The 105,896-nt window shown below is 43.9% G+C and overlaps 1 protein-coding gene and 1 gene segment (V, D, J or C); one reads left to right on the top strand and one right to left on the bottom strand.

The window, feature by feature from the left end:
* Positions 1–9,036: 9,036 nt before the first annotated feature.
* On the bottom strand, positions 9,037–85,057 carry LOC137373101 (ral guanine nucleotide dissociation stimulator-like 1). 4 transcript variants are annotated; one of them, XM_068037973.1, is made up of 6 exons: positions 84,754–85,057; positions 82,324–82,480; positions 32,123–37,962; positions 19,245–19,568; positions 17,816–17,894; positions 9,037–16,405 (listed from the first exon to the last, which is right to left on the bottom strand). In XM_068037973.1, the coding sequence occupies exons 3-6, from the start codon at positions 33,071–33,073 to the stop codon at positions 16,224–16,226; spliced, it is 1,536 nt and encodes a 511-aa protein (XP_067894074.1). In that variant the 5' UTR covers positions 33,074–37,962; positions 82,324–82,480; positions 84,754–85,057; the 3' UTR covers positions 9,037–16,223. The 4 variants fall into 4 exon arrangements, with proteins under 4 accessions (XP_067894074.1, XP_067894073.1, XP_067894075.1 ...); XM_068037972.1 differs by lacking the exon at positions 82,324–82,480 and having other exon boundaries at positions 84,754–85,056; XM_068037974.1 differs by lacking the exons at positions 82,324–82,480; positions 84,754–85,057 and adding an exon at positions 42,493–42,824.
* Positions 42,230–93,106, top strand: LOC137373103 (Ig kappa chain V region Mem5-like). The segment is given in 4 exon segments: positions 42,230–42,334; positions 42,521–42,826; positions 84,509–84,547; positions 92,228–93,106. Coding segments are annotated over 4 exon segments (723 nt in total).
* The last annotated feature ends 12,790 nt before the right edge of the window (positions 93,107–105,896 follow it).

The raw sequence follows: 105,896 nt of genomic DNA, 5'->3' as shown, positions 1-105,896 counted from the left end.
CGTCAGTTTAAATAAAGAGGATTATTTTTATTCACATGTTCACCCTGAAAGTCTGACACGAGGTCACTCACCACACACACACTCAAGAAAGAAAGGCATTAAAGAGGATAGTCTACTTTTACAAATTACAAGCAAAGGAACAGTTTGTAATTCACCTGATTTGTCTTGTCTTGGGGAAAAGGCATGCATTGTGGGCCCAGTGAAGAAGGTGTTTTTACTGCTGAAATGTAATTAGGTGAATTCGATAGCCGATGTTGTACATCGAAGTCGTTGCAGGATTCTCTCAGAGATGGATTTTCAGCAAGTCATGAAGATAGTTGCTTGTACTCTCATTATTTGGAGGTTGGTTTTCTGTACTGGTGGATTTGAAAAGAAACAGTCTTGGAGACCTTACAGATATTACAGTTTCCTGTTCTTTTAAGGCACGTTCGTACTGCCTGGTCTGTTTGCTACTTCTTTCCTGAAGATTGTATTATAACGATCTTTACAAGGAGACCAATATAGCTGCCCCACCATGTGACTTCTCACAGCTCCTTTGCCAAATATGGTGGGGGTCTAGTTTTATTAGCTCCATTTTGGTTTATTGTTGTAAGATATTCATCCTGAGAAGGGTTAAGGAAATCAGTTTCTTTGTCCTCGGAGAAAACCATTCAATTCAAGAATGTCTCCTGATGGTTTCAGGATCGACGTTGGTGACACCTCTTCATGAGTTTTTGAATACACAGATCAGGCCAGCAGGGAGGTGGGGAGAGGAGCAGAGAGGAGTGGAGAGGAACAGAGAGGTGGGGAGAGGAGCAGAGAGGAGTGGAGTGTGAAGAAGCGATCTTCTGGAATGCCTTCAGTGCTGAACTTACTCCGTTGGGCATTCTGCAGTACTGAAACACACATTCATGAGTAACAAAAGCTGTAAGTTATCGGCTTTGTTCTGCTCGAGGTATCTGAAGATAACTCCCTTGCATATCAAGCTTTGTGAGGATTGTGGAGGTATGAAATGATGCTGACAGTTCTTGAATTGTAGGAAGTGGTTACTTTTCTGGTATGATAGCTTTATTGACCGCCTTAAGGTCAATGAATAGTCTAATTTTGCCATTTTTTCTTTGTTGAATGACTAGATTTGCTATCCACAGCAATGAATCGATTTAGTCAATTATGCCATCTGTTCCTAGTCGTTTCAGCTCCTGTGACACTTCAGCATGGATTGCAAATGGCAACTGCATCAAATGTTGTGAAACTGGTTGATTGAATGTGTCAATGCAAGGAACATGACAGTAGCCCTTGATCTTCCCAAATCCAGTAAATAAGGAAGGATACTGGTGTGTATAATCTGCATCGTCAATCCTGTTAATGTGTGCTGCAGCAGACCTTTAAGCTTGAATCCAAGCCTATTGAAAAGGTTTACCCCATAAGGTTTCGGCCTTTGGCTACATAGAAAATGAACCTGTCTAGGGTGATATTTTTACAGCGTACTGAAACTGTGATCATTTCCAAAACTGAAATGATAATGTACTCATAAGCTTGAAGTGTGTCTGTTGCAGGAGTGAGAGAGAATTGCAAAAAATACTGATTCTAGAGTTTGTCACTCAAAATAAGATACTTTCACGCCAACATCAATAAGAAATGACAAAGGGATGGCTGCGATCTCGACTGAGCTCTCCTTAAAATGACCTGGTGCTTTACTTTTTGTGATGGTATATACATGTTATACCTCACTCTCAGGAAGAGACTCCCCCCATGTGTCGAACTGATGACGTCTTTTTCTTTGACGACCTGCAAATCTTTGCAAAATGGTTCCACTTTAAACATGAATTACACTTTTTCCCTCGAGTGGGACATGGTCTTGTGACTTGATGAGCATTTCCACAATATGGGCACAGTTTTGAAGGTAACTGACCTTGATGGGACACCTTTGATGAGGTTGTTAAAGTCTCTTTGTCCTTAACCCCTGCACTGAAACTGGTTGGAGAAGCTGTGTCTGCAACCCTGAGTCGAAGGATGCATGTTTGTGTAACCTCTTTGAATCTAACATGGCAGATTTGATTTGGACTGCCAAGGTTGTGGTGTTTTCCAAGCTTAAATCTTCATCCTCCATGAGGAGGCATTCCCTAATTCATGGAATTGAAGCCTTTTCAATTAATTGGTCACAAATTAGTTCATTGCTTAGTGTGCCAAATTTACATGTAGATGCCTATTGCTGCAATGCTGCCCGTAGTGTTTAATGGACTCACCATGTCTCTGCGATCTCTGGTGGAATGTATCTGGCTCTATCATCACACTTTTCTTTGGCCCGCAGTATTTTTCAAGAGCACTTACTGCTGTATCAAACTTAGACGTATCTTCTGTGAACTGCTTGAATATGCGCTGTCTTTCTGCTCACAATGTACAGGATCGCTTTCTTGTGAATCGCTGCTGCATCTTGGCTGTCAATCCCCAAGGCAAGCAAGTAGGTCTTGAATCCCGAAATCCACCACTTGCAGGACATGGGAGGATTTCCTGGCTTTGAGAGAAATGGTTCTGAAGCTGATAAAGTGAAACATTGCTCAACCAGCCTCGTAGTCACTTCTTAATGGTTGAAAATTAGAGGGAGCGAGAGAGAGAGATGGAGCTAGAGTATGGCAGAAAGAATACAATGTTACAAATACTAAGCAAAATCAATTCATTCAGTTACTTACTAATTATTCCTAGTTTTTAAAATATTTTCCTTCCAATCTTATTTGAGGGAAAGTCACTCATTTGGATTTGTTAGCGTGGGAAGATTGTTTCAAACTTTTAAAAAAAACTCTTGTTATGCGCAGGTGAGGAGGGGTCGAATGGCTCTCCTCTTGTCCCTCTCCTTGCTTGATGGCAACAGAGTTTTTCTTTTAAGCAGTAGGTGTGCCTCCCAATTCAATGAGTGTTTAACCCTTTTAGGTGCTATGATCATAAAAGAACCAATCGGACAGGTTTTCTTGAGTTTAAACAAGAAAGAGTCAGTTTATTATACTTCAAATCAAAACCCGATCTAAGTAAAATAATAAACTATGCTCCAACTTTTACACACATACACACACATGCATGCACACACACACACGAATAGGCTGCAGACTGAAGAAAAATAGATTGGTTGGATTAGAGTCCAGACAAATAAAAGAATAAAGGGCTCAATTTTATCAGCCCCTCAATGCCGCAGGTTGCGGCACACGGACTGGCAAAGTTCTGCGGGGTGAGGCCTGCCTTGACGCATGACGTCGAGAAAGGATGCCGCATCTTAATAGCAGTGGGGGGACCTCAGTGCGACCCTCCCTCCGTAAACAGTGTACGCACTGCGTTTGTTTGTGTTTGTGAAGGAGCAATGGCACTCCAGTCACCCTGTCCGTGGGCAGGGTGCCAGAAAGGGTAGGGAGCATTAAGCTTATATGGATGGTGGGGGCAATCAATGCAGCTGGAAGATCTTGATGTGGTCAAGCTGTACCACTCTGAGTGTTGGCCAAGCTGGGCAATGCCATGCCATGCCACATAGTTGATCCATGAAAGCAGCTGATGTACCCGTCAACACCAATCCCTGCCCTGGAAATAGGAATGGCTCATCCTACATTGTGTGATCCTCTGCTCTTGCGTATCCGTTTGCACCAGAGGCAAAATCAACAGGCAGGTGCGATCCATGTAGAGGCCCCCGGTCGTGAGCAGCAACCCCCAAGGGGAGCTCGCCTTTACGATTGCCGTGCATCTACAGGCCCTGCATGACATGCCATCAGATGTCACAGTACTAGTGTCAGAGGAGTTTGTGTGTGTAGAGAAGGTGGTGACATGTCTCTGTGCCCTGATCAAGGATGATCTGCAGCCCATGGGCTTTGGTGGAAATCCCATGTCATTGTTCCTCATCATGGCAGCGGTTCTCAAGCTTGACGCCTTTGCAGCTTTTCAGGGGCCTACCAGAGACCTTTGTGGGGTCACACAGTCAGCAGTGCACCGCTGCATCAGGGAGGTCACCAATGCCCTGCACTGGAGGGCCAGTGAGTATGTCCACTTCAGGACAGACTCTCACAGCTAGGCCCAGAGGGTCACCGGTTTCGCCACCATTGCCAGATAACCAAAGGTTTTAGGGTTTAGAGATTGCACCCATGTGGCCATCAGGCCTCCTGCCAGGCTACCACCTGCAGATGTCATCATTAAAGGAATCGTCTCAATCTGGGTGAAGCTGGTAAGTGATCACCGGAGATGCTTCATGAAAACCTGTGCCTGCTTCACAGACAGCTGCCATGACGCCTGAGACCTGTGCCATTCCCAGCTGCCGCCTCTGTTCACTGAACTGGCTCAAATGGAGGGGTGGCTTCTTGGAGATAAGGGCTATCCCTTGTAGACATGGCTCCTGACACCAGTGAGAGACCCCAAAACTGCTGCAGAGGAGAGATACAATGCCAGTCACTGAGCTAAAAGAGCTGCCATTGAGCAGGAGATTGACATGCTGAAAGAGCTTTTCCAATGCCTGTACGGATAGGGAGATGCCCTGCACAACTACGCACCCAATAGGGGCCAGGTCTGGCATGATGAGGAGAGACATCAACAGCATTCCTCCTTGGACTATGAGGACACTGAGGACCGACAACATCATTAATAAGTGAGAATGTTGACTAAAAACCTCAACCTACCCCTAGTGTAAATTAAAAAGTGTAAAGAACATCTTAAAACTATGTACTATGGGGCCTAATGCCCCTCCAGATCCTTCTTCACTTCCCTCTGACCCCACCCCTTCTGATCTGACCCCTTGCCGTGCAATCACTATACTCTCTGACCTCCCTTTCTCTGATGCTGAACATTCTGTACTCAGCAAGGACTCAGTTTTATCCCCTTACGCCCCCACTTCAATGACATTCGCACTGGGCATGACATTGCGCTCGTCTTCTGTCGCCTCTGCCTCCGGGCTCACTTCTTTGACCAGGAATCCTTACCCCGATCAGTAGACCCATTCATCTGCCTCCAGCATTCTCCCTCTACTGGGACCCCTCCGCGGCCTCTTACCCGCTCTTGATCTTTTCTTTGAAAACTGTCGGTGAGACATTGGTCACCTCAATTTCTCTGCCCCTCTCACTCACTCTAACCTGTCCCCCTCTGAACCTGAGGCACTCCGTTCTCTCAGGTCTAACCCTGACATGGTCATCAAACATGCAGACAAGGGTGGTGCTGCTGTTGTGTGGCATACCGACCTCTGCCTTGCAGAGGCTCAGCGCCAACTCTCAGACACTTCTTTATACCTCCCTCTGGACCATGACCCCACCACCGAACATCAAGCTACTGTCCACAGGACTGTCACTGACCTCATCTCCTCTGGAGATCTTCCCTCTACAGCATCCAACCTCAAAGCACCACAACCCCGGACAGGCTGCTTCTACCTCCTTCCCAAAATCCACAAACAGGACTGTACCGGCAGACCCATTGTGTCAGCCTGCTCCTGCCCCACTGAACTTATTTCTTCCTATCTTGACTATCTTTTCTCCGCTGGTCCAGTCTCTTCCCACCTACATCCGTGACTCTTCTGATGCCCCACCTCATTTTGACAATTTCCAGTTTCCTGGCCCCAACCGGCTCCTCTTCACTATGGACGTCCAATCTCTCTACACCTCCATCCCCCACCAGGACGGTTTGAGGGGTCTCCGCTTCTTCCTGAACACAGGCCCAACCAGTCCCCATCCTCCTCCGCCTGGCTGAACTTGTTCTCACATTGAACAACTTCTCCTTCAACTCCACTCACTTCCTTCAAATAAAAGGTGTTGCTATGGGTACCGCATGGGTCCTAGTTATGCCTGTCTTTTTGTGGGATATGTCGAACATTCCTTGTTCCAGTCCTACTCAGGTCCCCTCCCCCACCTCTTTTTCCGGTATATTGATGACTGTATCGGTGCTGTTTCCTGCCCCCGCCCCAAACTGGAAAACTTTATCAACTTTGCTTCTAATTTCCACCCTTCTCTCACCTTTACATGGTCCATCTCCGACGCTTCCCTTCCCTTCCTTGACTTCTCTATCTCTATTTCTGGGGATAGGCTGTTCACTAATATCCACAGCTACCTTGACTACACTTCTTCACTCCCCGCCTCCTGTCAGGACTCCATTCCATTCTCCCAGTTTCTCTGTCTCCGACGCATATGCTCTGATGATGCTGCCTTCCATGACAGCGCTTCTGATATGTCTTCCTTTTTCTTCAACCGAGGATTCCCCCCCCACTGCGGTTGACAGGGCCCTCAACCGTGTCCGCCCCATTTCCCGCACCTCTACCCTCACACCTTCCCCTCCCTCCCAGAACCGCGACAGGGTTCCCCTTGTTCTCACTTTCCACCCCATCACCCTCCATATCCGAAGGATCATCCTCTGCCATTTCTGCCACCTCCAGCATGATGCCACTACCAAAGGCATCTTCCCCTGTCAGCATTCCAAAGGTATTGTTTCCTCCGTGACACCCTGGTCCACTCCTCCATTACCCCCACCACCTCATCCCCTTCCCACGGCACCTCCCCTGCAATCGCAGGAGGTGCAATACCTGCCAATCTCCTCTCTCCTCACTATCCAAGGCCCCAAACCCTCCTTTCACGTGAAGCAGCGATTTACTTGTACTTCTTTCAATGTAGTATTCGCTGCTCACAGTGTGGTCTTCTCCACATCAGAGAGACCGAAAGCAGACTGGGTGACCGTTTTGCGGAACACCTCCGCTCCGTCCGCAAGCAGGACCCCGAGCTTCTTGTTGCTTGCCATTTCAACACTCCCCCCTGCTCTCATGCTCACATCTCTGTCCTGGGATGCTGCAGTGTTCCAGTGAACATCAACGCAAGCTCGAGGAACAGCATCTCATTTAATGATTAGGCACACAACAGCATGCCGGCCTGAAAATTGAGTTCAATAATTTCGGTGCGTGACAGGCCCCCCATTTTACTTTTATTTTTAGTTATTTTTTCTTTTTCTTTTTTAAATTTTTTTTTGTGTTCATTTTGTTTTATTTCATCTCAGTTCAGTTTGCTTACCCACCGTTTTTTTTCTTGTTGGTACCTGTGGCTGTTCAATTTTCAGTCCGTTAACATCCTATCTGTACCAATGCTTTGTCTTTCAACACACCATTAACATATAGTTTGCCTTTGCTCCACGACCTTCTGGTCAGCTATTCTGTGACATTGTCCTATCTACACCTTCTCCTTTGTTATCTCTTGCCCCACCCCTGCTTTACTTGCTTATAACCTTTCACATTTCTAATATTTGCCAGTTCTGAAGAAGGGTCACTGACCTGAAACGTTAACTCTGCTTCTCTCTCCACAGATGCTGCCTGACGTGCTGGGTTTCTCCAGCACTTTCTGCTTTGCTGCCAGATTGACAGCAGCCCCAGTCTTCAACAGAGAGCTAAGTATTTGTTGGACAACTGTCAGGAAGCAGGTGCAGGGGCGCTTTAAATAGGGCCCCAGCACCTGCTGCACAGCTATCAACAGGTTCCTCACTTTGCCAGATTCCCGTCTCTCCCCACGTAATATGGGGGGCAGGGGACGGCTAATCGCAGTGATGCTAATGAGCCCCTGTGCGAAATATCACGGGGCTTTGGCAGTCGCAGCTGAATGCGGGCACCCCGCAGAGTTCAAAGTCTCTGTCTGCAGCAATGATAAACTTGGGTGTTTTGCAGCCCCAGGCAGGGTTTGAATTTACAGCGCTGCCTGGAGAGAGAGAGACAGACAGACCCACTACTTGCATCTGCACTGGTCAAAAGCAGGTGCTTGTCTCCCGTAGTGAAAAGAAACTGCCAATTTTCACACAGATGGAAAGACTGTCATGTCATGGCTGTCCAATGTTTTCTCTCTTTTGTAATTTAGTTAGATCATGTCTGGATTCCAATCTCTCAAGGCCCCACTGTTTCAGTGTTTACCCTTTGAAGTTAGTCTCCAACAGTGTTAATGTTCCAAGATGGCTTTGAATGTCTTGTTAATGGAGGTAAGGCAGAGCTCATTCAAAATTCGCAAGCCATTGTTCTGGTGGGAAATTAATCAGATATTCGTCTCTGCCTTGATACACTGGTATGTGAGATATTTCAATGCAAATTGTGGTGGCCATTTTAGCTGCTTTCTTTTTCAAGTTTAATTCAGGTTTCCAACCAATGGATTAAAAAAATCATTCGGCGTAGCACATGTTTATAACACTCTCCAGTTTGGTTCAAGCTTATTCAAATCATTCAACTCATAGCAACCTCGGAACACCAACTTTGAAACTGATCAAGCTAGTGGTGATAGAGATAAATAGATACACATAGAAGGGTCACTGACCCGAAACGTTAACTCTCCTCTTTCCACAGATGCTGCCAGACCTGCTGAGTGGTTCCAGCATTTCTTGTTTTTATTACACATAGAATTTGGGAAGGAGAGAAGACTGGGATACAAGGAAAACTGAGGAAATACCATAGGCAACAGCAAAAAAATCCAGACATTTCAGCATGGGATGGAGGCAGACAATATAAAATAGGGAATGTGGAAGTGGCCACACAAGAAGTTGTAAATCAAATTGTTCAGACCACCACTTAGGTGAATATCTTTTTGCCTCTTACACTGAAATGGAGGATGGTGGGGGCAGGGAGGGCGGTGGGGGGTTGGAGGTGTGGGCTGATGTTGGAAGTCATACTGACTAGACCAAATAGTCTGTGGATATGCCCAGTGTCATTTTACAGCTGATGATCAATAATAAAATAATAAAAAAATTCGTACTGGGGAAAACTGGGACAAATCAGGAGGAAAAACAAAGACCTTGCATATGAGGAATGCAAACCAGCGACTAGACTATTGAAGTGTATGTGGTTTTGTTACTCTGTTTTGATCAGCTGTTGTAAAAACATGGTAACACTGCTGTTACCCAGTCACTGGCCTTGGTTTCGAGGATACGGCTATCAATAAAGGTCAGATGGTCTCATTCAAGTAGGTGAGCTCTCAATTCATGAAACATGCAGATGGCAGTAATTATGGGCAGTGAAGTAACATTATTTATATATGAAGTACTCACATCATACCAGAACTTTGCTTCCATTTCAAAATAAAATCACGGAGCATTTATGCACTGAAATTTATTTTAGTAACTTTTTAAAACAAATTACATAATATAAAAGGAATATGGAAAATATTTACAAAAATGTACACTTAGAAAATTTCACAAATAACTCAGATGATTTCCTTTAATATCTGTGTCGACTGTTGTTGGCAAAGCCCAGATTCTGAACCTTTTTATAGTGAGTGGCTTTCTGTAATTGTGTCTGATTAGTAAATCCTTTACAGGGCACCAAGTGATGGATAGGAGGAGGAAAGAAAATACATTGGCCTCCCGAAACCAGGGTAATGAGCTCCATAAAGACCCTCCTCATCACAGCACATAGATTCAGATTGGGAAAGGACACTGGAACAGTGTGTGTGGAAGACACTAGAAATGTTAAAGTGCTTCAACACTTGCTTTCTCTGCTGGTTAATTTACACATAGTGCAAAACTGAATTTGATAGGGTCTCATATACTGTTAAGACATTCTTGGAATTTTTGCTACTTTGAAGGGATTTTGTTTTGGATAAATCTATTGAGTGAACATACAGAATCAATGCTGTCCTACACCTGTGAAGTGATTGCACGAAAATGAAGAGGTCAAGGAATTAGTGTCTTATTCGGATCTTGAACATCAAGGCCCCTGCACTTTCACTCACAAAGGGTATTGCTTATTCTTTTAACAGATCACTGTAGGCTAGCCCACACTAGATAATGGCAGTTTCAAGTAATTGAACACAAATAAGGATAAATGGGGGACAAAAATAAGTGTAAAAGTATTCATATCTCAGGGATCTGGTCCCCCCTCTGCATCCTTTGAAGATTTCTTTCCCAAACAAGGCTAACATTTACAAATATATATATACATTGTCATGCAGGCCCCCACCAGCCAAGAATGAGGCACATTAATTTCACCACATGCACGTTAAACTTCAAATTGTTGCTGGGAAAAGAGGGCCTATTACAAGAAATTCCAGGCCCCTAGCCTGGAAAATACATTTTTGCGAACTAGCAGACAGTGTTGGCACAAAGGAACCAGTCCCTGCTCCCGACACACAGAAGACATGGTCAGACTACTTTAGTCACATAAATAATTATAATATAGCATCTGCAGTATTGTGCTTTTATTTTAGTCACCTGACTAACTGGCTGTTGCAGGTTTTGAACTCGCCACAGTGAATTTGAAGACAGAAAGCTACTGGCTCCTGGATTGAGAACATCTCTCTCCTGTCTGCTCTCATTTCATTCTTCCCAGCTTTGGAATCCATTGAAGACACAAGAACCCCAAGAGAGAGAAATGTCTCCAACAGTGAGCAAAGTTTAAGAAGAATACTGGGCCCCAATGAAAAGCAAGAATTACCTACAAGAAAGAACTACCTACAAAAGGACTCTATAGTGAGCTCGAAGCACAGTAACAAGAAACTGTTCAGAGATTGCCTCAAAGTTCTCCACTTGATTTTTCTTCTGCTCTTTCTGTCTCTATTTGCATGTGCCCATCGCGTATGCATGCGAGCTAAAGGATTATCGTTTTTAATCCAAGACTTTATTTGCCACGATTAAAACCCCAGTTGGGGGGAAATGGCTGTGAAAAGAACAGTGTTTAAAACACAATTACCAGAGGACAGGCTGTTGGTCTCACATCAGAAAGGACAAGCTTTTCAAATGCTAAACCAAAACCCACTCCACCCAACAGAGACATTGCCTTCTGCTCTCAACCAGCCACCCACATCATCACTGGCTCCAAGGTGCCTAAGGAGACAATGAAATCCACTGGTTTTATATATAATCAAGTCAATCGGACAACAGAACCCATCGGAAGCAGTTCACACTTCGTATAGTACTCAACTAGATGATGCAAGACCAACAGTTCCCATTGTCCGTCCTCCCCACTCCCCCACCGAAACCAGCCAGATGAAAATACCACAGATTCAAACAAAGCTTTCTCACCAGGGACATGACAAGATCAGTCAGAAAAAAGGGAACATTCCGATTTTGGTGGAAAAAGCAAGACCGCTGAAACAGTAGAAGTGAAGCAGCCTGAGGAAGGAGAGGATTGAACAGTTGATGTCAAATGGACAGCAGCCACACAGCTCTACAGGACAGAAGATCAGAGCACGCTGCTCCCTCTACAACCAGGACCAAAGGAAGTTGCATGCCCTAAGGAATGGTTACAGCCCCAAGGACTTTGATCGTAGAAGACACGACCCGGCATTCAAAGTCAGCAGGGTGAGCAGCCTGCAGAATACTCAACTCACAGTCATGTGGAGAGTTACCTCTGCATGTCCCGACCAAACTTTAGAAAAGGGGGTTAGTGTAGTGTTGGGAATTAACCGACTGTGAGTTAGGGAACACAGAGGGGCTTAGTTTAAGAAGTCCAAGGGGAAGTAATCGATTTGTTGTTAGTCATATAGGAACATTAGCATGGGTTTTGCCACACTGAGATCCGCAGTACATATTGAACATACTTTCATTATTCGAAATCTGAAACCTGCATCGATTGCATTATTCATCATCCTTCAGTGTGATTCATGAAGGTAAGCCCAGACCTTCGACCGTAAATAAGTGGGTTCGGTTGTGACCAGCAAGGCTAAATGAACCTCACACAATCGGAAACACTCTGCAGAGCGTGGGGCATGATGTGTATCCGTAGGCGTTAACCGAATTACCATTTAAATTTTAATAAATTTGACTTTTCTTCTTTAAACCTAAAAAAGCCTGTTTGTGCTCATTTCTTTGCCTTATATTTGGAAAGTGGTGAACAAGGATTCACCAAAGGGGGAGCTCAAAACACGGCATGTTTAAAAGTAAAGCCTGTTACAGGAAGACCAGGTGAAGGCTGAAGCGGATCCCCAGACACCTTTCTCACCTGGTCATAATAGAAATTTGGGTGCCTGTGTCCGTAACTTTACCCATAGACAAACAAGAGAAATTGGAAATGGGAAACCTAATTGTTCACAATCAAAAAGAGCAAGTTTTCAATACAGGTTTTCTCCTGGTCGTGTGTGATTGAATACTAACATGTCTGCAACTGAAGCTAGCAGCTCTCCAAGCCAGGGTGAAGTAACTTGGGATAACTTAAAAGCACTGTCTATGGAGGTGTTGAGGAACACGGCTGAGCAGTGTGGGATCACAGTACTAGGAAGTCTGAACTCCGAAGGCTAGTGGCCAACTATTGTCTCCTTGAATCTGAAGAAGCAGAAACAGGGTCAGAAGCAGAATTCGACAGGGTATTGTTCGCAAAGGTACAATTGGAACAGCGGAAACTTGGCTTTGAGGAAAGAGAGTGGGAGAAAGAGAGAGCCTTCCAAAGGAATGTGAAGAGAAAGAGAGAGGCTTCCAAAAAAGAATGGGAAAAGAAAGAGAGAGCCTTCCAGAAAGGAATGAGAAGAGAATGAAAGGCAAAAGAGAGAGAAAGACAGGAGAAGGAACAAGAGAGAGAGGAGCGAGAGAGAGAAAGAATATTCCAGAAAGAATCCGAAGAAAGAGAGCTGAAGCGGCTTGAGTTAACTCAGGGGTGACAGAGTAACCTCAGTGCAAGCATGGCCAATATGGAGGAGCATAATTCAGGCTGGGCAAAAAATTGCTAAAACTTACATAACTAATGCCAAAATTCAATGATGAAGATGTGGAGGCCTTTTTTGTGTCTTTTGAGAAACTGGCAAGGCAGCTGAAATGGCCAGCTGAGACCTGGTCTCTTTTACTTCAAAGCAAGCAAACTGGAAAAGCCCATGAGGTTCATTCCTTGTTGCTAGATAAGAGTTCAGCAAATTATGCACTGACCAAAAAGGCTATCCTTGGGGCATATGAACCCTCAGGAAGCAAGCTAATCAAACCTACCTGGAGTTTAAAAGAAGTAAGCAGCTGGCTTTTGACCAGTGGCTGAGGGCTCTTAAAATACCGCAAAGCTATGTGAATCTCAGGGAAGTAGTTCTGTTGGAGGAATTAAAAATCTCTCTCCCACTCTCAATAAAGACCCATATAGTGGAGCAGTGCGTCCAGAGAGGCTGGCAAGAGGCCATTCTGGCTGATGTGTTTGCTTTAATTTATAGGTCGGTTTCCCAGGGGAAAACCTTTCCTAATCACTCCCACAAATCCGAAAAGGACAAAGGGTGGGAAGGTGATCTCCACCCAGGCAATCCTGGGAGAGAAAGGAAAGCAGGAGACACAGGGGGCCCTCCTCCAGACAAAAAGGAAGGTGCAGTGAGCAAGAGTGAGACTCGGAGACCTGTGTGCTTCCATTGTAATAAAGCAGGGTATTTAAAAGCTGACTGCTGGAAACTAAAGGGAAAATCGATAGGATTAATCAGGGCACACCTGCTCAGTGAAGACGGGGACCTGGTGCAAAACACAGAACAAGCTGTGGCTTTAACTGCAGCAAGAATGCAACCCAGGAAGCTTACTACAGCCAGTGCTGGAAAAGCTGATAGGATTCCTGAAGGCTATCAGGGTTTTGTGTTTGAAGGGAAATTAACCCCATACCCCTCGAGTGAGGCCAGCAAGCCCAGAGTAATTCTCAGGGACACAGGACCCACTAGATCCCTTTTACTGGGAAAAGGCCTGACCTTTCCCCCAGGGAGTGCAGTGAATACCAAAATGGTTGTGAATGGTGTTGGAGGGCAGTGTATAACTGTACCTGATTACCGGGTGCACCTGGAGTGCAACGTTGTTTCGAGATCAGTGACCGTAGGGATTGTCCCTAGTTTGTCTGTGGACAAGATTGACCTGTTCCGTGGTAATGATCTGGCGAGGGTGAAGGTGGTAGCCCCAACCCCCCCACCAAGTAGTGAAAGAAAGACCACAGGAGGTCAGAAAGACAGGGCAGTGGCAGGAGATGGTCTCCTGCAGTTTCCCTGAATGTGTAGTGGATCGGGCCATGATCAAACCAGCTCCCCCAGAAATTACTGCATTTGCACTGCAGGCAGATGACCATGAGGTCTGCCTGTCCGAGACATTCTTTGGAAAGTTAGAAGACCCAGGGAATGAATTAAATGGATTATCCCTAGCTGTGGCTCAGCAAGCTGACCCAGTATTGCGAGAGTTAGCATGGGTTGTCTGGTCTGAAAGAGAAGCAGAGGGAGTCCCTAATTGCTACTATTTAAAGAATGAGGTACTGATGAGGAAATGGAGTTCTCCTCACAGACCTGAGAGCAAGGAGAGGGCATTAGTTCACCAATTAGTGGTTCCGCAGAGGTACCGGTTGGAAATATTAAGAAGGGCCTACGAGACCACAGTGGCTGTACATGTCAGTATACGAAAGACCAAAGCCCGCATAAGACAGCAGTTTGACTGGCCAAAACTGCACAAAGATATGGCGGAGTACTGGAGGAGTTGCTACATATGGCAGATTGAGGGGAAACCCCGACCTACGATGAAACATGCATCCCTATGTCCTGTACTGGTGTTAGGCAGACCCTCCATCTGAAGGCTGGTGCACTGTAAGGGACCTCGACCAAGAACAAAAAGGGACAGGCAGGTGCAAGGCTGGCAAAAGTTCAGAAAAAGTAGGGGAAAAAGTGACCAAGAGGGCAGGTTAAAGGAAGCCCGAGAGAAAGTCCTGAAGAAAATCCCTACTGTCTGGTCAGCCAACCCCGAAAAGTGTGAAAAGTTGGACCCCACATCCTCCTACGTAAATGCAGACTCTAGAAGCACCCCACCAGAATTGCTAACATCATTTACAGGAACCTGCAGCGATAAAGAGAGACCTCTAGGGGAGGCACAGAAACCATGAGGGTGATGCCTCACCTAGCCAAAGTGCCACAGGAGAATACGGTCAAGTCTGCACAACTACCTACAGGTATGAGTGTCTCAGAGAACAAAGGGCAGATTAACAAAGAATTTTCCCTTACAGTCAGAGAAAAAGGGAACCAAACATCCCCTGAAGTAATTGGGCATTGGGCAAACTGAAGAAAAGCTTCCCCAAAGAACCACCTGGTTGCTGGGATGCCAAAAAGGGGAAATTAAAGCAGCACCCAGAAAAGACAATTTTATTAAGCTTTAAGATTTATGAATGCATGGAAATGAATGAGCGAAATACATGGTTTTCTTTCTCTCGCACCTTTTAATGAAATATCTTTTTTTCAAATCGCATTTCATTCCCCAGGGTCTGAAGGTGTTGTGCAGGCCCCCACCAGCCAAGAATGAGGCACATAAATTTTGCCACATGGACATTAAACTTCAAATTGTTGCTGGGAAGAAAAGAGGGTCTATTACAAGGAATTGCCAGGCCCCTAGCCGGAAAGACATTTTTGCACACTAGCAGACAATGTTGGAATAAAGGAACCTGTCCCTCCTCCCAGTACACAGAAGACATGATCAGACCAGTTTAGTCATATGACGAACTGGCTGTTGCAGGTTTTGAACTCGCCACAGAGAATCTGAAGACAGAAAGCTGCTGGCTCCTGGATTGGGAACATCTCTATCTTGTCTCCTCTCATCTCATTCTCCCCAGCTTTGGAATCCATTGTAGACAATGGAACCCTAAAAGAGAGAAATGTCTCCTACAGGGAACAAGGTTTAAGAAGAATACTGGGCCCCAACGAAAAGCAAGAATTACCTCCAGCAAGAACTGCCTACAAAAGGACTCTACAGTGAGTTCGAAGCACAGTAACAAGAAACTGTTCAGAGATTGCCTCAGACCTCTTCACTTTATCTTTCTTCTGCTCTTTTCTGTCTCTATTTGCATGTGCATATCGCGTATGCATGCTAGCGAGGGGCGCGGCGTGTATCCGTAGGCGTTAACCGGATTAGAGTTCAAATTTAAGTTTTAATAAATTTCACTTCTCTTTAAACCTAAGAATGCCTGTTTGTGCTCATTTCTTTGTCTTATAATTGGAAAGCGGTGAACAAGGATTCACCAAGAGGGAGCTCAAAACACAGTGTGTTTCAAATTAAATCCTGCTGCAGTAGTCCAGGTGAAGGTTGAAAAGGAGCCCTCGACACCTTTCTCACTTAGTCATAACAATGTATACAAAATAACAGTAAAATATAAAGCTGAACATGAATTCAAAACAATTGGAACATAATGGCAATCATAAACTTTTTTCTAATTTCTTGCAGTTGTCCTTTGTTGAAGATAAGTTTGATTCTGTGCCTGCAGAAGAGATTGAAGAACTGGAAAAATAAGAGAAGGCAGGAAAGGTCTGCTAAAGATCTCAAGGGCTATCCCACTACTGAGTGGTAGATCACACCTGCATAAAACGTTTGTCTCCTCACAGTGTAATCCTGCTTAGTGTATGCATCAAGGTTCCCTCTTTGGGTGCTCTGGGTAGTGTCGAGCACGATTGCGTTTGCAGCCAAGCCAGTTCGTCTGTGTTTGGAATTCTCAGGAGAAGGTCAAGGTTCGCAGGGTACCAAGCACGGAACACATTGGCCTTCTCTGATATCACCAACTCTGAAAAGCAGGAGAAATGTACATTGGTATTTACACATACATTTTTATCGTGTTGATTGGATAAAGCATCCAACTATAATCTAGATGTAGAATTATGAATGGCTGAGAGTAATAGGATTAGAATTTGTTGCAAGGATTCAGAATGTATCACAAACCCACAAGTGAAAAGTTTGAAGGTTTACACCATTATTGCATAGGCCCAATAACTGAAAAGAAAAACATTTTAAAATCCATTCTCAGGATATGAGTATTGCTGGCACAACCAGAATTTATTCCCTGTCCTTAGTTACCCCCCCCCCCCCCCGAGAAGATCAGTACTGGCTGCCTTTTTCTTCACAGTTTGATAGAATTAGGTGGCTTGCTAAGCCTCTTCAGAGGGCAGTTAAGGGTCAACCATGCATGGGCCAGGCCAGGTAAGGATATCAGGTTTCCTTTCTTAAAGAACATGAATGAACAATTGGGTTTTTACTCTGGTCCAACAGTTAAACAGCTATTGAGTTACCACTGCAAAACATTGACAAACGTCATTCTTCCTTCATTGTTGTGTCTGAATCTTGGAATTCCCTACCTAATACAAATGGGGAAACACCATCATCAAAAAAACAGCAGCGGCTCAATGATAGGGCCTGTCCCACCACCTTCTCAGGGCAATGAGGGATGAACAATAAATGACAGCTTTACCAGTGATGCTTGTATCCAGAGAATTTTTTAAAACTCTGACTGGAATATCATTCCACAGGCACTGGGAATCCTCACCTAATGAGGCCTTCTGCTTGGTGGAATCTGGACAGTGGGAGTTGACAGGATTTTTAATCATGAGAGAATCACAGCCATGAAGGCTGATCCTGTCTTCAACTTTTTTCTGGTCTCCACTTTTCACCAGAAAAGGTGGTGGGGAGGGTGTCACTGATTAGCACATTAGGTGCTGAGGACCCCATTGAATCTTCCTGCTTCATCGTCAAGGTGCTCTGCAGCCAACTGAAAAAAGATGGTTCTTGATTTCAGTAAAATAAAATGTTTAATGCATTGTTGAATAATCAATTTGAATTACAATGAAGAAACCAGAATAATGCTGATAAATTCTGAATTATTTTTAGTTAAATCCACAATCAACTCCAGATTTGTACCTATGACACAATATAGCTTTTCGAGGGATTAGCTGACATGAGCCACTAAACTGGAGGAGGCTTTATGTTTTCATTAGGTGCTGACAAATAGCTTGTTACTGAGTAATGTGAAGCTAAATGACTCCAAGTTGGATCCTGCTGAGTGCAGTTGGGTTAGTTCAATTATAAGAATCTGGATTTTCCCAGCTTTTTGTGAAATCAGAAGAAAATATAAATCTGCTGGCAGAGGTTTATGTATCTTTTGGGATAGATTTATCAAATTGAGACAATTTTCACCCCTCACCTCGATCTTGTGAAATGGTCTGTGTGAACTGAGAATTCTCTGGAGGTTCTGTTTCCAGGGTCTGATTGGATGAGGCTCTCTGCAAAATAACAGGTGTCCTATCTTGGTCAGTAACATGAAGAAATAGAAAATTAATTACATTTCATGAATATATTTTATAAAAAGTGCAAAACCTTTCCAAAAGGCAAGGTTCGCAAGTGTTCTGTCTCAGCAACCTCTTCTCAAAGTATGTGAGACAAGGCTTCAATATCATCATCTTCAAATTTGGATACTAACCAGGAATAGCGTAAGAAATCACAGCTTGTCTCTGGACTAGGATCATTTAAATTACCAGCGGCTTCTCCACTACGTAAAGACAATTTTTCCCTCACCAATTCTATCTGTCTGATTTCACTGTCTTTTTGTGCTTGTAATTCCTTCTCAAACTTTTCCCTCTGGAAAGCACTCTCTCTCTCCCTCTCCTCTCATTCCTCCTTTCTCACCTGAAATTCTAACTCAAAGCTGTGGTTGTTCTCCTTACAGCAGAGAAGGTGATGTGAAGATTTGATACAGGCTGTAAAGGCTGATTAGATCAGTAATAAGATGAAAATTCTGACCATTCGTTGCCTTTATACACCCACTCTGCTGTATTAAAAATTCCCATTTCATATCTTGCAATGGACTGATTCCATGTTTTCAATCAAAGAGGCTTGAAATAATTTTTCCCAACATAAAATATACGAGTGGGTCATTAAGTTATATGGCCAGCGTGTTACCCATGTGACCAATAATGTTTAGGTTTGATTAGTCATTTTTGAATCAGTCACATGGTGACAATTCTATTTTGGACTGTACCTTTCTCCACTCCTATTTTTCATTTGCTCTCTTCCCATCTTTGAAACTTCACGTGAGCCAAGGCCAAGGAAGAAAAACTGTTCAAGGACTCTGCTATTATTACTCAATTAACTAACAGGAGGTGCCTGTGGTTAGCTACACACTAATTGTAGAACCCAGCGTTCAATCTGTACCTGCTTGGGACATTGTTGCAATCAGGTACAAGGATGGGGAGAAATCAGAAATTAATAGATTTCAGCTCATTCCCTGAATAAGGGTATGAGTGTGCCACACCTTGGTGTGGCCTGTACATTTAATGAGTAATGTCAGCAAAACTCAAACAGTGCTGCAACATTCCAAAAGAAAGTTGAAATGATGGCCAAAATACTCAAGAGACAGAAAAGATATCAACAATGTGGAAATTAGACATTGCGAATTAGCACTAATAGCAGCCACACCGCCATCTTCAATATGACTAGATGGCAACAAATGGTCTGAGGTAATTTTTTTCTTAAATACAAGAGGAACTTTTTTTAAATGTCTGTGAATATATTGACCGAAGCAACAGCCATTGAGCAGCATGAACATGACTAATAGAAACAATCCATGTACTTACCAAAGTGCTTTGGTGCAGATCGTCATCCTCTTGCCTGATTCCGATGTTATCGTGGCCATTCTTCTGCCTGCACCCAGGAAATGCCACTTTTGAAATGCAGGCAGTCACTGAGGCAGAACACTTGAGAGCCCAATTGCCGGAAGTTGTTCTAACAGAACACTTCTGAATCCAACTGCAGACGGCTGCGAAGATGGAACGCCTGGGAACCTTGGGAGTGTGGGACGATGATGATGATGATGACGACACACTACTCAGCGAGGATGATACTCTCGAGGAGACAGTGTCCACAGGGCGAATGGGTGAATGAGACGATAATTCAGATGACTGCAGAAATTTGTTTTTGATAAAGTGTGTCAATGATTATATCTCAGAAAGTTCCCTCTTCCCAGTTACATCTATTGTGCCATGAAACTCCCTGGCACTTACCACACCCCACCCCGCAAAAAAAATGGAGGCATTGTGGATACAACAGCTTGGTCTTGAGAAGGGGAAGTAATGCATGATTCCATGATAGTTAAACTGTGAAATCTTTCCATTGGTTTTCCTCCCTCGCTCAGCCAAAATCTGCTCCGAAGAATGATGCCGCCATCTCACATCCACTGGTTGATAAGCCAACATTGACAGTTCATCATTTAGCACGTTTGTAAATTACCCAGTTAGATTGTTAGCACATGGCATGCACAAATTCATCACGGCCATTACATTTGAATACTTATGCTACTGTTTTAACTCTAAGTTATCAAATAATCCCTTTGCTTTTCAGTTGAACACTCAGTATTTGAACACTCCTATATCTATGCAGATATTTACTTGCCTGCCTCACCCAGTTACTCATTGTAACTTTGCAGCATCCACCTATATAGGATGAAGTTAAAACATATCCTGTGGTGCTGCTCGGCTTGAACAAGTCAAGAAAGAGCATGAGTGCAAAAAAGTATTGGTGAGCTTGCCTGAATGAGAAAGCCAGCCAGCGCACATGCAGGCAAGAGCTCGAGAGACAGAAAGAGACAGCAAGAACTAGAAATAGAGAGAGTTAGAAGTAAGGAAATTAGGAGTCAAATCACTCAGTTCATTCTAATGCAGCTCTTACCAGGTGAGTGCAGAATATTGGTAATGAAGAAGCAATAAAGGCACTGAAGAGGGGGTGTATAAGGACCAAAAGAGGAGAATCCATAAATAGGGAGGGTATTTTAAAGCAGAAATAGGACCCTAAAGATGCAGAACAGATATAATAATGGTTAACTGAACTGCTAAAAGACTGAATTGCTGAAATTTCCAGGGAACAGGTGAGAGACACTTTCTACTAAAACCAATGATACCAGCTTACTGATAAACTTCCAGGAAACACCACCCTTCTGTAGAGAAGATGCTAAATAGCAACTAAAGGTCAACTATAGAAAAAACAAAGCCTGCATTCAAGAGGGAATCTGGTGTGCATGCAGGGAGGTGTATTACGTTGTTGCGATTTGGGCAGCAGTTTACTAGATTTGATCCCAAAATACCGTTTTTGATGGACTATGCACTTTAAGCTGCTACAGTCACAGCCCAGGTGCTAACTTTATGGTCAACCATGAAGTCATTAATGATCTTAAAAGAATTAAAATTAAAGATTTTGGTTATTAGTGTGACAATATGTTTTAACACGCAAAGCTTCCTTCGAACATATTTAAAGGATATAAAATATTACACAAAACAAGCCAAGCTTGTATTTCACATAAATCAAATCACTGACCAAGTCCATGTTCTCCCCCGAGCTCCCGCTCTGAGGGGATTTCGGCTGGTCACTGCTCTTGCTTGGAGTGCTGTCTGTGACATCTGTCCCGTGAAATAGCCGACATGAGGGAAAGGGATTCATCAGCAAAAACACTGAAAGAATACTAAAGTTGCTACGCTGTACAGAAAGAGTTTACTGCTGATTCAGGTAGCACTTGGTAGTTGGTCACTCAACAATGGCCCGATATAATGAATAGTTTTTGCAATTTATTAGAATCACCTGCTCGATTCCATCCTGGGCCTGTAATGCAACTTATTGAAATAAAAACAGAAAATGCTGAAAATACTCAGGAAGTCTGGCAGCATCTCTGGAGAGAGAAACTGAGTTAGTGTTTCATGTCTGTGATCTTTCATTAGATCCCATTTATATTTTGATCACAAAGAATTACATTTGAAAAAGGTTCTGTCAGAGGTAGTAACAGTAATAATAACTTTATTTATCTCGCTTTTATCAACATCATAAAATTGTCCAAGATGCATCACAGGAGTGTCAGGCCATAAATTTTGTCAGCCGGTCACATGAAGATAAGGTATATTTTTATGTTAACAGCATTTTGGAATCTGGCAATGCTTTTGTATAGAACTGTCTGCATTAAGGCAGTAAAGTTTCAATGTACAGGTATTTGATTTCTGTGCCTGATTGAAGTAAAGACCTGCTCAGGTTAGGGAAAAAGAACCCAACCCAAACCAGACCGAACCACAGTGGACCCGAGCCCGACCCGGCCTGAGTCCCTCCGATTTTGCCCCAAGCCCGACCCGAGCCCGACTCGACTATCCCTTTACTTACCTTCCGACTCGGAACGTCCAGGAAGCTGCAGCATGTGTGTGATGGCATCATAGAGACGTCACTCACTAACTGCACACACTCAGTTTCCCTGCTTGACGTCCCGCACTCCCAGCTCAGGTACGTTTTATTTAATTTTAATACTGACCAGCAGAGCAATAACCATCTGTGTCCGGCCTGACCCGGACCCGGACCCGGACCCGAACCCGGCCCGACCTGAGCCCGAAAGCCGGACCTGGAAGAGGGGCCCAACCCGACCTGAACCCAACACATGTCGTCGGGTCCCGGTCGGGTCACAGGCCTTTACATTGAAGTCCAAATCATTGATATATCCTGCAAAAAGCAAGGGACCTGGTACTGAACCCTGCAGAACCCATTTGGAAACAGTCTTCCAGTCACAAAAACACCCATCAACCATTATCCTTTGTTTCCTGCCTCTGAGCCAATTTTGAATCCATCTTGTCACTTTGCCTTGGTCCCCTGGGCTTTTTCTTTCATGACCAGTCTGTCATCTGGGACTTTATCATAAACCTAGGTATAATCCATATAGACTACATCAAATGCACTACCCTCATCGACCCTCCTTGTTTCCTCTTCAAAAAATTCAATCACGTTAGTCAGACACAACCTTCCCTTAACAAATCCATGCTGAATATCTTTGACTAATCCATGTATGACTAAATGAAGATTTATCCTGTCCCTCAGAGCTTTTTCCAATATTTTTCCCACCACCGGAGGTAGGCTGACTGGCCTATAATTACTCGGTCTATTCCTTTCTCCCGTTTTAAACAATGGGACAATGTGAACTGTCCTCCAGTCCTCTGGCACCACACCTGTAGACAGAGAATATTGGAAAATGATGGTCAGAGCCTCTGCTGTTTCTTCTCTTGCTTCATTTAACAGCCTAGGATGCATTTCATCTGGGCTTGGTGATTTAACCACTTTCAAACATGTTAAATCCCTTAATATCTCATCTCATTATATTAGTTTTATCTAACATTGCACACTCCTCCTCCCTGATTGCAATTTCTGTATCATCCCTCTCTTTAGTGAAAACAAATGCGAATCCTCCTCCTTCATCCACAGGTTACCCTGGTGGACCCAAATAGGCTCTACTCTTTCTTTCATTATAATCCTGCCTTTCTGTATTTATAAAACAACCTTTAGTTTTCTTGATTTTACTTGACTTGCCAATTTTTTTCATGCCCTCTCTTTGCTTTCCTAATTTCCTTTTTAATTTCACCCCTACACTTTTTATACTCCTCTCGATTTTCTGCCTTGGTATCTGTCATTAATCTTCCTGTTTTACTTTATCCTCTCCTTTCAGCCCCTTGACATCCACAAGACTCTGGATTTGTTAGTCCCACACTTTTTCTTTAAGGGAACATATTTCTTTAAGGGCGGCACAGTGGCGCAGTGGTTAGCACCGCAGCCTCACAGCTCCAGGGACCTGGGTTCGATTCTGGGTACTGCCTGTGCGGAGTTTGCAAGTTCTCCCTGTGTCAGCGTGGGTTTCCTCCGGGTGCTCCGGTTTCCTCCCACATGCCAAAGACTTGCAGGTTGATAGGTTAATTGGCCATTATAAATTGCCCCTAGTATAGGTAGGTGGTAGGGAAATATATAGGGACAGGTGGGGATGTGGTAGGAATATGGGATTAGTGTAGGATTAGTATAAATGGGTGGTTGATGGTCGGCACAGACTTGGTGGGCCGAAGGGCCTGTTTCAGTGCTGTATCTCTCTCTAAACTAAACTTGCTCTGAACCCTCACTATCTCTTCCTTGAATGCCTCCCACTGATCCAGCACTGATTTACTTTCAAGTAACTGTTTCCAATCCCATATAGCTAAATCACATTTCAGCTTAGTAAAATTAGCTTTCCCCAGTTGAGAACTTTTATTCCTGGTCTGTCTTTGTCCTTTTCCATAACTATTCTAAATCAAACTGAATTATGATCACTTCCATCAAAGTGCGCCCCGTCCGATCCCCCTTCCACCTGCCCAGCTTCATTCCCTAAAATTTTGTCCAGTCTCACAATCCCTCTTTTTGGACTTGATACATACTGGATAACAATGTTCTCCTCAATGCATTTGAAGAATTCTGTGACCACTGAGTCTTTCACATAAACTCTACCCCAGTTAATATTGGGGCAGTTGAAATCCCCCACTGTTTAATTGTTTTTGCAGTTCTGAAATTTGTCCACATATTTGCTCTTCTCTCTCCTAACAGTTTCAGGGTCTATAGCACACTCCCAGTAGTGTGATTGCCCCTGTTTTGTTCTTCAGTTCAACCCATATGGCAACATTTGTTTATCCTTCTACCATATCTTCTCTCCTCACAGCTATAATTGTTTCTTTAATCAATATTGCAACTCACCCCCTCCTGAGATATCCCCATCTCTGTCTCGTCTGAAATCCCTGTAACTAGGAATGTTGAGCTGCCATTCCTGCCCTTCTTTCAGCCATGTCTCAGTAATCGCTATAATATCATACTGCCATGTGTCAATCTGTGCTGTCAGCTCATCTGCCTTATTTCCTCAACTTGTATTGAAGGATATATTATTTAGCTCTGTCAAACTCCCTTGTTTATTTTCTAACCTTCGTTTTCTCTGCCTTCCAAAGACGCTGACTAATTTACTGCCTTCCATTTCGAACTTTTCTTCTCTCTCTTCTGAATCTACTCTCAGGTTCCCATCCCTGTGCTCAGCTAGTTTAAACTCTCCCCAACAGCACGAGTAAAACTCACTGCGAGGATATTGGTCCCGGCCCTGTTGATTTGCAAACAGTCCGTCTTGTACAGGTCCCACCTCCTCCAGAAGCAGTCCCAAAGCCTCAGGAATCTAAAGCCCTCCCTCCTGCATAATCTCTCCAGCTCTATGTATTCATCAGTTCTATCTTCCTATTTCTGTAATCACTAATACGTGGCACTGGGAGTAATCTGGAGATTAATACTTTTGAGGTTCTGCTTTTCAATCTCCCTCCAAGCTGCCTAAATTCTGCTTCAGAACCTCATCCCTCCTTCTGCCTCTGTCATTGGTGCCAATATGGACCACGACCTCTGGCTGTTCACTCTCCCCCGTCAGAATGTCCTGCAGTCGCTCAGTGATATCCTTGTCCCTGGCACCAGGGAGGCAACATACCATCATGGAGACACCTCTGCAGTCACAGAAGTGCCTGTCTATTCTCCTCACTATCGAATCCCCTCCCACTATTGCTCTTCCACTCTTCTTCCTCCCTCCCTGTACAGCTGAGTCACCCATGGTGCTGTGGACTTGGCTCTGCCTGCACTCCCCAGTGGAACCATCACTCTGACCAGTATTCAGAACTGAATACCAGTTGGAGAGTGAGATGCACTCATGGGATCACTGTCCTGCATGCCTGGTCCTCCTTGTTCTTCTGGCCCTCACCCATTCCCCCTCTGCCAGCACATTTTTAAACTGTAGGGTGACCACCTCCAGAAAGCTCTCAGCCTCGTGGATGCTGCATCGTGACTCCAGTCAGTGCTCAAACTCCGAAACCCAGAGCTCGAGCTGCTGTAACCGGTGACACTTCCTGTACATGTGGTCATCCAGGTCATGAGAAGTGTCCAGGATTTCCCACATGACACAGGATGTGTATTCCACAGGGCTGAGGTTCCCTGCCATGTTTTACTTTCTAGACTATTATCTAGAAACACTTAGAGCTGATCACCAGGTCTCGCTGTCTCCCGCTCCATCACTCTACTGCTCCGTGTTTTGTCAAAGATCAGAATAGAATCTCTTCAGTCATTGCACTGAATTCCCTCAATCCCCAATTCTCCGAGTTAGGTATCTTTTGAAGCAGTACTCCATCAAGCTGGACTTGGTGCTGGGCTGCTGGGTGAGCCTGCAAGCCCCTTTGAGCACTGGCATCCACAGCCATGATGGCAGCAGTCTGAGCCTGTGTGGCAGCAAGCTCAGATTACAATACCACAGTCTGAGCTTCGACTGGAGCACTCAGACATTGGGGTGGCCTCTACTTGTACTGCAATTCACTCATCCATGTCTCTGATACTCTGGAAATGTTAATCTGCTCACTTGTGTTTATATTATTCAAATCATCAGAGGAATTTGTAACAGCAATATAATCATGGAGCTTCAGAGGGCAATGTAACCATTGGAACAGGATGATTTGAAGGGATAGAGAGGAATAAAGAGCCTTTGCTGGCTCCATGTGGTTATTCTGATATCACTTTTATGTATCTTTGATGTCCTCTGATTCAGTGGCAGTATGAATGGAATGTAGATGTAGATAAAGTAGAATTAAGATAAGACTTGTGAGTGAAACACTGCATGTTGTATTCATACTGGATTGTGAAGTGTGATGTTCCTGAGTACACAGACTGGATTGTGAAGTGTGATGTATCTGAGTACACAGACTGGATTGTGAAGTGTTATGTACCTGAGTACACAGACTGGACTGTGAAGTGTGATGTACCTGAGTACACAGACTGGACTGTGAAGTGTGATGTACCTGAGTACACAGTCTGGACTGTGAAGTGTGATGTACCTGAGTACACAGACTGGACTGTGAAGTGTGATGTACCTGAGTACACAGACTGGACTGTGAAGTGTGATGTACCTGAGTACACAGACTCAACTGTGAAGTACCAAAACATGGGAGGAGCGAGTAGCCAAGGTACGACAAAAGTTGGGCATGTGGGGGCAGCGATCTCTCTCCATTGTGGGTAAGAACCTGGTCATCAGGTGCGAGGCGCTCACGTTGTTGCTCTACGTGGCGCAGGTCTGGCCCATATCCCACTCCTGCGCCGTGGCAGTCACCCGAGCCATTTTCCGCTTCGTCTGGGGATCTAAAATGGACCGGGTCCGGAGGGACACGATGTTCAAATCTCTGGACATGGGCGGGAAAAATGTACCCAACGTGGCCCTCATCCTGATGACCACCTTCGTGTGCGGCTGCATCAAGCTATGTGTAGATCCCCAGTACGCAAACTCCAAGTGTCACTACGTGCTGAGGTTCTATCTGTCCCCGGTGTTGCGAAGGATGGGCCTGGTCACATTGCCGCGGAACGCACCATGCAGTTGGGCGGCGCCGTACCACCTATCCTTCGTGGAGCAGTTTCTGCGGAAAAACATCTTTGACCACCGGTCCATCAGGCAGTGGTCTGCACGGAATGTCCTCAAGGCCCTACGGGAAAAGGAAACGGTGGATCCTGTCGGATGGTTCCCCGAGCAGACCGTCAAAGTCATTTGGCGGAATGCCTCATCACCAGAACTTTCAAACAAGCACCAAGACGTAGCTTGGCTGGTGGTGAGAAGGGCCCTCCCCGTCAGATCCTTCATGCACACCCGAAGTCTCGCCCCCTCCGCACAGTGCCCCCGCGTTGGCTGTGGTGGGGAAGAGACGGTCGCCCACCTCCTCCTGGAATGTGCCTTTGCAAAGCAGGTGTGGAAAGAGATGCAGTGGTTTTTGTCAAGGTTCATCCCAAGCAGCTCTGTAACACAGGAGTCTGTGCTCTACGGGCTGTTCCCAGGGACGCACACCGAGACAAACATCAACTGCTGCTGGAGGACTATCAATTCGGTGAAAGACGCCCTTTGGTCTGCCCGAAACTTGCTGGTCTTCCAGCGCAAAGAGTTGTCCACCACCGAATGTTGCAGACTGGCACATTCCAAGGTCCAGGACTACGTGCTGAGGGACGCACTAAAGCTTGGGGCAGCCGCAGCAAAGGCTCAATGGGGAAAGACCACAGTGTAAGGTTCCCCCACCAAGCTGGACTGAGGGGCTGGATCCATGGGAAACCCCTCGAACTGTATCGTTAATATTCTGAATTGTTGTAAATGTAAAACTGTAATTGACATGACAATTGTGAAACGGAGGGGTTGGGAAGAAACTCATGACAGTATTGAATGAAACTGATCTCCCTTGCAATGTTTGTATTTTTTGGTGCAGTTTGGAAACTGTTTGGCAATGTAATTTTTACAGATTTTTATGAATAAAGTATATTTTGGAAATAAAAAAAAAAAGTACCTGAGTACACAGACTGGATTGTGAAGTGTGATGTACCTGAGTACACAGACTGGACTGTGAAGTGTGATGTTCCTGAGTACACAGACTGGATTGTGAAGTATGATGTACCTGAGTACACAGACTCAACTGTGAAGTGTGATGTACCTGAGTACACAGACTGGACTGTGAAGTGTGATGTACCTGAGTACACAGACTGGACTGTGAAGTGTGATGTACCTGAGTACACAGACTGGACTGTGAAGTGTGATGTACCTGAGTACACAGACTGGATTGTGAAGTGTGATGTACCTGAGTACACAGACTGGACTGTGAAGTGTGATGTACCTGAGTACACAGACTGGACTGTGAAGTGTGATGTACCTGAGTACACAGACTGGACTGTGAAGTGTGATGTACCTGAGTACACAGACTGGATTGTGAAGTGTGATGTTCCTGAGAACACAGACTGGATTGTGAAGTGTGATGTACCTGAGTACACAGACTGGATGGTGAAGTGTGATGTACCTGAGTATGCAGACCGGATTGTGAATTGTGATGTTCCTGAGTACATAGATTGGATTGTGAAGTGTGATGTACCTGAGTACACAGACTGGATTGTGAAGTGTGATGTACCTGAGTACACAGACTGGACTGTGAAGTGTGATGTACCTGAGTACACAGACTGGATTGTGAAGTGTGATCTACTTGAGGACACAGACTGGATTGTGAAGTGTGATGTACCTGAGTACACAGACTGGACTGTGACGTGTGATGTACCTGAGTACACAGACTGGATTGTGAAGTGTGATGTACCTGAGTACACAGATTGGATTGTGAAGTGTGATGTTCCTGAGTACACAGACTGGATTGTGAAGTGTGATGTATCTGAGTACACAGACTGGATTGTGAAGTGTGATGTACCTGAGTACACAGACTGGATTGTGAAGTGTGATCCAGTTGAGTACACAGACTGGATTGTGAAGTGTGATGTATCTGAGTACACAGACTGGATTGTGAAGTGTGATGTATCTGAGTACACAGACTGGATTGTGAAGTGTGATGTACCTGAGTACACAGACTGGATTGTGAAGTGTGATCTACTTGAGTACACAGACTGGATTGTGAAGTGTGATGTACCTGAGTACACAGACTGGACTGTGAAGTGTGATGTACCTGAGTACACAGACTGGATTGTGAAGTGTGATGTACCTGAGTACACAGACTCAACTGTGAAGTGTGATGTACCTGAGTACACAGACTGGACTGTGAAGTGTGATGTACCTGAGTACACAGACTGGACTGTGAAGTGTGATGTACCTGAGTACACAGACTGGACTGTGAAGTGTGATGTACCTGAGTACACAGACTGGATTGTGAAGTGTGATGTACCTGAGTACACAGACTGGATTGTGAAGTGTGATGTACCTGAGTACACAGACTGGACTGTGAAGTGTGATGTACCTGAGTACACAAACTGGACTGTGAAGTGTGATGTACCTGAGTACACAGACTGGATTGTGAAGTGTGATGTTCCTGAGAACACAGACTGGATTGTGAAGTGTGATGTACCTGAGTACACAGACTGGATGGTGAAGTGTGATGTACCTGAGTATGCAGACCGGATTGTGAATTGTGATGTTCCTGAGTACATAGATTGGATTGTGAAGTGTGATGTACCTGAGTACACAGACTGGATTGTGAAGTGTGATGTACCTGAGTACACAGACTGGACTGTGAAGTGTGATGTACCTGAGTACACAGACTGGATTGTGAAGTGTGATCTACTTGAGGACACAGACTGGATTGTGAAGTGTGATGTACCTGAGTACACAGACTGGACTGTGACGTGTGATGTACCTGAGTACACAGATTGGATTGTGAAGTGTGATGTTCCTGAGTACACAGACTGGATTGTGAAGTGTGATGTATCTGAGTACACAGACTGGATTGTGAAGTGTGATGTACCTGAGTACACAGACTGGATTGTGAAGTGTGATCTAGTTGAGTACACAGACTGGATTGTGAAGTGTGATGTATCTGAGTACACAGACTGGATTGTGAAGTGTGATGTATCTGAGTACACAGACTGGATTGTGAAGTGTGATGTACCTGAGTACACAGACTGGATTGTGAAGTGTGATCTACTTGAGTACACAGACTGGATTGTGAAGTGTGATGTATCTGAGTACACAGACTGGATTGTGAAGTGTGATGTTCCTGAGTACACAGACTGGATTGTGAAGTGTGATGTATCTGAGTACACAGACTGGATTGTGAAGTGTGATGTATCTGAGTACACAGACTGGATTGTGAAGTGTGATGTACCTGAGTACACAGACTGGATTGTGAAGTGTGATCTACTTGAGTACACAGACTGGATTGTGAAGTGTGATGTATCTGAGTACACAGACTGGATTGTGAAGTGTGATGTTCCTGAGTACACAGACTGGATTGTGAAGTGTGATGTATCTGAGTACACAGACTGGATTGTGAAGTGTGATGTATCTGAGTACACAGACTGGATTGTGAAGTGTGATGTTCCTGAGTACACAGACTGGATTGTGAAGTGTGATGTATCTGAGTGCACAGACTGGACTGTGAAGTGTGATCTACTTGAGTACACAGACTGGACTGTGAAGTGTGATGTACCTGAAAACACAGGCTGGAGAGCAGAGAGAGGGCTCCCAAGTTTCCCGATGTGACACTGGAGACATTAATAGAGGAGGTACAAAGGAGGAGAGAATCAATGTTTGCACAAGGAGCCAGGAGGCCCTCAAAGCAATACTCTCAGAAGAGAATGGGAGCGATGACCAGGGAGGTCAATTCCTGGAGTCTGGACCTGAGGACCTGACAGCAGTGTCGCGAGAAGTTCAGTGACCTCACAGGGTGGTCAAGGTCAGTGAATGTATCTTCACAGGACATCTCCCACCAAGCACAGCACCAACCTCTCCTCCTGCTCATTGTACCACACCCCCATCACTCACCCAGTAACAATCCCGAGCACTCAGGATTCACTCCTGACAGTCAAATACTCCACCTCACCCTCACACACCCACCAATGCATCCTAACCGCAACCCCCACCCCCTGAAGAACCATGGTATCTCTGCTCCTACCCACCTCCACTGTTCATGCCTCTGTCATCCTTGAAGCCCCTCCCTCCCCTGGCATTCTGTTTGGCATCATTTAAACTGCAGCAATATTATTCAGTTCAGATTTCCTTTAAAAGGGACAGCCTGCCTTTAAGAAGAGCAGCCTGGCTGCAAAACATGGTTTGTGAACAACACAACTGGGACCCTCTGAGGAACACAGAGGCTGTCATCAGCATCTGTAAACAATTTCTGCTCATCTTGTTCACATCTTGTTAACTTAATTCTGCTTATTGTTAAAACATGAAATCAACATCTCAACATTGTCCAACTTTAGCACAGCCTGTCTGCATATATTACTCAACAGGATATATCTTTACTGACAAGGAGACCTTTTTAAATATAATAATGACACATTTCTGATAATCATATTCATAAAGTTTTTATTCTCCCTTTCATTAGTTCTATGCTCATTGACACAATGCTGTGGTTTCTACTTTGCCAAATGTAGTAGCCATTTGTAATGTTTTTGGTGCTGTTCAAATTTATTTCATCAAACTTACACTTAAAATATGCAGACATTATTCTGAATGGTATTAAATGTAACAAACTCAGGTCTGACTCCCAGCAGCTCAAATAGAGGGAGGGATGGAGCTCAGACAGAGGGAGGGATGGAGCTCAGACACAGGGAGGGATGAAGCTCAGATAGAGGGAGGGATGGAGCTCAGACAGAGGGAGGGATGGAGCTCAGACACAGGGAGGGATGAAGCTCAGATAGAGGGAGGGATGGAGCTCAGACAGAGGGAGGGATGGAGCTCAGACAGAGGGAGGGATGGAGCTCAGATAGAGGGAGGGATGGAGCTCAGATAGATGGAGGGATGGAGATCAGATAGAGGGAGGGATGGAGCTCGGATGGAGGGAGGGATGGAGCTCAGATAGAGGGAGGGATGGAGCTCAGACAGAGGGAGGGATGGAGCTCGGACACAGGGAGGGATGAAGCTCAGATAGAGTGAGGGATGGAGCTCAGACAGAGGGAGGGATGGAGCTCAGATAGAGGGAGGGATGGAGCTCAGATAGATGGAGGGATGGAGATCAGATAGAGGGAGGGATGGAGCTCGGATGGAGGGAGGGATGGAGCTCAGGGAGGTGTGTATCTGAGAGGAAAGAGGATGTCCCTCCACCAATCCATGCAGCTCCCTGCTCCCCCATCCTGACGACAGTCTCCACTATTACAGTTCGATGGTTTTCACCTTGTACGTTTTACTGATGTGATGGATGAATGGAGCCTTGGCTGGAGACGGCACTGGATGGACGGAGCCCTGGCTGGAGCCTGCACTGGATGAATGGAGCCCTGGCTGGAGACTGCACTGGATGAATGGAGCCCTGGCTGGAGACTGCACTGGATGAATGGAGCCCTGGCTAGAGACTGCACTGGATGAATGGAGCCCTGGCTGGAGACGGCACTGGATGAATGGAGCCCTGGCTGGAGACTGCAGTGGTTGAATGGAGCCCTGGCTGCAGACTGCAGTGGATGAATGGAGCCTTGGCTGGAGACTGCACTGGATGAATGGAACCCTGGCTGGAGACTGCACTGGATGAATGGAGCCTTGGCTGGAGACTGCACTGGATGAATGGAGCCCTGGCCTGGAGACTGCACTGGATGAATGGAGCCCTGACTGGAGACTGCACTGGATGAATGGAGCCCTGGCTGGAGACTGCACTGGATGAATGGAGCCCTGGCTGGAGACTGCATTGGATGAATGGAGGCCTGGCTGGAGACTGCACTGGATGAATGGAGCCCTGGCTGGAGACTGCATTGGATGAATGGACCCCTGACTGGAGACTGCACTGGATGAATGGAGCCCTGGCTGGAGACTGCATTGGATGAATGGAGCCCTGGCTGGAGACTGCACTGGATGAATGGAGCCCTGGCTGGAGACTGCATTGGATGAATGGAGCCCTGGCTGGAGACTGCACTGGATGAATGGAGCCCTGGCTGGAGACTGCACTGGATGAATGGAGCCCTGGCTGGAGAATGCACTGGATGAATGGAGCCTTGGTTGGAGACTGCACTGGATGAACGGAGCCCTGGCTGGAGACTGCACTGGATGAATGGAGCCCTGGCTGGAGACTGCACTGGATGAATGGAGGCCTGGCTGGAGACTGCACTGGATGAATGGAGCCCTGGCTGGAGACTGCATTGGATGAATGGACCCCTGACTGGAGACTGCACTGGATGAATGGAGCCCTGGCTGGAGACTGCATTGGATGAATGGAGCCCTGGCTGGAGACTGCACTGGATGAATGGAGCCCTGGCTGGAGACTGCATTGGATGAATGGAGCCCTGGCTGGAGACTGCACTGGATGAATGGAGCCCTGGCTGGAGACTGCACTGGATGAATGGAGCCCTGGCTGGAGAATGCACTGGATGAATGGAGCCTTGGTTGGAGACTGCACTGGATGAACGGAGCCCTGGCTGGAGACTGCACTGGATGAATGGAGCCCTGGCTGGAGACTGCACTGGATGGATTAAAGGAAAATGTACATTTTAAATACAGCAACTCAGAGACTAGTCAGGGAGGGCGGGACAGTAACCAGTTCATGTTGACCAAGAGCCCGAGTGGTGAGTTTCGGGTTAGAAACTGGACCTTCTGCAGCTTATCCTGGGTAACAGCTCAATCATTAAATAATGACCAGTTAAAATAGAGGAAACCCATTTATTATTAACACACACTGACACAATTATAATCACATCAGAAATAGGAGCAGGGGAGGCCATTCGGCCCTTTGAATCTACTCCACCATTCAATATGATCATGGCTGGTCTTCTCACTCAATTCCACCTTCCCGTACTATCCCCTATTCCTTAATTTCTGTTGTAACCAAAAATGTATGGACCCCTGTCTTCAATATACTCAAGGACTGAGCATCCACAGCTCTCTGGGATACAGAATTCCAAAGATTCCAAAGATTCACAACATCTTGAGTGAAGAAATTTCTCCTCATCTCAGTCCGAAATGGCCGACCCCTTATTCTGAGACTGGGACCCCTAGTTCTAGATTCCCCAGCCAGGCGAAAACATCCTCCCAGTATCTACCCTGTCAATCACATTACAAATTGTATATCTTTCAATCAGATCACCTCTCATTCTTCTACATTTCAGGGAATAATGTCCCAGTCTACTCAATCTCTCCTCATAGGACAATCCCCTCATCCCAGGAATCAGTCTGGTGAATCTTTGCTGCACTCCTTCCAAGGCCAGTATATCCTGCCTTAGGTAAAGAGACCAAAACTGTCCACAGTTCACCAGGTGTGGTCTCAGCAAGGTCCGATCGAACTGCAATAAGACTTCTTCACTCTTACATGTGGGGAGGTGGTGGTGTAGTGGTATTGTCACTGGACGAGCGACCCAGGGTATTACTCTGGGGAGATGGGTTCAAATCCCATCAGTGCAGAAGGTGAAACTTGCATTCAGTTAATAAATCTGGAATTAATGATGGCTATGAAACCATTGCCGATTGTTGTCAAAGCCCATCTGGTTCTCTAATGCCCTTTAGGGAAGGAAATCTGCCATCCATACTTGGTCTGGCCTATATGTGATTCCAGTCCCAATGCGTTTTATACTTAATGCCTTCTGAGATGGCCTAGCAAGCCACTCAGTTGTATCTAGTTGCTACAAAGTCAATAAGGAATGAAACTGGACGGACCACACATCATTGACCTGGGCACCAGAAATGACAACGAAAAATCCAGTCCTGTCAACCCTGCAAAGCCCTCCTTCCTAACACCTAGGGATTGTGCCAAAATTGGGAGAGCTGTCCCACAGACTAGTCAAGCAACAGCCTGACATAGATATACTCACGTAATCATACCTTGCAGACAATGCCCCGGATACTGCCATCACCATCCCCATCCCCGCCTGTGTCCTGTCCCACCGGCAGGACAGAACCAGCAGAGGGGACAGCACAGTGGTATACAGTTGGGAGGGTGTCCTCAACTGTGACTCCAGACCCCATGAAGTCTCATGGCATCAGGTTAAACATGGGCAAAGAAACCTCCTGCTGATTAACACCTACTGCCCCCCTCAGCTGATGAAGCAGTACTCCTCCATGTTGAACAGCACTTGGAGGAAACACTGAAGCTGGCAAGGGCACAGAATATACTCTGGGTGGGAGTCTTCAATGTCCATCACCAAGAGTAGCTCGGTAGCACCACTACTGACTGAGCTGGCCAAGTCCTAAATGACATAGCTGCAAGACTGTCTGCAGTAGGTGGTGAGTGAACCAATAATAGGGTAAAACATACTTGACCTCATCCTCACCAAGCTGCCTGCCACAGATGCTTCTGTCCATGACAGTATTGGTCGGAGTGACCACCGCACAATCAATGTGGAGACGAAGTCCCGTCTTCGTATTGAAGATACCCTCCATCATGTTGTGTAGCACTAGCACCGTGCTAAATGGGATAAATTTTGAACAGATCTAGCAACTCAAAACTGGGCATCCATGAGGCACTATGGGCCATCAGCAGCAGCAGAATTGTACTCAATCACAATCTGTAACCTCATGGCCTGGCATATCCCCCACTCTATCATTACCATCAAGCCGGGGGATCAACCCTGGTTCAATGAAGAGTGCAGGAGGGCATGCCAGGAGAAGCACCAGGCATACCTCAAAATGAGGTGCCAACCCGGTGGAGCTACAACACAGGACTACTTGCCTGCCAAACTGCGTAAGCAGCATGCGATAGACAGAGCTAAGCAATCCCATAACCAACGGATCAGATCTAAGCTCTGCAGTCCTGCCACATCCAGTCGTGAATGGTGGTGGACAATTAAACAACTAACTGGAAGAGGAGGCTCCACAAATATCCCCAACCTCAATGATGGGGGAGCCCAGCACATCAGTGCAAAAGATAAGGCTGAACCATTTGCAACAATCTTCAGCCAAAAGTCCTGAGTAGATGATCCATCTCAGCCTCCTCCTGAAGTCCCCAACATCACAGATGCCAGACTGCAGCCAATGCGATTCACTCCGCGTGATATCAAGATACAACTGAAGGCACTGGATACTGCAAAAGCTATGGGCCCTGATAACATTCCAACAACAATACTGAAGGCCTGTGCTCCAGAACTTGTTGCGCCCATAGCCAAGCTGTTCCAGTTCAGGTACAACACTGGCATCTACCCTGCAATGTGGAAAATTGCCCAGGTATGTCCTATACACAAAAAGCTGGACAAATCCAACCCGGCCAATTACCGCCCCATCAGCCGACTCGCAATCATCGGTAAAGTGATGGAAGGTGTCATCAACAGTGCCATCAAGCGGCACCTGCTTAGCAATAACCGGCTCAGTGACGCTCAGTTTGGGTTCCGCTAGGGCCACTCAGCTCCTGACCTCATTACAGCCTTGGTTCAAACATGGACAAAAGAGCTGAACTCAAGAGGTGAGGTGAGAGTGACCGCCCTTGACATCAAGGCAGCATTTGACAGAGTATGGCATCAAAGAGCCCGAGCAAAACTGAGGTCAATGGGAATCAGGGGGAAACCCTCCACTGGCTGGAGTCATACCTAGCACAAAGGAAGATGGTTGTGGTTGTTGGAGATCAATCATCTGAGCTCCAGGACAACACTGCAGGAGTTCTGTAGGGTAGTGTCCTGGGCCCAACCATCTTCAGCTGCTTCATCAATGAGCTTCCTTCAATTATAAGGTCAGAAGTGGGGATGTTCGCTGATGATTGCACAATGTTCAGCACCATTTGTGACTCCTCAGATACTGAAGCAGTCCGTGTAGAAATGCAGCAAGACCTGGACAATATCCAGGCTTGGGCTAATAAGTGGCAAGTAACATTCGCGCCACACAAGTGCCAGGCACTGACCATCTCCAACAAGTAAGAATCTAAATATTTTCCCTTGACATTCAATGGCATTACAATCGCGGAATGCTCCACAATCAATATCCTGGGGGTTACCATTGACCAGAAACTGAACTGAAGTAGCCATATAAATACCGTGGCTACAAGAGCAGGTCAGAGGCTAGGAATCCTGTGGCGGGTAACTCACCTCCTGACTCCCCAAAGCCTGTCCACCATCTACAAGGCACAAGTCAGGAGTGTGATGGAATACTCTCCACTTGCCTGGATGGGTACAGCTCCAACAACACTCAAGAAGCTCGATACCATCCAGGACAAAGCAGCCTGCTTGATTGGCACCCCATCCACAAACATTCACTCCCTCCACAAGAGACCTACAATGGCAGCAGTGTGTACCATCTACAAGATGCACTGCAGTAAGACACCAAGCCTCCTTAGGCAACACCTTCCAAACCTGTGACATCTACCACCTAGATGGACAAGGGCAGCAGATGCATGGGAACACGACCACCTGCAAGTTCCCCTCCAAGTCACACACCATCCTGACTTGGAACTATATTCCCATTTCTTCACTGTCGTTGGGTCAAAATCCTGGAACTCCCTTCTTAACAGCACTGTGGGTATACCTACCCCAAATGGACTGCAGCGGTTCAAGAAGGCAGCTCACCATCACCTTCTCAAGGGCAATTAGGGATGGACAATAAATGCTGGCCTAGCCAGTGATGCCCACATCCCATGAATGAATAAGAAAAAACATGTACAGGAGCTGACACAGAGTCTATCTCTCTCTCTCTCTCTCCATCTCACTCTCTCTTTCTATCTATCTCTCTCAATCTCTGTCCCATCCTCTACCTCTGATGGTGTTCTATGGGTGTGAGTGTTTAATATAAGGTGGTGTTTGTCAGTATATTTTCTCTACTGTATGGTTTATGAACATGGTGAGAGGGGATAAGGGGTCTGTTCTTTGATGTGCGGCAGTGATGTCTGTCCCAGTGACTCAGACTGTGATGCTGTTGTTTTCTGTGACTGACACTATGATATCGATTGTAATTTCACTCAGTGTGACAGGAGGTTACATGGCTTGATCAGTGGTGAGGGCGGAGCAGACTGAACAAGGAGCTGTAATCATCAGTCACTGCCGAACACCTTCACACACACCGCACAGTCCGGAAACTTCTTCACTAAATATTCTTTCAGCTCCTTAATTACAGCCCTGGACCTGAAAAAGGAAAAAGAGAAAGACATCTTTTAGAGAGGGTCCTGGACACAATGTAGACTGTGCATTACCCACTAATGACACTACCTCCATATTTAACTCATTGTTTAAACTCCAGCACACCTCCTGTTCCAATCCACATGTTTCAGCCAAAAAGCAGTATAATTCTACAGCACAGGAGGAGGCCGTTCAGCCCTCGTCTCTCTGACGGCTGTTTGCTTGAGTAATTCACGACTAACATCTCAGTTTAACATCTGTTTTGGGGAAGTTATTTGAATCTGTTATTAGGGACAGAATGACTGACAAATATAAACTGATCAGAGAGAGTCAGCACGGATTTAAAAAGGGTGAAACATGTTTAACTAACCGAGTTGTATTTTTTGAAGCGGTCACTAATGTGGTCGATAAGGGAATGTCTATGGATGTTATTTATATGGATTTCCAGAAGGCATTTGAGAAGGTTCCACACAAGAGACTGTTCGCAAAATGGAAGCATATGGAATGTGAGGAAATGTTTTGACATGGGTAAGGAATTGGTTAGGAGGTAGGAGACAGAGAGTAGGGATAATGTGTATTTACTCCAATTAGCAAGATGTGAATCGTGGTGTCCCCAGGGATCTGTGCTGGAGCCTCAACTTTTCACTATATTGATCAATGACTTGGATGAAGGAATAGAGACATCTATCCAAGATTGCTGATGACACTAAGTTCAGCAGCTTGGAGGAGGTTCCAGAGATAGGGAGGGATTTGATAACAAGGATGAGAATTTTAAAACTGAGCCATTGCCGAACCAGGAGACAATGTTGTCCAATGAGCATCGAGGTGATGGGGGAACAGGACAGGACTTTCTGCGAGTTCGAACGCAGGCAGCAGAGTTTTAGATGAGATCAAGTTTACAGTGGGTAGAATGTGTGAGACCTGTCAGGAGAGCATTGGAATACTCAAGTCTAGAGGTAATAAATGCATGGATGAGGGTTTCAGCAGTGGATGAGCTGAGGTGTGGTAGAAACTGGTAATGTTAGCAATGTGGAAATAGGTGGTTTTCGTGATGATGTGGTTTATGTGGTCAGTAACACATCTCAGCATCAACTACAATGCCATGGCTGTGAACTGCCTGGTTCAGTCTCAGACAGTCCCTGGGAGAGGGATGGAATCAGTGGCTCGGGAATGGAGTTTGTGATGGGGACCGAAGACAATGGCAGATGGAGTTCAATGTGGACAGTGTGAGGTCATCCAGTTTGGACCTGAGAAAGATAAATCAGAGTAATTTCTAAATGGTGAGAAGCTGAGAACTGTGGAGGAACAGAGAGATTTAAGGGTCCAAGTACAGAAAGTACTAAAATCTAGTGACAGGTACAAAACATATTGAATAAGGCTAATGGAATGTTGGTCTTTCTATCAAGGGGACTGGAATACAAAGGGGTTTTACTCCAGTTGTATAAAGCTCTGGTTTAACTGCATCTGGAGTAACTGTGTTCAGTTCTGGGCCCCGCACCTCAGGAAGGAGAGATTGGCCTTGGAGGGGGTGCAGCACAGATTCACCAGAATGATACCGGGACTGAAAGGGTTAAATTATCAGGACAGATTGTATAGACTAGGCTTGTATTCCCTTGAGTTCAGAGAATTTAGGGGTGATCTCATTGAGGTATTTAAGATGAATAAAGGATTAAAATGATTCAGAGAGATCAAGAGAAACTGTTTCCTCTGGTGGGGGAGTCAAGAGTATTCAGAGAATTCACTAAACAATCAGCTTTGATCTTCCCAATGTGTTTCCCAGTGAGACTGGGTCCTCAGTGCTGACTGCTCTCAGCTGCTGTTATTTTCACTGATTGGACGGTTATTATTAGAGACTCAGACCACAGCAGAAATCCCCAATGTAAAAAATAACTGCAAAGACTGTCAGATCGGAAGATTGAAACTTAACCAACAGAGGAAGTGAAAGAAGGAGCTTGGAGCAGCTGGACGTTTGTTAATGACACGGGAGAAAACTGTGAACCGCACACACTATCTAGAATTTTACAGCACAGAAGGAGGCCATTCAGCCCATCGTGCCTGTGAGCTACCCAATTAGTCCCACTGCCCCTCTCTGGCCCTATAACCCAGCAAATCTTTCCTTTTCAGGTATATCTCCAATTCCCTCTTCTAGACCTGGGCCCACAGTACGAGACTGTCCCTAACCTGGGCTCGAAATTGGCATCTCATTCATTCATTGGAAGACAAAATGCCTGGTGTGGGAAATGGAGCTCAGGACTCCGAACATTCCCTCTCCCCTCCTGAGCGACACTTCATGCTGGGGTGACAGTTCCATGGGCCCCGACAGCACATTCCTACCTCACCCACTTCCCCATTCTGTGTCTATAAGCCTGGACCCTGTCAACAGGATATTTGACTACAGGGACCATCACCACTGTATCCAATTCTGTCCCCACCCGAAATCCACACCCAACTTGAATTTATATAGCGCCTATAATATACAAAACGTCACAAGATGCTTCACAGAGCTGCAGTATGAGGAACGGAGGAGGTGGTGAGGGGTCTTTAGGAAGAGTGATCAAAGGCTTGGGTGAAAGGATAGAGTTTGATGGAGCAGAGAGAGACCTGGAGAGGGAGAGGGATTAATGGCGGGAGTTCAGAGAGCAGGGCCGAGGCATCTGAAGACCCTGCTGTCAATGGTGGGATGAAGGAAGCAGCGATGGGCAGGAAAGCAGTGTCAGAAGATGGAAGAGTGAGAGAGGGAATGTGAGTCTGCAGCAGGAGGCAAAGGTAGGGAGGAGTGAGGCCATGGAGGAAAACAGAGGCCCATGTTTACTGGTCCCTATTGGAGGCCCAGTGGGATGGAGGCCCATGTTTACTGGTCCCTATTGGATGCCCAGTGGGATGGAGGCCCATGTTTACTGGTCCCTATTGGAGGTCCAGTGGGAAGGAGGCCCATGTTTACTGGTCCCTATTGGATGCCCAGTGGGATGGAGGCCCATGTTTACTGGTCCCTATTGGATGCCCAGTGGGAAGGAGGCCCATGTTTACTGGTCCCTATTGGAGGACCAATGGAACATGGACACTATGGTTGATGTGGAGGACAGCTCCTTCATGTTGTAAATGTTTGATTGTCCGCCCCTCATCCCAGTAAAACTCCAATGACCTGGAGCCTGACCATGGAAGGGGATGGAGACGGGAAGGGATTTGAACATGTTATGAGCTGACAGGATGGGGCAGTGGGTCAGACTCTGTCCTGTCCCTCCAGCTCACACTGATGGGGTGAGGATCTCCTCTCTCTGCTGGGCCTTCATGAAATGAGCTTTCTGTCCAAACCAGTCCCATTGAGAATAGACCAACAGCACAGAACTGTCCTAAATTTAACAATAATCTGCCAGTCTTACTGAGAGAGGCCAAAGCATGGTCACTGTGGGGAATGGGGCCTTACTCCAGGAGAAGGCATGTTTCTGGTGTCAAGGGTTAACATCCATTGGTGGGGCAGAGCAGAGGGAGTTTTACCCTTCATTTAACTGTGCTCCACCTGGGAGACTGTGGGAAAGAGAGAGTGAGGTGGAGGCTGTGAGACAGAGAGAGATAGAGAGGGAGACATTTAACTGCTGCACCAGGCCTCAAAGTGTTCCAGTCTCCAGTAATAACTCCTGTTTTAGAGATCAGTTACAGAATTACAGAACAATGGAGGGTGGGAGAGAGATGAGTAGGCAGAGGAACAAAGACAGAGAGATAGAGAGATAGGGAGGGAGAGAGACAGAGACAGGGAGACAGGGAGAGGAGGAGAGAGCAAAATAGGGAGAGTGAGATTGGAAGAACAAGATGGGGAGACAGGCAAAGAGTGAGGGAGAGAGAGATGAGTAGGCAGAAAGACAAAGACACAGACAGAGAGAGATACAGACAGAGAATGAGGGAGAGAGAGCGGACAGAGAGCAGGCAGAGAGACAAAGAGTGAGAGGTAGGGATGGGGAGAAGCAGAAAAAGAGAGAAAGAGATATGGAGAGAGAGACAAGGAGAATGAGGGAAGGGGAGTGAGAAAGATTTCAGGAGGGTGGGGGAGAGAGAGACAGTGAGTGAGAGGGAGAGGGCAAAAGAGGGAAAGGGATTGAGATAGGAGATAAAGAGGCAGAGAGAGAGGGGGTGAGAAATAGAAGGAGGGAGGTAGTGAGGGAAACAGAAAGAGAGAAGAGGAAGTGAGAGTTGCTGACGTGCCTTTCTCTGGGTGATACCATTTACATACTGAGAAACAGGCAGTCAGACTCTCACAGGCTGCAGCTTTATAAAGCAGAGCCCAGTGAAGGGAGAGTTTATCAGTAACCAGGCACAGAGACAGGAGCAGGCACCATGATTTCACCCATCCAGCTGATCTGGCCTCTGGCATTGTGCGTCGCAGGTACAAATCTCTCTCCTTCCACGGTTAATATTTTCCTGCTGTTTGTTTCAGTCCAATTCTACTGACTTGTGATTGGAGAGAAAATGATGAAACAAGAGGAGCGGTCACTGTCTCTAATAATATCTCATTTTACAGGGTCTTTCTGTGACAGTTCTTACTTCACTCTGTTTCTCTATTACCCCTCAGGTATCAGTGGAGACACCATCATCATGACCCAGTCTCCACCGGCACTGTCAGTGACACTGGGACAGACCGCAACGATCACCTGTACGGCCAGCCAGTCCGTAGGCAGTTATGTAGCTTGGTATCAGCAGCGAGACGGTCAGAAACCCACTCTCCTGATCTATTATGCAACAACTCGATACACAGGAATATCCGAACGATTCACCGGCAGTCAACAGAACACCAAATTCACTCTGACAATCAGTAATGTACAGAATGAGGATGTCGCAGATTATTACTGTCAGCAAACTTACAGCTGGCAGACAGCTGGTACACAGTGAGACAGAGCCGTACAAAAACCTCAATACACACAGTCCCACCTCCTGTACTGACACATCCCACAGTTATATATAATATAAAATAATGGACACACAGACCCACCTCCTGTACTGACACATCCCACAGTTATATATAATATAAAATAATGGACACACAGACCCACCTCCTGTACTGACACATCCCACAGTTATATATAATATAAAATAATGGACACACAGTCCCACCTCCTGTACTGACACATCCCACAGTTATATATAATATATAATAATGGATACACAGTCCCACCTCCTGTACTGACACATCCCACAGTTATATATAATATATAATAATAGACACACAGTCCCACCTCCTGTACTGACACATCCCACAGTTATATATAATATATAATAATGGATACACAGTCCCACCTCCTGTACTGACACATCCCACAGTTATATATAATATATAATAATAGACACACAGTCCCACCTCCTGTACTGACACATCCCACAGTTATATATAATATATAATAATGAACACACAGTCCCACCTCCAGCACTGACACGGCCCACAGTTATATATAATATATAATAATGGACACACAGTCCCACCTCCAGCACTGACACGGCCCACAGTTATATATAATATATAATAATGGATACACAGTCCCACCTCCTGTACTGACGCATCCCACAGTTATATATAATATATAATAATGGACGCACAGTCCCACCTCCTATACTGACGCATCCCACAGTTATATATAATATATAATAATGGACACACAGTCCCACCTCATGTACTGACATGGCCCACAGTTATATATAATATATAATAATGAACACACAGTCCCACCTCCTGTACTGACACATCCCACAGTTATATATAATATATAATAATGGACGCACAGTCCCACCTCCTATACTGACGCATCCCACAGTTATATATAATATATAATAATGGACACACAGTCCCACCTCCTGTACTGACATGGCCCACAGTTATATATAATATATAATAATGAACACACAGTCCCACCTCCTGTACTGACGCATCCCACAGTTATATATAATATATAATAATGGAAACACAGTCCCACCTCCTGTACTGACGCATCCCACAGTTATATATAATAAATAATAATGGACACACAGTCCCACCTCCTGTACTGACACGGCCCACAGTTATATATAATATATAATAATGAACACACAGTCCCAACCCCTGCACTGACACGTCCCACAGTTATATATAATATATAATAATGGATACACAGTCCCAAGCCCTGCACTGACATGTCCCACAGTTATATATAATATATCATAATGAACACACAGTCCCACCTCCTGTACTGACACATCCCACAGTTATATATAATATATAATAATGGACACACAGTCCCACCTCCCGCACTGACACATCCCACAGTTATATATAATATATAATAATGGACACACAGTCCCACCTCCTGTACTGACGCATCCCACAGTTATATATAATATATAATAATGGACACACAGTCCCACCTCCTGTACTGACGCATCCCACAGTAATATATAATATATAATAATGGACACACAGTCCCACCTCCTGTACTGACACATCCCACAGTTATATATAATATATAATAATGGACACACAGTCCCACCTCCAGCACTGACACGGCCCACAGTTAGATATAATATATAATAATGGACACACAGTCCCACCTCCTGTACTGACGCATCCCACAGTTATATATAATATATAATAATGGACACACAGTCCCACCTCCTGTACTGACGCATCCCACAGTTATATATAATATATAATAATGGACACACAGTCCCACCTCCTGTACTGACGCATCCCACAGTTATATACAATATATAATAATGGACTCACAGTCCCACCTCCTGTACTGACGCATGCCACAGTTATATACAATATATAATAATGGACACACAGTCCCACCTCCTGTACTGACGCATCCCACAGTTATATACAATATATAATAATGGACACACAGTCCCACCTCCTGTACTGACGCATCCCACAGTTATATACAATATATAATAATGGACACACAGTCCCACCTCCTGTACTGACGCATCCCACAGTTATATACAATATATAATAATGGACACACAGTCCCACCTCCTGTACTGACGCATTCCACAGTTATATACAATATATAATAATGGACACACAGTCCCACCTCCTGTACTGACGCATCCCACAGTTATATATAATATATAATAATGGACACACAGTCCCACCTCCTGCACTGACACGGCCCACAGTTATATACAATATATAATAATGGACACACAGTCCCACCTCCTGTACTGACGCATCCCACAGTTATATACAATATATAATAATGGACACACAGTCCCACCTCCTGTACTGACGCATCCCACAGTTATATACAATATATAATAATGGACACACAGTCCCACCTCCTGTACTGACGCATCCCACAGTTATATATAATATATAATAATGGACACACAGTCCCACCTCCAGCACTGACACGGCCCACAGTTATATATAATATATAATAATGGACACACAGTCCCACCTCCTGTACTGACACATCCCACAGTTATATATAATATATAATAATGGATACACAGTCCCACCTCCTGTACTGACGCATCCCACAGTTATATATAATATATAATAATGGACACACAGTCCCACCTCCTGCACTGACACATCCCACAGTTATATATAATATATAATAATGGACACACAGTCCCACCTCCTGTACTGACACATCCCACAGTTATATATAATATATAATAATGAACACACAGTCCCACCTCCTGTACTGACGCATCCCACAGTTATATATAATATATAATAATGGACACACAGTCCCACCTCCTGTACTGACGCATCCCACAGTTATATATAATATATAATAATGGACACACAGTCCCACCTCCTGTACTGACGCATCCCACAGTTATATACAATATATAATAATGGACACACAGTCCCACCTCGTGCACTGACACGGCCCACAGTTATATACAATATATAATAATGGACACACAGTCCCACCTCCTGTACTGACGCATCCCACAGTTATATACAATATATAATAATGGACACACAGTCCCACCTCCTGTACTGACGCATCCCACAGTTATATACAATATATAATAATGGACACACAGTCCCACCTCCTGTACTGACGCATCCCACAGTTATATATAATATATAATAATGGACACACAGTCCCACCTCCAGCACTGACACGGCCCACAGTTATATATAATATATAATAATGGACACACAGTCCCACCTCCTGTACTGACACATCCCACAGTTATATATAATATATAATAATGGATACACAGTCCCACCTCCTGTACTGACGCATCCCACAGTTATATATAATATATAATAATGGACACACAGTCCCACCTCCTGCACTGACACATCCCACAGTTATATATAATATATAATAATGGACACACAGTCCCACCTCCTGTACTGACACATCCCACAGTTATATATAATATATAATAATGAACACACAGTCCCACCTCCTGTACTGACGCATCCCACAGTTATATATAATATATAATAATGGACACACAGTCCCACCTCCTGTACTGACGCATCCCACAGTTATATATAATATATAATAATGGACACACAGTCCCACCTCCTGTACTGACGCATCCCACAGTTATATACAATATATAATAATGGACACACAGTCCCACCTCCTGTACTGACGCATCCCACAGTTATATACAATATATAATAATGGACACACAGTCCCACCTCCTGTACTGACGCATCCCACATTTATATATAATATATAATAATGGACACACAGTCCCACCTCCAGCACTGACACGGCCCACAGTTATATATAATATATAATAATGGACACACAGTCCCACCTCCTGTACTGACACATCCCACAGTTATATATAATATATAATAATGGATACACAGTCCCACCTCCTGTACTGACGCATCCCACAGTTATATATAATATATAATAATGGACACACAGTCCCACCTCCTGTACTAACACATCCCACAGTTATATATAATATATAATAATGAACACACAGTCCCACCTCCTGTACTGACGCATCCCACAGTTCTATATAATATATAATAATGGACACACAGTCCCACCTCCTGTACTGACGCATCCCACAGTTATATATAATATATAATAATGGACACACAGTCCCACCTCCTGTACTGACATGTCCCACTGTTATATATAATATATAATAATGGACACACAGTCCCACCTCCTGTACTGACACATCCCACAGTTATATATAATATATAATAATGGACACACAGTCCCACCTCCTGTACTGACGCATCCCACAGTTATATATAATATATAATAATGGACACACAGTCCCACCTCCTGTACTGACGCATCCCACAGTTATATACAATATATAATAATGGACACACAGTCCCACCTCCTGTACTGACGCATCCCACAGTTATATATAATATATAATAATGGACACACAGTCCCACCTCCAGCACTGACACGGCCCACAGTTATATATAATATATAATAATGGACACACAGTCCCACCTCCTGTACTGACACATCCCACAGTTATATATAATATATAATAATGGATACACAGTCCCACCTCCTGTACTGACACGGCCCACAGTTATATATAATATATAATAATGGACACACAGTCCCACCTCCAGCACTGACACGGCCCACAGTTATATATAATATATAATAATGGATACACAGTCCCACCTCCTGTACTGACACGGCCCACAGTTATATATAATATATAATAATGAACACACAGTCCCACCTCCTGTACTGACGCATCCCACAGTTATATATAATATATAATAATGGACGCACAGTCCCACCTCCTATACTGACGCATCCCACAGTTATATATAATATATAATAATGGACACACAGTCCCACCTCCTGTACTGACACGGCCCACAGTTATATATAATATATAATAATGAACACACAGTCCCACCTCCTGTCCTGACGCATCCCACAGTTATATATAATATATAATAATGGACACACATTCCCACCTCCTGTACTGACACGGCCCACAGTTATATATAATATATAATAATGAACACACAGTCCCAACCCCTGCACTGACACGTCCCACAGTTATATATAATATATAATAATGGATACACAGTCCCAACCCCTGCACTGACACGTCCCACAGTTATATATAATATATAATAATGAACACACAGTCCCAACCCCTGCACTGACACGTCCCACAGTTATATATAATATATAATAATGGACACACAGTCCCACCTCCTGTACTGACACATCCCACAGTTATATATAATATATAATAATGGATACACAGTCCCAAGCCCTGCACTGACACGTCCCACAGTTATATATAATATATCATAATGAACACACAGTCCCACCTCCTGTACTGACACATCCCACAGTTATATATAATATATAATAATGGAGACACAGTCCCACCTTCTGCACTGACACATCCCACAGTTATATATAATATATAATAATGGAGACACAGTCCCACCTCCTGCACTGACACATCCCACAGTTATATATAATATATAATAATGGATACACAGTCCCACCTCCTGTACTGACACATCCCACAGTTATATATAATATATAATAATGGAGACACAGTCCCACCTCCTGCACTGACACGGCCCACAGTTATATACAATATATAATAATGGACACACAGTCCCACCTCCTGTACTGACGCATCCCACAGTTATATACAATATATAATAATGGACACACAGTCCCACCTCCTGTACTGACGCATCCCACAGTTATATACAATATATAATAATGGACACACAGTCCCACCTCCTGTACTGACGCATCCCACAGTTATATATAATATATAATAATGGACACACAGTCCCACCTCCAGCACTGACACGGCCCACAGTTATATATAATATATAATAATGGACACACAGTCCCACCTCCTGTACTGACACATCCCACAGTTATATATAATATATAATAATGGATACACAGTCCCACCTCCTGTACTGACGCATCCCACAGTTATATATAATATATAATAATGGACACACAGTCCCACCTCCTGCACTGACACATCCCACAGTTATATATAATATATAATAATGGACACACAGTCCCACCTCCTGTACTGACACATCCCACAGTTATATATAATATATAATAATGAACACACAGTCCCACCTCCTGTACTGACGCATCCCACAGTTATATATAATATATAATAATGGACACACAGTCCCACCTCCTGTACTGACGCATCCCACAGTTATATATAATATATAATAATGGACACACAGTCCCACCTCCTGTACTGACGCATCCCACAGTTATATACAATATATAATAATGGACACACAGTCCCACCTCGTGCACTGACACGGCCCACAGTTATATACAATATATAATAATGGACACACAGTCCCACCTCCTGTACTGACGCATCCCACAGTTATATACAATATATAATAATGGACACACAGTCCCACCTCCTGTACTGACGCATCCCACAGTTATATACAATATATAATAATGGACACACAGTCCCACCTCCTGTACTGACGCATCCCACAGTTATATATAATATATAATAATGGACACACAGTCCCACCTCCAGCACTGACACGGCCCACAGTTATATATAATATATAATAATGGACACACAGTCCCACCTCCTGTACTGACACATCCCACAGTTATATATAATATATAATAATGGATACACAGTCCCACCTCCTGTACTGACGCATCCCACAGTTATATATAATATATAATAATGGACACACAGTCCCACCTCCTGCACTGACACATCCCACAGTTATATATAATATATAATAATGGACACACAGTCCCACCTCCTGTACTGACACATCCCACAGTTATATATAATATATAATAATGAACACACAGTCCCACCTCCTGTACTGACGCATCCCACAGTTATATATAATATATAATAATGGACACACAGTCCCACCTCCTGTACTGACGCATCCCACAGTTATATATAATATATAATAATGGACACACAGTCCCACCTCCTGTACTGACGCATCCCACAGTTATATACAATATATAATAATGGACACACAGTCCCACCTCCTGTACTGACGCATCCCACAGTTATATACAATATATAATAATGGACACACAGTCCCACCTCCTGTACTGACGCATCCCACATTTATATATAATATATAATAATGGACACACAGTCCCACCTCCAGCACTGACACGGCCCACAGTTATATATAATATATAATAATGGACACACAGTCCCACCTCCTGTACTGACACATCCCACAGTTATATATAATATATAATAATGGATACACAGTCCCACCTCCTGTACTGACGCATCCCACAGTTATATATAATATATAATAATGGACACACAGTCCCACCTCCTGTACTAACACATCCCACAGTTATATATAATATATAATAATGAACACACAGTCCCACCTCCTGTACTGACGCATCCCACAGTTCTATATAATATATAATAATGGACACACAGTCCCACCTCCTGTACTGACGCATCCCACAGTTATATATAATATATAATAATGGACACACAGTCCCACCTCCTGTACTGACATGTCCCACTGTTATATATAATATATAATAATGGACACACAGTCCCACCTCCTGTACTGACACATCCCACAGTTATATATAATATATAATAATGGACACACAGTCCCACCTCCTGTACTGACGCATCCCACAGTTATATATAATATATAATAATGGACACACAGTCCCACCTCCTGTACTGACGCATCCCACAGTTATATACAATATATAATAATGGACACACAGTCCCACCTCCTGTACTGACGCATCCCACAGTTATATATAATATATAATAATGGACACACAGTCCCACCTCCAGCACTGACACGGCCCACAGTTATATATAATATATAATAATGGACACACAGTCCCACCTCCTGTACTGACACATCCCACAGTTATATATAATATATAATAATGGATACACAGTCCCACCTCCTGTACTGACACGGCCCACAGTTATATATAATATATAATAATGGACACACAGTCCCACCTCCAGCACTGACACGGCCCACAGTTATATATAATATATAATAATGGATACACAGTCCCACCTCCTGTACTGACACGGCCCACAGTTATATATAATATATAATAATGAACACACAGTCCCACCTCCTGTACTGACGCATCCCACAGTTATATATAATATATAATAATGGACGCACAGTCCCACCTCCTATACTGACGCATCCCACAGTTATATATAATATATAATAATGGACACACAGTCCCACCTCCTGTACTGACACGGCCCACAGTTATATATAATATATAATAATGAACACACAGTCCCACCTCCTGTCCTGACGCATCCCACAGTTATATATAATATATAATAATGGACACACATTCCCACCTCCTGTACTGACACGGCCCACAGTTATATATAATATATAATAATGAACACACAGTCCCAACCCCTGCACTGACACGTCCCACAGTTATATATAATATATAATAATGGATACACAGTCCCAACCCCTGCACTGACACGTCCCACAGTTATATATAATATATAATAATGAACACACAGTCCCAACCCCTGCACTGACACGTCCCACAGTTATATATAATATATAATAATGGACACACAGTCCCACCTCCTGTACTGACACATCCCACAGTTATATATAATATATAATAATGGATACACAGTCCCAAGCCCTGCACTGACACGTCCCACAGTTATATATAATATATCATAATGAACACACAGTCCCACCTCCTGTACTGACACATCCCACAGTTATATATAATATATAATAATGGAGACACAGTCCCACCTTCTGCACTGACACATCCCACAGTTATATATAATATATAATAATGGAGACACAGTCCCACCTCCTGCACTGACACATCCCACAGTTATATATAATATATAATAATGGATACACAGTCCCACCTCCTGTACTGACACATCCCACAGTTATATATAATATATAATAATGGATACACAGTCCCAACCCCTGCACTGACACGTCCCACAGTTATATTTAATATATAATAATGGACACACAGTCCCACCTCCTGTACTGACACATCCCACAGTTATATTTAATATATAATAATGGACACACAGTCCCACCTCCTGTACTGACACATCCCACAGTTATATATAATATATAATAATGGATACACAGTCCCACCTCCTGTACTGACACATCCCACAGTTATATATAATATATAATAATGGACACACAGTCCCACCTCCCGCACTGACACATCCCACAGTTATATATAATATATAATAATGGACACACAGTCCCACCTCCCGCACTGACGCATCCCACAGTTATATATAATATATAATAATGGAGACACAGTCCCACCTCCTGCACTGACACATCCCACAGTTATATATAATATATAATAATGGATACACAGTCCCACCTCCTGTACTGACACATCCCACAGTTATATATAATATATAATAATGGATACACAGTCCCAACCCCTGCACTGACACGTCCCACAGTTATATTTAATATATAATAATGGACACACAGTCCCACCTCCTGTACTGACACATCCCACAGTTATATATAATATATAATAATGGATACACAGTCCCAACCCCTGCACTGACACGTCCCACAGTTATATATAATATATAATAATGGACACACAGTCCCACCTCCTGTACTGACACATCCCACAGTTATATATAATATATAATAATGGATACACAGTCCCAAGCCCTGCACTGACACGTCCCACAGTTATATATAATATATCAGAATGAACACACAGTCCCACCTCCTGTACTGACACATCCCACAGTTATATATAATATATAATAATGGACACACAGTCCCACCTCCCGCACTGACACATCCCACAGTTATATATAATATATAATAATGGAGACACAGTCCCACCTCCTGCACTGACACATCCCACAGTTATATATAATATATAATAATGGATACACAGTCCCACCTCCTGTACTGACACGTCCCACAGTTATATATAATATATAATTATGGACACACCGTCCCACCTCCTGTACTGCCACATCACACAGTTATATATGATATATAATAATGGACAGACAGTCCCAGCTCCTGTACTGACACATCCCACAGTTATATATAATATATAATAATGGACAACAGTCCCACCTCCCGCACTGACACATCCCACAGTTGTATATAATATATAATAAGGGACACACATTGCCACCTCCTGCACTGACACATCCCACAGTTATATATAATATATAATAATGGACTCACAGTCCCACCTCCTCTACTGACACAACCCACAGTTATATATTATATATAATAATGGACACATGGTCCCACCTCCCGCACTGACACATCCCACAGTTATATATAATAGATAATAATGGACACATGGTCCCACCTCCCGCACTGACACATCCCACAGTTATATGTAATATATAATATTGGACACACAGTCCCACCTCCCGCACTGACACATCCCACAGTTACATATAATATATAATAATGGACACACAGTCCCACCTCCTCTACTGACACATCCCACAGTTATATACAATATATAATAATGGACACACGGTCCCACCACCTGCACTGACACATCCCACAGTTATATATAATATATAATATTGGACACACAGTCCCACCTCCTGTACTGACACATCCCACTGTTCTCTATAATATATATTAATGGACACACAGTCCCACCTCCTCGACTGACACGTTCCACAGTTATATATAATATATAATAATGGGCACACAGTCCCACCTCCTGTACTGACACATCACACAGTTATATATAATATATAATAATGGACACACAGTCCCACCTCCTGTACTGACATATCCCACAATTATATATAATATATAATAATGGACAAACAGTCCCACCTCCTGTACTGACACATCCCACAGTTATATATAATCTTATCATGGACACACAGTCCCACCTCCTGTACTGACACATCCCACAGTTATATATAATATATAATAATGGACACAGAGTCCCACCTCCTGTACTGACACATCTCACAGTCATATGTCATATACAATAATGGACACACAGTCCCACCTCCGATACTGACATATTCCACATTTATATATAATATATAATAATGGACACACAGTCCCACCTCCTGTACTGACACGTCCCACAGTTATAAATAATATTATAATGGACACACAGTCCCACCGCCTGTACTGACACAACCGACAGTTATATATAATATATAATAATAGACACACAGTCCCACCTCCCGCACTGACACATCCCACAGTTATATATGATATATAATAATTGACTCACAGTCCCACCTACTGTACTGACACATCCCACAGTTATATATAATATATAATAATGGACACACAGTCCCACCTCCTGCACTGACACATCCCACAGTTATATATAATATATCATATTGGACACACAGTCCCACCTCCTGCACTGAGACATCCCACAGTTATATATAATCTATAATAATGAACACACAGTCCCAGCTCCTGTACTGACACATCCCACAGTTATATGTAATATATAATAATGGACACACAGTCCCACCTCCTGTACTGAAACATCCCTCAGTTATATATAATATATAATAATGGACACACAGTCCCACCTCCTATACTGACATATCCCACAGTTATATATAATATATAATAATGGATACACAGTCCCACCTCCTGTACTGACACGTCCCACAGTTATATATAATATATAATTATGGACACACAGTCCCACCTCCTGCACTGACACGTCCCACAGTTATATATAATATATAATTATGGACACACAGTCCCACCTCCTGCACTGACAGATCCCACAGTTATATATAAGATATAATTATGGACACACAGTCCCACCTCCTATACTGAGATATCCCACAGTTATATATAATATATAATAATGGATACACAGTCCCACCTCCTGTACTGACACATCTCACAGTTATATATCATATATAATAATGGACACACAGTCCTACCTTCTGTACTGACACATCTCACAGTTATATATCATATACAATAATAGACACACAGTCCCACCTCCTGTACTGACACATCCCACAGTTATATATAATATATAATAATGGACACACAGTCCCACCTTCTGTACTGACACATCTCACAGTTATATAACATATACAATAATAGACACACAGTCCCACCTCCTGTACTGACACATCCCACAGTTATATATAATATATAATAATGGACACACAGTCCCACCTCCTGTACTGACACATCCCACAGTTATATATAATATATAATAATGGACACACAGTCCCACCTTCTGTACTGACACATCTCACAGTTATATATAATCTACAATAATGGACACACAGTCCCACCTCCTGTACTGACATATCCCACAATTATATATAATATATAATAATAGACACACAGTCCCACCTCCTGTACTGACACATCCCACAGTTATATATAATATATAATAATGGACACACAGTCCCACCTCCTGTACTGACACATCCCACAGTTATATATAATATTCTAATGGACACACAGTCCCACCTCCTGTACTGACACGTCCCACAGTTATATATAATATGTAATAATAAACACACATTCCCACCTCCTGTACTGACACAACCGACAGTTATATATATTATATAATAATGGACACACAGTCCCACCTCCTCGACTGACACGTTCCACAGTTATATTTGATATATAATAATGGACACATGGTTCCACCTCCTGCACTGACACGTTCCACAGCTTTATATATAAAATATAATAATGGACAACAGTCCCACCTCCTGCACTGACACATCCCACAATTATATAGAATATATAATAATGGACTCACAGTCCCACCTCCTCCACTGACACAACCCACAGTTATATATAATATATAATAATGGACACACAGTCCCAGCTCCCGCACTGACACATCCCACAGTTATATATAATATATAATAATGGACACACAGTCCCACCTCCCGCACTGACACATCCCACAGTTATATATAATACATAATATTGGACACACAGTCCCACCTCCTGCACTGACACATCCCACAGTTATACATAATATATAATATTGGACACACAGTCCCACCTCCTCTACTGACACAACCCACAGTTATACATAATATATAATATTGGACACACAGTCCCACCTCCTGCACTGACACATCCCACAATTATATATTATATATAATAATGGACTCACAGTCCCACCTCCTCTACTGACACAACCCACAGTTATACATAATATATAATTATGGACACACAGTCCCACCTCCTGCACTGACACGTCCCACAGTTATATATAATATATAATTATGGACACACAGTCCCACCTCCTGCACTGACATATCGCACAGTTATATATAATATATAATTATGGACACACAGTCCCACCTCCTATACTGAGATATCCCACAGTTATATATAATATATAATAATGGATACACAGTCCCACCTCCTGTACTGACACATCTCACAGTTATATATCATATATAATAATGGACACACAGTCCTACCTTCTGTACTGACACATCTCACAGTTATATATCATATACAATAATAGACACACAGTCCCACCTCCTGTACTGACACATCCCACAGTTATATATAATATATAATAATGGACACACAGTCCCACCTTCTGTACTGACACATCTCACAGTTATATAACATATACAATAATAGACACACAGTCCCACCTCCTGTACTGACACATCCCACAGTTATATGTAATATATAATAATGGACACACAGTCCCACCTCCTGTACTGACACATCCCACAGTTATATATAATATATAATAATGGACACACAGTCCCACCTTCTGTACTGACACATCTCACAGTTATATATAATCTACAATAATGGGCACACAGTCCCACCTCCTGTACTGACATATCCCACAATTATATATAATATATAATAATAGACACACAGTCCCACCTCCTGTACTGACACATCCCACAGTTATATATAATATTACAATGGACACACAGTCCCACCTCCTGTACTGACACGTCCCACAGTTATATATAATATGTAATAATAAACACACATTCCCACCTCCCGTACTGACACAACCGACAGTTATATATATTATATAATAATGGACACACAGTCCCACCTCCTCGACTGACACGTTCCACAGTTATATTTGATATATAATAATGGACACATGGTTCCACCTCCTGCATTGACACGTTCCACAGCTTTATATATAAAATATAATAATGGACAACAGTTCCACCTCCTGCACTGACACATCCCACAATTATATATTATATGTAATAATGGACTCACAGTCCCACCTCCTCTACTGACACAACCCACAGTTATATATAATATATAATAATGGACACACAGTCCCACCTCCCGCACTGACACATCCCACAGTTATATATAATATATAATAATGGACACACAGTCCCACCTCCCGCACTGACACATCCCACAGTTATATATAATATATAATATTGGACACACAGTCCCACCTCCTGCACTGACACATCCCACAGTTATACATAATATATAATATTGGACACACAGTCCCACCTCCTCTACTGACACAACCCACAGTTATACATAATATATAATATTGGACACACAGTCCCACCTCCTGCACTGACACATCCCACAATTATATATTATATATAATAATGGACTCACAGTCCCACCTCCTCTACTGACACAACCCACAGTTATACATAATATATAATATTGGACACACAGTCCCACCTCCTGCACTGACACATCCCACAATTATATATTATATATAATAATGGACTCACAGTCCCACCTCCTCTACTGACACAACCCACAGTTATACATATTATATAATATTGGACACACAGTCCCACCTCCCGCACTGACACATCCCACAGTTATACATAATATATAATATTGGATACACAGTCCCACCTCCCGCACTGACACATCCCACAATTATATATTATATATAATAATGGACTCACAGTCCCACCTCCTCTACTGACACAACCCACAGTTATATATAATATATAATAATGGACACACAGTCCCACCTCCCGCACTGACACATCCCACAATTATATATTATATATAATAATGGACTCACAGTCCCACCTCCTCTACTGACACAACCCACAGTTATATATAATATATAATATTGGACACACAGTCCCACCTCCCGCACTGACACATCCCACAGTTATATATAATATATAATATTGGACACACAGTCCCACCTCCTGCACTGACACATCCCACAATTATATATTATATATAATAATGGACTCACAGTCCCACCTCCCGCACTGACACATCCCACAGTTATATATAATAGATAATAATGGACACACAGTCCCACCTCCTGCTCTGACACATCCCACATTTATATATAATATATAATAATGGACACACAGTCCCACCTCCCGCACTGACACATCCCACAGTTATATATAATATATAATAATCGACACACAGTCCCACCTCCTGCACTGACACATCCCACTGTTATATCTAATAATAATAATGGACACACAGTCCCACCTCCTGCACTGACACATCCCACAGTTGTATATAATATATTATAATCGACACACAGTCCCACCTCCCGCACTGACACATCCCACAGTTATATATAATATATAATAATGGACACACAGTCCCACCTCCTGTCCTGACACTTCCCTCAGTTATATATAATATATAATAATGGACACACAGTCCCACCTCCTGCACTGACACATCCCACAGTTATATATAATATATAATAATGGACACACAGTCCCACCCCCTGTACTGACACATCCCACTGTCATCTAGAATATATAATAATGGGCTCACAGTCCCACGTCCTGTACTGACACATCCCACAGTTATATATAATATATAATAATGGACACACAGTCCCACCTCCTGCACTGACACATCCCACATTTATATATAATATATAATAATGGACACACAGTCCCACCTCCTGTACTGACACATTCAACAGTTATATATAATATATAATAATGGACACACAGTCCCACCTCCTGTACTGACACATCCCACAGTTATATCTAATATATAATAATGGACACAGAGTCCCACCTCCTGGACTGACACGTCCCAGAGTTATATATAAGACATAATATTGGACACACAGTCCCACCTCCTGGACTGACACATCCGACAGTTATATATAATATATAATATTGGACACACAGCCCCACCTCCTGTCCTGACAGATCCCACTGTTACCTAGAATATATAATAATGGGCTCACAGTCCCAAGTCCTGTACTGACACATCCCACAGTTATATATAATATATGTTCATGGACACACAGTCCCACCTCCCGCACTGACACATCCCACAGTTATGTATAAGACATAATATTGGACACACAGTCCCACCTCCTGTACTGACACATCCGACAGTTATCTAGAATATATAATAATGGACACACAGTCCCACCTCCCGCACTGACACATCCGACAGTTATATATAATATATAATAATGGACACACAGTCCCACCTCCTGCACTGACACATCCCACATTTATATATGATATATAATAATGGACACACAGTCCCACCTCCCGCACTGACGCATCCCACAGTTATATATAATATATAATATTGGACGCACAGTCCCACCTCCTCGACTGACACGTTCGACAGTTATATATAATATATAATAATGGACACACAGTCCCACCTCCTGTACTGACACATCCCACAGTTATATATAATATATAATAATGGACACACGGTCCCACCTCCCGCACTGACACATCCCACAATTATATATAATATATAATAATGGACACACAGTCCCACCTCCTCGACTGACACTTTCCACAGTTATATATAATATATAATAATGGACGCATAGTCCCACCTCCCACACTGACACGTTCCACAGTTATATATAATATATAATAATGGACACACAGTCCCACCTCCCGCACTGACACATCCCACAGTTATATATAATATATAATATTGGACACACAGTCCCACCTCCTGCACTGACACATCCCACAATTATATATTATATATAATAATGGACTCACAGTCCCACCTCCTCTACTGACACAACCCACAGTTATACATAATATATAATATTGGACACACAGTCCCACCTCCTGCACTGACACATCCCACAGTTATACATAATATATAATATTGGATACACAGTCCCACCTCCCGCACTGACACATCCCACAATTATATATTATATATAATAATGGACTCACAGTCCCACCTCCTCTACTGACACAACCCACAGTTATATATAATATATAATAATGGACACACAGTCCCACCTCCTCTACTGACACAACCCACAGTTATATATAATATATAATATTGGATACACAGTCCCACCTCCCGCACTGACACATCCCACAGTTATATATAATATATAATAATGGACACACAGTCCCACCTCCTCTACTGACACAACCCACAGTTATATATAATATATAATAATGGACACACAGTCCCACCTCCCGCACTGACACATCCCACAATTATATATTATATATAATAATGGACTCACAGTCCCACCTCCTCTACTGACACAACCCACAGTTATATATAATATATAATATTGGACACACAGTCCTACCTCCCGCACTGACACATCCCACAGTTATATATAATATATAATATTGGACACACAGTCCCACCTCCTGCACTGACACATCCCACAATTATATATTATATATAATAATGGACTCACAGTCCCACCTCCTCTACTGACACAACCCACAGTTATATATAATATATAATAATGGACACACAGTCCCACCTCCCGCACTGACACATCCCACAGTTATATATAATATATAATAATGGACACACAGTCCCACCTCCCGCACTGACACATCCCACAGTTATATATAATAGATAATAATGGACACACAGTCCCACCTCCTGCACTGACACATCCCACATTTATATATTATATATAATAATGGACACAAAATCCCACCTCCCGCTCTGACACATCCCACAGTTATATATAATATATAATAATCGACACACAGTCCCACCTCCTGCACAGACACATCCCACAGTTATATATAATAATAATAATGGACACACAGTCGCACCTCCTGTACTGACACATCCCTCAGTTATATATAATATATAATAATGGACACACAGTCCCACCTCCTGTACTGAAACATCCCACAGTTGTATATAATATATTATAATCGACACACAGTCCCACCTCCCGCACTGACACATCCCACAGTTATATATAATATATAATAATGGACACACAGTCCCACCTCCTGTCCTGACACATCCCTCAGTTATATATAATATATAATAATGGACACACAGTCCCACCTCCTGCACTGACACATCCCATAGTTATATATAATATATAATAATGGACACACAGTCCCACCCCCTGTACTGACACATCCCACTGTTATCTAGAATATATAATAATGGGCTCACAGTCCCACGTCCTGTACTGACACATCCCACAGTTATATATAATATATGTTCATGGACACACAGTCCCACCTCCCGCACTGACACATCCCACAGTTATATATAATATATAATAATGGACACACAGTCCCACCTCCTGCACTGACACATCCCACATTTATATATAATATATAATAATGGACACACAGTCCCACCTCCTGTACTGACACATCCCACAGTTATATTTAATATATAATAATGGACACACAGTCCCACCTCCTGTACTGACACATCCCACAGTTATATCTAATATATAATAATGGACACACAGTCCCACCTCCTGGACTGACACGTCCCACAGTGATATATAAGACATAATATTGGACACACAGCACCACCTCCTGTCCTGACAGATCCCACTGTTATCTAGAATATATAATAATGGGCTCACAGTCCCACGTCCTGTACTGACACATCCCACAGTTATATATAAGACATAATATTGGACACACAGTCCCACCTCCTGTACTGACACATCCGACAGTTATCTAGAATATATAATAATGGACACACAGTCCCACCTCCTGCACTGACACATCCGACAGTTATATATAATATATAATAATGGACACACAGTCCCACCTCCTGTACTGACACATCCCACAGTTATATATAATATATAATAATGGACGCACAGTCCCACCTCCTCGACTGACACGTTCCACAGTTATATATAATATATAATAATGGACACACAGTCCCACCTCCTGTACTGACAAATCCCACAGTTATATATAACATATAATAATGGACACACAGTCCCACCTCCCGCACTGACACATCCGACAGTTATATATAATATATAATAATGGACACACAGTCCCACCTCCTCGACTGACACTTTCCACAGTTATATATAATATATAATAAGGGACGCACAGTCCCACCTCCTCGACTGACACCTTCCACAGTTATATATAATATATAATAATGGAGACATAGTCCCACCTCCTTGATTTACACGTTCCACAGTTATATATAATATATAGTAATGGACACACAGTCCCACCTCCCGCACTGACACATCCCACAGTTATATATAATATTTAATAATGGACGCACAGTACCACCTCCTCGACTGACACATCCCACAGTTATATATAACATCTCATAATGGACACACAGTCCCACCTCCCGCACTGACACATCCCACAGTTATATATAATATATAATAATGGACACACAGTCCCACCTCCTCGACTGACACTTTCCACAGTTATATATAATATATAATAAGGGACGCACAGTCCCACCTCCTCGACTGACACCTTCCACAGTTATATATAATATATAATAATGGAGACATAGTCCCACCTCCTTGATTTACACGTTCCACAGTGTTATATAATATATAGTAATGGACACACAGTCCCACCTCCTCGACTGACACTTTCCACAGTTATATATAATATATAATAAGGGACGCACAGTCCCACCTCCTCGACTGACACCTTCCACAGTTATATATAATATATAATAATGGAGACATAGTCCCACCTCCTTGATTTACACGTTCCACAGTTATATATAATATATAATAATGGACGCACAGTCCCACCTCCTCGACTGACACGTTCCACAGTTATATATAATATATAATATTGGACACACAGTCCCACCTCCTGTCCTGACAGATCCCACTGTTATCTAGAATATATAATAATGGGCTCACAGTCCCAAGTCCTGTACTGACACATCCCACAGTTATATATAATATATGTTCATGGACACACAGTCCCACCTCCCATTATGACACATCCGACAGTTATATATAATATATAATATTGGACACACAGCCCCACCTCCTGTCCTGACAGATCCCACTGTTCTCTGGAATATATAATAATGGGCTCACAGTCCCAAGTCCTGTACTGACACATCCCACAGTTATATATAATATATGTTCATGGACACACAGTCCCACCTCCCGCACTGACACATCCCACAGTTATATATAAGACATAATATTGGACACACAGTCCCACCTCCTGTACTGACACATCCGACAGTTATCTAGAATATATAATAATGGACACACAGTCCCACCTCCCGCACTGACACATCCGACAGTTATATATAATATATAATAATGGACACACAGTCCCACCTCCTGCACTGACACATCCCACAGTTATATATAATATATAATAATGGACACACAGTCCCACCTCCTGTACTGACACATCCCACATTTATATATGATATATAATAATGGACACACAGTCCCACCTCCTGTACTGACACATCCGACAGTTATCTAGAATATATAATAATGGACACACAGTCCCACCTCCCGCACTGACACATCCGACAGTTATATATAATATATAATAATGGACACACAGTCCCACCTCCTGCACTGACACATCCCACAGTTATATATAATATATAATAATGGACACACAGTCCCACCTCCTGTACTGACACATCCCACATTTATATATGATATATAATAATGGACACACAGTCCCACCTCCCGCACTGACACATCCCACAGTTATATATAATATATAATATTGGACGCACAGTCCCACCTCCTCGACTGACACGTTCGACAGTTATATATAATATATAATAATGGACACACAGTCCCACCTCCTGGACTGACACATCCCACAGTTATATATAATATATAATAATGGACACACAGTCCCACCTCCCGCACTGACACATCCCACAGTTATATATAATATATAATAATGGACACACAGTCCCACCTCCTCGACTGACACTTTCCACAGTTATATATAATATATAATAATGGACGCATAGTCCCACCTCCCACACTGACACGTTCCACAGTTATATATAATATATAATAATGGACACACAGTCCCACCTCCCGCACTGACACATCCCACAGTTATATATAATATATAATATTGGACACACAGTCCCACCTCCTGCACTGACACATCCCACAGTTATATATAATATATAATAATGGACACACAGTCCCACCTCCCGCACTGACACATCCCACAGTTATATATAATATATAATAATGGACACACAGTCCCACCTCCTGGACTGACACATCCCACAGTTATATATAATATATAATAATGGACACACAGTCCCACCTCCCGCACTGACACATCCCACAGTTATATATAATATATAATAATGGACACACAGTCCCACCTCCTCGACTGACACTTTCCACAGTTATATATAATATATAATAATGGACGTATAGTCCCACCTCCCACACTGACACGTTCCACAGTTATATATAATATATAATAATGGACACACAGTCCCACCTCCTGCACTGACACATCCCACAATTATATATTATATATAATAATGGACTCACAGTCCCACCTCCTCTACTGACACAACCCACAGTTATACATAATATATAATATTGGACACACAGTCCCACCTCCTGCACTGACACATCCCACAGTTATACATAATATATAATATTGGATACACAGTCCCACCTCCCGCACTGACACATCCCACAATTATATATTATATATAATAATGGACTCACAGTCCCACCTCCTCTACTGACACAACCCACAGTTATACATAATATATAATATTGGACTCACAGTCCCACCTCCTCTACTGACACAACCCACAGTTATATATAATATATAATAATGGACACACAGTCCCACCTCCCGCACTGACACATCCCACAATTATATATTATATATAATAATGGACTCACAGTCCCACCTCCTCTTCTGACACAACCCACAGTTATATATAATATATAATATTGGACACACAGTCCTACCTCCCGCACTGACACATCCCACAGTTATATATAATATATAATATTGGACACACAGTCCCACCTCCTGCACTGACACATCCCACAGTTATATATAATATATAATAATGGATACACAGTCCCACCTCCTGTACTGACACATCTCACAGTTATATATCATATATAATAATGGACACACAGTCCTACCTTCTGTACTGACACATCTCACAGTTATATATCATATACAATAATAGACACACAGTCCCACCTCCTGTACTGACACATCCCACAGTTATATATAATATATAATAATGGACACACAGTCCCACCTTCTGTACTGACACATCTCACAGTTATATAACATATACAATAATAGACACAGAGTCCCACCTCCTGTACTGACACATCCCACAGTTATATATAATATATAATAATGGACACACAGTCCCACCTCCTGTACTGACACATCCCACAGTTATATATAATATATAATAATGGACACACAGTCCCACCTTCTGTACTGACACATCTCACAGTTATATATAATCTACAATAATGGACACACAGTCCCACCTCCTGTACTGACATATCCCACAATTATATATAATATATAATAATAGACACACAGTCCCACCTCCTGTACTGACACATCCCACAGTTATATATAATATATAATAATAGACACACAGTCCCACCTCCTGTACTGACACATCCCACAGTTATATATAATATTATAATGGACACACAGTCCCACCTCCTGTACTGACACGTCCCACAGTTATATATAATATGTAATAATAAACACACATTCCCACCTCCTGTACTGACACAACCGACAGTTATATATATTATATAATAATGGACACACAGTCCCACCTCCTCGACTGACACGTTCCACAGTTATATTTGATATATAATAATGGACACATGGTTCCACCTCCTGCACTGACACGTTCCACAGCTTTATATATAAAATATAATAATGGACAACAGTTCCACCTCCTGTACTGACACATCCCACAGTTATATATAATATATAATAATGGACACACAGTCCCACCTCCTCTACTGACACAACCCACAGTTATATATAATATATAATAATGGACACACAGTCCCACCTCCCGCACTGACACATCCCACAGTTATATATATGATATATAATAATGGACACACAGTCCCACCTCCCGCACTGACACATCCCACAGTTATATATAATATATAATATTGGACACACAGTCCCACCTCCTGCACTGACACATCCCACAGTTATACATAATATATAATATTGGACACACAGTCCCACCTCCTCTACTGACACAACCCACAGTTATACATAATATATAATATTGGACACACAGTCCCACCTCCTGCACTGACACATCCCACAGTTATATATAATATATAATAATGGATACACAGTCCCACCTCCTGCACTGACACATCCCACAGTTATACATAATATATAATATTGGACACACAGTCCCACCTCCTGCACTGACACATCCCACAATTATATATTATATATAATAATGGACTCACAGTCCCACCTCCTCTACTGACACAACCCACAGTTATACATAATATATAATATTGGACACACAGTCCCACCTCCCGCACTGACACATCCCACAGTTATATATTATATATAATAATGGACTCACAGTCCCACCTCCTCTACTGACACAACCCACAGTTATATATAATATATAATATTGGACACACAGTCCCACCTCCCGCACTGACACATCCCACAGTTATATATAATATATAATATTGGACACACAGTCCCACCTCCTGCACTGACACATCCCACAATTATATATTATATATAATAATGGACTCACAGTCCCACCTCCCGCACTGACACATCCCACAGTTATATATAATAGATAATAATGGACACACAGTCCCACCTCCTGCTCTGACACATCCCACATTTATATATAATATATAATAATGGACACACAGTCCCACCTCCCGCACTGACACATCCCACAGTTATATATAATATATAATAATCGACACACAGTCCCACCTCCTGTACTGACACATCCCACAGTTGTATATAATATATTATAATCGACACACAGTCCCACCTCCCGCACTGACACATCCCACAGTTATATATAATATATAATAATGGACACACAGTCCCACCTCCTGTCCTGACACATCCCTCAGTTATATATAATATATAATAATGGACACACAGTCCCACCTCCTGCACTGACACATCCCACAGTTATATATAATATATAATAATGGACACACAGTCCCACCCCCTGTACTGACACATCCCACTGTTATCTAGAATATATAATAATGGGCTCACAGTCCCACGTCCTGTACTGACACATCCCACAGTTATATATAATATATAATAATGGACACACAGTCCCACCTCCTGCACTGACACATCCCACATTTATATATAATATATAATAATGGACACACAGTCCCACCTCCTGTACTGACACATTCAACAGTTATATATAATATATAATAATGGACACACAGTCCCACCTCCTGTACTGACACATCCCACAGTTATATCTAATATATAATAATGGACACACAGTCCCACCTCCTGGACTGACACGTCCCACAGTTATATATAAGACATAATATTGGACACACAGTCCCACCTCCTGTACTGACACATCCGACAGTTATATATAATATATAATATTGGACACACAGCCCCACCTCCTGTCCTGACAGATCCCACAGTTACCTAGAATATATAATAATGGGCTCACAGTCCCAAGTCCTGTACTGACACATCCCACAGTTATATATAATATATGTTCATGGACACACAGTCCCACCTCCCGCACTGACACATCCCACAGTGATGTATAAGACATAATATTGGACACACAGTCCCACCTCCTGTACTGACACATCCGACAGTTATCTAGAATATATAATAATGGACACACAGTCCCACCTCCCGCACTGACACATCCGACAGTTATATATAATATATAATAATGGACACACAGTCCCACCTCCTGCACTGACACATCCCACATTTATATATGATATATAATAATGGACACACAGTCCCACCTCCCGCACTGACGCATCCCACAGTTATATATAATATATAATATTGGACGCACAGCCCCACCTCCTCGACTGACACGTTCGACAGTTATATATAATATATAATAATGGATACACAGTCCCACCTCCCGCACTGACACATCCCACAATTATATATAATATATAATAATGGACACACAGTCCCACCTCCTCGACTGACACTTTCCACAGTTATATATAATATATAATAATGGACGCATAGTCCCACCTCCCACACTGACACGTTCCACAGTTATATATTATATATAATAATGGACTCACAGTCCCACCTCCTCTGCTGACACAACCCACAGTTATACATAATATATAATATTGGACACACAGTCCCACCTCCTGCACTGACACATCCCACAGTTATACATAATATATAATATTGGATACACAGTCCCACCTCCCGCACTGACACATCCCACAATTATATATTATATATAATAATGGACTCACAGTCCCACCTCCTCTACTGACACAACCCACAGTTATATATAATATATAATAATGGACACACAGTCCCACCTCCCGCACTGACACATCCCACAATTATATATTATATATAATAATGGACTCACAGTCCCACCTCCTCTACTGACACAACCCACAGTTATATATAATATATAATAATGGACACACAGTCCCACCTCCCGCACTGACACATCCCACAGTTATATATAATATATAATAATGGACACACAGTCCCACCTCCCGCACTGACACATCCCACAGTTATATATAATAGATAAGAATGGACACACAGTCCCACCTCCTGCACTGACACATCCCACAATTATATATTATATATAATAATGGACTCACAGTCCAACCTCCTCTACTGACACAACCCACAGTTATATATAATATATAATAATGGACACACAGTCCCACCTCCCGCACTGACACATCCCACAGTTATATATAATATATAATAATGGACACACAGTCCCACCTCCCGCACTGACACATCCCACAGTTATATATAATATATAATAATGGACAGACAGTCCCACCTCCTGCACTGACACATCCCACATTTATATATTATATATAATAATGGACACAAAATGCCACCTCCCGCTCTGACACATCCCACAGTTATATATAATATATAATAATGGACACACAGTCCCACCTCCTGCACAGACACATCCCACAGTTATATATAATAATAATAATGGACACACAGTCGCACCTCCTGTACTGACACATCCCTCAGTTATATATAATATATAATAATGGACACACAGTCCCACCTCCTGTACTGACACATCCCACAGTTGTATATAATATATTATAATCGACACACAGTCCCACCTCCCGCACTGACACATCCCACAGTTATATATAATATATAATAATGGACACACAGTCCCACCTCCTGTCCTGACACATCCCTCAGTTATATATAATATATAATAATGGACACACAGTCCCACCTCCTGCACTGACACATCCCACAGTTATATATAATATATAATAATGGACACACAGTCCCACCCCCTGTACTGACACATCCCACTGTTATCTAGAATATATAATAATGGGCTCACAGTCCCACGTCCTGTACTGACACATCCCACAGTTATATATAATATATGTTCATGGACACACAGTCCCACCTCCCGCACTGACACATCCCACAGTTATATATAATATATAATAATGGACACACAGTCCCACCTCCTGCACTGACACATCCCACATTTATATATAATATATAATAATGGACACACAGTCCCACCTCCTGTACTGACACATCCCACAGTTATATTTAATATATAATAATGGACACACAGTCCCACCTCCTGTACTGACACATCCCACAGTTATATCTAATATATAATAATGGACACACAGTCCCACCTCCTGGACTGACACGTCCCACAGTGATATATAAGACATAATATTGGACACACTGTCCCACCTCCTGTACTGACACATCCGACAGTTATATATAATATATAATATTGGACACACAGCACCACCTCCTGTCCTGACAGATCCCACTGTTATCTAGAATATATAATAATGGGCTCACAGTCCCACGTCCTGTACTGACACATCCCACAGTTATATATAAGACATAATATTGGACACACAGTCCCACCTCCTGTACTGACACATCCGACAGTTATCTAGAATATATAATAATGGACACATAGTCCCACCTCCTGCACTGACACATCCGACAGTTATATATAATATATAATAATGGACACACAGTCCCACCTCCCGCACTGACACATCCCACAGTTATATATAATATATAATAATGGACGCACAGTCCCACCTCCTCGACTGACACGTTCCACAGTTATATATAATATATAATAATGGACACACAGTCCCACCTCCTGCACTGACACATCCGACAGTTATATATAATATATAATAATGGACACACAGTCCCACCTCCCGCACTGACACATCCCACAGTTATATATAATATATAATAATGGACGCACAGTCCCACCTCCTCGACTGACACGTTCCACAGTTATATATAATATATAATAATGGACACACAGTCCCACCTCCTGTACTGACACATCCCACAGTTATATATAACATATAATAATGGACACACAGTCCCACCTCCCGCACTGACACATCCCACAGTTATATATAATATATAATAATGGACACACAGTCCCACCTCCTCGACTGACACTTTCCACAGTTATATATAATATATAATAAGGGACGCACAGTCCCACCTCCTCGACTGACACCTTCCACAGTTATATATAATATATAATAATGGAGACACAGTCCCACCTCCAGGATTTACACGTTCCACAGTTATATATAATATATAGTAATGGACACACAGTCCCACCTCCCGCACTGACACATCCCACAGTTATATATAATATCTAATAATGGACGCACAGTCCCACCTCCTCGACTGACACGTTCCACAGTTATATATAATATATAATAATGGACACACAGTCCCACCTCCTGCACTGACACATCCCACAGTTATATATAATATATAATAATGGACGCACCGTGCCACCTCCTCGACTGACACGTTCCACAGTTATATATAATATATAATAATGGACAGACAGTCCCACCTCCCGCACTGACACATCCCACAGTTACATATAATATATAATAATGGACGCACAGTACCACCTCCTCGACTGACACGTTCCACAGTTATATATAATATATAATAATGGACACACAGTCCCACCTCCCGCACTGACACATCCCACAGTTATATATAATATATAATAATGGACGCACAGTCCCACCTCCTCGACTGACACGTTCCACAGTTATATATAATATATAATATTGGAAACACAGTCCCACCTCCCATTATGACACATCCGACAGTTATATATAATATATAATAATGGACACACAGTCCCACCTCCTCGACTGACACTTTCCACAGTTATATATAATATATAATAAGGGACGCACAGTCCCACCTCCTCGACTGACACCTTCCACAGTTATATATAATATATAATAATGGAGACACAGTCCCACCTCCTTGATTTACACGTTCCACAGTTATATATAATATATAGTAATGGACACACAGTCCCACCTCCCGCACTGACACATCCCACAGTTATATATAATATCTAATAATGGACGCACAGTCCCACCTCCTCGACTGACACGTTCCACAGTTATATATAATATATAATAATGGACACACAGTCCCACCTCCTGCACTGACACATCCCACAGTTATATATAATATATAATAATGGACGCACCGTGCCACCTCCTCGACTGACACGTTCCACAGTTATATATAATATATAATAATGGACAGACAGTCCCACCTCCCGCACTGACACATCCCACAGTTACATATAATATATAATAATGGACGCACAGTACCACCTCCTCGACTGACACGTTCCACAGTTATATATAATATATAATAATGGACACACAGTCCCACCTCCCGCACTGACACATCCCACAGTTATATATAATATATAATAATGGACGCACAGTCCCACCTCCTCGACTGACACGTTCCACAGTTATATATAATATATAATATTGGAAACACAGTCCCACCTCCCATTATGACACATCCGACAGTTATATATAATATATAATATTGGACACACAGCCCCACCTCCTGTCCTGACAGATCCCACTGTTATCTAGAATATATAATAATGGGCTCACAGTCCCAAGTCCTGTACTGACACATCCCACAGTTATATATAATATATGTTCATGGACACACAGTCCCACCTCCCGCACTGACACATCCCACAGTTATATATAAGACATAATATTGGACACACAGTCCCACCTCCTGTACTGACACATCCGACAGTTATCTAGAATATATAATAATGGACACACAGTCCCACCTCCCGCACTGACACATCCGACAGTTATATATAATATATAATAATGGACACACAGTCCCACCTCCTGCACTGACACATCCCACAGTTATATATAATATATAATAATGGACACACAGTCCCACCTCCTGTACTGACACATCCCACATTTATATATGATATATAATAATGGACACACAGTCCCACCTCCTGTACTGACACATCCGACAGTTATCTAGAATATATAATAATGGACACACAGTCCCACCTCCCGCACTGACACATCCGACAGTTATATATAATATATAATAATGGACACACAGTCCCACCTCCTGCACTGACACATCCCACAGTTATATATAATATATAATAATGGACACACAGTCCCACCTCCTGTACTGACACATCCCACATTTATATATGATATATAATAATGGACACACAGTCCCACCTCCCGCACTGACACATCCCACAGTTATATATAATATATAATATTGGACGCACAGTCCCACCTCCTCGACTGACATGTTCGACAGTTATATATAATATATAATAATGGACACACAGTCCCACCTCCTGGACTGACACATCCCACAGTTATATATAATATATAATAATGGACACACAGTCCCACCTCCCGCACTGACACATCCCACAGTTATATATAATATATAATAATGGACACACAGTCCCACCTCCTCGACTGACACTTTCCACAGTTATATATAATATATAATAATGGACGCATAGTCCCACCTCCCACACTGACACGTTCCACAGTTATATATAACATATAATAATGGACACACAGTCCCACCTCCCGCACTGACACATCCCACAGTTATATATAATATTTAATATTGGACACACAGTCCCACCTCCTGCACTGACACATCCCACAATTATATATTATATATAATAATGGACTCACAGTCCCACCTCCTCTACTGACACAACCCACAGTTATACATAATATATAATATTGGACACACAGTCCCACCTCCTGCACTGACACATCCCACAGTTATACATAATATATAATATTGGATACACAGTCCCACCTCCCGCACTGACACATCCCACAATTATATATTATATATAATAATGGACTCACAGTCCCACCTCCTCTACTGACACAACCCACAGTTATATATAATATATAATATTGGACACACAGTGCCACCTCCTGCACTGACACATCCCACAATTATATATTATATATAATAATGGACTCACAGTCCCACCTCCTCTACTGAGACAACCCACAGTTATATATAATATATAATAATGGACACACAGTCCCACCTCCCGCACTGACACATCCCACAGTTATATATAATAGATAATAATGGACACACAGTCCCACCTCCTGCACTGACACATCCCACATTTATATATTATATATAATAATGGACACAAAATCCCACCTCCCGCTCTGACACATCCCACAGTTATATATAATATATAATAATCGACATACAGTCCCACCTCCTGCACTGACATATCCCACAGTTATATATAATAATAATAATGGACACACAGTCGCACCTCCTGTACTGACACATCCCACAGTTGTATATAATATATTATAATCGACACACAGTCCCACCTCCTGTCCTGACACATCCCTCAGTTATATATAATATATAATAATGGACACACAGTCCCACCTCCTGCACTGACACATCCCACAGTTATATATAATATATAATAATGGACACACAGTCCCACCCCCTGTACTGACACATCCCACTGTTATCTAGAATATATAATAATGGGCTCACAGTCCCACGTCCTGTACTGACACATCCCACAGTTATATATAATATATGTTCATGGACACACAGTCCCACCTCCCGCACTGACACATCCCACAGTTATATATAATATATAATAATGGGCACACAGTCCCACCTCCTGTACTGACACATCCCACAGTTATATTTAATATATAATAATGGACACACAGTCCCACCTCCTGTACTGACACATCCCACAGTTATATCTAATATATAATAATGGACACACAGTCCCACCTCCTGGACTGACACGTCCCACAGTTATATATAAGACATAATATTGGACACACAGTCCCACCTCCTGTACTGACACATCCCACAGTTATATATAATATATAATAATGGACACACAGTCCCACCTCCCGCTCTGACACATCCCACAGTTATATATAATATATAATAATGGACACACAGTCCCACCTCCTCGACTGACACTTTCCACAGTTATATATAATATATAATAATGGACGCATAGTCCCACCTCCCACACTGACACGTTCCACAGTTATATATAAGACATAATATTGGACACACAGTCCCACCTCCTGTACTGACACATCCCACAGTTATATATAATATATAATAATGGACACACAGTCCCACCTCCCGCACTGACACATCCCACAGTTATATATAATATATAATAATGGACACACAGTCCCACCTCCTCGACTGACACTTTCCACAGTTATATATAATATATAATAATGGACGCATAGTCCCACCTCCCACACTGACACGTTCCACAGTTATATATAATATATAATAATGGACACACAGTCCCACCTCCCGCACTGACACATCCCACAGTTATATATAATATATAATATTGGACACACAGTCCCACCTCCTGCACTGACACATCCCACAATTATATATTATATATAATAATGGACTCACAGTCCCACCTCCTCTACTGACACAACCCACAGTTATATATAATATATAATAATGGACACACAGTCCCACGTCCCGCACTGACACATCCCACAGTTATATATAATATATAATAATGGACACACAGTCCCACCTCCCGCACTGACACATCCCACAGTTATATATAATAGATAATAATGGACACACAGTCCCACCTCCTGCACTGACACATCCCACATTTATATATTATATATAATAATGGACACAAAATCCCACCTCCCGCTCTGACACATCCCACAGTTATATATAATATATAATAATCGACACACAGTCCCACCTCCTGTCCTGACACATCCCTCAGTTATATATAATATATAATAATGGACACACAGTCCCACCTCCTGCACTGACACATCCCACAGTTATATATAATATATAATAATGGACACACAGTCCCACCCCCTGTACTGACACATCCCACTGTTATCTAGAATATATAATAATATGCTCACAGTCCCACGTCCTGTACTGACACATCCCACAGTTATATATAATATATGTTCATGGACACACAGTCCCACCTCCCGCACTGACACATCCCACAGTTATATATAATATATAATAATGGACACACAGTCCCACCTCCTGCACTGACACATCCCACATTTATATATAATATATAATAATGGACACACAGTCCCACCTCCTGTACTGACACATCCCACAGTTATATTTAATATATAATAATGGACACACAGTCCCACCTCCTGTACTGACACATCCCACAGTTATATCTAATATATAATAATGGACACACAGTCCCACCTCCTGGACTGACACGTCCCACAGTTATATATAAGACATAATATTGGACACACAGTCCCACCTCCTGTACTGACACATCCGACAGTTATATATAATATATAATATTGGACAGACAGCCCCACCTCCTGTCCTGACAGATCCCACTGTTATCTAGAATATATAATAATGGGCTCACAGTCCCACGTCCTGTACTGACACATCCCACAGTTATATATAATATATGTTCATGGACACACAGTCCCACCTCCCGCACTGACACATCCCACAGTTATATATAATATATAATAATGGACACACAGTCCCACCTCCTGCACTGACACATCCCACATTTATATATAATATATAATAATGGACACACAGTCCCACCTCCTGTACTGACACATCCCACAGTTATATTTAATATATAATAATGGACACACAGTCCCACCTCCTGTACTGACACATCCCACAGTTATATCTAATATATAATAATGGACACACAGTCCCACCTCCTGGACTGACACGTCCCACAGTTATATATAAGACATAATATTGGACACACAGTCCCACCTCCTGTACTGACACATCCGACAGTTATATATAATATATAATATTGGACAGACAGCCACACCTCCTGTCCTGACAGATCCCACTGTTATCTAGAATATATAATAATGGGCTCACAGTCCCACGTCCTGTACTGACACATCCCACAGTTATATATAATATATGTTCATGGACACACAGTCCCACCTCCCGCACTGACACATCCCACAGTTATATATAAGACATAATATTGGACACACGGTCCCACCTCCTGTACTGACACATCCGACAGTTATCTAGAATATATAATCATGGACACACAGTCCCACCTCCCGCACTGACACATCCGACAGTTATATATAATATATATTAATGGACACACAGTCCCACCTCCTGCACTGACACATCCCTCATTTATATATGATATATAATAATGGACACACAGTCCCACCTCCCGAACTGACACATCCCACAGTTATATATAATATATAATAATGGACGCACAGTCCCACCTCCTCGACTGACACGTTCCACACTTATATATAATATATAATAATGGACACACAGTCCCACCTCCTGTACTGACACATCCCACAGTTATATATAATATATAATAATGGACACACAGTCCCACCTCCCGCACTGACACATCCCACAGTTATATATAATATATAATAATGGACACACAGTCCCACCTCCTCGACTGACACTTTCCACAGTTATATATAATATATAATAAGGGACGCACAGTCCCACCTCCTCGACTGACACGTTCCACAGTTATATATAATATATAATAATGGACGCACAGTCCCACCTCCTCGACTGACACATTCCACAGTTATATATAATATATAATAATGGACGCATAGTCCCACCTCCCACACTGACACGTTCCACAGTTATATATAATATATAATAATGGACACACAGTCCCACCTCCCTCACTGACACATCCCACAGTTATATATAATATATAATATTGGACACACAGTCCCACCTCCTGCACTGACACATCCCACAGTTATACATAATATATAATATTGGACACACAGTCCCACCTCCTGCACTGACACATCCCACAATTATAAATTATTTATAATAATGGACTCACAGTCCCACCTCCTGCACTGACACATCCCACAGTTATACATAATATATAATATTGGATACACAGTCCCACCTCCCGCACTGACACATCCCACAATTATATATTATATATAATAATGGACTCACAGTCCCACCTCCTCTACTGACACAACCCACAGTTATATATAATATATAATAATGGACACACAGTCCCACCTCCCGCACTGACACATCCCACAATTATATATTATATATAATAATGGACTCACAGTCCCACCTCCTCTACTGACACAACCCACAGTTATATATAATATATAATAATGGACACACAGTCCCACCTCCCGCACTGACACATCCCACAGTTATATATAATATATAATAATGGACACACAGTCCCACCTCCCGCACTGACACATCCCACAGTTATATATAATAGATAATAATGGACACACAGTCCCACCTCCTGCACTGACACATCCCACATTTATATATTATATATAATAATGGACACAAAATCCCACCTCCCGCTCTGACACATCCCACAGTTATATATAATATATAATAATCGACACACAGTCCCACCTCCTGTCCTGACACATCCCTCAGTTATATATAATATATAATAATGGACACACAGTCCCACCTCCTGCACTGACACATCCCACAGTTATATATAAAATATAATAATGGACACACAGTCCCACCCCCTGTACTGACACATCCCACTGTTATCTAGAATATATAATAATGGGCTCACAGTCCCACGTCCTGTACTGACACATCCTACAGTTATATATAATATATGTTCATGGACACACAGTCCCACCTCCCGCACTGACACATCCCACAGTTATATATAATATATAATAATGGACACACAGTCCCACCTCCTGCACTGACACATCCCACATTTATATATAATATATAATAATGGACACACAGTCCCACCTCCTGTACTGACACATCCCACAGTTATATCTAATATATAATAATGGACACACAGTCCCACCTCCTGGACTGACACGTCCCACAGTTATATATAATATATAATATTGGACAGACAGCCCCACCTCCTGTCCTGACAGATCCCACTGTTATCTAGAATATATAATAATGGGCTCACAGTCCCATGTCCTGTACTGACACATCCCACAGTTATATATAATATATGTTCATGGACACACAGTCCCACCTCCCGCACTGACACATCCCACAGTTATATATAAGACATAATATTGGACACACAGTCCCACCTCCTGTACTGACACATCCGACAGTTATCTAGAATATATAATAATGGACACACAGTCCCACCTCCCGCACTGACACATCCGACAGTTATATATAATATATAATAATGGACACACAGTCCCACCTCCTGCACTGACACATCCCACATTTATATATGATATATAATAATGGACACACAGTCCCACCTCCCGCACTGACACATCCCACAGTTATATATAATATATAATAATGGACACACAGTCCCACCTCCCGCACTGACACATCCCACAGTTATATATAATATATAATAATGGACACACAGTCCCACCTCCCGAACTGACACATCCCACAGTTATATATAATATATAATAATGGACGCACAGTCCCACCTCCTCGACTGACACGTTCCACAGTTATATATAATATATAATAATGGACACACAGTCCCACCTCCTGTACTGACACATCCCACAGTTATATATAATATATAATAATGGACACACAGTCCCACCTCCCGCACTGACACATCCCACAGTTATATATAATATATAATAATGGACACACAGTCCCACCTCCTGTACTGACACATCCCACAGATATATATAATATATATTAATGGACGCACCGTGCCACCTCCTCGACTGACACGTTCCACAGTTATATATAATATATAATAATGGACAGACAGTCCCACCTCCCGCACTGACACATCCCACAGTTATATATAATATATAATAATGGACACACAGTCCGACCTCCTGTACTGACACATCCCACAGATATATATAATATATATTAATGGACGCACCGTGCCACCTCCTCGACTGACACGTTCCACAGTTATATATAATATATAATAATGGACACACAGTCCCACCTCCCGCACTGACACATCCCACAGTTATATATAATATATAATAATGGACACACAGTCCCACCTCCTGTACTGACATCCCACAGTTATATATAATATATAATAATGGACGCACAGTCCCACCTACCCGACTGACATGTTCCACATTTATATATAATATATAATAATGGACACACAGTCCCACCTCCCGCACTGACACATCACACAGTTATATATAATATATAATAATGGACACACAGTCCCACCTCCTGGACTGACACATCCCACAGTTATATATAATATATAATAATGGACAGACAGTCCCACCTCCCGCACTGACACATCCCACAGTTATAGATAATATATAATAATGGACACACAGTCCCACCTCCCGCACTGACACATCCCACAGTTATATATAATATATAATAATGGACGCACAGTCCCACCTACCCGACTGACATGTTCCACATTTATATATAATATATAATAATGGACTCACAGCCCACCTCCCGCACTGACACATTCCACAGTTATAGATAATATATAATAATGAACACACAGTCCCACCTCCTCGACTGACACGTTCCACAGTTATATATCATATATAATAATGGACGCACAGTCCCACCTACCCGACTGACACGTTCCACAGTTATATATAATATATAATAAGGGACGCACAGTCCCACCTCCTCGACTGACACGTTCCACAGTTATATATAATATATAATAAGGGACGCACAGTCCCACCTCCTCGACTAACACGTTCCACAGTTATATATAATATATAATAAGGGACGCACAGCCCCACCTCCTCGACTGACACGTTCCACAGTTATATATAATATATAATAAGGGACGCACAGTCCCACCTCCTCGACTAACACGTTCCACAGTTATATATAATATATAATAAGGGACGCACAGTCCCACCTCCTCGACTGACACGTTCCACTGTTATATATAATATATAATATGGGACGCACAGTCCCACCTCCCGCACTGACACATCCCACAGTTCTAGATAATATATAATAAGGGACGCACAGTCCCACCTCCTCGACTGACACGTTCCACTGTTCTATATAATATATAATAATGGATGCACAGTCCGACCTCCTGCACTGATACATCCCACAGTTATATATAATATATAATAATGGACACACAGTCCCACCTCCTGCACTGACACATCCCACAGTTATATATAATATATAATAATGGACGCACAGTCCCACCTCCTGCACTGACACATCCCACAGTTATATATAATATATAATAATGGACACACAGTCCCAATTTCTCTACTGACACATCCACCGTTATATATAATATATAATAATGGACACACAGTCCCAATTTCACTACTGACACATCCACAGTTATATATAATATATAATAATGGATACACAGTCCCACCTCCTGTACTGACACATCCCACAGTTATATATAATAGTTAATAATGGACACACAGTCCCACCTCCTGTACCGACACATCCCACAGTTATATATAATATATAATAATGGACACACAGTCACACCTCCTGCACTGACACATCCCACAGTTATATATAATATATAATAATGGACACACAGTCCCACCTCCTGTACTGACACATCCCACAGTTATATATAATAGTTAATAATGGACACACAGTCCCACCTCCTGTACCGACACATCCCACAGTTATATTTATTATATAATAAACAGACCTTCTATTAAAACAGTTGCTTCAATCTCCTGTCTTATCTATCTGGGAAATATTTGCTGTTTTGTGCATTGCTGCCACATGTGTCGATGAGAGTGTTGACAGAAACATTCCCCTGAACGGTGTGAGGAATTGAGAAAGGATGGAGGAGTTTAGAGAGGACGAGGAGCTGCTGTCTTCATCAGTGAGAATCTCACAGCTCTGGAGATTTGACATTTTGCTTCATTCGATTCTCTCTGGGTTCTCGTGGAGTCGCTTCATGAGCACAGACTAATTATTGATCATTATTATTGACCCCCCATCCCAGGTCAGACACCCCAGGTCAGTTACTATGGAAACAGGTTTCTTATCATCTGATTGGACAATCTGGATGACACAATTTTCACCAATCAAAATCCAATTTAGAAAAGTGTCGAAATGAATAAAACTGAAATCATAAATAGAAAGCAAACTGAACAAATTAAAGCCTGATGTTATTTCCACGATCCACTACACACTCCTGTCCCTGTGGTGCCCACTGCAGCCTGAAGGCCTCAAGTGACCCAGCAGACACCCCCTGCTCCTTCTCCAGGGCCACCCGGGTGGGGACAATGCCATGGTAGAGAGACTGGCAGCCAGTGCCACCACCCCCATGGGTCCCATCCAACTCGGGCCTGTGGATGGACACCTTGGCCAGGCCCAGGAGCAGACCCACGAGGAGGGGCCTCCAACCTGCCCAGTCCCCTCTGCACTGGGTGGCCAAAGATCAGGAGTGTGGGCCTGAATTGGAACCAGAGGATGAGGAGCAGCCCCTTCAAATAATGGAACAGGGGCCACAACCTCTCCCACTCCATGTAGACATGATCCACCGACTCTGAAACTCACTGTTTTCAAATGGTCCATGAGGAAGAGCAGAGTCAGCAACAGAAACATCACATTTACAGAAACACTCCTCCCCTTTTTTCCAGGGCACAGGCAGGTGAGCTCGGTTAGCTGGGAGATTTTCATTTTCCAGGAATTGAGTGGCTCCAGGTTTTTCCATCTGATGTGGTGGGAAGAGCAGCTGGAAGATTTATCATCGACAAGTAGAATTCCCAACTTTCCCAAGCACGGCAGCATGGAATTCAAACAGAGAGAGAGAGTGAAGCAGAGACAGCAGGAGAGAGAGAGAAACAGAGACAGTGGGAGAGAGAGAATGACAGAAAGAGAGACAGTGAGAGAGAGAGAGAGAGATAAAGAGAGACAGTAGGAGAGAGAGAGAAAGTGCTAGAGAGAGACAGATAGAGAGAGAGAAAGAGTGAGAGAAAGAGAATGAGAGAAAGAGAGAGAGGGAGATAGTGAGATAGACAGAGGGAAAGAGCACAAGAGGGACAGCGTGAGAGAGAGAGATGGCTGGTTGGCCCAGTGGACATTGGGACTCTGACTTCTGGCCTATATGAGGGTCCCGAGCCTGCCCATGTCATCAGCACTCGCCGGAGCAACTTTCTGGGAGGCAGCCTCTTAATTGGTCACCTCCACACTCACTGTCCTATTAATGATGGCAGTCAGGCTCCCGAGCCTGCAGGCCCAATCAGAGGGCCCACAGTGATGTCAGGCTGGCAGCTCCACCGGGAGAGGTGGGCCCTGCTGAAACAGGCAGGCGAGAGTGAGGGCCCCTCAACATGGAGACGCCCTTGGCTGCCTGTAGAGGAATAGTAAAATAAAAAGGGCTGAAGCCAGTTGGGCCATCAGGTTGAAGAGGGTTAGGGTTAGGAAACTCCTCCACAGGATTATTAACAGGCGGGACTGCAGCTTTTCATCCCTGTAGCTCTGTCATTGGGACATAGAGTCTCCGTCTCCGATGGTCCCCAGGCCTGCTGCCGGGAGGCCTCCTCCATTGAGCTGGTGGCCTCCGCACTCGGGGGTGGGGAGGCCGCTCCGACGTTGGTAAAATACCAGCACCGGCTCAAAAATGGCCCCTAAATGTGAACTTCATTGCTCGAATTGTCTGCCCATCTCCATGGAGGCAGCAGATGACCGGTTCCCAGTACACCCATGGGAAAGTAACCCGGAGGCGGGAATGTGTCAGGGAGCCATGTTGACACGGCTCGTCGTATTTTTCCCAGTCCTGCCCAACCTCCAAATGAGAACCCCGTCTCCATGGCACCGGGAGAATTCATCCCAGTCTGTTAGAGACAGAGAGAGAGAAAGTGAGAGAGAGAGAAAGAGAGAGAGAGTGAGAGGGAGAAAAAGAGAGACAGAGTGAGAAAGGGAGACAAAGTGAGAGAGTGAGAGAGAGAGAAAGAGAGAGATAGTGAGAGGGAGAAAAAGAGAGACAGAGTGAGACTGAATGAGAGAGAGTGAGAGTGAGAAAGAGAGTGAGTGAGAGAGAGAGAAAGAGAGAGACAGTGAGAGGGAGAAAAAGAGAGACAGAGTGAGAGAGTGAGAGAGAGTGAGAAATAGAGACAGAGTGAGAGAGAGACAGAGTGAGAGAGTGAGAGAGAGAGAAAGAGAGAGATAGTGAGAGGGAGAAAAAGAGAGACAGAGTGAGGCAGAATGAGAGAGTGAGAGGGAGAAAGAGAGAGAGAGTGAGAGAGAAAGAAAGAGAGAGACAGTGAGAGGGAGAAAAAGAGAGACAGAGTGAGGGAGTGAGAGAGAGTGAGAAAGAGAGACAGAGTGAGTGAGAGAAAGAGAGAGACAGATTGAGAGAGAGTGTGAGAGAGAGAGAGCGTGTGACAGAGACAGAGTAACAGGGAGTGAGAGAGAGGGACATAATGAGAGAGTGAAAGAGACAGAGTGAGAGAAAACAATGAGAGAGAGACAGAATGTGAGAGAAACCCAAAGTAGCAGAGACAGAGTGTGACACACTGTGAATGACACACACAGACAGAGACAGACAGAAGCACACATAGAGACAGAGACAAATAGATATATATAGAGAGAGTGTGAGAGACAGAGACACACATACACACAGGCAAAGAGTGACAGAGAAAGAGACACAGTGACAGTGAAAGACAGAGAGAGGGTGAGAGTGAGTGAGTGAAACAGAGAGCAGAGGATATTGTACAGCCCCTGCACTGGAAGCTGTCAGTGTGGTTTACGTTCGGTAAAGGAACCAAGCTCAGACTGAGTAAGTAAACCTCAATCCTCCGTTATTAATCCTTTAAATACTGAAACTTTCGAAAACACAAATGCTGAATAGTGGAAGGTGTTAGTAAGGAGCTGCAGTCAATGAAATGGTTCATTGAAGAGCACTGTGTATAACAGGGTGCCCAGCTGTATTTCTTTAGTTACATTCCCCCTTTAACCAGCAAGATATAAGTAACCAACTTTTACCGAGTGTGTAGAGGAGATCTGGACGTTTGCAGACTGTGGTCACATTCCTGCTCCATGGAGTGAAATCCCTCACTAGACTCCTGCCAGTCTCAGTGTGAGCTCTGGGTCTCTGTCACAGTCTCTGATAGAACTGATCTCAGCACCAGCACAGTGAGACACCAAGGTCCCACCTCCCCCAGCTTTAACTCTGCTCTGTCCACTCCCTGCTTATCTCTTGTCAAAGTTCTGATGACAAACAGCGACAGCAGGGCTCCCAATCCAGTGGCTTCAGTGTTCCAGGGTTTTGGGGAGACTCTCAGTTGCTTTGTCTTTGGGTCAAGTTCAGGTCGATTGTTCTGACCAGGTGATGAAAGTCTCTAGGGGTCTTTCACAGCCTTCACCTGGTCTTACTGTAACAAGATTTAATTTGAAACACACTGTGTGAGGCAAAGAAATGAGCACAAACAGGTTTTCTTAGGTTTAAAGAAGAAAGGTGAAATTTATTAAAACTTAAACTAAAACTCTAATTCAGTTAACGCGTACGGATACACGCCATGCCCCATGCTAGCATGCATATGCGATACACACATGCAAATAGAGACAGAAAAGAGCAGAAGAAAAATAAAGTGCAGAGGTTTGAGGCAATCTCTGAAGAGAGTTTTTGTTACTGTGCTTCGAGCTCACTGTAGTCCTTGCTTGTCGGTAGGTGTTGCTTTTCATTGGGGCCCAGTATTCTTCTTAAACCTTGTTCACTGTGGGAGACTTTTCCCTCTTGCGGTTCATATGTCTTCAATGATTCCTGAAGCTGGTCAGAGAGATGAAAGCCAATGGGAGAGAGACAGTGGCAAGCCAGCCATGAAAAGTCTTTTCAGTCCAGGAGCAAACAGCTTTCTGAGTTCAAATTCTCTGTGGCAAGTTCAAATTCAAAAAACTACAACAGCCAGTTAGTCATGTGACTAAACTGGTCTGGCCATGTCCGATGGTGTAGTCGGCCATCTTAGCAGTCAAGCTGGAATGGGAGCTCCTCCATCCTCAATGTCTGGTAATCAAAAGTCCATTGTGGATTGAATTTGTCAGGAAATGGTCTTTTGTCCCTTCCAAGTTCTGTCTGTTATTATGCCAATGTCTTTCCAGTCAAGGGCCTGGTGTTGTTTTTTAAAAACAAGTTATTTCTTTACTCCAGCAACAGATTAAAAAGCAGTGTTCATATGGTGAAATTAATGTGCCTCATTCTTGGCAGGTGGGGGCCTGCATGACACTGATATTTATCTCTGAACCGATGTCACTGAAAATGTTCATTTACCTCATTGCTGTTTGTGGGATCTTGCTGTGCACAAATTGTCTGCCACATTTCCTGCATTCAAACAGTGACTGCTCTTTAAACAAGTCCTTCATTGTCTGTAAATGACTTTGGGAGGTCCTGAGGTGTGAAATACCCGACATAAATACAAGTCTTTCTTTTCCTTTTATTAACCGGGAGCTCCCACAATACCCTGTTGATTAAAGCTGAACCCAGCAGAAAATCCACATAAAACCGACTAATGTTTGTCTGATTTGTCTGTGTGTTTATTAGACATGACTGAGCAGATAGCAAGAGTTTCAGCAGCAACAAAGGTGTTACTCTAGTGCCCCTCCCACTTTCCCCATCGACTTACATAATACTTACGGGGAAAGGGCTCAGCACCTGCCATCGACTGGTTAAATGTCACCCCTCTAGACTACAGGTCTCCCACAATCTGCTCTCCATCTCTCTCCTGAAGGCACTATCTCTGGCTGGGGCACAGCTCCACCCTCCCCAAGTGGCCTCATTCCTCCAAGTGTGAGCCGGGAGGGTGAGAATGGCAGGCTATTCGACTGTGAGGTGTTAGTGTTGCCTCAGTGGGTAGCACTCTCACCTCTGAGTCAGAATGTCGTGGCTTCAGGTCCCACTCCAGAGGCTGGAGCACATAATCCAGACTGACACTGCAGTGCAGTATTGAGGGAGTGCTGCATTGTCAGAGGTGCTGTCTTTCAGTTGAGACAAACTGACGTCTGCCCTCTCAGGTGGATGTAAAGGATCCCACTGCACTATTAGAAGAGCAGGGGAATTCTCCTCGGTGTTCTGGACAATGTTTATCACTCAACCAACAGCACTGAAAATCAGATTATCTGCTCATTATCACTCAGCTGTCTGGGATCTTGCTGTGCACAATTGGCCGTAAAACACTTTGGGACATCCTGAGGTGGTGACAGGCACTATAGAAATGCAAGTCTTTCTTTGAGTTTGGAGGCTCCTGATCCTGACCCTCGCGCACACTCTCACCTTCCAGGGTTCATGGGATCATTTGGAGCAGTGACCCTGCCTGATCCCAGTACACTGAGACTGATTATAACCTCACCCTTGACCTCACCCCAGTGTTGGACAAGAAGGTTTTAAATGAAATCGAAAACCTTCTACACCGACACCCAACATGAATCCTTTCTGACATGTGTTGATACAAGTCTGCTCCAGTGTTCTCAGAGAAAGTTCTCCGGATGTGTGTGTGATCTGAGATTTGTTAACACTGAGCCTGTTTCCTCCGGATAGACTGATCTATAGTTCGAGCTTCCTGTCAGGTTAACAGTGTCTTAAAGGGACACTGAGTCTTTAAACACTCTTACTATTAACCATTTCAGTGCTGAATTGGTGATAAACCTTCATTAGAGACGTTTAAACAGAGAAACATAGAAAGATTTACAATGCAGATGAGGCCATTCGGCCCATGGTGTCCATGCCAGCTGAAAATGAGTTAACAAACCTAATCCCACTTTCCAGCTCTTATTCCCATATCCCTGTAGGTTTCGGCACCTCAAGTGCATATCCAAGTGTTTTTTCAATGTGATGAGAGTTTCTGCCTCTACCACCCTTTCAGGCAGTGAGTTCCAGACCCCCAACACCCTCTGGGTGAAAATATTACTCCTCAATTCACCTCTCATCCTTCCACCAATTAATTTAAATCTATGCCGCTGGGTTATTGACCTCTCTGCTGCGGGAAGTAGGTCCTTCCTATCCACTCTATCTAGGCCCCTCATAATTTTATACACCTCAATTAAATCTCCCCTCAGTCTCCTCTGTTCCAGAGATAACAATCCCAGCCGATCCTATCTTTCCTCATAGGTAAAATTCTCCATTCCTGGTAACATCCTCGTAAATCTCCTCTGTACCCCCTCTTGTTTGATCACATCCTTCCTGTAATGTGGTGACCAGAACTGTACACAGTTTTCTAGCTGTGGTCTAACTAGTGTTTTCTACAGTTCTGGCATAACCTCCTTACCCTTATACTCCAGGCCTCAGCGAATAAGGGCAAGCATCCCGTAAGCCTTCTTAACCACCTTATCGAGCTGTCCTGCTACCTTCAGGGATCTGTGGACATGAACTCCAAGGTCCCTCAGTTCCTCTACACTTCTCAGTATCATCCCATTTATTGGATATTCCTTTGCCTCGTTTGTCCTCCCCAAATGCATTACCTCACATTTCTCTGGACTGAATTCCATTTGCTATTTTTCTGCCCACCTGACCAGTCCATTGATATCTTCCTGCAGTCTACAGCCTTTTTCCTCATTATCAACCGCAAGGCCTATTTTTGTATCATCTGCAAACTTCTTAATACCCCTTCCATTTAAATCTAAATCATTGAAAGATACTATAATCAGCAGTGGACCCAGTACTGAGCCCTGCAGAACCCCACTGAAAACAGCTTTCCACTCACAAAAACACCCGTTGACAATAAAACTTTGCTTCCTGTCACTGACTCAATTTTTGATCCAATTTCCCACTTTTCCTTGGATCCCATGGGCTTTTAATTTTCTGACCAGTCTGCCATGTGGGATCTTATCAAAGGCCTTGCTAAAATCCATGTAGACTCTTTCAAACATGACGCCCACTTTGACACTCCTTGTAACCTCCTCATGAAATGTAATCGTTAGTCAGACACAAACTTCCCTTAACAAATCCATGCTGACTGTCCTGAATTAATCCCGTGCTTCTCTAAATGATGGTTTTTACTGTCTCTCAGAACTTTTTCCAATAATTTTCCCACTGCCGAGGTTATGCTGACTGATCTGTAATTACTTGGTCCATCCATTCTTTCCTTTTTAAACAACAGTAGAACATTAGCAGTCCTCCAGTCCTCAGGCACCATGCCTTTAACCAGAGAGAATTGGAAAATGAGGATCAGAGCCTCCGCTATTTCTTCCATTGCTTCTTTTGCAGCCTGGGATACATTTCACCTGGGCCTGGTGATTTATCCATTTTCAAGGATGTGAAACACCTTAATATTTCCTCCCTCACTAAGTTTATCCCATCCAAGATTTTACACTCCTCCTCCTTCACTACAATGTCTGCTTTGTCACTCTCTGTGAAAAAAGGCACAAAGTATTCATTCAGAAACATGTCCACATCCTCCGCCTCCACACACAGGTTAGGTTTTTGGACTCCAATTTACCCCGCTCTTTTCTTAGTGATTCTCCGGCTCTTTATGTATTTATTAAACATCTTTGGGTTTTCCTTGATTTTACTAGCTCATATTTTTTCATGTCCTCTCTTTGTTTCCCTAATTTCCTTTTCAATTTCACCCCTGAACTCTCTACACTTCTCCAGGTTTTCTGCAGTATCAAGATCTCAGTATCCGATATAAGTTTCCCTTTTGTACCTTATCCTACTGTGTATGCTCTTTACCATCTGCGGTAAATGGAGATTTGGGAGTCTCACCCTTTTTCTTTGTGGGAACATGTTTGTTCTGAGCCCTCACTATCTCCTCCTTGAATGCCTCCCACTGCTCTGACACTGATTTACCTTCAAGTAGCTGTTTCCAGTCTAATTCTGACAAATCACATCTCAGCTTAGTAAAATTGGCCTTTCCCCAGTTTAAAACATTTACTCTTGGTCCATCTTTATCCTTTTCTATAACTGCTCTAAATCTAACTGAATTATAATCACTGCCACTAAAACACTCTCACATTGATCCCCTTCCACCTGCCCAGATTCATTCCTGAAAACTAAGTCCAGAACTGTATCTTCTCTTGTTGGCCTTTCTACTGATGAGAAAAGTTCTCCCGAATGTATTTTAGGAATTCTGCGCCCTCTGTACCTTTTATACTGAATTTATCCCAGTTAATTTTTGGAAAGTTGAAATCCCCTCCTATTACTGGCCTGTTGTTTCTGCACTTTTCAGTAATTTGCCGACACATTTGCTCTTCTCTCTCCCTCTGACTGTTTGAGGGTCGATAGCAGGAGTCTGGAACCTGCGACTCCGGAGCCACATGTGACTCTTTAACAGCTCATTTACAGCTGCCAACCTTTTCCAGTTGGATCACATTAACATGAAAAAGGCCGAAAAAATTCAGTCAAGGAAAGTAAACTGTGTTTTTATTGTGGGGATAAAAGGCTAATCATTATGTTGTACTTTATAGTTTCAAATGATTATTTAAATGAAAAGCATCATCATTGTCTAAATGAACTTGTTTGAGTGGTACAGCTTCCATTGGAGGAACAGCTTTTATGTTTGTGACCATTATTGTTTCTAATATCACTGAGATGATAAATTATTCTGCTATTAGAAACTTCTTTTTTATTACGAGAATCAATAGCTGAAAAAATTGTCTTAATTCTGCACATCTGAATTTCAATTTTTTTTTAAAATTTTGACTTCACTGACAAAATTATACAAAAACAAGTCAAAAAAATGCAATAATTCAGAGTGAAACCTATTCTGATTTTGACTTTTTTCTATTGATACATAAATTCAATACATGTATTTTATTTATTATATATACAAAGTGTGCATTCTACCAGAGACACTTGGCAATTTAGAAGGTATTTGGTTTAGAAATGCTGAATTTTGGTCTTGACACTGCCAGTAGTTTTTATTTTAGGTAATATTTTTGAAAACAGTCTCTTCAGGTAATAAAGGTTACCGACCCCTGGTCTATATATAGTGCAGCAATGTGATTGCCCCTTTTTTGTTCCTACGTTCATTCAAATGTCCTCATTCGATGATCCTGCTTGAATATCATCCCTCCTCACAGCTGCGATTTTTTCTTTTGACTAATATTGTGAAACCCTTCTCCTTTTTTCTCTCCCTCTCTATCCCGTTGGGAAACTCAGTATCAGGAATATTGAGCTGCCATTCCTGCCCTTCTTTCAGACTCATTTCAGTAATAACTGTCATCAAGACAGCATTTGAGTCTGGAATCAAGGAGCCCGAGCAAAACTAGAGTCAGTGTGAATCAGGGGGAAATCTCTCGACTGTTTGGAGTCATACCTAGCGCAAAGGAAGATAGCTGTGGTTGTTGGAGGTCAATCATCTCAGCTCCAGGACGTCACTGCAGGAGTTCCTCAGCATAGTGTCCTAGGCCCAACCATCTTCAGCTGCTTCATCAATGACCTTCCCTCCACCATAAGGTCAGAAGAGGGGATGTTCGCTGATGATTGCACAACCTTCAGCACCATTCGCGAATCCACAGAAACGGAAACAGACTATCTAGAAATGCAGCAAAACCTGGACACTGTCCACGCTTGGGCTGATAAGTAACAAGTAACATTCGCGTGACACAAGTGAAAGGCAATGACTATCTCAAATAAGAAAGAATCTAACCATCTCCCCTTGACATTCAATGGCATTACGATCGCTGAATCCCCCACTATCAACATCCTGAGGGTTACCATTGACCAGAACCTGAACTGCAGTAGCCCTGTAAATACTGTGGCTACAAGAGCAGGTCAAAGGCTGGCCACCTAGGAGGAAAGGCCAGCAGTTGTATGGGAACACCAACACCTGCAAGTTCTCCTCCAAGCCACACACCATCCTGACTTGGAACTATATCGCCGTTCCTTCACTGTCACTGGGTCAAAATCCTGGAACTCCCTGCCTAACAGCACTGTGGGTGTACCTACCCCACATGGACTGCAGCAGTTCAAGAAGGCAGCTCACCACCACCTTCTCAAGGGCTATTAGTGATGGGCAATAAATGCTGGCCTGGCCAGCGACGCCCACATCCCATGAATGAATAAAAAAAACTACCATATCATACTTCCAAGAGCAGTCGAACACAATTTAACCAGTTGAACATCAAACCATCCACTGTCTTTGTATTTTAGACTAAACCTAGCAAGCGAGGCAAATTAAGAAGTGATGGTGCTCATTTCTAACGATTCAACACCAGCCGTAGTTCATTAACTCAGCTGTCTGTTATCTGATGTGACATATCCAAACACAGAAACACCCACAGAAACATACACATAAATATACACATAGAACACACAAATATACACAGAGAATACACAAATGTACAGACAGAACACACAAATAAATACATGAAACACACAAATATATACAGAGGACACACAAATATACCGACAAAAGACACAAATATATACATAAAACACACAAATATATACAGAGAGCAAAAAATATACAAATAGAACACAGAAATACACAAACATGCAGTGATTAACAGTTTTTCTCTTCTCTTTCAGGCCGAGAGAAGTCTCAACCCACACTGACCCTGATGCCCCCCTCGCCGGAGGAGGTCAAGGCCAAGGGCACTGCCACCCTGGTGTGCCTTGCCGATCACTTCTATCCCGATGAAGTGGGGGTGGAGTGGAAGAAGGACGGTGCAGCCATTTCGGCCGGAGTTCAGACCAGCAATTACCTGCGAGCTTCGGACAGCACCTACAGTGTCAGCAGCCTGCTGACCCTCTCTGGCTCTGACTGGGAGTCCAACGCCCGCTTCTCCTGTGCCCTCACCCACGAGACCCTGTCCTCTCCCCTCAGTAAGAGTGTGAGCAGATCAGAATGTGTGTAGAATGTTAGAGACAGTCCGCAGAGGAGACACAACTTTAAATATAACAGGGGTGAGCTGGGAGGATAAAGGTCATTGTCAGCACGGAATTTCAACTCTCTTCCTTCTCGTGACTGGGTCTGAGACACCTCTGAGGATCAGGGGTCAAGGCACTAAATTGGGACAGTGTAGAGGGGGCTTTACTCTGTATCTAACCCGTACTGTACCTGCCCTGGGAGTGTTTGATTGGACAATGTAGACTCGTGATGCCAAGTAAAACCTCTCTAAGATGCTGAAGACTGTCAGCTGCGCTAAAATAATATGAACCTCAGAAGTCACCGCTCAGTAAACCAGACCTCCTTCCTGCTCACCCTGCAGTTACAATTTAAAGTTTAGTCTCTGTTTAAAGCGACAGGATTCTCATGTTATTGAGAAAATCTCCACAACTGTTTTAATAAACCTTCATTCTCCCTGTGAATTTCTCCAGCTTCCTCTCACTGAGCTGTTTATTCAAGTCTTTTTACTGTAAATGTAAATCTGTAAAAGGTAATAAACATTAAGAATATTCAGTAAATGTCTCGGGAGTACTTTGGAAATGTCCCACATTCCTGTCAGTTGATTGGCTGTATTTCAGCAAGTGATTCTAATGATTGGCTGGTTAAACTCTCAATCAATAGCACATTAGCATAAGATTTGATTACAAACAGAAATACAAACATATGAATTAGGAGCAGGAGTAGGCCACTCGGCCCCTCGAACCTGCTCCACCATTCAATAAGATCATGGCTGATCTGATTGTAATCTCAACACCACATTCCCTCCTACCCATGATAACCTTTCACCCCCTTGCTTATCAAGAATCTATCTTCCTCTGCCTTAAAAATATTTATAGACTCTGCTTCCATTGCCTTTTGAGAAAGAGAGTTCCAAAGAGTCACGACCCTTGGAAATAAAAGAATTCTCAACTCTGTATTAAATGGGTGACACCTTATTTTTAAATAGTGACCCCAAGTTCTAGTTTCTTCAACAAGAAGAAACAACCTTTCCACATCCACCCTGTCAAAACCCCTCAGGAATCTTATATGTCTCCATCAAGTCACCTCTTACTCTTCTAAACTCCAGTGGATATAAACCTAACCTGTCCAACCTTTCCTCAGAGGAAAACCTGCACATTCCAAGTATTAGTCTAATAAACCTTCTCTGAACTGATTACAACACATTTACATCCTGTAGGTGTGTGTTTCGGAGTGTGTGTGGGTTACCCAATACTGTCTGTTCGGTGTGTGTGTCTGAGTGTGTGTGGGTTACCCTGTACTGTCTGTAGGTGTGTGTGTCTGCATGTGTGTGGGTTACCCTGTATTGTCTGGAGGTGTGTGTGTCTGAGTATGTGTGGGTTACCCAGTACTGTACGTCGGTGTGTGTGTCTGAGTGTGTGTGGGTTACACAGTACTGTCTGTAGGTGTGTGTGTCTGTGTGTGTGTGAGTTACCCTGTACTGTCTGTAGGTGTGTGTGTCTGCGTGTGTGTGGGTTACCCTGTACTGTCTGTAGGTGTGTGTGTCTGAGTGTGTGTGGGTTACCCTGTACTGTCTGTAGGTGTGTGTGTCTGAGTGTGTGTGGGTTACCCTGTATTGTCTGGAGGTGTGTGTGTCTGAGTGTGTGTGGGTTACCCAGGACTGTATGTCAGTGTGTGTGTCTGAGTGTGTGTGGGTTACCCAGTACTGTCTGTAGGTGTGTGTGTCTGAGTGTGTGTGGGTTACCCTGTACTGTCTGTAGGTGTGTGTATCTGAGTGTGTGTGGGTTACCCTGGACTGTCTGTAGATGTGTGTGTCTGAGTGTGTGTGGGTAACCCAGTACTGTCTGTAGGTGTGTGTGTCTGAGTGTGTGTGGGTTACCCTGTGCTGTCTGTAGGTGTGTGTGTCTGAGTGTGTGTGGGTTACCCTATACTGTCTGTAAGTGTGTGTGTCTGAGTGTGTGTGGGTTACCCTGTCCTGTCTGTAGGTGTGTGTGTCTAAGTGTGTGTGGGTTACCCTGTCCTGTCTGTAGGTGTGTGTCTCTGAGTGTGTGTGGGTTACCCAGTACTGTCTGTAGGTGTGTGTGTCTGAGTGTGTGTGGGTTACCCAGTACTGTCTGTAGTTGTGTGTGTCTGAGTGTGTGTGGGTTACCCTGTCCTGTCTGTAGGTGTGTGTCTCTGAGTGTGTGTGGGTTACCCAGTACTGTCTGTAGGTGTGTGTGTCTGAGTGTGTGTGGGTTACCCTGTCCTGTCTGTAGGTGTGTGTCTCTGAGTGTGTGTGGGTTACCCAGTACTGTCTGTAGGTGTGTGTGTCTGAGTTTGTGTGGGTTACCCTGTCCTGTCTGTAGGTGTGTGTCTCTGAGTGTGTGTGGGTTACCCAGTACTGTCTGTAGGTGTGTGAGTCTGAGTGTGGGTGTGTTATAGAATCATAGAGTTATACAGCACAGAACCAGGCCCTTCAGCCCATCGTGTCTTTGCCAACCATCAAGCACCTATCTATTCTAATCACATTTTCTGGCACTTGGCCCGTAGCCTTGTATGCTATGGCATTTCAAGTGCTCATCTAAATACATCTTAAATGTTGTGAGGGTTCCTGCCTCTACCAAGTGTTCAGGCAGTGCATTCCAGATTCGCACCACCCTCTGGGTGAAAATTCTTTTCCTCTAAGCCTCCTGCCTCTTAGCTTCAATCTATGCACACTGGTTATTGACCCCTCCACTAAGGCAAAAGGTTTCTTCCTATCTATCCTATCAATGCACCTCATAATTTTATATACCTCAATCAGGTCCTCCATCAGCCTTCTCTGCTCTAAGGAAAACAACCCTAGCCTATCCAGTCTCTCTTCATAGCTATCCAGTACTCTCAGTAGGTGTGTATGTCTAAGTATGTGTGTATTACACAGTGCAGTCATTTGGTGGGTTCCTCTGAGAATGGGTCTGTTACCCAGTACTGTCTGTAGGTGTGTGTCTCTGAGTGTGGGTGTGTTACCCAGTACTGTCTGTAGGTGCGTGTCTCTGAGTATGTGTCTTACCCAGTACTGTCTGCAGGTGTGTGTCTCTGAGTGTGTGTGTGTTAAACAGTACTGTCTGCAGGTGTGTGTCTCTGAGTGTGGGTGTGTTACCCAGTACTGTCTGTAGGTGTGTGTCTCTGAGTTTGAGTGTGTTACCCAGTACTGTCTGTAGGTGTGTGTCTCTGAGTTTGAGTGTGTTACCCAGTACTGTCTGGAGGTGTGCATCTCTGATTGTGGGTGAGTTACCCAGTTCTGTCGGTAGGTGTGTATCTCTGAGTGTGGGTGTGCTACCCAGTTCTGTCTGGAGGTGTGTATCTCTGAGTGTGGGTGTGTTACCCAGTACTGTCTGTAGGTGTGTATCTCTGAGTGTGGGTGTGTTACCCAGTTCTGTCTGGAGGTGTGTATCTCTGAGTGTGGGTATGTTACCCAGTACTGTCTGTAGGTGTGTATCTCTGAGTGTGGGTGTGTTACCCAGTACTGTCTGTAGGTGTGTGTCTCTGAGTGTGGGTGTGTTACCCAGTACTGTCTGTAGGTGTGTGTCTCTGAGTTTGAGTGTGTTACCCAGTACTGTCTGTAGGTGTGTATCTCTGAGTTTGAGTGTGTTACCCAGTTCTGTCGGTAGGTGTGTATCTCTGAGTGTGGGTGTGCTACCCAGTTCTGTCTGGAGGTGTGTATCTCTGAGTTTGGGTGTGTTAGCCTGTACTGTCTGTAGGTGTGTGTCTCTGAGTTTGAGTGTGTTACCCAGTACTGTCTATAGGTGTGTAACTCTGATTGTGGGTGAGTTACCCAGTACTGTCGGTAGGTGTGTATCTCTGAGTGTGGGTGTGTTACCCAGTTCTGTCTGGAGGTGTGTATCTCTGAGTGTGGGTGTGTTACCCAGTACTGTCTGTAGGTGTGTATCTCTGAGTGTGGGTGTGTTACCCAGTTCTGTCTGGAGGTGTGTATCTCTGAGTGTGGGTATGTTACCCAGTACTGTCTGTAGGTGTGTATCTCTGAGTGTGGGTGTGTTACCCAGTACTGTCTGTAGGTGTGTGTCTCTGAGTGTGGGTGTGTTACCCAGTACTGTCTGTAGGTGTGTGTCTCTGAGTGTGGGAGTGTTACCCAGTACTGTCTGTAGGTGTGTGTCTCTGAGTGTGGGTGTGTTACCCAGTACTGTCTGTAGGTGTGTGTCTCTGAGTGTGAGTGTGTTACCCAGTACTGTCTGTAGGTGTGTGTCTCTGAGTGTGAGTGTGTTACCCAGTACTGTCTGTAGGTGTGTGTCTCTGAGTTTGAGTATGTTACCCAGAACTGTCTGTCGGTGTGTGTCTCTGAGTTTGAGTGTGTTACCCAGTACTGTCTGTCGGTGTGTATCTCTGAGTTTGAGTGTGTTACCCGGTACTGTCTGTAGGTGTGTGTCTCTGAGTTTGAGTGTGTTACCCAGTACTGTCTGTAGGTGTGTATCTCTGAGTTTGAGTGTGTTACCCAGTACTGTCTGTAGGTGTGTATCTCTGAGTTTGAGTGTGTTACCCAGTACTGTCTGTAGGTGTGTGTCTCTGAGTTTGAGTGTGTTACCCAGTACTGTCTGTAGGTGTGTGTCTCTGAGTTTGAGTGTGTTACCCAGTACTGTCTGTAGATGTGTGTCTCTGAGTGTGGGTGTGTTACCCAGTACTGTCTGTAGGTGTGTGTCTCTGAGTGTGGGTGTGTTACCCAGTACTGTCTGTAGGTGTGTATCTCTGAGTGTGGGTGTGTTACCCAGTACTGTCTGTAGGTGTGTATCTCTGAGTTTGAGTGTGTTACCCAGTACTGTCTGTAGGTGTGTGTCTCTGAGTTTGAGTGTGTTACCCAGTACTGTCTGTAGGTGTGTGTCTCTGAGTTTGAGTGTGTTACCCAGTACTGTCTGTAGGTGTGTGTCTCTGAGTTTGAGTGTGTTACCCAGTACTGTCTGTAGATGTGTGTCTCTGAGTGTGGGTGTGTTACCCAGTACTGTCTGTAGGTGTGTGTCTCTGAGTGTGGGTGTGTTACCCAGTACTGTCTGTAGGTGTGTATCTCTGAGTGTGGGTGTGTTACCCAGTACTGTCTGTAGGTGTGTATCTCTGAGTGTGGGTGTGTTACCCAGTACTGTCTGTAGGTGTGTATCTCTGAGTTTGAGTGTGTTACCCAGTACTGTCTGTAGGTGTGTATCTCTGAGTGTGGGTGTGTTACCCAGTACTGTCTGTAGGTGTGTATCTCTGAGTTTGAGTGTGTTACCCAGTACTGTCTGTAGGTGTGGCTGCTATGTTTTGAAGATGCAATGGCACGTTTCACTATCACAGACGTCACAAGGAAAAAGGCCTTACTTTGACACTTGGAGGTGAAGAATTAGAATATGGTTTTCCAGCATACGGCCCACGGGCCTGACTTCAGCCCTGCAAAGCACTTCGGTGGGCAGCTCTATTTTTGTGAGGATCCCAGACCCACACAACGTGGCTGTGCCCAGCGGGAGAGTGTCATTCACATCCTGTCTCTGTAATCCACATTGATGGAGAATGAACAGATGGGGAATGGGCAGCAGAGACAGGGGAGCCGGAATTGTAGGGCGGGGAGTGGAAAGCGAGGAGTGGAGCGTGGAGTGGGGATTGGAGAACGGACAGTGGGGAGTGGAGAGCGTGGAGTGGGGAGTGGTGAACGGACAGTGGGGAGTAGAGAGCGTGGAGTGGGGAGTGGAGAACGGACAGTGGGGAGTGGAGAGCGTGGAGTGGGGAGTGGAGAACGGACAGTGGGGAGTGGAGAGCGTGGAGTGGAGAACGGACAGTGGGGAGTGGGGAGCGTGGAGTGGAGAACCGACAGTGGGGAGTGGAGAGCGTGGAATGGGGAGTGGAGAAAGGACAGTGGGGAGTGGAGAGCGTGGAGTGGGGAGTGGTGAACGGACAGTGGGGAGTAGAGAGCGTGGAGTGGGGAGTGGAGAACGGACAGTGGGGAGTGGAGAGCGTGGAGTGGGGAGTGGAGAACGGACAGTGGGGAGTGGAGAGCGTGGAGTGGGGAGTGGAGAACGGACAGTGGGGAGTGGAGAGCGTGGAGTGGAGAACGGACAGTGGGGAGTGGGGAGCGTGGAGTGGAGAACGGACAGTGGGGAGTGGAGAGCGTGGAATGGGGAGTGGAGAAAGGACAGTGGGGAGTGGAGAGCGTGGAGTGGGAATGGAGAACGGACAGTGGGGAGTAGAGGCGTGGAGTGGGGAGTGGAGAACGGACAGTGGGGAGTGGAGAGCGTGGAGTGGGGAGTGGAGTGTGGGTAGTGGGGAGAGGAGAGTGGGCAGTGGAGAGTGGGCAGTGGAGAGTGGGAAGTGGAGGGTGGGGAGCAGGGATCAGGGACTGGGGAGCAGGCAGTGAGGAGGAGGGAATGAGAGACAAACAGAGAAAGAGAGCAGGGAGTAAGAGAAAGAAGGGGCAGAGAGAGAGGGAGAGAGAGAGACAGAGAGAGGGGATAGTGGGACAGACAGAGGGAGACTGATAGAGAGAGTGGGGAGACAGAGGTAGGGGAGAGGGTGGGACTGAGAGGGGGAGAGAGAGATGGAGGGGGGAAAGAGAGACAGAGAGATACAGAGAGCAAGAGGAGAGAGGAAGAAAGATCAATATCTCTCTGACACATGGACATCATTCTGGAATACACTGCATCGCTACGTCAAGTGTGTGGGCAGAGATTGAGTATTAATGCAAGCAAAAACAATGTCAGGTAGGTCACTAAATCAATGTTCAACATAGTAATGAGAAAGTAAGTCAATAAATTACTTCTCATTTAAAGCTTCTTCATAAAAATGCACATTTGTTACAGTTTTCATACAAGGATACATTTTTAATGCCTTTATCGTCCGAAATGTTCTCACTGGCCCCCTACTGGAGGGTAAAAATTGTAATCTGGCCCCTGACACGAAAAGGTTGGACATCCCTGCTATCAAATCACGAAACTGGAAAGACGTGATCGAGAAACGTCTACAGATTAATTCTGACACACTACAAGATCTTCACACCAATGTTCGAAATGAGCTCACTGTTACAACGACATCTGATCTCATATTACACAACAACTGTATGGTCATTTCACACTCATTAAGAGAATGTGTTGTTAATAAAGGACACCAGGGAATAGTCACTAGCAAACAACTCCTTAGGCAAATGGTTTGGGTTCCAGGAATGAACTGAATGGCAGTGATAAAATCAATCAGTGTTTACCATGTCAACTACCCACAATGTCAAATCTTCATGATCCTCTCGTGATGTCTGAACTACCTCCAGGACCAGGGATTGTGTCAGTGTTGATTTCACAGATTTACCCACAGGTGAACACCTGCTTGTTGTCACTGACGACTACAGCAGATTCCCAATCGTGGAATTAGTTAAGTCAACTCCAACAAAAGCAGTGATTCCAAAGCTTGACCAGATCTTTACCTTGTTTGGAATCCCTCAAACAGTAAGAAGTGACAATGAACCCCCATTCAACAGCAATGAGTTCAGTAAATTCACAAACTACCTAGTGTTCACTCATAGGGAAATCACACCCCATTGGCCAAGAGCTAATGGAGAAGTCGAGACATTTATGTGAACCTTGAAAATAATGATACGTACAGCTACAGCTGTGAACAAGTCATGGGAGCAAGAGTTATATCACTTTCTTCATAATTACAGAGTGACTCCTCACTCAACTACTGGAAAACCTCCAGTCACTCTCATCTTTACACATCCTCTGTGCACACGTCTTCCTCAATTACCCTACGGAGCTAATGATCAACATATACATCAACACGATCGATATCAGAAGGATAGATTGAAGGTAAATGCAGAACGAAACATGAAACTTCGAGCTACACCATTAAAGCCAGGAGATAAAGTACTTGTGAAACGGGATGGTCATGTTGGAAAACAAACAACCCCTTATAACATCCAACCATTTGTTGTGACCAACACAAAAGGATCAATGATCACTGCTGAGCACGATTCACAAATTATCACAAGAAACGTGTCATTCTTCAAACACTGAAAACACCTCTCGTAAACATTGAATCCGATTTCAGCATCAACACCTCCGATGAAGAACATGAGTTAAATGAGACTTCACCTGATGTCAGACAATATCCTACTTGTGAGAGAAAATGCCCATCATACATAGGTGACTATCTAACGAAGTGAACTATTTATGTGTAAGTTTATACTTTACATTTTTGGAAACAAACCATTGACACATACTACATCTCTCATTTACTGAGAAGGGGAGGAATGTCGTGTTGCAGTGTTTTGAAATTGCATTGTACATTTTGTTAACTTGAAGCCACTGTAGAACACACAGGCTAGCAAAGGGAAAGTGGAAATAAAACAGAATAAAGAAGAAGCCTTTGTGTTTAACAGCCTGCAGTCTCAGTCTCACATATCTCATCCTAAACTCGGCTGAACCTCACTAAGTCCCGAGGACATCACTCTCCATTGGGCTGGAGTGGGCTGTGAGTGATTGGGCAGTGGAGAGGATCGTCACCCTCTTGGCATCGTGAGGGCAGAAGAACAGGGGGCGAGGCTGCCACAGACAATTGGGTGGCCATGTGACCAGCGGGAAGGCAGCCAGGCCTCTGGCTTTGCTGGACCATTATGTAAATCAAGTGCTCTGTGTTCTCCCACTCTGCAGTATGAGCACTCAAACAGCGGCCACAGGAATGGCTGCCGTGGTGAGTTTAAATTGGACTCACACTTGAGCTGCCCCCCAAAACCCCCGTTCCTGCATTAATTAACTGGTCACCACTGTGAAACCCGGAACTCATTTCTGTTTCCCCCCCAGGGACGGGTTTGGGACCCGGAAACAGTCCCGACGTCCATTTCCTGCCCCCGATATGAAAATCCAGCCCCATCCACCTGATTGGACAGATTCAAAGAGGGAAGTCTGGGGAAAATGGGCACAGAGTAATGAGGCAAAAATACATTCACACTTTGGAGAGGAAAGGGAGATTAGTGATGGGGTAGTTTACAAGGACACATTGGTTGAGTGTGGATTTTTTGAGGAGATGGTGATGATGATGATTTTGAGAGCGAGGGGGTCATTACCTGTGGAAAGCCCGAACCTCTGATACCTGAACTCTCCCAGTGAAGCTTTCCCTTGGCTACTTTATCTCTCTCATCATGGCTCCAAACTGTAATCTGAATAATTCCAACGGTTTTCCCTCTGTTTCCTTGTTTTCCTTATTATTCCAAACATATTCCCCTCTGAGTCAGGAATATTTACCTGATCGATGTTGTAATTTTTCTGTCACTACTTTCCATTAATGTCATCAGCTTTTACCATCGAATCCGAGAATCACACAACACTGAAGGAGGCCATTCAGCCCCTCGGGCCTGTTGTTGGAATCTGCTTTGATCTACATTTTTAAAATTCTTTCTTGGGATGTGGGTGCCGCTGGCCAGGCCAGCATTTATTGCCCATCCCTAATTGCCCGTGAGAAGGTGGTGGTGAGCTGCCTTCTTGAACTGCTGCAGTCCGTGTGGTGCAGGTGAACCCACAGAGCTGTTAGGAAGGGAGTTCCAGGATTTTGACCCAGTGACAGTGAAGGAACAGCAATATACTTCCAGGTCAGGATGGTGTGTGGATTGGAGGGGAAATTACAGGTGGTGCTGTTCCCATGTATTTGCTGCCCTTGTCCTTCTTGGTGGTAGAGGTCGTGGGTTTGGAAGGTTCTGTCTAAGGAGACTTGGTGCGTTGCTGCAGTGCATCTTGTTTATTTGGAAGGAAGCCTTTATACCCCAGGCCCCTTTTATTTTGCTGAGGGGGCCTTTATTCCTCAGGTCCCCTTTAAAATGCATTTTATAAAATAACTTTATTAAAAACAGATAAATAGAACAAAAATCTGATTAAAATGCCATTCTCAGCATTGATGATGCACTCCAGCCCCTGCGATGACCACCGGTCGCAGAAGGCCTCGATCGAACCCGCGGACACCGCATGCTCCTTCTGCAGGGACACCCAGGCGAGAACATAACCTGGGAAGAGGAGCAGGCAATCAGGGCGGATGGACCCCCTGACGGTCCGCAGCCTGGACCTGTGAATTGCCACCTTGGCCAGGCCCAGGAGCAGACCGATGAGGAGATCCTTCCCCCGGCCCACGCCCCTCCGCCCCGGGTGGCCAAAGATCAGGAGCGTGGGACTGAAGTGCAGCCAAAACTTGAGGAGCAGCCCCTTCAAATACTCAAAGAGGGGCAGCAACCTAGCACATTCCATATAAACATGGAACACAAACTTGTCCAGGCTGCAGAAATTACAGGCGGCCTGGGGGTCCGTGAACCTACTTAAAAGACTAGTGCATGGGACTGCCCTGTGCAGCACCCTCCACCCCAGGTCCCTAATGTAAATGGGGAAGACTCCTGCTTAGAGAGACCCCCACTGTGGTTTCCCCTCGCTGCCAGATGTCAACACGGACTGCCAGGCCGTGTCCGGCCCGCTGACGAGGGCAAGGAAGTAGAGAGTGTGCAGGAATAGCCTGTACAGGAAACACCTCCATGCCGATTGGAATGGCACAGAGGGCATTTCCAAGAAGCGGCTTGGTTTGTGCGCGACCGGCTCCCGAGGATGGTTTTGGGGCCTGGGTCCGATGAGCAGTTCCGCCGAATGGGGCTCAGTTCTGCTGGGAACGCTTCGCTCTCCCGTGTCCCTTCGCAACCTGCAATGAGGGGCGTCCCAGAGGCTTCAGCTATTCCTTCACCCATTGGTCCGTCGCCGGAGCTGGCCACCAGGACAGCCGAGGCGTTCCCCTCCGCCAACGAGGGAACGCGCTGACTGGAGGCGACCATGTTCCAGACTCTGAATAGATCCCGGTAAAAGACAGGCAACTCCCTCAGAGAGGCACAGCTAACGTTCTCCACTGGGAGCTGCGTGTTGTCTTGAAGGCAGTGCCCTTGGCAGCACACCCCATCTGGGAGGCAGCTCCGCGTACAGGGTTTGAAGGTGGAGCTTCACAGCCTGGGTCCGGAAGCACGCCAGCGACTGGCCGCCCTCCTCAATTGGGAGACTCAGGACCGCAGCAGAGACCCAGTGTTTCCTCTTGCCCCAGAAGAAATCGACAAGCTTCTTCTGGATCTTGGTGGCAAATGCAGGGGGCGGAGCCAAAATGGCCAACCATACCACAGCATCAAGGCCACCAGTTGGTTTATGACCAGCGCACGGCCCCTGTCGGAAAGCACTCGGAGCAGTCCTGTCCAGCGCCCCAGCCAACTGGTGACTTTCGCCTCCAATTCCTGCCACTTTGCCGGCCAGGCTTCCTCAGCGGGGCTAAGTTGGAGTCCCAGATAGAGGAGGTGCATGGTGCTCCACGCAAAAGGTGTCAACTCCTCCGGCAGTGAGTCGACCTGCCACTGACCCACCAGGAATCTGGAATATTTCTCCCAACTGATCCTTGGGGAGGACGTGGGAAAGGTCTGCCGGCAGTCACGCATCCTCCGCAAGTCAATGGGACCTATGATCGTGAGGAGCACGTCATCGGCGTAAGCCAAGAGGACAACCCGCATGGCCAGCCCTTCAACCTCCTGTGAAGCAAGCAAAGGAATGGCTCCACACAGATGGTGTACAATTGGCTGGAAATGAGGCATCCCTGGCGCACTCCTCTCCCAAAGCGAAGGGGCGCCGTCAAGGACCAGTTAACTTTGACTAGACACTGTGCAGCGACGTATAAAAGTCGTACCCGGGCCACAAAATGCGGCCCAAATCTGAATGCGTGCAGAGTCCTGAAAAGGTATTCTTGATCCACCCTGTCGAACGCCTTCTCCTGATCAAGGGAGAGAAAGGCGATCAACAGAGCAATCCTCTGGAAAAGCTGGATCAGGTCTCGGACGAGGAGGATGTTGTCCTGGATGGACCGGCCCGGAATATTGTAGAACTGGTCGGGGTGGATCATGTGAGCCAGCACAGAGCCCAGGCTGGTACTGAGGACGGAGACCGGACTTTAAGCAAGTGGAGATTGCGCCTCTTCAGCAGCAGGACGATGACCGACCTGCACCACGAGAGGGGCATCTCGCCGGTCGCCTGCATTTCCACCAACACCCACACGTAATCGTCCCCCAGAACCCATGCATAATCGTCCCCCAGGATGTCCCAGAACATCCTGAGGAACTCCACGGTCAGCCCATCCAGCCCCAGGGAGTTGCCCTTCGCGAGCTGGTGCAGGGCACCAACGTGAGAGGGGTCTCCAATCCTTTGGCACCGTCCGGGCTGACCTGCGGCAGGTCCTCCCACAAAACTCTGCTTGCATCGTCGTTGGATGGATCCGGAGAGAATAACACACTGTAATAGGTGCGGACCAGGAGGCCCATTCCCTCCGGATTCGTGATGGAAGATCCGTCATCAGACAGCAGCTCAACAAGCTGCTTAATGACGCCCTGCCATTTTTCCAGCGAGTAGAAGAAGGGTCATGCGTGGTCCAAATCTTCCAGTATCTGGATCCACGACCTCATGTACACGCCTCGGACTCTACGAGCTGCAGGTCCCTCAGCGCGCCCTTCTTCTCTTTGTACACCTGCCACTGGGCCAGGTCCATCTGGACATTGTGTTCTTCCCCAGGGCAGCTCCATCTGGACATTGTGTTCTGTCCCAGGGCAGCTCCATCTGGACATTGTGTTCTGTCCCAGGGCAGCTCCATCTGGACATTGTGTTCTGTCCCAGGGCAGCTCCATCTGGACATTGTGTTCTGTCCCAGGGCAGCTCCATCTGGACATTGTGTTCTTCCCCAGGGCAGCTCCATCTAGACATTGTGTTCTGTCCCAGAGCAGCTCCATCTGGACATTGTGTTCTGTCCCAGAGCAGCTCCATCTGGACATTGTGTTCTTCCCCAGGACAGCTCCATCTGGACATTGTGTTCTGTCCCAGGGCAGCTTCATCTGGACATTGTGTTCTTCCCCAGGACAGCTCCATCTGGACATTGTGTTCTGTCCCAGGACAGCTCCATCTGGACATTGTGTTCTGTCCCAGGGCAGCTCCATCTGGACATTGTGTTCTTCCCCAGGACAGCCCCATCTGGACATTGTGTTCTGTCCCAGGGCAGCTCCATCTGGACATTGTGTTCTTCCCCAGGGCAGCTCCATCTGGACATTGTGTTCTGTCCCAGGGCAGCTCCATCTGGACATTGTGTTCTGTCCCAGGGCAGCTCCATCTGGACATTGTGTTCTGTCCCAGGGCAGCTCCATCTGGACATTGTGTTCTGTCCGAGGGCAGCTCCATCTGGACATTGTGTTCTGTCCCATAGCAGCTCCATCTGGACATTGTGTTCCGTCCCAGGGCAGCTCCATCTGGACATTGTGTTCTCCCCCAGGGCAGCTTCATCTTGACATTGTGTTCTCCCCCAGTGCAGCTCCATCTGGACATTGTG

Source organism: Heterodontus francisci, chromosome 8 (assembly GCF_036365525.1).
Source record: "Heterodontus francisci isolate sHetFra1 chromosome 8, sHetFra1.hap1, whole genome shotgun sequence".
Lineage (NCBI taxonomy): Eukaryota > Metazoa > Chordata > Chondrichthyes > Heterodontiformes > Heterodontidae > Heterodontus > Heterodontus francisci.
The sequence above is the reverse complement of the archived record's forward strand: the minus strand, read 5'-3'. Positions and strand labels throughout refer to the sequence as shown.

Coding starts and splice junctions, on each gene's coding strand:
- LOC137373101 (XM_068037973.1), bottom strand. CDS start 33,073: ATGCAGTCTCCAGCCAGGGCTCCATTCATCCAGTGCAGTCTCCAGCCA. Junction 19,569..32,122: donor ACATCAGTAAAACGTACAAG/GTGAAAACCATC, acceptor AAATTTCTGCAG/TCATCTGAATTATCGTCTCA. Junction 17,895..19,244: donor ATCTGCACCAAAGCACTTTG/GTAAGTACATGG, acceptor GTTATTTTGCAG/AGAGCCTCATCCAATCAGAC.